This window comes from Anser cygnoides, chromosome 21, assembly GCF_040182565.1.
Source record: "Anser cygnoides isolate HZ-2024a breed goose chromosome 21, Taihu_goose_T2T_genome, whole genome shotgun sequence".
Lineage (NCBI taxonomy): Eukaryota > Metazoa > Chordata > Aves > Anseriformes > Anatidae > Anser > Anser cygnoides.
This window is the reverse complement of record NC_089893.1, coordinates 4,732,065-4,875,065: the sequence shown is the minus strand read 5'-3', so window position 1 is coordinate 4,875,065 and position 143,001 is coordinate 4,732,065. Positions and strand designations below refer to the sequence as shown.

The following is a 143,001-nucleotide window of genomic DNA, read 5'->3' as shown; positions in this document are numbered from 1 at the left end:
ATCTTCCTATGGGAACCTTGGTGAGCTCTAGCAAGAACTTGATGTGTCATAGGTCCCCCCAGGGTCCTGCTAAGGTTGGAGTGGGCTGAACTGGCCAAGAGATCCCTGGTCACCAACACGCAAGTCTGCTTTGTTGCCTCCTGCTCACCAACCCCCATCAGCAGCAGCTTGCACTGATGCTGTGAAATAGCCAAGAGCCAGAGCTGCTGCGATCTGCTTTGGGAACTCAAGTGCCACAGGACAGCTGTCCCGGTTCCACAGGGACACGCTGAGAAGGTCCTTTTGGGGGACCCCTGAAAGAAACCTGCCTCGAACTCCTCAGCGAGCGTATTAGCACCAGGAGCCCTGCCTCGCATTTCCCTGCTCCAGCAGTTTGACAGACCCCATTACCTTTTCACACGCCATTTGGCTGCTGTCAGAAGCAAGAAAGCTTCTTAACGGGGAAACCTTTAAAGGCCACAGCCTGCATATGTGTGCTCTTTACACAGAGCCTCCTTCAAAGAAAAGATTTACTTCGCATTTTCTCTTCCCGCCCGGGACCTCCAGGGGACGATAGCTCCATAGCCATGCTCTCCTGCCTACTTACGGATTCTGTGAGTACTTTCCCATTGCAAATCCTGGAGGATTTAATATCCACTCTGTAATCTACTGGCACCAACAGGCATTATCTAACTAAACCTTAAATTGAAAATGCTAGTCTTTCCATTTTCCCCAAGCCGTTGTGAAAAAGTCAGCCTCTCGGACTCCAATGTAGTTTACTCTCCCGCTAATTAAAATACGCCAGTCAGCTCTTCCTGGCAAGATACTCGGCAGGCTGCTGCTGCTGTGAGTGCTGAAGGCACATCAGGACCTGCGTGGAGCTGGTGGCGGGGACAGCGGGGCCACAGCCCGCCCAGCCTGGCTCTGCTTTAGCAGACCTGCTCCTGCTGCACCTCCCCGGACGCCAGCAAGAGCAGCACGCTGAGCTCTCTCTGTTTGGCTGTGGCTCTCATCTGTCAAGTTTTGGCTCTGCCTGGGCCGGGGATTATCACTGAGGGCATCCAGCTCTGTGTCCCAAACCATTACCAAAGCTGCGGTGAGCAGCCAGGATGCTTCAGCTGCAGGTGCTGTGCTTGGGTCTGTGGGTGCTGGGGGCTGAGCGGAGACACAGAGAAGTGCTCCGTGCAGCTCATTTCCCGGACATCTGATGGCAATGACAGTGGACACCTGGCTGGACTAGCAAGCACACACAGCTGGGCTTCTGCTGATAACCTACTGGGGGGAGAACAGGCAAGAGGGACCTGAGATACACATTTAATGCAGACAGAGGCTTACGAAGCAGATTTCTATCATTGACCTTCCTGTACCATCATGTGTTTCCAGGAAAAAAAGAAACACTTTTTCTGCAGTTCTTCCTGTCTCATTCATCATACTCCATTTTGGCTAAATCACCGAAGTCTAAACATCAGCCAGAAATATTCAATTATGATTTCCAATATATTAGAAAAAACATAAAAAGCCTCAATCCCAATCAAGACTGTTGTATGTACCAGGCTTCCATGTGAGTAGGGTATAGATTCTGCTTTGTCGTAATCAATCCCCACTGACACACAGCAAATGGAAAATGCAAACTTTTAGTGAGCAATCAGTCAGGAGATGCAAGAACAAAGACAGCGTTAGAGTGAATTGCAGAGCAAATGCATCTGGCTCAGTAACCCATCTGACAGTACCAGATGCTTCAGTGGAGGATGCTGGTAGACAGATGTGGGATAAGCTGTGTTTAGGGAGAGCTGTTTCTTCCTGACCCTATCAGTTCGTACTTTGCTTATGACCTTAATTAATACCCCTATTAGTATTTTTAAATCCTGCTAATGACATAGCTGATGTGGCTCCCTGTTAGTGTAACAGCTGAGCATCAGGATCCCTGGCGCATTTATTTTCCCAGCACTTATGGCAAATGTGAATCCCCAGTTCCAAGACCACAGGGAACAAAACCACAGAGAGGTGAGATTTGCTTAAGGTCAAAAAAAGAGTTTCTAGCAAGGCAGAGACTCGAGGCCTAATCTCTGTCGGGAGGGGACTGTGTTCCTCAAACATACCTAATCCCATTTTGAATCCACTTGTCCCTTAGCTCAGGACTGTGTGGCGGCAAAGAGCTAGTCTTGTAAAAACATTTCTCCAAGAACAACTGCTGTGCTGACATCTTAGCACCTTTGGAAGCCACTTGGCAGGTTATGGGTGCAGGGAACACACAGTTAGGGCATGACACCACCTCCCATCTACAGAGACCATGGGCATCACTGGACGTGGCTGATGGAGGGATGCCCTCCGCCTGCAGGTTTCTGGGGACAAGAATCCCACAAGTTCAGACGTCAGCTCTTGATGAAGATGAGCGGGTTGGCAAAAGCAGTTTTTGGTGCAGGGGCAGCTGAACACCTGCCACATGCCTTTTGAATTGCTATATAAGTTCCCCATGGCAAACAGTACAACTATTGATACACAGAATACGGATAATAAGGTTAATATTTTGAGTGCAATGCTTGGGAGATGATGGAAAGATGGAATAATAGACACGATCAGAGAACTAGAGGAACTTAAACAGAATAATGCATTTTCTGAAGAAGAAAAAAATAATATAAGAAAAGGAAATTTTTCCCTGTTGAAGCTTTTATTATTCGATATACTTAAAAGAAAAATAATTTCAGGGAGATGTAATGACTGAATATTCCCAAATCCATTAGCTTCTGCTGAAAGAACAGCTGTGTGGGAAACATAGGGAAATAATCGAGAAGAAAAATCTCATCCCAGCCTACTCTGGTGTTCAGTAGGCATAAGGGACTTTTGTCCTTCATAACTAACGTAATAACTCTGTGTTTTCATTACTCAGATAAATGATTAATCCCCATTTGAACCTCTCTAGATGCTCCACTTCCATCACACCTAACGACAATAAGTTCCACTGAAATATTACATAGGATTTAAAAAAAAAAGGTCTAGGACAGAGGACTGACTTAGATGAATGAAGTGCATGAATGAGGTCACAAACCTCCTTCTGTACAACTAAAAATGCGGAGCTCATCTCTCTAACCCAGGACAGCAACGCTGGGCACCCACCTCCTACCGAACTCTTCAGTTTGCAGTAAGACTCGCCAAGATATTCCACACTAAACCAGCCACTCGGGACTTCAAAGCCATGTGCTATATTATTATGTTTTATCGGTATGGCTATTAGGAACACAGGGCATCACTTTTTATCCTATGCTGACAGAGTTATGGCAAGCCAGCTCCGTTATGCTAATCGTTAGGGGTTTTTTAAAGGTAATATCTTCTCATTTCGCAGATAAGACAGGCTAAGAGCACGCACAGCGTCACAGTAGCTTGGCTAATGAGCGGTAATTTGTTAAAGGAGCAATTAATTTCAGCAAGAAGTCCATACTTTCCCTGGCACAGGGAGAGTCTGGCTCCTCAGACGCTCCTGCCACTTCCCTCTGCTCGTGGCAAGCGACTGAAGCACGACGCGGAGAAGCCCCGGTGCCAGCCCCAGAAGCACAAACTGCTGCAGACCAACTGGCCAGTTTCTGCTCTGACAAAACACCACGGCCACACATCCATGCCTCTGGGTGACCGAGGGAATGTCCCTTTTCCCTCCCGTTTCAGCGCCAAGGAAGACAGCAGCTCTGCTGCTGGACTCCCAGAGAGCTCTGCCCGACAGAGCCCAGCCCCAGCGAGCAGCGAGGCTGCCGAGTTCCTCTCCAAGACAACTGCATATCAAATAGAAATCACACAAGCACTCTTGATAAACAGCAGGCAGCCCCGCTCCTGCCAGCTAACAGGATTAATCTAAATGCACACAGACACAGCTGGGCAAAATCAAAACATCGAGCAGAGACTAAATTACACCACTTAATGGCAAAACGTCTTCGCGGCTCCCGCTCCATCCTGCCTTTCCCCTCGCTGCAGCTATGGCAGGAAGGAGAAGCCGCAGTCCTGACCCCCAGCCCGGGCAGGAGCTGGTTCTGGATGAGCAGATCTTGGAGGTGAAACCCTGGCATCCAGCTCTTGTAGGAGCAGTGGGCTGGGGAGAGCAATGCCAGGTCCTGGAGGAGCTGGGGTGACAACTCCCAAGGGCTGAGAGATGAACTCGCAAACTGGGGGTAATGGGGAGGGCTCCTACAAAGGGAAAAGGCACCGCACCACAGGTTCTTATGGCTCTGCAGCCAACCCGTTAATGCCAGAGTGAGCTACCCCCTGAGCCTGTGGTTCATCGGAGCCATGGGAAGGGGTCTGTACCACCAAAGCAGTGAGCAAGGCTCCGTGTGGGCTGGCTCCGTTCACTTGTTGCTCACTAGAAACAGGAGCAGCTGTCCTCGAGGAAGGAATTGCCTGGCTTACCTCTTGTGACTGCTCCTGGCAAGCAAAGGGTGAACCTCCTGTCCCCGAGAACACGGAGACCTCAAGGTGACCAAGAAAAGGTCCTATCAAGCCGTGACAAGCTACCCTTCTGGTGGCTACGACTCCAGGACAGGTCACAAACTCTGCTCAAACTCAAATACGAGCTACTTCCAAGTGTTTCCTGATGATAATACACTTAAGGGAACACTGCAGAGACAAAAACCCGTTACGATAATACCGAACCATTCTGGTTTCAAATCAAACAATTCCAGTGACAGTCCTCAATTACTTTTGCACATTACTGAGGCCGTAGTGGAAGATCTGCTTCCCCTTAACAGAAGTGACAAACAATATTCTCCCCCGAGCAGCTCTGAGAGAGCTCCACATAGTCGTAGAGCAGTGCTGGGAAGTCGGGTGGGAGGAGCAATGGACCAGATTTTGGGAGAGCTCTCAGAAAACACAGAACCCAAAAATAGATAGCTACAAACCAGCTTTGCTGTTCCAAACTTGTAAATCTTGTATTGTAAGATGTTGTCAGTGCTATATGCCATTGAAGTTAATCAGGCTAGGCTCAGTGAGGAAAAGCTTACATTGATAAAACAATACTGGTCAACATGATTAAGGCTAGCTTGTGGCTTCTGGATGGAATCTCCTTTTAAATTCCTATTAATATTAATTGGTGGGAAATATGTCACAGGAAAAAAAAACAAACATGGTCACAGAGCAAATGAAACAAGTGTCCCGCTCAACAGATGTTATTCTCTCGTTGTTTTTTTTTTTGTGTGTGTGTTTTTTTTTTTTTTCCTTTCAGAACATTTATATTTTGCTTGTGGGATGCAATTCCACTGCTAAGCATCGTCCTGCCTGGAATTCGGTCCCTGGTGGGCTGAGGAGGGAGAGCTGGAGCTCAAGCAATGTAGAAACTCCGTTTTGTGCAAATGGTGTTTCCTCTTTCAGGATAACTAAGTCTGTCTTTCATAGCAGAAGGGAAAGATGCCTTCTATTTAAAGCAGATGGGTTAACAGTTCAGGAAAGGAGGATGAAAAGAGATCATGGGAGGAAAGGTTCTTGGAGATGTAGGGATTAGACAGTGGAGATAGGCTGGCACTTGGCAGACACGAAATTACACAGGGCAATTTGTACTAAGAACTATTCTGACCCCGTCTTAAATCAGTTCTTTAGAGTCTCCCCTGAGGTACCACAGTAATTTCCTTTAGCTTTTACTCAAAGGCCAGACTTTCCTCTAGGCAACTTCTTTTTCACAGGTTGTCTGGGCGATCTCAAATGGCAATTGCATTACCAGTACGACCAGTTCCCCTCATTTCTGCCCATCAGCATGTTACAAACTCTGTTACCTGCCACAGAATACAAATTCCTGCCTGAGGCTGGTGCTCCAGCAGCTTTTAAAGCCCCAAGTCCCCTGTAAACTCGACATGATGGCCAGATCCCCAGCTGGGCTGAGGAGCTGCAGCTCTGCACGCTCCGGCTCTGCAGCACAAGTCAGCACCAGAGGTTTCACCACGCTGCCCTTTGCCATCGCGTGCTTACTCTCCACATCCCTTCGTTTCCATGCCTTGTATTTCACTCTTTCCCACATACTCTTTCCTCCCACAGCTTCTTCCTCCTCATGCGTGCCATCTCCTAATGAGGTCCTCTCTGGGGCGTTAACCCTGAGCACAAACTTTTCCAAGGGGAATGTCAGACATCAACATTGGAAGAGGTGCTGGCACAGTTCCTGTAAGATCGGTCCCTAGCCTGGAAAGCCTCCATCAGATTTCGGACAGCACCCTCCGTCTGATGCCTGCTTTGGCTTATGACTCGAGACCTAGCAGCTAAAGGGAGATCGGGATAGCAAGCAGAAATATGGAAGGGCCAACTGGGAGAGAACCGCTACCCTCTGCTAGCCCCAGTCTGAGCAGCTCAGCAACGTCCTGGGCCCACTTGCCAGGTGTTATGTCTCCACTAGAAAATCTGTGTATTTCTGTGGCACTCTGAGCATGTTCCTGTATCTGGACATGCAAGGTCCTGCACAAGGTCCTTAGGGACCCCAAATGGATACATACCCCTCCATCTATTATTCCTTGCCCCATTATGTTAAGCAGTACTGTTAAGCTGTTCTTCCAAGCCAGGCCTTTCTAGTTCTAACTTTAAAAATAAAAAACTCTCTCATTGCTTAGGTTTCTGCAGATATGGGGATGGCAGGGGGAAGAGCACCCTTGTTGGATCTATTTGAATTATACATCTTTCCCATATTATATAGTCACAACGTGTCTATGTCCACGTGCACAGTGTTCAGAGAGATCAGACTGCTGAGCATCTCTGAGACCTTCTTTTTCCTTTCCCTCATATTCCTCAAGTGATGCCTACCTGCCCTCCCTATTTGCAGCACAATATTTGAAAAACAAAACCAGACAAACACTGGTTGGCTTTGCATGTAATTTTTTTCTTTCCTAAGAGACCACAGAGATAAACCTCACAGTCCCAGCAGCAAATCAAGAAATCCTGCAGTACAAATATCTAAAAATATTTTTTACAATACTCATCTTGGTATTTACATATTTGCTCCCAGGCTCCCTATCTAATTAGACTCCGAGTCCCATATTCACTTACACTGGCAGATAGCTCTATTGTTTTCATGGTTTGGGCCTGTGAATATCTGGAGGGCTACAGTGTAATCCCATTTACCCCTTCGGTGAAGGAGGAGGCGAAAACAAAGAGGACTGAATACTGAAGCAGCAAGGAGCCTGCTTGCAAATGCTGAGGATGGCCAAGGCAATGCTAATGCAATCGATACTACGGGGCCTCTGTGCCCGGCTCCAACATGGGGCAAAGACTTATTGTCTCATTGAATTTATAGATCTCTTGGAAGATCTTTAACGTGAGCCAGGAACTAGACAGCTGGACTATAATCCAAAGAGAAGTGACTAGGTACCAGAAGAAAAAGACCATTGGCAAAGCCCGTAGATGTGAGAGGAAACCTCAGTGACAAATGACAAGGAGAGCAGAGGCAGGAGGAATTTCCAGCAGGCCATGCAGGGACCTGGGTTATCCACGAGCTGAGAGCTCCAGTGAGCTGCTGACTCCATGTGCAAGACAAAGCCAAAGGGAAGAGGATCGGTTCGTACATGAGCTGTCTCTTATGTCTGTGCAACACGAAGGAAGCAACCTTGAAGCAAAACTGGAGCAAATGTGTCTGTCGCCTCGCGGCGCAGATAAATGATGGGCTCACAGAGAAGCCAAGACATGCTCGGGAGGAGCAGTCACTGAGCTGCAGCCACGGAGACATCAGTTCAGTAATCGATGCAAGACATTTGGCATGACAGCTTCTCAGCTGGATTTGCGAGCTGGGTGTTGGCCAACCCTTGGAGCTGCAGGCGTGTTAGCGGGGATGTGGCCGTAAATCAGAGAGTCCCCAGCCCAGCAGCAGGTTGAGCTGCAAGGACCACACCAAGTGACACCAGCGCTCAGCAAAGCTCTTCCAAGTTGGATGGCTTGTTTTCATCAAGTGCAGAGGGGAAAGGAAAGGGAGGAAGCCAGTTTCTATCCCCTCTGGCAGATTAACAAAACCCTGCTTAAAGAACTGGGGCTTAGGGGTTCTGTACTGCAGCACCGTCTGTGGTACCCATGAAGTGCAAGGATGCACCATCAGTAGTTAGGAGTGTGCTGTAGGAGACAGGTGTATTAACCAGCTCTGCCTATTCTCCTTCAAACTTTCAGCAAAAGTAGCTTTCTAATCCAAAGCATTCCTTTTTTTTTTTCCATTTTCCAGACTGTGCTGCTTCCACATTTTGCAAGAAAGCAGAAGATGCCGTCTAAAATCAGCTTTGAGAAAGTCCCAGCATATCCCTTTCCCTTAACACAGTAAATAAAAATAAAGAATGGAGAAGTTCACAATTTTCTTGTATTTTCTACATGAGAAGGCAGCACCAAAATGGAACGATCTGAAAAGACAAGAACTGAGAAAATTTTATTCTAACTCAGCGCCTGCTTCCCTGCCACGTGAAAGGATGACAGCATCTATATCTGAGGGATAGAAGCAAGCTTGCTCGAACAGTGTGTGCAAAATCCATTTGCTATTCTTGCATGAAAGGGGCCATTGAGCTGTGTGGTATTAACCGAGCCTTTGTCTGATACCCTGCCAACTTGTTTGAAACCCTCCTTTTACCCGCAGCAGGGTCAACAGCCACTAGTGTGGCTGAGACAGGGCCGCGCTGCCGGCACAAAGAACCCATCCTGGCATTTTGTCTGCAAGAGAAATAAGCCTATAAGCTTAGGATTTCTCTCCTGGTGGTGAAAGCATTAGTCAGAAAGGCAGCTGAGAAGGAACCCTGATGTGCCACAGACTGACCTGAGGGGAGCTAACGGGCGAAAGAAATTAGCTAGTGGCTAAAGAAATTATGTCTCCCCAGTCCTGACCTATTTGTTTTCTAAAATACAGAATCAAAATCACACTGATCTTTATGGAAAAGATGCTTCAGGGATGTGCATGGCTCAAGGGGCTGACAAGAGACCACAAAGCCTTTCTTTCCACCTGCAGGCTGGCAGCAGACCTGCTCTGCTTTGTTAGCAGCAGGATGTCACAGAGGAATGACAACCTCGTAATCACCGGTGGCACGGGGCTTTCAGGCTGCACAGTCCAAACCTGGAATATGGTGATCGCTGCAAAAAGACTCCGAAGGTTTGGTCAGAAAGTGCTAAGCAGTGGGGAGATGGCTGTTGGCAGAGAAATCCTCTCTGTTGCTGCTTGTGCTACCAATGCAAAGCTGACTTTCCGCACGAGTCTTTCTATTATGCTGTAGCAGACCAGGGAGGGATGGCGAGACCTTTGCTCAGTGCATTTGCTGCATTTTCTCTCGGATGGGAATTATACGCTCAATTATATACCTTGGCAGCCTACTTAAACGGGGATCTTGTTGACCCTAAACAAGGAAAGGACTTCGATAGTATGAGAACCTTTATGTGCTTTGGGACTGCAGAGGTCTTCAAGGAAAACAAAGCTCTTCTGACAGTAAAGCTATGAAATACTATCCTCCCTCCATGCTCCTCTCACACTGAGGGGAATTGTAAAGGAGACAGTGGCATTAATTATTGATCCCAAACAGAATTAATAAAGAAAGAACATTTACTACGGCTGATGAAACGCTCCATGCAAGATTTTTATCCATAGGTCATTAGCAGAACCAAGACAATAGCGTGCAGCCCCCTTCATGCCAAACAAGATGTGATATGCCTCCTCTTCGACAAGGCAGCGAGACCACAGAGCTGCTCAGGACACAGATTTCCCACCCCGGATCACACGCGAGGAGATGCAGTGGTACTCAGGGCTTGGCCACGGGCTTTGCCCAGCTTCCAGGCAAACTTTCCTTCCTCCTTGCCCCAGGATTTCAACTACAAACCTCTCTGGGTGTTTTCTCATATCAAGGCTGCGCTGCTCAGGCACAGTATTTCTCTTTTTTTGAGGTTAAATTGATTTCTCATTTAGCTTAGATGGAGAACTGCTTCCCAGGGCAAAGCCTCTCTAGAGACCACAGTTTCTGCTAGCTATGGACATCTGAGAACGATACAATTTTTTCCCCATTCTCTTGGTTCATACAGACTAGCACCTATATAAATATTGCCAGTGCACATAAATCTACATAAATTAGCCCTTTCCCTCTTGCCTCAATGTCTAGTAAACCTCTAATCAGCAGAAAACCAGAAAGGAACAGATGAAAGATAAGGGACTAGATCCTCAGATTGCATCAAGTCTGAGCAATTCTTCAACTTCTGTTGAAGTTTCTCCGGTTTACACCACCTGACGGGTAATGCAAAGATTCTCCCATTGCCTTAAGTCAGGATGGTTTATGACCTACTTCTATTTATTTGCACTCACGAACTAACCTGCAGCATAAATTATAGCAAAGGGAGGGGATATTTTTCTCCTTCCAGAAAGCTTTACATTCATCAAAGTTAATTGTAATCGGCCGTTAGCTCCCGTAAATAATCAGATATATTGCTATGACACAGCATAAATCCACCCAAATTATGCTAACAAGTAGGATTTTGAAAAAGTTTAATCAAAGTTTTGATATGGAGTTGCAATCAGTAGAAAACTGCTGGTTTTCACCACTCCCCTGTCTGCCATCATCACAAAACTCCTGAGAACAGAGAAGAGTGAAAGCTTCAAGGGTCGGGAGCTGGAAATCACACAAGTGGGGCACTAGTTTCCCGTACATAACTTCAGGCTTGTATTTGAATTGCCATCAGCAGCATGACAGCAGTACCATATATCTGCAGGGCCCTAGGAATGGAGGGATTTGAGTACAGATTAACAAGGTTTGGGGTATCTATTCTTGACACGGTTTTATACTGCCCTCCTCCTAACAGCCGTCTTGTAGCCCAGCGAGAACTGCAGCAGTCACCTTGTTTGGCTCGTTCCCTCTTTAGCCTGGAGCTCCGAGCACCAGCTCAGTTTCAATCCATCACTCTTGAGGTTGGATGTCTCCTCCTAAAAAAGTCCCATTCCTCTGATCAGCTCCCCTTCTCTCCTACAGAATTTCTACAAGATCTTGGGCTCCTCACAAAGCCAGGATGCTCTCCTCCCCTCTGCATATCAAAAGCCAGAAAAATTGATATTTCTAGACTCTGGGTAGCTGGAGATGAAGGTTCATTCTGCCCCCGACCCCACTGGCTGGGCGATAACGCAGCCTGCCGGTGCATCCTCCTGCTGCCAGCATTGCTACAGCAGCAGCAGCAGGGAATCACCCGTGTAGGCAAGGCTCACAATTTCTGCAAAGTGGATGATAGGACTGTAATTTCTTGTCTGATGTTGTCAGGGACTCACGGCAAACTCAATTAAAAGTTGAGGCCAGAAGGGGAAAAACTAACGATGTGTGTGTGTGTATGTATATATGTATGTGAATGTGGATGTGTCTGGGACAAAAATGATGATTGAAATGTTCCTGTGCCCCAGCAATAGGAAGTGTCTGCTTTTGGCAAAAAATGGGGGAGTCAGAATGTGCTGAAAAAAAACAGGAACATGACCGGGAAGGAATCCAGCTGACAAATTACATTGAGAAAAGATCTTCCAGGCACAGGAGGCAATGCGTTGCAGTTCTGATTGAATAGACTTGTTAATAAAAATACACTGAACAAAAAAATGAAATCGAGAGCAAATCCCTTCAAATAAGATTTTAGCTCTGCCCTAAATCCATGGCTTTATTTATGAGTTCCTCTGCCCTCGCTTGCTCAACAGGACAGTGGGAGAAAAGAAGAGGTGAAACCAGACTGAAAGGTGTCCTGTCCCTCCCCAGCTCTGACCCTGAGGCACAGCTGTGGGCAGAGGCAGCAAGCCACAGCAGCTTTGGAACATATTTTCCCATATTTTAAAGTTATCTTGTTTTCCTGAAAGTGGAGACGACCTTGAGGCAGCGAAATCTTGGTCATCATACTGTATACACAGCCCTGTCCTATAGTAGGCCAATATTGCACCTTTACAGCAGCAGCTTTGGTCTCAGCCCCCTCCATGGAGCTCTGTTCCCTCTGCTTTGGTGTTTTACCCTGTATCAACACCCTGGAGGTCCGTAGCAGGTCCCAGCTGTCTGATATTATGGCTGGAGGGCTCCGTGGAGCAGTGGCTCCATCAGCTTGTGGTGGGGCAGGAGGAGAGCTCTGTCTGGGGTGACCCCTTCCGTGAAGCACAAGGACGAAGCACTTTGCAGACTTTGGGCACCGCACTTCTGCATTTCACGGGTTTGGTTTTTTGGTTGCTGCAGTCATGCCAGCTTCTCACCTGTAATGAAGAGGCCAGCACCGTGCTTCATTAGCACCCATTTCAGGTGCAACATTTAATTGTCAGCTTTGGGAGACACCTTTAGTGTCACATAGGGAATTGGGAGCTGGTGCAAGGGAAGTGCAAAGACGCTGCAAGGAGGCATGAAAAGGGATGGAAATCTCACAGGGCTGAAGCTGCTTGAAAACGCTCAGCTCTGCAACGCTGCTGGATGGTGCTGGGCCAGCTCCAGCACTCCCAGATTGCTAAATCCCAGCGCACAACGTCCCGAGCTGTCCTGTCCAGCCTGCACTGTCACTTGTCTCATCCCCCCAAGTATCACATTGCACAAAAATTGCCTTTCCTACATGTCCTTGCTCAGCATCGCTGCTTGGACTGCTTTTTGCTACCTTCCTTGGTGCAGAAACATGACGAGCACCACTGGAGGGCCCACAAGTTGTTTAAAGGAGTCTATCCTATATTTGCCACCCCCTGGAGTTAAAATATAATGAGATCTATAAATAATAAATAAATCAGCAATTCTTTTTCATGTCTTTAGTAAGGCTATTCTCTAAGGCTACATAGCTTTTAGAATTTTTAATGGAAGTGGAAGGGGGGAGCTAGAGAGTTTTCCTTCTTGATTTTAAAGATAAACACATGATTCCTGGAGCTGAAGCTTTAAGAAGAAAATCAAGAAAATGAAATCTGATGAAACTGTCTGTATCAGGCCAGTGCAGGGGAAAGACAGAAGGAGAAAACGGACCAAATTTTACTTGGAGCTTTCTAAGAGAAACATCTGCTCCCACCAGACAAACAGATCAAGATTTTCGTGAATGTATATATGGCAATTTGAACAACTCCTTTCATGCAACAGGGTGTTTGAAAAGCGAGCTCAGTGCCTGACAGATCTACAAAGAGGGACGATAAATGGGGGAGAGGAAACTGGTTTGTACTTATTACTACGGGTCTTGTGAGCTGGGGATCAGACAGACAGCTTTGTGGTCATTCAGTTCAATGAGCAGGGCAAAAAATAGCAATATTAATTTCCCCATACCTGAAAGGTGACGGTACTAGGTCAATTCAAGCAAAATACCCCTGATGAAATCGAGGGAGACCAAAAGAAGAACCCATCTTACACCCCTAGGTTCTGTCTCAGCAAAGCCTGCTCTGCCTGCTTCCTTCCTAATGAGGCATTTTACAATGCTGATGAGAAAATTCCCTGGTGGAACAGAAGCACCAGGGTGGGGACTGGGGATGTGCTCAAATTTATACACAGTAAGATGAAGGAAGGCACACGGGAAGATGAGCAAAGGTAGACAAATGGCAGGGAAGCAAGTTGACTTGCTGTATCACAGACCTCAACGTGTGCAGTGTCTCTTTACCTCCACCACCTCCCTTCTCCCCCCTGGAGAAGGAGCCAAACCAACACACAGGAGATGTGTGCCCTTTATTTATGAGAGCCTTCTACCCAGTTAGCCAGGCCCAGCAGAGCTTTTTTGCTTTTGTTTTCCCAAGCACCAGAACAACACGGCTAATCCTGCAGAATAATATTAATGTAATCAATATGATTATGCCCAAGAGAGAATGTCAGCCACCATAAAATAACGGAGCCAAAGGGATCCAGTAACAGAACAAAGGCAAGGACAAGAGCTTATTTTGGGATTTGTTTTGTTCTTCTGTCATTCTCTATCCAGTTTTCCCTGTACTATGCAAATAGATATAGATAGAGCATTATTCCTGCGCATTGCCAAAGAGAGCCAGCCTCATATTATGGCTGAGTGCTGGGGAGAGACCCTAGCTAAAGGATCTGCCCTGCTGGCTGGCTGAAATTACCTGAAGCTATGGCTTTGCTGCCAAAAAAACAGGTACGTGCTGCCCGTGCCGCCAGTACCTCGGCGCTCAGCTGATTATCGCACAGCCCAGCCCCGATGGGGAGCACCAAGCTGAGCATCCTGCTGCGGGGCCGAGCAGAATTTGCAAGCTGCTGTCCCCGGACAGCCTGCCTGCAGCGGCTGCAAGCGGTTAGCACAGACCCGAGGCCGCCCTCCTACATGGCAAGCGCTCGCATTTCTTCGCACTTGAAAAGTTGACAAACGCAGAACAAGCCGATTAGCCGAGATCTTGAAAGCACTTCCCCACACAACCCTAATTAAGTGATTTTCTAGTGCTCCCACAGCTGTACCTGGATGAGAACCTGAGTCCTGCACTCGTGTTCTGAGACTGCGTTTATGGAGTGAGTCACTCCCTAGCTTGGGAAAACCTGGGGCTTGCTTTTGAGAGCATCAAGTTTTCTTTCTGGAGTATTTCAGAACACCAGAGCTGGAAGGGGGGATTTGTCTCCAACACAGCCGTGCCTGCAGATTCCCTCAGCCTGAGCACGGCTCTGACAGCAGCCACCAGGCACCCTGCTCACAGCCGCACTGCTGAGAAACTTTCGGTTCAAGTTCTCCTCTTGGGGTCAGCATCTCCCACCCCACACACAGGTCCCTTCGGTCTTTTTCTCCATGTTTTTAAATCTCTCATTATTATTCTTCTAAAAGCTCTGAGATGGTCCCCAGAGGCCATACAAGAAAAGAGAAATTGAGTGAAGATTAAAATGCGGATCTAGAGTTGCTAATGCCCCTCGGGAGTTATACAAGCATCCACTTGGAGCGGGTCCCATCTGGATAGCAGCAAGAAATGCTCGAGAACAAACCTGGAAGGTTAGTTAACATGTTCACTTTCTCTAGATCGCACATCCTTTGACTTTCACCCCTTTCTGGTGGGCTGAGAAAGCCTGGCTGCTCTTCCAGAAGATACCAGGCTTGTGCACGCCTGGCCAAGTGCCTTCACCTCCTAAAGTCTCAGAGGATGAAGGCTACAGCACAGACAGGAGACGGCCATAAGAAGGGCTGGACTCAAACTATTCAGAAACAGCGAGAGCTGCTCGGGTGAACGGGAGAACTGGGCTTGCCCCTTAGCCAGCATCAGAGACCTCAATGGCAAGGTTCAGCTCTGCAAGCGGAGATGCCTCCGGCACAGAGCTGTCTGCGCTAATCACCTAGCAATGCCACCTGGCTACATTTTAAACCAGCAGAGAAAAAAAGGACACTTTTGGCCTGCAGCTCATCTCCTCCTTGCCCAGCGCACCCTGAGTTTTGCTTGGGACAAAGCACGGTGCTGAGCCGCCTGCTCTCGTAGTGCTGCGGCCCTCTCTCCTGTTCAGTAGTGTCTGCAGGCAACGAGCTATTTACTTCTCCCAGATCCTCATATGCTCTCGTAATGCCTTTGTTTTTGTCACAGATTTTTGTGTGCACATGTGTTAAATCTGGGCAGGAATGTGTTTGAACCTTGAGCCAGATTAGCCTGGGTTTTATTTATTCTTGCTGGGACTTGCACTCCAGCCCCTGGCTGACATTATATTAATTGTTTCTGTTGTGTTATCCCTACAAGCAAGGGGTGTGTGTGTGTCTGAAGAAAGCCTCATGTGCCTTACAAACGTGTTTCAGCTCCCCTTTGCTTCCTCCCCAGCCTGTTCCAGCACTGGCACCCCCTGAGCTGGTAGCCCTGCTGCTTCCTGCCTCTCCCAAATTCTGGTCATCCCTCTCCAGGACCAGACTCATGCCCTGCTCCATCATCCTCCCTGCTCACCCCAGACCCTCCTGTGTTTCTCCTTCCCTCCCTGCCTGCCTTCGCTGAGGGGGACACTGCCTTTGTCCCACAGCCAGCAGCCCCCAGGCCCCCAGATTCTCCTGTCTGTGGGGTCAGGGCCACTGCTGGGGTGAGCCGGTGGTGCTCCCGAGCTGCCCATGGCCTGCTTGTGCCTTGCTTCGAGAGCGATAAGAGACAGCTACCAGGTGCCTCGTGGTGTGCCGGCAGGTTATTTATATGCAAATGCCTTGCCTGCACTGGCTGCTCATAAACACGGTAACAAAACCTTGCGTGGAGCTGGGACATGGGCAAGGTGTGCAAGGGTGTTCTGATCCTGTGGCCCTCCGCTGCGCTCTAGGCCCTCCGCAGGTCTACCAGGGCCCCCCAGTGCCCTCAGAAAGCCTCCCAGTAACCCCCAGTTTCCTCTAGGATGCCCTAGAGGCCTCCCAGGGCACTCTAGGGTGCCCTTTGAGACTCCTCTTGAACCCTAGAGGCAAAATAAGGACTCTTCCTGGAATCTAGAGGCCTCTGGAGGCCTTGCAGGGCTCTTTAGTGCACTCTCGCGCACACTGGAGGCCTCCTGAAAGCAGCCTGGTGAAGAAACCAGCGAGCAGCTTTACCCGGAGGCTGCATCCGAAGCCCATCGTGACAAAGCACCCCTGCTCCTCGCCTCCTTTCTGTCTGTGCTCACTCCATCTCCTGACGTGTTTAATTTAAACAGTTTGAGAAGACCATCTTTCTAGGAGACGTTACTCCTCCGTCAGCACCAGAGGGACCAAGCTCTACCTGAAGCTCCTAGGCAAAAGCGCTACACAAGTGGTATCTATCTGACTTACAAACACAATCCCATTATAGTAATAACATCACCTCCAATGGTACTGAGGTATAAATAAGCCCCAAACTCCGTATTCACATCCTTTATTTATTAATTCATTTTGAATCCCTACCTCTTCTGAGCTGGGAGCGTGCTCTGCGGACTACTCCGGCTTTAACACAAGGAAGCATTCCTTGTGACAAAAGCAAAGCACATGTGGATAATTAAGAAAATGCTGATTTCACATGCGTCTGTAAAGGCTGAGAGGGGGAGAAGCGGATCTGGGTCCTAAGCCCATCCCTTAGGATGACAAGGAACAGAGAGCTGGTGGCAGCGGGGCGCTCTGCGGGCAGGTGTGCTGTCCTGCTCTGCACCCGAGCCTCCTCTCCAGCCTCGAGCACAAGCCCTGCGCACCTTTGGCAGCAGCACGGGAAGGGCCAGAGCCCTCTCCCATCTCTGCAGGCACTGAGCAGCTCTCAGCATGGCACAGGAGCTGACTGCACCCATTTGGTGCCCTGGCCGGCGACTTCCCCACGGAGGTGGGCACTGCGACCCCTGAAGGAGCCCGTCAGCCAGCGCTGCGAGCCGCGCAGGGATTTCTGCTGGCAAGGGCGCAGTATTTCACTTCGATGACACTTGCTTTCTTAATATTTTAATCAGGCTGTTAAGCTTGAGACTGGAGGGACACAGACGGCTGCCGCCCTTCCCACTGTGCCTTCTCCTGCCGGAGCCAAGCCCCGCAGCGAGCGCGGCGCTGACAGCACGCGGATCTCTGCTTGTCCCAGCTCCTGCATCACACTGCCTGCTATGCCAGCGACCCAGGGGCACATTACCCACCCTCCTGCACTGAACTCAATAGTGCTTGTGTCTGGGAAAAGCAACAGAACAAGAGGGAAAGTCAAGGCTGAGGCGCGACCAGGGCTGCGGGACTCACTTCTGCCTTCCCTACTGACTGCAGATGGCTAAATGCCACCACGCGCTCGCTTTCCAGCCAGTCCCACGTCATTTTCTTATGAGTGACTGGTAATAAAGGCATCAGGGGAAGGACGGAAACCCTCAACATTCAGCCCACGTGCAGGATTCATAGTATCATTTATTGCCTAACAAATTCCCTGCTACTTCAGTAATTTAGGACATTTTTGATGTCCTTGATCTGTTTTGCTTTCTTCCCTCAGGTTTCTGTAGCTGGGGAGCTTTTGGTCTCGTTTTAAATGTATTATCCTAGTGTGTGCGTATCCTAAGGGAATGTTTCCAAGACTTGTGCACAGAGAGGAGATTTTCAAGATGCTCGCGGACACATATATTATGGGACTGCATATTTGCAAGGGACGAGATTTGATGAGCCAGATGATTGCTTCTAATCCCGAGTCCTGTATCGTATTAGTGTAAGCTGAAAATTTACATTGATCATATCCAGGTGGTGAGTTCGTCTGATGCTCGTTCTGCTCGCAGGAGTGATCAGGCTGTTTCAGAGAGACTTCCAAATAGGTGTGGAAGAGGAACCTGGTCCACAGCAGAGAAAGGCAGAAGACTGCTAAAAGCTTTCCTCGCTCTGTAATTCAGCGAGCACAGAGATGAATACTGCAATGAGCTGAGATTTCCAGGTCTAACCTGCAGCTTCACCAAGTCCTTTTTAGGAGCAAGAGAGCAAAGGCTCTGAGGATTAAATTTCATCAGCTCCAACATTGAGTGCAGAACTAACTGGGCTGAGCCGTGGCAAGCCCCAAACAAGGAACGTAACAGAGCAACTGGGAAGGCAATGGTGGACATCCCAGTCTGCTCTTCAGTCTGGCAGCTGGGTTGTACCCAGCCCTGCACGACACAAGATCGCAGGAGGGTGTCGGGTCCTTCGCAGGAGACAGGCCAATAAATCCTTCCTGCCACCGCCTGCACTCCTGCTCCTCACCAGTACGTTTTGACAGGGAGAGAATTGAATAGCATTGCTAACAGACAGGGAAAAAGTTACAGGGTTCATTTAGAAGGCAGTAAAGAGGGAATTTTCAATTTCCTTTTAAAATCGCAACATAATAATTCTTTCGTAGTGGTTTCAACAGGGGAGCAGGAGCCAAAGGGACCTCAAAGCATTTCAGCATCCAGCTCCACGACTGGCTGGGTGCTGTGCTCTGAACAAGAAAACAATGGCATGCAGCCAAGGACTGCAGGCAAACATAAGGGCTGGTGCAAATTTCCAACACCTGCAATTCCAGCTAACACTGTAACCTCTTTATGTTGAAGTATGTTCCAAATGGATAAGGAGAAGACCCCTCTAAAGCAACCTACAGTATCCCAAGGTAAGCAGGGCGTTGGGGTAGCCCTGGGGAACGAAGCCCTGGAGACAGTGGGTGATGCGACCGAGGTTTTAGAGGCAACCTGTGGCACTGCAAAGAACTGATGCCGAGCTGGGCCCAAGTTAAGGGTGAATGTAAAATCAGGCTTCTGCCTTGCGTGTATTTGAAGATATATCCTATAACAGCCTGGGAGCGTGTGCGTGCTCGCACAGTGGCAGACAGTCCTGAGGATACATGTGATGGTATTGAAGTCCTACCGTTAATTAATTCCAGTTGGTACCTCCTGTTAAATGACTGGGATTTCAAGGCCATTCCTGAAAAATTGGAACAGATATCAGGAAGGTGTGCTGTCATTGAGGCAGGATGCATGTGTGAGGAGGGGGTCCTGGAGAGGCCGTGAATACCTGCACACACCAGAGCAGTCGAGTCACACAAGCCAAGGAAGCCTGTGCACAGAGCTAAGCGAAGTAATCACAGGCTTGCTCGGTGAACTCTGTTTTCCTATTCTTCTTGCCATCACCTTGTAAATAGCTACAAACTAGCCTCAGCTGGACATACAGGGAGATGATTGATGCAATCAGCTTATATGTAATTACTGACCAAAGTAATGTGGGCAGTCTCCTGGTGTTTCATTGGGATCTAATAACAATACATACATAATATATAAAGATACACACATACCATTTTCACGCACTTGTATTTATATTTATGCCCATGGTTAGATGATTAAAAGAGCTGTGAATAGTCCTGAAGGCTCTGTTTTGCTATTGTATTAGGGGTTTTGAGAGGATGCCAAGAGCTGATTGCTGCTACAATGCAGCAGTTCCTGTTTGGATCACACAGGCCACACATAAACATATGAACTCCTATTTAAATCCATTCTGCAGTTCCCTGCTCTTTGCATTTATTCCACTTTGTATTAGTATTTTTTCTCCCTCCTCATATGGACAAGAGCTTCATTTGCTAAAGCCAAGTGTGATGCCACAGGGATCAATAGCATAATGATAAATTCTCTCTAGCTCAGGACCTGATTCTCAGTCTTTTATCTGAATTACTGTATTGATCGGTGGAAAAAATGGATTACAAATAAAAATACAGGACAATTAAATGCTATGCAATTAACACTAAGCTTCAACAAAGACAACTTAAAGACAAAGGGTAGAACTCAGTAATCAGCTCTTGTTCCTCCTTTTTTTAAAGGTATGAACCCTTATGCTTCAGTGGTCAGGCCAGCCTCTAATTGGTATGTACTAGGAAAAAGCTTTCCCCATGGGGAAACAGGTCTAGTTATCCACCGGTGACTTCCTCCCTAGCATCTGGAGCCATTTATTGCAGGAGGCACAGACTGCTCTGGTAGCCCAATGGCTTGATCCTCTAAGGCTATTTCTCTGGGAAAACAGCCAGGCTCGAATACCAATTATCCCATCTGAAATCTGGAAAAGCTCCACTGACTTTAATAGGAATAGTTAAATTTGGAATAACTTCGTGTAGAGGGTTCATCCAGGCTGAAATGTGCACGGAGGAGTGTACGTTTCAGCCTGAACTAGAAGGACCTCTTATCAACGCCACTGGGAACAGCACGAGGGAACAGGGAGCGCCCTGAGTGCTGTTTGGAGGCAGTGTGACAAGAACTCCTCCCCCAGAAAGCAGTTGCAAATTAGTCCCGTAAATCTCTGCATTTGCTGCTATCACTACGGATTGGGGGGTGTGGAAGGGGAAGGGACAGAGCAGTGGGATTTATTACTTCGTAAACAACACCAAGGCATCCCCCAGAAGCAGAAACACTTTGGGATCGATTAAGCTTGACCTTTAGGCTATGCCACGGTAGCAGCCTTGGCTGGTATTATCTTTAGAAAGCACTGGTAGGAAACGGCTTCCAAAGAACACAGAGCAAAGCTGTATATAGGCCTTCCTTCCCAATATATAAGCAGCTAGAAGTTTGATAGCTCGCTGTTAGCCCATCTGTGGCTGTAGGTCACTCTCTCAAATCTTCATTTATGTCAGGTAATGCCATGCATCATTGATTTCAATTGAGGAGACGCTTATTAATAAGATTTAGTGTATTGGATTCTAAGACTAGCAGAAAGACCATTTATGTCACCATAATGATCCAGAAAGCTGGAATAACTCATCACATCACCGTGTAATTTTCATTAGATGCTTGCCACCGTTCTCAATGTTAACAGCTTGCTTAGAACATCTGGGCTCTACCGCAGGTCTCAGGATCTGAGACCCATATCGCAAATAATGTGGAGCTTGCAAAGGATCCTCTGTTAGAAGTGATTAAAAATATTAAGATTAGATTAGTCGGGGAGGAGATGAATAAAAGGTGACATGATAGAGGCATGTAAGGTAATAAATGGCACAGAGAAGGTCAGCTGGAGGCTCCTGGTTTTACTTTTCGTAATACAAGAATCCAATTAAATTAAAAGGCTATTCATTTAAAACTGATAAAAGGAAATACTCTTTTCACATGCGGTGTAATTAGGCAGCGGAACTCCGGAGTACGAGGTGCTGCAGAGGCAGGAATTTAGGATTGCCCCAGAAGAGGGCGTGTTCTCAGAGGCAGAGCATCTTAGCTCTCATCTTGAGCTCTGTAGGATAAAAGGCTTAGAGGGATACAGACTCCTGCTTTGGCCTATAAATCAAGTGCAAGAGTCTGGGTACGAAGCTCGTAACAGCTGGCCCAAAGGCTTCCTTTCGTTTCAGAGGGGCTTGCTCCTGTCCACGGCTGGTGCGGGTGGCAGGGAAAGCCCTCGTGTAATTTTATTGCTGGCCTTTACTGGGAACCACACGCTTTCTGTCCTCTGAAACAGCAGCACTGGGTTTGGCTGGTTTGGGATGCAGACTAAAGTGGGCATCACTGAGTCTGGTGATCGTGGCAGAAGAAAAATATCCCTACTTCCATTCCTGAATGAAAGGATTCCAGCCTTAAAGTGAAGCGATGCAAACTTATCTGTCTTTCTGAGAGAAAAAAACAGTGTTTATAATTAAATTAAATACCATTTTTTTAAAGCAAGCCTTTAGGAGGCATTGTCTGCAAGGTATGAGTGAGAAGACCTGGTTAATAAATCTGTCTAACATATGCTTGGAATATCAGATGAGCAGTCACCAGCACAACCATTACAATAAAGATGCAGTATTATTTCACTATTGCTATTTATTTGCATGCCAACAAATGCCATCCAGATTAGGCTCCTGTTACGCTAGGAACTGTGTATACACACAGTAAGATAAGTGCTGCTAAAAAGCACTTGTGATCTCAATTTAAATTAAGCACAACAGGTATAAGTAACAAACAAATGTGGGCAATGAAAGAAAATGCATAAAAGCTCGAAAGATAAGGAGTGCCCAGAGGCTGCTCTTTTTTTTCCTTTCTTTTTTTTGTTAAGAACCATAGCTAATGAATGGCCTGGAAAAAAAGTGTATTAAACACCATTTTAAGCAGAAACATCACTGAAAAATAAATTCAGAGTTTCATAATCATAAACATTTATACAGGAAATATGATGCTGAGAGTTTTGCTTATCCAATCGGGGATTTAAAATATGCCGTGTAACCACAGACAAGAATCAAAGCTGCTCCAAATACACTTCCCAGACACTCTTAACTGACAAGATTTAGGCCAAGATTTATCAGTAGAAACTATTTTTAAATATCATGTTGCCATTAAACACGTTTCAGAAAGTTGCAATCACGGAGTATTCACAGAAAGCAAAGTGTCTGAAACTGCCACCAAAACTCATTTTGAATAAAATGAATGTGAGGACCGAATGGCACTATTTTTCATTTGAAAATGTCATTCTTTCAAAATGAAAATATGTTGTGAAAATGCACTAATTCTGACTGGGGGATATAAAAGAATATTGACGATGATGAGATGTCCTGGTTTGGCATTTTTAGCATAATAGTCTCTGATGTTTCCTTGTGAAATTATTTAAATTCTACTTTTTCACCTGATAAACCATAATCATCAACACTGAAGCAAACAATTACAGTTTTGTCAACTGATGAAGGTCCACCTAAACAGTTTTGTGGGTTTGTGTCTGTTCCTGTTATATCACTCCTTATAAAAACCATCTCATGTCTGAACTAAATGCGTTCACAGACCCATCTGTCAGGTCCATTTTTAGCTTCAATCAACGAGACATGGGCCGAGAACTACAAAAACTCATCTCCAGAACCACTAGAGCCGTCCACAGGAGGGACTGCAGCCCGTGATGGATTATCAAACTGCTTTTGCTGGGAGAATTCCCCGATTCTTGCTTCACACCCCCATTTTGAAAGGGTGAAACAAACCAGGGGTGATTCTGCATTTGCTGAGCTGCTGTCCGCAGCCTTTCACCCGCACGTTTGGGACCAGCTCTGCTCTCCTACCAGGTAACCTGCAAGGATAAAATGCTTTAGTGCCCTTCTGTGTGATGGGAGAGACTAACTGGGCTCAGCCTCTGGCTGGGGAATCCCACTTGCCCACTTTTCTATTCTTTACCCCCATTTCTGAGCTTCTCCCTCCATTTCTCCTGGCCATTACCTGCCATTGTGTGTGACCTGTGGATGCATCCCCTAGAGACGACAGAGGGAGGTTTTGACAAAGGTCTCTGAGACGAGCCACTCTAAAAGTGACAAAAATGTAAAACCCTGCTGAGCTAAATGCAACGTGAAAAGGGCAAAGCTAAAGTCGGCTCAGCAGAAGCAGTCCCCCTTGCTCAGAACAGACTGCCTCAGCAGAGACCAGGGCTGGCCTGCTGTTACCTCGCACTTCTGAGCAACAGGACTTTTAATTCAGCACCCGGGGGCGAGAGGGAAAGGCCTGTGCCTGATGACATTTCTTGTCTCCGATCCCATCTGCGGCCACCAAAAGTTCAGCTGGCGTTCCTGAACACGATGGCTGTCCGGGAGGCGTCACGCTGCCAACGAACTCACCCCAGCGTGGCTTCAGCGTACCGAGAACTCGGAAGAGAAAACCTCTCCCACCCTCAAAACCTCAATTAAAATGAAGAGCAGAAGGTGTAAGATGCCCTCTGGTCATCACACAAGCACCTCCTGCCTGAACCCATGCAGACACACGAAGCACACGCCGTCATTTCCAGCAAAGGGAGAATGGGACGTCATGCCGCAGCCCAGGGGAAAGTGACCACCAGGTTCGAGCTGAGTATAACACAGATGAGCACTGTGAAATGCCACTCTGCGTGCTTTAATTTCCCCACACGAGTGGGAGAAGGCGCTGCTGGGTTAAGCCTGGGGTCTGGAAAGGCGGTGCGCGGAGCGAGCCAGCCGCCCTGCATTCACACCAAAACCCCTGCTGCTGCTCTCCTGGGGGGCGTAAGCTGTTTCTTCCCGCTCTGCCCCCGTTCTACAATTCATGGTGCACACTGAGATTGGGAAAGCAACAAAAGAAAACAGCAGAGATAAATATTGTGGAAGAAGAGCAAAACTTTGGCAGCCGAGCAAAGCTCCCACGGAGGGACGTGCAAGTGCACGCACGCCCGTGAGCGGGGACTCTCGGGCTGTGCCAGGGAGCGGGATGACTGACAACAGCCTCTCGAGGGCTACGAGCCAGGCACGGCAAAAAGCCACCGCTGTAAAGCAGCAATTTGGCAGCGGCTGGTGCGCGGAACCACCCCAGGAAACAGCAGCAAAGACCAAGGTGTGAATCCAGCCCACGCAGCCCTGGCAAAGTCCTGCTCATTTCCTCGCAAAATGGGCTCTAAAGTGCTGTGAATCACCCAATTCCCAATTTATTTCTGAAAGCCATTCAGGAGAGGGAGAACGACAGAGGAACATCTGTGCTGGTAAGATATACTGGAACCCAAACAGCGAACAGTATTTCAGTGGGAATTAAACTTCTTCCCCTTCCTCGAGCTTGCAGTTGACAAGAATTTTCATGCAACAAAGGGAAAGGAAAGAAAAGCATTTGGCAACACCTTGGTTGTTGTTTTTTTCCCAGACAGCTGCTTGAGCAAGATTTTTATCTGCCCAGAGGTTACAGCTGACTGGTTGTGCCAGCATCATTAGCAGATAACATGAGCAGCTCGTCTGGAAAAGACAAACACCCATCTATCCCGCTCCTGCTCTCCTGTGGGGGTCACCAGCAGATGTCTGGATGAAAACACGACAGACACACTGCCCTCCCCAGCTTTCCCAGCTCCCAAACTGTGACTGTAGGGTTTGGCAACACTTCCAGATGAGGGATCCCAAGGATGCTTTCTAATTCCTGACTGGAGCACACCACCCAGGCAGGCACCATCCCCTTGGTGCGATGGCAGAGGAGGTCCCTCTGCTTCCCGTGGGCTGATCCCCATGGCAAAAAAAGCAGCGAGGACCAGAGCAGAGCTGTCTTTGCTCCAAGGGGACAGCCGTTCGGGTGGCAGTGGGCTGGGGATGCGTGTCCAGCAGGGAAGGCTGCCTGCAGCTGTGGCACTTCTGCTCTATGGCACCAGGATCTCAGATCCTATCCTGGTGGTTCCCTAGGATTAGAATAATACCGTGCTTTGATAACAGCACAGTGCCCATGAGGATCTCAGCACTGACTAGTCATTTTGTATCAGCCATGTGCTGAAAAACACTCCAGCAAAATATGTATACAGAGAGGAGAATTCCCATCGAATGACTGGATTTCAGTAGAGCTTCGCGGGACTTGATAGACTCAGGCAAAATGCTAGGGAGGGCACTTCAGCTTGCTACTTCTCTGTATGGGCTCATTAATTAAGGCCTCATATGAAAGCATCCCATAGTTTTCTCCTGTGGTGGCCAGGCAGTTCAGAGCAACGCTGCTGCTGTTCTTTCAGGGCTGTTCCTGCAGCACACACGAGCTCTGAGCTAGCAGAGACAGGAGCAGCTGCTCTCAGAGGAGCCAGGAGGGCTGCTCCAGCACATCCACACCGCTGAATAGCTGTCAGAGCTGCAACAAAATTTTCCTTCCTTAATGATGTTACTCCCCTGATCAAAAAGCACCACCTCCTGGCAGTGCAACACGCAGTTTGGAAAGGTTTTGTTCGCACAGGGACTTGGTTAGAGAAGGGCTGCTGAGTAGAGTCAGTTAGCACATGAAGAAGAGTGCTACGGGACTGAAGACCTCTCCACCATCCTGGGGACCCTGTTCTCACTGCCACGGGGTGGGTAACACCCTAGGAGCCCCTCTGCCTGTGCTGCAAGGTGAGTGTTTTGCCCTCTCTGCAGTGGCAGAGGGAGAGGGGGTCTCCTCCAGGGCAATAAACTCTCAGCCTGCTTTTTTCTGCATAAAAAACACATAGTAATGATGCTTTTATCACCAGCTCTCTGCATCCCTAATCTTGTAAGCGAATGCAAAGGGCTAAGGTTTTAAACGGAGACCTTGCCTTGGCCTGAAGGGAATTCCTGGTTCAGACGGCGGAGTTGTTCCTCCGACCAGCTCCAGCCAGCTGCCTGCCTTTGAAACAGAGCTGGCCAGCTTTCTTAGCAGCTCCAAAGCCCTCACTTCTAGCTTGCCCTAACTTGGCCTTCTTCCTGGTAAGAACAGGTCCAGCTCTGCTGTCATCTCATCCTTGCTTCTCTCTGGAACCTGGCCATATCTCAGCCTGTTGAATTTCCTACAAAATGGGATTGTTGCATCCTGGCAGATGAGCAGAGCGCTCACCTCCACGGTAACACATCTCACCTGGGGGCATAAATTTTCCTTATTCCCTTCCCCTGTTCCAAACCTTGCCTATTTTATCGCATTAAGACTCAGAGTCCATTCAATCCAAAGAAAAAGTGTGACGTTCAGCCTACAAGGACCAAACAAGGAAGCAGGGGACATAAAGAAAGAAAACAAAGAAAAAACTCACAGGTGATAACTACAATCGAAATGCTAAATACTTCTAAACACACACGGCTATATATAAATTCAGATAAGTAGATATAAAGCTTCCGCAAATATATTTAGGTTGAGAATGAAAAGGTTTCTGTCCACCTCCTGAGCAACAAGGCTCTGGAAAGGGGCAGGGAGGGACACAGGCACAGCCTGGCTACTTTAAGAGCAGAGTCAGAGCAAGACATTTCATTATACTTTCACGAGGAGCCCTGAAAATGAATAAAAACTGCAGACAGGAGGCGGGGAGGAATAAAAGGAGACAGAAAAATGTCCTTTAAAAGATCATTTCAGATGAAAGAGCATCATTTTCCATGGTCATATTACATTGAAGATTATATACTAAGGTACAAAAAATGTCCCTAAATATCAGGCTGGGACATTTACAGTCCTGGTTTAGAGATACATAGATCCCAAGAGCAAGACACATCTTGATCTGTCAGTAGCCCAAGCAGAGAGAAAGCCAGAACTCCTGGATTTTCCACTCGGTTTTGCTCTCCTCCTCTCCCAAACTCTCTCATACACCACCACCAAAGCTAGTCCTGGAAATTAAATTTTTGGGGAGAAACTTTGGGACACCCGGTTATCCGTCCCATTCTTCCTGCAATGGGAGGAGAGGAAAGGAGACCTCAAAAGCTAATTGGGTCTGCAGAATGCTTTGAAGACCTGGGAAGCGATGAGCTGTGCATGACAAAATGTGAAGTCCCATCATTTTACTTCGGGCTTCAAAGCGGCTGGGGGTGGGCATGGCCGTCAGCATCCTCATGTCGCCAGGGAACTGAGCCTGCAGCCCTGCCTGACACAAGGCAAACAGCAGCTGGGGCCTCCCCAGTCTCCTGCTGCTCATCTCAGTCTGCAGAGGAGCTGTGCCTGCAGGCTCAGGAGCCCTGGCCCTCCCGGGAAGGTGGGCAGTCCAGGCCCCAGGGTCTTTGGTGGTCCCAGCTGCTTTCCCCACTGGCCTTATCATGTAATTCCCACTTGTCCAGCATTTCTCATCTCTCCTTTCCCTCTCACCTCCAACACCATCGAACGCTGCTGGCCGTGAATTGCCTTTTGGTAGAAAAAAAAAAAAAAGATCAGCTCCTTCCTTTTTCTGAACCTCTGAATTTAATTAGGCTCATTCTGCACTTGCCTCGACGACACACGAAGAAAATTAATGTTACCAGCAGCCATCGCAGACTTCCACTGGGGCCCGTGGGAGTCTCCAATTACTTCCACTACTGGGCTACGTCAAGGATAAGAATAAAGGGCTTTAATTATTGACCCTACAGTGGTGGGCAATGGCAAGAAGATGGATACTTGGCTACCTCAGGGGTTAGCACGGGATCCTGATAGCTGCATTTGGAAGGGAATACAGCAAGGGTTGTCAGGAGCAAATAAATTCTGAGCGTGGAGCCTTCCAGCAGCCTACAGAAGCCACAGGTCTGCCTGGGCTGGCAAATGAACCAGGGCAGCGTGATGAAGAGTGCTCCTCAAGTGCACGGGACTAGTGGTGATGCATGTTTCTGAGCACTTGCACAAGTGCCAGTCCTAAAATAGAGCAGCTGAGCACCCACAGACATCTCTGCGCACAAAACTTCCCATTTCACTCCCCTCGGTTTAATCCTTCATAACGCCGCTGTGCTGAACACGAGCTATTGCATGACCTTAAGGGCGAGCAGAAAGGGGAGATAATGTGCAAGAAGGAACATGGAAGTCAATATTATTTTTTTTTTTTCTATCAAATAGATTTTCCTGGAGTAAAATACTTTCATCAACACTGAGGGGGAAAAAGAATAGAAAAAAGAAAAAAGGTGAAAAACTAAGGTTTCTTACATTTTGGGGGAATCAAACACTGGTAATGTACAGGAAAACTTTCACAACAGAAATTATTTTTGACAGCAAAAATGTCTTTAAAACCATGTTTTTACATGTTCTAAAAATGGCTGTGAACACGCCTAATCTCATGTGTGCGCACACTCACTTGCAGAACAATTTTAACAAAGCCATAAAAAAAAAAAAGACATTTCTCATAGGAATAGCAGAAAACCAAACAAAGAAAAAAATCACCCCTAAGCGCTCTCACCCAGCCATTTCTAGATGGAAAGGTTAAAATTCACTTTCCTGCAAATTCTAGCACAGAAACCAGAAGTGGTGCAGGTGCCAAGGCTTGCATCAGTCCACTCGGGCCCCACGCTGACCTCGGCACAAATCCGGCTCTTTTCCAAGCCCGTTCTTTTCAAAGGAAAGCTCTGAAATGCTTAGGACGGATGAGCTAAGTATGTCATGAGGTTTTAAACAGCCCCAGCTTTCAAGTCATAGTTTCCACTAAATAATTCACTATTTCATAAAAAAGAGGTGACACGTTTATTACCTATATTTTTATGGGGTATCCAATGAAATTTTATAGGAAGTATTTGGCTGCTGATGAATCAAACCCCAAAAAAAGAGAGGATTTGTCATCCCTCTGTTAATGCAGGTCTATATTTCCCATTAAACAGCTCTTTGGCTTCGCTGAAGCCAAGCTAGCTGTTCCCCAGCGAGGGCAGCACGGCGTCCTGCTGGAAGCCGATGAATCTGGGTCTTTGCGGACCGGCGCCGCGTACCTGCCGCCGTCGTGCTGCACATCTCCCGGCGCTGCGTCACACCCAGCTAGCACAGCAAGTGCGTGGGCTGAGCACCATATGGAGAAATGTAAGCAATTTAGGGAGATGTGAAACATCTATTTGGAGCCTAATTTAGCCAGGAGTCAACTTTTTCTGTTATTTTCTTTTTCTAGGAAGGATTTTCAACATATATATGGAGAAAGTAAAGGGCGAAGATATCTCTGCATTCAGCAGATGGGTCAGATCCAGCGTTAGTGTTATGAAGGATGCAAACCTCCCTTTACCATTTCCCTGCCAGACAGATTTCTCCATAGCTCTTGGGGTACAGGGCAACTAAAACAATGACCCACAATGAAGGCTCTTCAGTTATGAAATGCCTACGCCAGGAAAGCAGCTTTGTTCTGCAGATCCAAAGCTTCACAGGCTGTAGGAAAAAATAAACTGGCTTTTCTTTTTTTCTTTACTACATTGTCACCCATCTCCAAATCTTGCCACCACTTTCTCTCAGAGCTCTGGAGGAAGGTGGGAACAAACTGGTGCCCATTTTCCCTAATACCTCATTGCAGGAAAAATAGGTGCCATTTCTAGGGTCTGTATAGCTCAGCTCCGAGAGACTTTCACTCTTTCCCTTCTTGAATGGCTGTAAAATCTCTCTTAAGGGTTTTAAGACACATAAAAACAGCAAAGCCTGAAATGATATGTAGGTGGGTATGACGTATGAAGGACAACTTCACTCAATCCTACAGCCAAATAATGGCTCTTTGGGTAATTAGTATCTGATATTTTTAAACAGATGGGTCCCTCTGGCTGTGGGCACCTACAAGGCTGAAATCAATCCTGAACAAGTATTATATTAATTTCCAAGATCCTTGTCTCTGTGGACAAAAACCCGCTGTCTTCCCACGAACGTTATAATGATGAGAACATTAATATCAGATAATTATGACTTTGAAAGATTAAATGAAAAATAGTGATGATGAGGAAAAGGCATTATGTTAAATAAAACTACTGCCTGTGTAGGCTGTTAAGACTCGTCTGTTGACAGATTCAGACCGAAATAATAAAAGCAAGAGGAAGGAAGAGGTGGTTTCTTTCTGTCCAAAGTGGCAGAGGTGCAAATCTGAGGAAGGACTCCCAGGGAAACAGAGTTATTCAGACAGAAAAGGCATCTCCATTGATCTATAGTAAAAATGCTTAGCCCCTTTTTATAATGCTTTTCATCCTCAGAGCTTTTCATCTTTTCAGTGCATGCTCAGGGTTTTGATTTGCCCGATTATGCTTCTAACAATAAAAACACAGAGCAATCCTACAGTCTTTCTTTGAAGGATCTCATAGGGTCAGGGAGAACATCTGCCTAACCTGTGATATGGACAACTCTTCTTATCTGCCATCAGAGAGAGAGAGTTGTACAGGACACGGGTGCAGGTGGGCAAGCCTTGAAGTTAGAGCCAACATCTGAAGCCAAGATAAAGCCCGAGCGTCTGAAACTACAAATAAGAATCAAGGTAGTCAACAAAGATCAGGAGCTGAAGAGAGGATCAGTGAGGGAAAGATCAGAAGATGACACTGGAGGAAGCTGAGAGGTAGGAAAGAGACGGGCTGTAGCCATCGGATGCCTCAGCTGTCCTCCCAGAAAATAGCTATTGTCTCGCCACTGTCTGAAACAGAGCTACGGCCTCGCCGCTCCATCACCCACACCGAGCAACAGGAGCAAGTTCAGAGCCCCTTTCCAGGCCCAGCAGCTTTAGCAAGCAGATATCAGAGCTCAAAAAAAATGGAAAAAGTGAATCCCTAGGTCATTCCAGGACTGTTCCCTCCTTGCATGAGCTCCTGTACCTTGCACTCTCCTGGCCAAGCAGGTACCACCACCTGGGATGGATGCTGACCCCGAGGGGCACTGCAATACTCCAGCACTGCAAATCCCCAAACCCTTGCACGTTCCCAATGCTCCCATATTCTTGTTTCAGGTTTTTGCCTCTCTCCCCACGAATACACCCAAGCAAAGTAGAAACAGTCCCTTAAGAGGTAGAGACCAACCTGTTCATGCCTGCATCCTTTGCTGAAGGCTAGCACAGGGCAGAACTGTAATTGCTTGCCCAGCCCCATTCCAAGGCGTGAAAGAGGCATGTTTTCTTCCTACCTCCTTTTATTTTGCTTGCTCCAAAGGAATTTTAAGAATATAAAACCTTACTGCTGTGTAATAAGCACAATCCTCTTAGAGCAAAATTTGACAGGCACTGAAGGTATCTTAATGGATGCATTATTTCAAACGCTCCCTTCTGTTTGATATCTGGCAAGCGGAGGGAAATGTGATTAGAGGATGCTGGGGACACCGCATAGCTGGCCTCCCTCCCTGCCTCTCCTATTCAGATGGTTTCCCCCCTGTTGGTGACCTTTTGAATCTGGCTCTGATCTGGACCTGAATGAGAATTTCTGGCCCTTTGATGGAAAAGGTAGAAAAGTTTGTGTGCACTAAATTCCTTTTCTGTTCCTTAAAAAAGTTCTTAAAAAAGGTTCATTGCAATCCTTTAAGCCAGCCGCTTTTATCTATTTTTATATGGAATTTAAAGGTTTGTTTCCCATCACCACTTCCCTGTTGGTCCCTTTTTGATCGAATTACATCAGTAGCCAAGAGTCAAAACGTTCCCTGTAGCCATAACAAAGCTCCAGCTACACTCCAAAATGAAGATGCTGCATTGCACACCGGCATCGACTTCAGTGGCGATAGCTCTGAGTCAGGATGCAAGCATCTCCTTCACTCTCTTCATCATTAAGGTTTTAATGCAGTTTTGGCTCACAAGCTGGTGAGATGCTGCATTTTATAAGCTGTAACCAGGCATTAACATCCAGGCGTGTCGGGCTCTCCATTACCAGTCATGCCTTCTGCTGTGCTCTGCCCTGCTCCGTACAGAAAATGTTGTGTTTGCAGCAGTCCATTTAGTGGCTTCAAGGCTTGGGCAAAGCTCCTCACTACTCTCCCTTGAGGAGCATTATGTCAACAGATCCTCATCAAATCGCTAATTATAATAATTAGGAGAGGATGATCTAGGAGCTAACAAGCATGTTGACTCTGTTCGTGATGCCGTCAAACTCATCCTTCTTTCCCCTTCGCTCCTCTCCCCAGCACGCAGTCAGGGCTACAGCCTGACCTCCCCGCTCTGCTTTCCCCAGCAGGCACACGGGATTCAGGCACACCGGGGTGCTCTGGTTACAGCAGGGAGGGAGATTCCCAAGCTATCCCAGCTGCTGCAGCTGTTAATCAAAATAAATTAAGATAGATCAGAAAAAAAAAAGAGAAAAAAAAAATAGAAGCTACAAAACTCAACACAAGGAAAACTCTTGAACTCAGATACTTTGAAAACTAGACTGTGCTCCGGACTTCAAATTTCATGGCCCTGAAAAATTCCTATTGATTTTAATAGCATAGATCAGGTCCTGACGCACATCGATTTCCATTATCTTTCTCTCTCCTTCTGTTCTGCTGCTAACACCCATTCCCCTGGGATGCGACAGTCCTATTTTAACACGCTGCTTTCTCTGCAGGGGATAGTGCTTCATTAGCAGTCTCAAAAGGTGGGAGGGAAGCAAGTTAGCTCTGGGACATATGGCTGGGCCAGATCTGTCCCTGGTGTAAATTCAGCTATCTTGATGCGTGCACGTGTTCTAGAAGCAAATCTGGATGTGACCCATTTCTGTGTGGGCTGCGTGCTTTGAGTTTGCTGCTGGGTTCTGAGCACGGCAGAGCCCCGTTTGGATGCACGGTGAGCCTGTGGGGAGGCTGAGGGCAAGGATCAGGAATCTGCAGATGCAAAAGTGAGCAGATGGAGGGAGAGATCAAGAAACACCTTCTCATCTTTATTCTCAAGAACCAGATAAGGAAGTGGTCTAGACAAAAGTGACAAGATGGGTAAAATGATGGTAATCTGCCTTCCCTCCTCTAGCTCACTCCCCCCCAAAAACCGTTTCAAAGAATGGAAGGAAAAATCTCAAAGCCAAAAAAAGCACATTTTCTCCATTAAGCTTATTGATTATCTGAGCAGACCAGAACAAGATCAAAGTGAGTTGGGGAAAACGGGAAGCTAATTAGAGAAAAAACTATACACGAGAAAAAAATATCAGAAAGCAAAACCAAACCCTGGCATAGGTGGGGAGGAAGGCTGTGAGGCAGGTTGGATGCTCAGGACCTGATGCTCCAGCAGCACCCCCAGCCTCTGCCCACAGGTGCACTGCCAGGAGAATCTGATCACAAGGGAGCCGTGCAAATCCGTGCTGCTTTTATGGTCATCAGAGCATATGTTTAAGGCTTGATTTTCAGAGGTGCTAAGCAACCTGTGCGGTTCAACAAGAGCTGCTGTCACATTTGAAAAATCAGAACAAGAAACATTCAGTCACAGCAGTGTGCTGGGTGCTGCACAAATCAATAGGAGGATCAATAAAACAAGATTAGTATGGGGGCACGGGTGTACCAACACGTTCCTAACTCCCAGCTATTGGTAAACACTTGCACATCCCTCTCTAGAAATAAATACACTCCCTCTCACATGCAGATGCTCCTACACACAGATAAACCTGCACAAATGCTCATATAAATTCAAATGAGAAAAATACTTTATTGACGTGACAGGCGCTACGAGCGCAGCCAAAATGCAAGAGGAGAAACCTGTCGGAGGGAGATACGATTCAGCAGCCAAGTTGAACACGCACAGCCTCACCTGGCACGGGACGTGGAGGGGGAGCAGAGGAGCAGGGAAAGCAGTCCCAGGCCACCAGCTCTGCCAAGGCAACCTGGGGCACGGAGCCTGCACCTCCTCGTGCTGCCCCAGCGCATCCCTGGCACCCTCTCTCTGCCTCGATGAACCTCCTATGCCAGGAGTGCTTCTCGTCCTCGCCAGCACGCTCTCTGGAATGCTCTTCCCTTTCTCCCATCCAACTCAAGCTGTCCCCTCCCTTCCCTGAAGTTTCCTTCTCAGCTATCAGGCATTCCTGTCTCGTTACCTCGCACCTCTACGGCTTTTCGGGCAGCGATGGGTGGGAGCGAGCCAGAGCCTCTCAGCACTTGGCAGAGCTGATGGAAATGAGGCCTCGGCGGGTTCTGCACCCACAGGAAGGTCTGCGGCCAGTTGGGACCAGCAGCTATGAGAGTAAAGGTGCAAAACCACTGATTGTAAGAGATGGGGGTGGAACCAGCTGGGAAGAGTCCAGCACCACACAAATGAATCACGAAGAAAGAAAATCTGAGGCTGGAATAGAATTCCCCTCCGGGTTCTGAGGGTGCAGCTGATGGAGATGGTTGTGGTTGGGAAAGAATTTTCCCCCAAGGGACCTTGGCAAGAACCGAGGGGAAGGAGGACAAAGATGTATTTTCTTCTTGAGCACAAAGCAAGAATTCCAAGAAGGTGAGCAGACATGCGTTGAAGACACTCCTCTAACAATCAAGTCCCTGTAAATGCCAGGTTTAATTCCTCCTTGTGGTGCTCTCTCAGCCTTTAGAGGTCCAGAAAATCTGGGATTGAGCTCCATCTCTAACACAGACATGCAGAGCTCTGTAACAACACGAGGATGAGAGGGCTGGGTACGGCTCTGGGTCCATCCAGCCCCTTGCCCATCTCAGACAGCACTGCCAGCAACTACCGAAGGAAGGAACAGAAGATACGAGCAGTGATTTTACAAGTTAGGGAGAGTTGATGTTAAGAGACTTGATTTTATGCATCTCAAGGTAAAAGCCCAAGCAATGGAAGAGTTAAGTTAAATATTGCTGCCTGCTGCATGTACGTTGACCCGTTGTTCTGCTCCACTAAGATCTTTCTGCTTACAGGAAAACACAAGTTAAAAGATAACGTTTTTGATAAACCATTAAAACAAAAGCCACTTTCTATTCCAAACGTTCACAGTAGCTGCCTCCACAGGTGACTGCTAAGTAGACCTCTAGCAAGAGAGCACATCTTGTTTGCATAAAATGATCATCTCTGCAAGTAAAGCCAGACGTTTATGACTTCTGAGATTTCCCCTCCTCCACAGAAACTTTGCTGGGCATCTCCTCCAGCTCTGATTCCAGCATGAAGCAAGGTCTCAGCCCCTGGATGGGACAGCCCGTGTTTCCTAAGTGTCTGTCCTCATGCTCCTTTTCTTCCAGAGCTCTGGGGAACATCGTGGCACCCAGTGCCCAGAGCTGGTGGGTGCTCCGTGAAGACAAGGGGCCTTTAAAAACAGCACCCCTGTGCCATGGGGGTTTTGTATCAGAGGAACAACAGGTCTTTGCATTTGGCCCTCGTGAACATCTATGTAGCTGCTCCCTGGGGACGATAACTGTCCTCCCAAACACTGAACACTCTCTCCAGGCAGTATATGACTACATCCATGCCTAGCTCACGTCATCTCTCCATTTCCCAGGGTGAAGCACGGCAGCTGGGTAAAGCAGGACACAAGGACAAGCCAGAAGACGATAGCCAAGGAAACGAAGGAGAATTCAACGTCCATTTGAACGTGCAGAGCAAATCTTAATGAGACGGCAGGATGCAATTACTCACGTTGGAGTTCTGCCAGCTAATACCCATGCAAAATACCGCAGATCTGAACGGACAAAGGGTTTGGGGACCTCTGCTTTATATCAGCAAGACACAGCTATCCTGCTCAAGGACAAGGATGGGAAGCTGGGGGCACTGAGGCAGGCGGGCTAGCATCCAACCCTACAAGAAGATAAGTGATGTCAGAACAATGTAAGGACAAAGGAAGGAGCAACTCCGATGAAGCAAGCCCAGGAAACCACTCCACTGCTTTCTGCATTGCATGGTTTTGTCATAGAGGAAGGAATTAAAACATAGCATGGCTAAAATCCATTTCAGGCCAAATTCTGGACTTCAGCATGCAGCAGAGCAGGCTCTCGCAGAAAATCTTCCATCTGTCTCTGCTCCCTCTGGCTGGTACAATGACAGATACCTGCCTGCTATCTGCATCAGCCCCTCTGTAGAGAAGAAAACTGGAAAAGCTTTCCCAAAGTGGAACATCCCAATTTAGTCAGACAGGACAGCAACAGAAGAGGGTACAATGTTGTAAGGAACAATTTGCCCTGTGAAGGTAGAAGTGAAACAAAATGCAGGGGAAAAAAAAAAACACCCACAAACCTACAGCATCCAGCCAGCCAGCCCACCTCCTGCCCCATGGGAAGGTTTGAGTTAGAGGAGCTTGCCTTGCGTTGGCTGATTGCAATTACACCATCCGCTGTCTGGCTGGAAATAAAATGAAATTGCAACAGAGTTCCAGCTTTAATTGAAATTTCCTGGGATCTGTTATTACACGGCAGAGATTGTTCTGCAGCACTAATGAGCCTTTGCTCAGATGATTATCCAAGTGTCTCTCCAGTCGCTATTTCATTATTGTATTATTAATGATCAGATAGGATTGTCACAGCTGAGATGAAGCTCGAACATCAGACAACAGGCAGAGCAGCACGCGGCTCCGAGCACGCAGCCAGGGCTGCTCTGACATCCCCCTGCCGCAGCGGCACCGCCGGCGCGCAGAACATGAAGTGCATCCCAATTCTGCTGGGGGGCAGCAGGGCCACTTTGCTATTTCTTTTTTGGTGCATTGCACTGTTCAGCTACACGAACCCTGCCATCCCGATGAGTTTAGTGTGCCGCTGTGCGGGGCACACTGGAAAGGCTGATGCTCTTCAGACTCTGTCTTCCAAGGAATATTTCTCTTTTTTTGTTCCTTCTTGCTTTGCTCATGTTGTAGCTACAAGGCTAAGACTAAACAGGGAAGCCTTTTAATTTATTTATTGTTATCATCCAGTGAAAGGAGGACTGTAGCTTTCCCATTTCATTACTGGCATCAAGAGCCTCCAGGAGTCCCCCTGAGAGTCTGTATGGGTTTCTCTGTCTGAACTGATCACTAAACTAGTTTTAACATTCAGGGGATGCTTACCCGCCCCGCGTTCAGTTGCTTGGAAGTATCTCAAACCCCTCTCATCCAGCAGGCTGCCCTGCGCAGAGTCCTGCACGGATCCTGCTTGGCATGAAGCAGGGCCGAGGCTGGCAGCTCTCGGTGTTGGCGAGGAGACCCGCAAGGTTTGGCAGCGCAGGGGAAGACCTGGCTCACCGCAGCCCGAGCAGCTCGGCAAGCAGCTCCCCCCCCGGCCTCCAGGAGCAGAGCTGCACAGAGCAATGCTGCTGAAGGACAACGCTGCATCTGTGCAGTTATGGGATGCCACATTTGTCACCGTCCCTTTGCTGGGTCTCCAACAAATACCCGAGTAAAGCCAGCTCCACTGTCAGCTGCAAGACCGCTCCGTTGCTGAATGCAAGTCAAAAAGCCATCACTCATGAAAAAGCCTGGAACAGCACAAGATAAGCTTGCAATCTCATGTTACCACACACTCGGAGAAAGATACATATTTATGTGCCTGAAAGGCCCGTTTCCCTTTCTAAATAACGGTACTAAATCCCACTTCTCTGCTTTCAACAGCACGGCACAGCCCAGCGCTGCAGAGCACCAGCCCATCCAAACCTGGCCGCTCAGCATCATCTCGTGGCTAACTGGCCAGAACATTGCAAGTAGGCGGAGGCATCTCACAGCCAGCTCCCAGAAACACCACACAGGGCCCTGAGCTCGTCCAAACCCTTGAAATACACCATTCTTCTCCGTTTTGATCAGAATCCAGGAGTTCTGGTTCTGTTTACTTCCAACTTTGCGTGCTCCTTTGTGTGCGATGTCTGGCAAATTACTTCTCTGTATTTCAATTACTTCAGATGCAAAACGGGATAAAACGTTAAATCCCAAAGCTGGGTGGCATTTCAGGTGTTTTATTGGTGGTTTTGTGTGTGTGTGTTATTTTTGTTGTTGTTTTTGAGATGTGGCCAGAAACAGGAGAGTTTTAAAACAGTGGGAAATATCTGCAAAGTCAAGGTGGGTTTAGGGAACAGTTTCAGTTAACAGAAGCATTTGTAAAAATGCAGAACTGTCAAACCTTTATTTTATATTTATTTTTCACTACAACCATTTCTGATTATTATTATTATTTAAGCAAAATGTATTAACCCATGAAGGAAAGATAATTGCTCCCTTGAAGCTGGCTGAGTGCTTGAGCCATTATGAATTTTTTATGGAGTCTTTGTTGCCCGAGATCCTATGCATATATTAGTAACTGGACAAAAAATGTATTCCACTAATATTTGGTTTTACCATTGAATAACTATTCCAATATTTGAATAACCTTCTACACTCAGGAGCGCAAAAAGTTTGGGGATCTTTGTGAAGGAAAATACCCTGGTAAGTGCTAGGTATTGTTCTTAATCCTAATAAAAGGCAATCTACATGTCTGGGAATCATTTTCCTAAAACCCTAGCATAGATTCTTGCTTTTCGTTTTGTTCTTTCTCAAGAACACATCACACACGATTAGATCATTATGGTCTATCAATTTGTCATATTTCAGCAATTTTTTTCCTTTAAGAATCCAAGATAAGAAATCACTAAAAAGGTCTAAAACTAGAGAAAAATCATTTTGCAAAAACAATTGCTCCATTTCGATGTCAAAACACACAATATTCTTCTCCTTTGAAAGAACATAAGAGGAATCACGTCCCCCTTAGCAGCAATGATTTCCTCCTTATTGTCGCACGCCGGGGCTGCAGGTACCCGGCGCGGGGATGATCGGGGAGCTTTGATTGCTGTGGCAGTGCCCTCCTGCAGCCGCCCCCCATTTCAGAGCAGTGCCACCTTGCACACTCGGGCAGTCTGCGTACACACATCCATACACACGTATTGCTTTTGGCGGGACCGAGATTACAGAAAAGAGGAGGTTTTCTGTAGTTCCACGTTAGCCAGGAGCTCAGCAGAAGCAAGCCCAGTGCATTCCCAGCTTCTCAAGCAAGACCCAAAGCTGGCTCGGATGCGTCTATCCAAGCACCTACCCTGAATGGGGGCAAAGTAGACCGGTTGTGGCGTACAGGAGGATTAGTTCAGTGTGAAATAAAGATATGATGATGAGACGTGACCACATTAAATTGCTGGCCCAGCCTGACTCCACGGGGGCAAAGCAGCCCCGATCCATGACTTCATCTGAACATGCTTCAGCAGCAGCGGCTTCTCCCTGCACCCCCAGGTCATTAGTATGCCACGCTAGCGGGTCAAAGAAGACAAAAAGGTCCCTGTAGCTCCCATCTGCCCCACTAGAAAGGATGAGCTGATTATGTTTTACATTCAATCACAAGAAATAATCAATCTGTAATTAAGAGCCTTCTCTCCCACCCCTCTGTCAGGTCTCTGCCTCTTCCCCCTTAGCACCCCCCACCAAACCTTCCAGCATGGAGTCAATTTAATGAGATTTTGCAGTAACAAATGACCAGTTTGTAATAATTATATTTTCTTCCGCAATTGCTGTAAAAATGATTTAAAGCAGAGAAGGCTCCAATTTATTAAGCATCAGATTTTCTGCGGTGAACTTTTAACTATGAAAAGAGCCTCTGAGACTGAGGGAGCTCTCCTCCCCCACTCAGGGCTTTGCCATAGCCCTGAAATATTGATGGTTTGTAGATGAAAACGTAACGGTGGAAATTTGACTCCTTTATGAAAATAAATGAATCCCGTGTCAGGCAGAGCCCAGCTGCACTCGCTGCCCTTTCATCATGCCTTATGGCAGCATGGCAAGGGAAGAGGAGAAAGGAGTTGCACACAGAACAGACCCATCCTCAGCCACTCCCAGTCCCATGTTCTCCTACCTAATCCCTCTGCAACTTTCAGGCTATAGGGGAAAAGCCCAGAGCCAAAGGGAGTTCAGGTTCTCAGCTGTGGCACCTCTGGGCTTGGTGGGTTCACTGAGAACAACAGACACCCTAAATAACATCAAGCTTGGAGCTCCTACTACTTGGAGGACCAAAAACCTGCTTCAGCTGTTTTTTGGACCAAAAACGTGCTTCAGCATGTGTTTGCAGCTCAGTGATGAACTTTAGAGAAAAGTCTTGAAGGCAGGGATTTACTTATCCTAAAACACAGCTCGTGCACAAGGCTAACCCCCCACAGACAGACCACTTTTCTCCATCTCTGGCAGTCTTGGCTTTCCCTCAGGCCCCCCACCCTACCATTAGAATAAAACCTACGTCCACATTTTTTTTTAGACCAACCTGCCATCTGGACCTTAAAAGCACTGGGGACGGAGCATCTGGAGGAGGCCTAGAAATGATGTTCTGACTTTAATGCTTCATTTGGAAAGCACTTTGCTAGCCTTGATAAATCACAACACTCGAGTTCTGTAATTGTTTCTACTTTAGTCAGAGACCATGGATAAATCAGTTATGTAGGCAAAGTCATGCAGAAAGCTCCAGAGGATGCAAGAGGCCAACATATTGACTCTTGCAGTGCCTTGGCAGCGCACCGCATGCCAGAGCTGGGAAGGGAACCAGGAGTCCTGGTGCAGCCCCTTCACCAAACACCCAGCTCTCTCCCTGAGTGTTCTTCTCCATTAAACCTTGCTGCAGTTTGCATCATAAGTCTTTTCGCAGCAAATCGGATGCTCTTTCATTTTTATTATGGCAGATTATTTATATCACAAAGGCAGAGTCACCCAGCTGCGAGGTGATATAAAAACGTCGCTAATGCTAAAGAAATTGATCCCACGCCATTAGTTTTCCAGGGGCTCTCGTTTCGAGCCAGCAGTGCGTCCTGCATTTGCGGACCTTTGATGTGTGAGATGTGCAGAGGAGATCGTGGGGATTTCAGCGTAATCAGCAAGCACCACGCAGGCACGAGAAAGCTGCCACAGTGGTTCTGCCTGCTGCTTATCGGGGGGGGCACGGAGTAAAAAGATCCAGGTGTAACACGGGACCTGGCACAGCCTGGCGGCGTGCTGAGACACAATCCTGGTATCCTTTATATACATCTGAACGCCTGTCATGGTAAAAGAGTGCTGAAACTGTGAAGTTTGATGGCTCGATATCAAACATACCAAGGCTGGGGTACCAGAGTTCAAGATCCAACCCTCTGTCGCATATTCCCTATTTAATGAAAATTTCATCCCATTATGCACCCGGAGAGCGACAACAATAACGCAGATAAGTTCTTGCCTTCAACTTTTTCTGGTTAGCCGTTACACCTTGAGGACTATACTTAGGTCCCCATGGTGCCCGTGGAAGTTTGGGCGAAGCCCTTGTTTTATTCTGCCTGGTCTCACTCATCCCAGCAGCTCCGAGGCCGAACAAAGCCGCAGCGCCCAGCGTGGAGCGCATTGACATGCAGCCCGCCTCGCACCTCCTCCTCCCTCCAGCTGAGCAGGGAAGGAAGCAGCCCTGCAGCTGGCTGACCTTTCTGCCAAATCGCCTGTCTCACTACAGGGCGATGATCCATGACCCTGGGCGGCGTGGAAGGCCACGGGTAATTACAACCCACCAGGGCCGTCACTGCTGAAACAAGAGGCTACTGGGATAGTTGGTAGCTGTGCCCTACTTCAAGTGGGAAACGGTGTCCTCAGCACCTCATCCTTCCCATCTTCCTCCTCCTCGTCTTCCAAGGAGGAGAGAACGGATGCAAATGGCCAATTCCCTTAATTAGACCAAGGGGCGATTTGGGCAGGCTGTAGGAGACTGAACAAGTCTGGCTCATGGGGGAAGAGATTATTTTAATGAGGCCTAATTCTATTATATGCAAGATGATGAACAATCAATGTGCAATCATGCTGACAGGGAGTGGTTAAAGATTTTGGTCTTTGGCATGCGTGAAAAAACAGATTTTCTATACCGAGCAGAGAGAGGGGAAAATACGAAAGAGAAGAGGAAAGATAAAAGGAGCCAGGTCTTTGCAAAAGGTAAATTGGCAGAATTTGACTGCTTTCTGATTAATACCAGTGAAAGACGTGGCCGAGAGAGTTTTAACCAGCACAGTTTACCAACGGCTGTTGGAATCCAGCGCCTTGTTTCAAAGCACACTTGTTACATGAACCTCCAGCACGCCTACAAAAGGCTGTTAATTTAATTAATTATCCCTGGTAAATGGACCCCTAAGGGCTCCCGGAGGTAACATGCATCTTGGCAAGGAAACAAAACAACTGACAGGAGCATCTGCCTCGCAGAAAATTACGGTGCCCACCTAGCGACAGTAAGTGATGGAGAAGCAGCTCGGGCTCCTTGCTGCGTCCCCACGGGGGGCAAGGTGCCAGCCACCGGCCCCAGACCTGCCTGGGGACTTGTGCCAGTGTCCGGGGGCAGACACAGGCTTTGTTCAGCAGGGAAATTTCCTGCCCTGGTTACGAAAGTGGCATTACATCTCCTACAGCTAGCACTGTGTGCTTTCACACAGGCGCACGTGCTCAAACCCAAGGTTTTGTACATCAGGTTTGTGGATTTCTGTGCACAGCCTCCCCCCGCTCCACCAGGTTAGCGCTCAGATGATCAATTTTTTTTCTTTAGAAGCTAATGAGGCCATTCTGAACAAGAAGAGCTCAATCACACCCATGGAAAAGGACTTAGCTGCCTGATGATCTCCACCAAATTGACTAACCCAAGGCATAACTTTTTCCTCCTGCTATCCACAATTGCCAAATGAGCTTGAACTGGTGTAAATCAGATGAAGCCCAGCCCCTTCAGTGAAGCTTTGCCGATATTTGGAAGCTGAAGATCATGCTCAGAAGACCTTGGGAAGGTCATTCCACACATTATCTGCAAAGATCTTGTCTCCTATACCTAGAGGAAGGTCTATATATCACCTGAGGGGCCTGTTTTATTATTGCTCTTCTTCCTTGCAGTAAGTGCGTGGATGGCATGCAATTTTTTTCTTTTACCTCTGACAAAAGCAGACAAAATAGCACAAGCCTGACTTACCAACACCACAACACTTTGTTTTTCTACATTACTGCATAAAGGCCAAAAAAGAAAGTTATCCTGACCTCTGTGTTTCTATCATTAGGGCTTTTTTTTTCCATTAATATACTCATGCTTGTTAGCACATTCATTTTAGGTACATGCACACAAAAGCCTCCTTGCAACTCTACGGCTGCGGTGGAACTACATGACAAGAAGACGACCAACTGCAAAAGACTGATTATTTTTAGCTTAACAAGTAAGAGGACAAACAATAAGAAAGCAGGGATAATGCATCACGAAATGTACTTTGTTCATTTATTTGACAACTGCAGTTTAGTTGTAATTAATTATGATAATACATTATGGCGTACCAGTTAATGTTCTGTGGTATAATATGTTAAAGTCTCAGTAATATGAGGACTCCCCTCCAGCCTTCTACTGCTAAATCTCTGTTACGTAGCAGGGAAAAGCCTGAAATTTTGGGGGTGACAATTACAGAGGGCACCGCAGAGGAAGGGGCTAATTAAAAATTTGCTTTGGGAAATCTGTCAGAGTTGCAAGCACAGAGAGAGAGGTTTTGGCAGCTTTGTGTTTGACTTTCCTGAAACAAATACAGGGGCCCACACAAATCATTGACACTGTAGAGAAGGTCTTCTGTTGCCATTTTTCATGCCTGTGGCATTCAGCTGTAGCTCAGGATCCCTGCAGGCAGTGCCCAGACCCCACTCCCTGGCTAAGCCTCGGGTTTCAGGCTGGCAGCTCCTTGCAGCGTTTTGCTCTGATCCTCACCCCCTCCCCATCCCCATTTCTGACCATTATTGTAGCAAGAGCCTCCTCTGAGTTCCCGCTGCATGCACAGTGGGAGCTGGGCTGCAGACGTGGTGCAGCATCCTCTGCCTCCCCTCCTCAGCAAGGGGGCACAGGAAGCCACCGTGTGCCACCCTGGGAGCATCCCTGCACAAGCTGCAAGGACAGGGACAGCGTGCCAGGAGCATCTCGAGCATCTCAAGCCATCAGCATCAGAGCATGCTGGGGAGAGCCAAGCTGTGCCAGGCCTCAATTCCCCAACAGCGGTTGGATGTGCAAAGTTTTTATGACAGCAACTCTCCCTGCGCAAGGGTCCAGGTCCCCGCGGGAGCCTTTAGGTGCTGGTGTAAGACAAACAATAAATAATTGTGTCTGTCATGGAGCACGGACAGCACGTACAATGCTGTAGGCAGCTGCGGGAGTTTTATACATTTATCCTTCAGGCCTACATAGCTTGGGTAGCTCCTTCATAGGCTGAAATGATATTGGTTTCACACTATATATTGCTTTTCTTATTAGATCTGGCCAGAGCAGTTCTTGTCTAGAAACCAGCAACTGTCACATTAGCTTTGCCTAAACGCATACAGCTCTCTGGACAGGCTCCAGCCCAAGGACAGATCCCTTCCTGCCTGGCTTAGGGCTCGCTTGCTTTCCTCTCCCACACAGCGGGGTCCCAACGACCCCTTCCCATCCTCACCCCCTGCCTCTTGCTGCACCTGGCTGCCAGGCTCTGTGCAGTGCTCCAGGAGATGGAGAAGAAGCCAAGCAAAAGGCACCCGACTGGCTTTCCCTCCCATAACAACCCTGGGGAAGGGCAGATGGCTATCAAAGGGTTCCCTAATATGCCAGGATACTTTAAGTCTTTGATGGAAGAGAGGAAAAACCACCCTTAACAGCGAGACGCCCTCTCAGGATTGCTCCAGACAAGCTTCTCATCTCAAGAAAAATAATAAATAAATAAATTCTGTTGTAAAATTCCACAGGTTAAAAACTTGCTTGTAAAAAATCATCTTCCTCTAGGGAATTTTACCGTTTCAGGAACATTGTCACCCCCCATTTATAGTCCAGCCAGCGCCAAGTCAGGTGGGCTAAAACATGAGCCGGTACAGGCTAACCGAGGTCCAGAGACGTAGATGAATCCAAGGCAATTTGCATTCATTTACTGGTGATGTGCCAGGTCACACTCATTCAAAATGTGGCCTTGTGGACATCTTCAGACAGACCTGCTCCCTCTCTGCCTGGCTTAATGTCCTTGACTGACAAAGGTAACCCCCTAACGTCCCCTCTCCTGACAGCATCCTTTCTCTGCTCACACGGTTTTTTAAGACGAGGGCTGCTTTGCAGGTGCCTGAGCCAGGCCCACAGAGAACCCAACTCGTGTTAGACAGTTAGGAAAGCTTCCCCGGAGCATTCACACTTTGCCCTGCCCGTTTTCAGGAGGGCAGCTCAGCAGGGAAGCTCGGCACACGACAGGCCACAGCAAGATCGAGCCCTCTCCGTCTTGCAGAGAAACGAGTGATTAGCTGCCTCCCGGAGAGAAGTAACACGGGGCCGTGAATAAAGAGACACTGGCTGTTCAGACGACGAGAGCAAGTGGAAATTACTGATAAGCCGTGGGATTCAGAGCAATCTGTGGTTGGTAACTGAGTATATAATGACTGTATGAGCAGAGGAGCTCCCCAAGTGCCCATCTCTCCTCTTCCCCGCACCACTGCAGCCACCCACGGTGCCCGTCAACCGCTGTGCTGAAGCTGAGGGAAAGCAAGTTTATCGTCTTTATTAGGATCCAGATGGAGATTTACACAGTATTTTATTTCATTGGTTCTGTGGGAATGGCAGCCAGTCCCTACACCTGCCCACCCCCAGGGACAGCAGCCTCCTGAGTCGTTCAGACAGAGGCAGCAAGGCTGGAGGGTTAATTCTGAGCTTCATATCTACCAATACTTTATTTTCAACTTCCACTACCTGTAACCACCATTGCATTTCATAGTCGCATAAAGCCAGTTGGAAAAGACCTCCAGACAACACCTACCCCAGCCTATCGCTCAGAGCAGGATCATCACCATCAGAAGATCGGGTCAGTTCTGGTTTTGGCTCTCAAAAACTTGCAGAGATTAAGATTCTTCTGCCTTTTGAGGTAACAAATTTCAGTCTCACACAGCCCCGTTACTGACATTTTTCCCAGTGTTCAGTCTGAACCGTCCCATTCCCAAGTTACAGCCATTTCATGCTGTTTACCCAACAAGCTGTTTATCCAGAGCCCACTTTCTCAGTTTCCACATTAAAAGCCTTAGGAGGCATTGGCAAAAGCTTTACTAATGTCACAGTAAAGCATGTCACTTGCATCACTCAGGAGAGTAAGGCATTGAAAGCAACATCGTGTCCAAAGGGGGGGAAAAAAAAAAAAAAAAGCTGTCCTCGAACATTTGAAGTCCCTGCAACAAGTCAAAAGACAAAGCTGCCTTACTCTGAAGAGCAATCCACAGGTCCAACTAAGACCTGCTCAGACCTGAGGCCCTAGCCATGGACTATTATATTACCATGATTCTTGCAGAGATGCTGCTTGTACGGGACCTCCCAGCCTTCCCTGGCACAGGCACATCAATAAATAGGTTTATGCAGAACCCATAACTGCCATCAGAGATCCAAGGAGAGAGAAACTTTTCTTGAATACAAAGAGGCATGGGAAGAATTTGCTGTATCAAATTCTCAGTATCCTTCTGCTTAATTACCAAAGCCTTTAATGACTCCTCTAATGAGCTGCAAAAGTCTGGATGCATCCCTCGGAGAGCCATTAACTGCTGAGCAACCCGAGGAGAAATCCTCTCCTCAGCGGCTTGGGGAAAGCCCAGGACAGACTCCCAGGTAGAGACTTAAGAAAAAATAAATAAAATAATAATAATAATAAAATAGTATTGAACAAATCAACTCTGTAGTGCTTACTATGAAATATTAGCTCTCACTTTTAGGATTGCAAGGTCCTCTTTTAGACTCTGCTGATGGAGTGGCCTTGTGGGACAATCACAGAATCAGACTATCCTGAGGCGGAAGGGACCCACAAGGATCATCGATCGAGTCCAGCTCCTGGGACCCTGATGTTCCTCCTCAACACGTTTTGATTTTTTGTGATTTTTTTTTTCTGAATGTCTCTCATGGTGCCTGCAGCAGTAGTCATTAACGAGGACCTGATCTCTCTGAGCCTTAAACTGTTCCCACAGCACGAGTAATAATAAATATAGGCAGATTGCAGTGTAGAAGAATTATCAGGTTTCAGCAGCTGTAACAATATCCGAATTATCAGGTGAAAGCCTTATGGAAAAGCAATTAGGTAATAACAGACTTGTATCAGAGTCATCAGGGACTTTTCATGCTGTGCTAGAAAATCAGGACCCAGAATGAATTTGATTGGATTAAATAAAAGAACCGATCTAACCTTGTCATGATCTCCTACACTGAGCTGAAGCTTTACAGGGCTTTGAAAAAGCAATCACATTTTGTTTCGAGATTTCCTTCCTTCCTTCCCAGCCTCACAGTAAGAACACAAAATAGGAATCACCTCTGTCCACTTTCTCTCCCAAACACCTTCTTACTTCATTGCATTTCTGAGGAGTTTATCAGCGATATCTCCACACCCCCAGCCTGAATCCCACCGAGGAACAGAAGGAGGTGAAAAGCTGACCTGAAACGTTGGCGCCGCTTGTCCGGAATGCAGAAGCGGGTAAGATCGCGTCTCCTGCCCATTGCCAGCGTGCCTGGAGCTCTCCAGATGAGACCCTTGTTTGAGGATAATATTCCGTGCCCTGCAATCTGAATACAGCAAAGGCAATCAGCAACCCATAAGAGCCACCTGATTTAGGCTTTTAGCACATCTGTAAAACAGTCACAAAAAAGGCGAGCCCATAGCTGTAGTGGTGCTGAATACCTCTTATTTAGCTCCATATTTTCTTTTCCATGCTCATTTTCCTTTGTAGCTGGTCTTTTGTTCAGCTCCCTATATCTAACTAAACTTCCACAGCAAATTAAATGGCATGGCCTCCGTTTTACCAATGGGAGCCAACTGATGGCCTTGCCTAGCCATCGAAAATTGCCTTTGCACTGCCTTGAACAAATGCCCTGCAATCGCTGCCTGTCGAGATCTGTTCCAAGCCCCTCGAGTCACGGCGCACAAAAAAACCTGGAGGGATCACAGACCTCTGCAACCAAAAAATAAATATGCTTGGAGACTCATACGTCCACAAGCTGCAGATGTCCTAGAAGTTTTCCTGCTGCTTTTCGTTTAAAAACAGACAAATGGAAATTGAGGAAATAGGGGACGTTTACTAAAGACACTGTGGTTCTGAATGTTCTCGTGCTGCAAGAAGGGAGCAAAGCCACTGGAAAGCAGGTTTTGCTTCCTGATTTTAAGTAAACATTTACAAGCAGAGCACTTGTTGAAATGCAAACACAAAACCCAACGTGTCTCCGCTCCCCCTCCCAGCTCCCAGCACAGGAAGAGGAGGGCACGAGTGAAAGAAAATCAGTACCAATGCGGTAGTGAATGAATGAAGCCACCACACAATTTTCTTGTGCGGGCAGCAAAGCCTGAAAGCAGTGGAAAGTAGGCTGGATTTGCATGAGGATAACAGGCAGGACAGCACTAGAGGCAAGACCTAATAACCTTAGCAAGCCAAAAGATGTGCAAACTTAGTTTGCATTTTTATTTTACTTTGATGCCTTCCCTCTTTTTATTTCCCATGCACCTGTGATGATTAATATCAAAGGGTATTATTGCACCTCTTCCTCCTGACATTCAAACCAAGCAATTTCAGTGCCTGTCAGTCAAAAATAAGGAAGGGCAAGAGGTGAGGTCAGCTCTCCCTCAGATCCAAGCTCTTTTTCTATTTACATTAATACAAGGAAGAGCTGAACATGCAGAGAACACACAGGAAATGTCATCTCTGTTCACAGACTTTTGCATTAAAGGTAAGACCTGAATATTTATCTCCCTTTCCAGCCACTGAACTCTGCAGGTCCATTAGCTCAGGGGCAGTCGTGTTTGACTGTGGGGCGTAACGATGACGGTTGTGGCTTTGGGATCCCAAACATCTACTGATCCTTTCATCTCTTTCCTCCCTTAAAAAAAAAATGTTAACATACTTCGGAACTGAGAATCAAAAGTAAAAAAAAAAAAGAACCAATATTTTATTCTTTGAGCTTGAGAGAAAAAGTAATTTAGCAAACATTACTTAAAATAAGGGTTTTATAAAAGGACTTGTGCTTTTTTTTTTTTTGATTGTTTCTTCTCCTCTCTCCCCCTTACTTTTCTGCAATTGATTGACAGCTCCCTGATGATAAATTCTCTCAGTTGGCAGGCATTTTTCATAATGTTTCATTTGTGGCACTGCAAACTGGATGGCCCCTCTGTACCTCCTCCAGTTTCTCTCCCTTTTCAATTGCTTCTAGGAACGATGGCAGCAAAGATTGCAGAAATCAGAGCACCTCCACACGCGCTGCGCTCCTGCAGTGGCAATAAGGTGCACGGGTTTCCTAACCTCTAAATCCCTCAACGAACGCTTCCATGATAAGAAAAATAAAAAATAGAAAAGAGTAGAAAACTGAGATTAATGCAGGGGACAAACAAGTATTTTGCTCTAAGTATGAGAAGTGTTTCTAAACCCTGCCTGGGTCACTCAGCGTGGGCTTGCGGGGTGCCAGCAGCCCCACAGCACCCCAACATGGGTCTGCAGTGCTGGAGCGGTGACAGCTCCAGAGCAGAACGTAGACAGCTCATGTTATCAGCTCGATGCATCATTTCTTAGGCAACCCAAGGGATTTGAACACTCAAGTGGCAGATTAATTTAAATCAAAACTGATCGGAGATGAGAAGATAACCGCACCATTTATTTTGTGGGCAAACAGCAATTCCTTTTCAGCCTTGATCTCAAAATACTTTTCCTTTGTTGTGCAATCACAGCCTAAAACACAAATTCAAAAGAAGCTCAGAATAAGTCCATATTTCTCTAAGAGCAATTTGCACAAACACTGTGTTTTCCATGTTTACTTTGTTTGCCAAAATTAGAAGTGAAAGCCAGAGCAGCAGGATGGGAGACACTCCCCTGGTTGGAATTGCTTCCACTTTTCCTTGGGGGTTCTTACTGACAGTGTAAATTTGGGGCTTGTTAACACATTGCAAGACATCAAGCATCACACAGCTTTTGCTTTTCAATCTGCTCATTTCTGGTGCTTCGTTGTGGTGACAGTTTAAATCTGAGCAGGAGCAGGGAAGCCTTTGTAATGGGAATTTGAGCTGCCAGCCTGCGCTGCTTTTGCTTTGAGTTTCCAAAAAGGAGAAGGAAAGGTCCTTCCTAAGTAACTGGAAGTCACCAGGCCGGGAAAGCTGGGGCTGCAGAGAGGCTGGGCACTTGATTCGGGGATTTCTCTACTAATGGGGAGGAGAAAGCAGGAGTGGTGTTTAGCCTGCTAATCCTGACTTCCAGGTGTAGCGCCTGCTTTGATACAGAACCCAATGAGATTATTTCAGCCAGCAACTTTGAATCGCCTCTTTAAAAGGATTAAACCTCTAAATACCTCGGGAGAAATCAGGCACCTAAACGTGGCTGAGGAGCAGAGCCTGGCAGGCCAGGTGAGATGCGCGGAGATCTCGGGCTGTGTGCCTCGGGCTGTGGGCAGCGTCTGATGAGACACAGCTTGCACATCGCTGCCTGCCCGACCCCAGCTTCCCATCAGGAAAATTGGCGATAACAGGGCTCCCTTGTCTTCCTAGGGGGGAGGGAGGAGAAAGACATTAAAGATTATGTGATGCTCACCTAATTCAGCCCTAGGGAGCAGATAAGTGAGATTTTTCTCAAGTATTTTAACAGAGAATAGCTCTACTTACTTCGGCGGCAAAATGGAGCCAATTTGCACAGCCCAAGGATCCAGCTCCTGATGCTTATCTAAAGCTCCTAGGACTACAAATGAAGGCTGCAGGTATCACAGGCACATCCTGCTGCATGCTGCTATGAAGTGCAACAGGAGCGATCGTAACAGCAAGGGGAAGTTTCTGGTAACACTGCCCTCAAGGTAGGGAACACACCACGAGCTTTTCCTTGCTGGCAGCGGATAACACGAGCAGCAATTCATCTGCTCGTGGTCTCGAAGGGAACTGAGAAGTGCAGAAGCCCGCAAGAGGATGGGAAGAGCAATAGAGAATCTGCCCTGGAATTTTGGAGTGGGTTCACATCCAGCCTCTGATCAGATCCTGTGGCCTTCCTCACTGCATCTCAAATGAAATCAGTCTAGATTTTTTTTTTTTAAACCAGTCACAGCCTGCAGCCTCCACGTTCTCTAATCAAGACAAGTCCTCGCTTCTCAGCGTCTCGCAATAGGTGCCGTCATTTTTCATCACCTCCCCCCTCGCACAAAGCCCAAGTTGCTGTTTCCAGACAGCCAGATTCCCCCCCAGCTGGGCATTTGCCTGTATCTTGGTAACTTCAGACAGCCACCTACGTACTGATCTGTCTCTTCCCAGCGCTTCCCACTTCCACAGATGCTACCGAGATCCCCACTGAAGATCTAGCACCTCCAGGAGATCTGTTCCTGAAGGACACGCACCTGCCAAAGAAATCCTGCCCACCCCTTAATGCCAGCCTGGTTCCCAGGCTTACCCACGGGTCATGCTGGAGTTAGGAACAATTAGCGCTTCCCTCTGCATGAGAAATTATATCTTGGCCATTATCAGTATATTCTTACTGCCCACCAAGCCTTTATACAATTGCCAGTCAGGGTTTATGTTTATTTGTTTGGGTTTTATGGTAAATATAGTTAAATATCCAAGAGGAGAAAACAAGAACAACCCTTCAGTCCTGCAGTTGGGAGCTAGTAACAGAAAGAAAGTCCACGCAGCATGCTCAAATGCAAGGTTGGAAGGAACTTCAGAGTAATCCCTGGAAGCTCAACTGCCTAAACCCCAGCCTTGCCCTTCCTGGCAAGGACCACTATGACAGCTGTAAATTGTGAGAAGCCTTCCATGCCAAGAGAAGGTATGGCTTGAAATAATCCACAATTGATATGCAAAAACATTTTAAAAAATGCACAAAATAAACCAGTGCAAAAATGACAGCTGGGGAAAAAAAACAGACTATTTGATGCATTTCCAGACGCTGTTGGAGAGCTCTTCCCCTCTAAGAGGGGCTTCGTACTGCTGTCTGAATAGGACGAGTGAGAAGAACTGCAGCAGGGATGGAAAAAAACCTGCTTCCTGAAAGCTGTCAATCTGCAGGCTGTGTTTCACAGCTGAAATGTTGATGTTAGCTTCATATCAAAGAGACAAGGCTTCTGGAGGACTCACTTTGAGTGCCAAACTGATATTCAAACACGACGGGGCAGGTCTTCTTCCTGGAGAGGAGCCCTGGAGGGACAGACAGGACCTGAACTCCAGGAACGTGTTTTCTCTAGGAAAACAGGGCTCGATGGAGAAGAGGAGGGGACCAGTCTCCACTGAAACTGCCCTGGACTCCACAGAGATATGAATGGGATTTGGTTTAAGCTTTGTGCAAAACCTGCAAAGAGTCTACTGTGGAACTAGGATAAATTCAGGTCATAAATAGAGGAGAAGATGGGAAGGAACAGTTGGTACACATGCTGTTTTCACACAACACACATTTAATAAGACGCATTGCATTTACTAACCCTTCTGCTCCGAAGGGTCACGTCCCCCATCCACTTAAACTTAGCCTCTGCTTCAGCCTTAAGATATAGCTCTGTAAAGCACGCAAGAGGCACGTCACCATAAGTACATGTGTTTTGTCTCTACGACAGCCTGGAGCACCCTGCCCCAAGTCAGCGCGCAGAGAAAAACCTCAGGCACATACCAAGTGGCTCGGCTCCAAGCTGGCACTGCACAAGGTAACAGAATTTCTCCGACAAGCACACAAAAGGGCTGGGGAATTTTAATATCTTCTTCCCTACAAGTAATTTCCAGTGTTTATGCTCTGTGGAGCTCCTCACGAGTGTCAGAGCAGAACAAATGTCAGTTTTAATGGACTTGCTAAATCATAAAAACCGTTTGCAAAATTGCATCTGATTAAAACCTGCAAACGTTCCATTATTCACAGGAAGATCCCAGGCAGCTTGCGGCAGTGCGCTGTCAGAGGGGAAACCTTGGCCCACGGGACTCCACCTCGGTAACAAAAAGTAATCCTACAATGCACCCTAGCCAAATAGAGGCATTTTCCTGGAGAGACGGAACAAAGCTCAGCATTCATCATTTCATCGTTAATTCTTGTAGCAACATATAACCACGCACGACACAATATGAATTCAATATGAATTACAACGCACATCTCGGCGGCGTGCTTTGTCACTGGCAATATTCAAGCGCTTCGGAGATGTAGATCACAGCTCCCTTTGGGAGAAGGCCAGCTCCGGAACAGGCCAAAATATTTTGCTTCTAAGGTGGCTGACACTGGAAGTGTTTCCTATTATTTATCCCCATTCTAACCTGCCCACATTCACCAAAAGCCCGCCTCCTGCTCCATATGGAAGGGGAGTAAAAACGGAAAATTCTTTTCCATATGGACAAAGCAGATGTGGCAATAGAATATATATTATAAATAGGGGCTGCTTTAGAGAGTAAATAGCACTAAAACCAGAAAGGATACCCATCAAAATTGTGATGTTATACCATTTACTGGCAAGAATGTAGAGGCTTAATTCTAACTGTGCTCTCTAGATGGTGATGCAGAGCAATTATGCTTTATTTTCCCGAGCATGTAACCTTTGGTAACACTGCGTTCTGAAAAGAGACTGAAAGCGATTTAGCCAGACACGCCACATCTAGATAGCTGCCTACCTCCTAGATGTCAAACAATACATCAATCAACCTTTCCTGTTAAGCTGTTATTTAATTTTCAAGGGATTTGTTTCTTCCCCAAACTAGGTTTTTACTTTATTTACTAAATAATGCAGCTTCAGGGGAAGAGGTAGGAAGGGAAGCAACGTTATTTATTTATTTTCGGAAAGACAAAACATTTGAAGCCAAAACATTTTATTTCAAAAGGATTCAAACTATTCATTGTGCACGTCTCCAAGGAGCTGATCACGTTCTGGTTTCACGATGGCATTTCCATGCCAGAACTGATACATGCATTGCTTTCTAAAAGGGCAGAAGGGCACAACTAACCCCAAAATGGTTTCTTTGGAGGTCGCCAAAGCTGAATTTTCCCCACGTGGGTACAGACGCGCCCTGATCTGACCACGTTAGCCTGTCACAGGGCTGCGACAGGCAGACTGGGATGCTCTTACAGTGCCTCCAGATGAATCCATACGTGTGGCTGAAAACTCTTTCCAGACTCTCAAAGCATCCATGTCCATAGTGGAAATGCCTACTGCAATCTGCTGTGCAGAGAAATTCCCCTCTAACACATTACCTGGCAAAGATTCAAGGAGAGCCAAGTGTTGTTTCATGGCTGAACTAAGGCAGAGGTGCTCTGAAGTAGCTGGATGAAGATGTCAAGGAAGAGGAAAAAGCAGGCTCTCCATCAACGCTGCTGCGGCATTTTCCCCGTGTGCCAAGGGGTGTCAGAGAGATGCTGAAGTCCAGCTTAGGCAAATTCCCCACCATCGTGCAGCACAGCATTTGTGCAAAGGTTAATAATTCCTGGTGCGTTCTGTGAACTCAGCATTTCTCCTGCATTTTAGCTTGATGTACTGCCCTTTTCACCACGAACACATTTCTTCCTCCCTCCCTTCTGCTAATCAGTTTCATCAACACAGCCCCAGGTGAAGAATGGCTTTCGAGATATGTAGACTATGAGACAGAAAGTGTTGCTTAAACCAAATGATAACAGTCAACAGAATCCTATTAATAAGCTACAGAAATTCAGCCATGGCCCAGAATCACAGCTGATGTTAACTGAAATAGCAATGACAATTTACACCAGAAGACAGCCTGGCCTTGTGAGTTTATAAATCTCCATGCTCTTTAAAAACAAAGCCCTAAATCATTTTGCCTGAGAAATGAGAATATCAATTATATTGCTCTATATCCTTCCCTTCTTCACCATAACCATTGATTTGTGCTTCCCTATTTCATCCTAGGATTTCCAAAGACAGCAGGAAATTTATGGCTCCGTTCTATAGAGAGGAAAACCGAGGATCTTGTGAGTTGGTGGTGGGCACCCAGCTGTGGGAGACAGAACCCACCTTCCCCTCCTCGTCATCCCTCCAGAGAACAAATGCTGCTCACGTCACCCCGAGTAACTGAGCCCTTAAAGCCTGAGAGCCCATTTGCAGAGCCAAACTGCTTGACGGTGTCTCAGCAAGTCTAAAACAGCCCCTGTATCTCTTGGTGAGTTTGGAAGATGTCAGCATAAGGTATGATCTTCTCTATTCCCTGCAGTGCACGGCTTTGGGAGAGGAATTGCATACAATTCTGCAGGCACTAAACTTAATCCTTTGCTCCTACACAATGAACAGGTTCTTTAGCGTTGTACGCAGTCTGGTGTTGGACCAGAGCAAAAAAAAAAAAGCTGAATGATTCACGAGAGAATCATTCTGGGAGACCTTTGCTCTCCTGCTGCAGACTGGGACAGGAGCACCCTGACTGCTGGCAAGTTTGTTCTCCAAAAGGTCACTGAAGAGGTTCACAGAGATTAATACATATAAATTCAAGGCGAAGTCGGCCAGTGCCAGGCGTTATCTGGCCTCAGGTGTCACAAGAGCAATGGCTTTGCTTTCCCTCATCCCGAGAGGTGCTGAGCCGCCCTGGGCTGGCGGGGGGGTGACAGCAGGTTTCCCTCCCACAGGACCCTGGCACGGGGAGGGACTGCTTCTATAAAGGTTGCAGTAAAGCACCTGTAGCTGCATTTGATTAAAAGTTGTATTAGCGCTTAGCTCTTGCGTGGCGTTTGCCATCCTGAGACTTGAAGTGATCGACGCAATCAAACCCTGCTTAGCGCGTAAGGAAGCGACTGGCTGAAGGTCATGCAGAGCCTCAGGGGAGGCCAAGGATTAGACCAAGCTCTTTGGCTGAAAATACCACGGAAAATGTTCCTCTTCTTCCCCTCCCAAGTTTTTCCTTCTAATCCTGTTTCTCTGGGTCTGCAGTCGGAAGGGGACTCTTCTGTGCCACCCTCCCCAGCTTCCCGCTAATCTACTGATGTAATCATGGTGACGAATGTCTTTTTGGATCTTCCCTTCTGATCTGAGAGGCGTTTCTGCTGTGCACCCCCCAGGCCTAAGGCAGTAGGTGAGTCAGGGACAGACAATTCTCCCAAACCTCCAAGGTCAGGAGCACACTGGACAAGACAGGGGAAGTACAGCTCCTTCCGTGTAGCACAGCGAGTTGAAACAGCTGAAACAAAAAGTCATCCCATCGCACCATCAGCAAGAAACCACATGGAAAGACTCATTCATCAACTTCTCCATCTTTAAATTAAAAGCAGGGGGTCCTCAACTGCCTCTTTCCTTTGGTGTGCGCCTTTTCTGAAGGCAGAGGGGCAGCCAACACTCCCTGGGCTTCCAGCACCTCCTCTGCAAGATGCTTCTCAGGTTAGAAGAGACTTCCCTTGGTGACCCGGGACCCCAAAGTGACCTCGTGCTCCCCAGATGCAAAGCACTCCGAAGCAGCACCTGATCCCGATGAGGGGCTGCGCTCACTGAGGCACAATTTCAGTTAAAGAAACGAATAAGACAAGCGCCACCGCTCGCCCCATGGTATCGGTCGCAGAGCTGCAGCTCTTTTCTCTGCTTGACGTTGAACTTGGGACAGAGCTGAAAGCACGAGTCTTCCCCTGACGGGAGAACCAATTAGTGCCTTTCAGCTCACTCGACTCCTCCATGTTAGTCAGACGGGATCGCATTCCCTGGAAACTGAAGTACTTCTACTTGACATCAGAAGGCGTTCTCAGCTATAGCAAAACCCATCGTTCCTGTGACCCTAGCATGTTGCCAGCTTACTCCAGCTGAGAAGTTGGTCTGTTGCGCACGTTACTTACAAAACATGGGTTCTTTGGTTTATAAGCTCAAAAATGAAATCAAAGTGAATCACTGCGTTAGGTACAGTTTCATTGTTTTCCCCACGTGCTGCCTTCCCTATGAAAAGTTTAAGGCAACGCTCATTTAAAATATCTCCCTCTATTAAGATCACTCACTGCTGTGACAAGAGAGCAGAATCTGAAGAGGTACATTGCATAATGTGTTCCACAAAGAACGAGTACAATGCATACAGAAAGAGCAGAAATTGTTTGCACTTCGAGGGCTTCAGAAGTATGCAGCAAGAGATGGAAAACCACTTTTGGTATGGAACCTCCTCAGCTCTAGATAGCAAGTAGCGTCGTGTATTCTTAGCAGCGGTTTAAGTTAGAAACTGGAAAGAAAAAACAAAAATGCAAAGATTGAGTTTTTCTGACAATTCTCCCGACATCCTGGCTGGTATAAGGTGTGACAGCAGCTTCACAGCGGATGCTACAAGCTCCTGTCACAGGATGGCTCATCGCAGCTCTTTAAACCCATTCATTGCTGAGATTTCAGCACAGGATTTGGAGGCAGGAATGCCTCCATGTAGGAAATCTCAGGAATGACTGCAGCAAGCCAGAACTGTGAGCCAGGACAAAGCTTAGATGCTGCTTATATCCCCGCTAATGACTGCAGGGGATGTGCCAATAAACCTTTTGCAAAAGAAATGAGATAGCTTCCAGGAATATCTCGAGGATAACAGGCAAGGACAAAACACCTGCAGCTCTGAAGGAGCCTGCAACCAGAGGTGACAACAAAACTGAGTGGACAATAATCATCATTTCTCTCTTCCCATGCTCATTCTGCAAACTTTACAAGCCAAAGGCTTTTTGGCTCAAGCTGCAGAGAGTCGTTACTGGAGATCAACACTGACCGCGATCGCTCCTTATGTACTATCGACACTTCGTGGTAAGAGAACCTCAAAATGGGTGTTGGGAACGTCTAGTTTGTCTTGTTAGCATAGATTTGCCAAATTCTAACCAGCAAACCACACTTATTTTTTTCTCTAAACTGCTAGCAGCCACACAAAGAAAAGAGAGAAAGCCTCAAAGGTTTCTAATGCAGCAGACCAAAAGGGCCAGAGCTAGCGGCTCCAGGGAGGAAGAACACCTTATCTGTCGGCCCAGCTACGACAAGCTTTATCTGGAAATAAACACCCAGGCTGCTGGAGCTACCTGGTGGCACTGAAGGCTCCAACCTTCACCCTTCAGCCAGTGCCCTCGGCTGGGTGGGAGGAAGAGACACTGCGGAGCTGGGGGAGAAATGCTGAGCAATAGCTGCGTGCCTCCTGCCAGGTGATGCTGAGCAGACTGCAGGCTGCACATTTGCTTTCCCCCAAATGAGAAAGCTCTGTTTTGGTTTGTTAGTTGTTGGGTTTTTTTTGTTTTGTTTTGTTTTGTTTTTTTCCTCTTTAGTCTACCGCATAAAAACAAGCCAGGAAAAGAGATATAAATGTCCACAATATGACAAGATTATGCTGCAGAGCTGAGATGTGGGAAAGCAATAGAGGGGAAGATGTACTGGTAAATCTTAATAGAAACCACAACTGATAAACTGTAAGGAACGGGGAAATCTACGCTTACTTCTCACAGCCTTGTTTATGCTAATAAAGGTTTGGTAATGAATTACTGGTAAGTGGCCTCCTTTAGTGGGGAATTATTCAAGCAAGCAGGTGCGGCTTAACAAACATTTATCTTCTTCGGGCTGCAAGGCGCTGCAGGAGACGTGCAGAAGGGACAGCCAGGCACCAGCTCCCTGTCCAGACATCTGCAGCGGGGCGTCAGGAGGGGGAGACACATGCCAGGAACAGCTGGGTGCACATGGGGAGGGAAGGAGGCATCTGCTCAGGCACCCAGCCTGCTTGGTGCAAGAGCCAGCCTCAAGATTCAGCATCCCAAAAAAGACAGCCTTCAAAACCTTGCTGGCCCTGGAAAGCTGGTTTTATCGTGCTGAGAAACCCAGCTCCTGGGCTGCCTGAGGATCAGGAGGAAGGTTTGAAGCCCTAAGGTAGGATGCAGAGATCTGAGTTCTTGGTACCACACCAGGCCCGACTGAGACAGATCTATGATCGCATCTTTCTGGGGCTCCGACTCCACCTCGGTTCCTCTGTTTGCAAAACAGAAAAAAACAGCTTTGCCCACACTGGCAGCTAAATCCCTTTTTTTTTTTTTTTGTGCATGAAAAAGGCTCAGGCACTAACACAGCACTCATCCTTTTAGTTCCTAGATGGATAAATATTCTCACTGCCGCTCTAAGCTGTCACAAGGATTTGTATCTGCCTTCATTACATCCCTTCCAGTCACAGGATAATTACATCCAATGTTGCTTTAAGTCTCAGTGAGCAAAGGAAAATTCAGGAGATTAATCAGAATATTTTTTGTAAAGAGTTCTAAAAATATTCTAAATAGACCAGAAACCCAGATGAGTGGCATCCTCATTTATTACTGAGCCAAGCTTTGGATACAACAATCAATTGACTTGATAGATAACACAGATCTTCTGCCTCTCCTATTTCTTTCTAGAAGTTCTCATTCAGAGCCAGATCAAGATACAATTCTATTATTCTCTCTCTCACTTGCTGGAGTTTATTTTTGGATGTGTGTTTTCAGTATTCTCTCCAGGGGTGTGCTGTTGTCATGATTTTGAATGAGGTTTTTCCTTTCTCATTGTCCCCATCCAGTAATAAAATTTTGGAGCACTTGTTTCTTAAGATGCTGTTCAATTCTGTCCTTCCAGAAGCCTATGATAATGTTGTTGTTGCTTTCGGGGCAGTCATGATGTAATGCAATAGAAATTTCCCATATGGTTCTCAAGGCTTTTTTATTTTTTATTTTTTTAATTTAAACACAAGCCTAGACCTGGCTTTCCATGGCACATAATCTGATGTTTACGAAGCCCTTTAGCAGTTTGCTCCTGGCCTCTTCTGCTCTGACATGACCGATCCCCTTTCCAGACAAAGCAAAGCAGCTTTATCTACACCATCTTTAGGAGTAACTTCGGGAGATTTTTGCCAAGCTAATGTTCTGACCATATCCTCACGTGTTTTTGTCGCAATGGCATAAGTCTAGGGGCTGGGCAGAGCTTGCAGCTGATTTACGTCAAGAGCACAAGAACAAGGCGCTCGTCATTTGCAGCTGGGCCAACCGAGCTGTACGGAGGGATGTAAATATTCCCACCGGAGCAAGCAGCGAGATCTGATCCAGGAAAATTTCAGTGCTTAGATCAGTGTCACTTCAGCTGCTACCAAGAGAGTTTATTACAAATATATAACGCAATAAAATAAGGCAATTGCTTTTCATGGTGTAAATGACCTTGCAAAGGTAAGAGGGATGATAGAAGAGGGCAGTCAATCTCCGTGCCTCGTTGGTGAATTCCTGCTCTGATTCAAAAATTTTAACTCCCGAGGAACTTCGGCTGTCATTTGCTCTCCCTTTGGGCAGCAGTGGTGCAGAGCCCAGGCTGCGAGCTTGTGCCACCTTAATGTCCTCTCCTCACTTGCCCGTGCATTTCCCTTCCACACACAAGTCTCGGGTCTGACAAGCACCGGCAGGAACTGGCTCACAACCAGAGAGGAATTTAAAGCTCCTGATGCACCTGACTGTTCACGGCTGCAACAGAGCCCCTGGGAGAAGTAACTCACTTGGAAATTAAGAAATAAACCAGCACAAGCTCCAGAGGAACCCAGCCTGCAATAGATTGCCTCGGCACACAACGAGCAAAGGGAGTGTAAGATGGGCAAGGCGCCTGCAAGATGGAAATTACATGGGGATAGAGGTAGGTAGCACTGGAGGAAGGAAAGGATATTAAAAACAGAACATCATGATTCAATGCCAAGACTATTAGGAAAGCAAAGGAAATATGCTAGAAAGCAGCATAATCCATATCAGTCACTGGCTGCTGTTCCACTGGGGAAGACTGGAGGTGCCAAGGTTGAAAAGCCTGCCATTCATTATTTTTGATTTAGTGCTGCACAGACAAGAAGAGCTTGCATGATGCATTGGTTGTATATTCTTCTATTGATCTCTCAGACTTCGTTTTCTAAACCCACCATCCATCACCCCCACCAATCCCACTCAAATTCCCCTCGAGGGGAGGCTAAAGAGAAGTGTCCTGTCTCTCAGGGCCACGCTCCAAATGGTTTATGAGCCAAGGATGGATGGGAACTTGGGTTGATCCACTGCCTTTCTGAAGGACTGGCAGCAGTTGCAGATACTACTTTCCCCCTACTAGGGTGGCTCTTCTGAAGGGCAAAAGAAGCCCTGAGCAAGCTGAGCTCCCCAGCCTGCTTGGGTGAGAAACTGATGATGGGAGACGGAGCCCACCTCCAGCTCTTCCACCACTCAACTCATCACTCCACCTCCATGGAAACCAGCTCCGAAAAGACAGCCTCCTCCAGGGGATGGGTGCGCATCTCAGCGCTCTTTTTAGCTTGGCCACAGCCTCGACATGAGGCTTGATAAGGTCACGTCACCTCCCAAACTGCACCGCCCTCGGCTCCTCTCCCCCATTTAGCCCCGTCGTGCACAAGGAGGGGTACAGCAGAAGCAGGAGACAGCTTGCGAAACTAATGCAAGCCCCCAGATACACCCACTTATCTGCTTTCTGCTGGGCTATCTTTGCCAGCAAGTGCTATTTGGGGCCTGTGTTGGTCTGGCTGGGCAGAGGGAGGCTCATGCTACAGGCGGTGGCAGCATCTAGAACTACAGTTAATCTTGAGCAAGATTGGACTGAAAGAGCTGTGTTTTTGTCGTCATAAATTTCTTAGCTCTCAGATGTTAGGATAAGACAATATGGAAGGACAGATTAGCATTCGTCTTTTTTGTTTGTTTTGTTTTGTTTTTGTTTCTTTGGTTGGTTTGGGTTTTTTTTACTCTTTCACCAGGACACTTTAAAACTACCCTTTGGTAGAGAACACACAGCGTCTCCTACAACTCAGCTTTTGTTACCAGCTTCTTATCTAGTCTGTGGAAAGAGCAAGGCCCTTTCATATCATCAGTAGCAAAATACCCTCTACATATCTAATAGGTATTTCTCTGTTGCCCCATCCCAAGCACAAACAAGCCCCGAAGTTTGTACCGAACAAAACTCATGGAAAGCAGCCACGGTTTTGCCCCAGTCAAGGGCTAAAAGAAAACATCACATGAATTGTTTCAGGATTCATCTCCCGCATGTCCAGCTATCATTTTCTTCTGCTGTGCTCTGCCAAACGTCTCCCAAAAGCGTTGATGGCTCTGACAGGCTTGAATCCGTCACCTTAATTCCTACAGAAAATCTGCGAGGATCTTCACAAAAAATTCGCACACAGCTTCTCCCCCGCCCCTTCCTTGTAAAAGATGCAGATGTTAAGAACACAAAGCACTATTCATTTCCTCCCTTTCTGACATTTCAGGTATAAAAAAGGAAGCCAGGTATGAAGGGGATGCGTAGGTTAAGAGCAATCTGTCTGCGCTCAATAAGAGAGGGGGAGAAAAGGAAAAGTGAAATTGTACGTTATTAGATGATCTTCAGTTGCCCTCGCGAAGCAAAGAGCAGCAGCTTAGGAAACAGAGAGAGTTTAAAAACCCTAAATGGCTCCAAGGGAGCAGTGCTCACTGGGGGAGGGAAAAGCATTGCTGTTTAAGAGGTTACATGCCAGGAAATCTCCAAGTTTAGAAGGAAACTGAAGAAGAAATTCTTTTTTTTTTTCTCTCTCTCCAGAAAAAGGTCTTTAGATCATTACACAAATTGGGTCTGGGTTCTGGTTTCTCTGTGCACGGACAAACGCTTCGGAGTCCAGGCAAGCACCAAGCGAGGAGAAAAAAAAAAAAACAGATGTCAGGTGTGCCTTGCCTGGGCCCAGAAACACACAAAGGGTTCAGTGCATCCCGAACGCAGCCAGAAACAACCTTGTCTGGAGGAACAGCCATGACATAAGCTTCAGGTTTAGAAAAAGCAGATCTGTTTACCTCCTACCCAGCAGCTCTGCCATTAACCAATTACTGCGGGGTAGCTCGGAGCAGCACTGCTTGCTGGCTTGCCTGTTGCATTTGAATATTTCAGGGCCTGCAAATGGCAGATAAATTCCCCTGTGGGAAATTGAAGGCAATTAGAATCATTTTAGCAATAGTTCAGAACGGAACTGACCTTTGCTTTCACATGCAGGGGTCCAACAGAGATATAATGTTTAATATTTTTGTATTTGTTGCGGGGGAAAGCTTTCGTTTGCAAGTACCAGAACAACAAATTCGGTGAAAAAAAGAACCGGCGTAAGCTGGGCTTTGGAGAATTGTCTAGGATTCAAGTCCTAGATTCTTGTCTCATCTTTGTCACCGACTCAGTGTGACAGCAATTCTGCCTGGCTCTGACTCACTTTACCCACCTTCAAGGCCTGGCTGACTCACCAGTCCCTCTCAGCTCCCGAGCGAACCCTTCCTTCTGCCCGACGCTTCCCCGCATTCGGCGTTGACACCTTCCCAGCACTCGCAGGCGATTATCAGAGTTTCCACGGAGAATCCACCTTGCCAAGACAGCTGAGAAGCCTGGTGGGAAATCAAATCGTTCAAACGGGGAAGTTCTTTTATTAGGATACAGATTAGGGGTCTTTTCCCAGCCTGCTTTCCCCAGCTGATGCACAAAGCAGCCCTTAACCGCTAGCTGAAAGGCTCGCGCTAGTTTTAAACAGCACTAGCATTTCAGGGGGGACTTTTTTAACACAGCCATCAATGAATACTCTTGTCTACAGCCAGTCAGAACTGGACGGACATCAAAAGCAACTCTTTGCATTTTCCAGCTTACATTTCTTCCTCCCTTTTCCTCTGCTGTTCTGTGCGCCCAGCAGTGCTCCCCAGTCAGCTGTCTAACCTCGGGGTCTGCAGCTACCAGTCAAAACTCTTGGAAGTCTGGCATCACGGGCTTAATACACAAAGTGCTTATTTTTAACACAGACTGATGGCTTTTCTCCTAGATAATGATGATTGATTCTGTTTTCCATCCTTTGTCAAAGCTCGGCACATGCCTAGAATTTTAACTAGCTCTTCTTCTGATACTTCCATGTATCCATCTGTTCCTCTGGATCTCTCATTCTCCTGCTTTAAATAATGAACTTTCCTACAGTCAGAACGATCTATTAATAAATAACAATCTCAGAGATTACACAAGCCAATTAATAGTAAAGCAGCACCAGGAACTGAAGTGATGGATGCTGGTGAATGGGAGAGGTGTGGGAGGGTGGTGGAGCTGCCGATCCTTCCACACACGGGATTAGCACAACTCTACAGCAGACGGGGGGCAAAGCTGTGCAAAAAGGCATCATGAACAAACTCAAGGTAATCAAGCATGCACACATGTGCACGCACACACTGGTATGCAAATTGTGCCCGAGCAACACGAAGGAGGCCGCAGAACCGCGTTAATACCAAGGTCCAAAGCGAGAAGGATGTTATTCGTAGCTACAGCTCAGGCACAGCAAAGTACAGCTCGCTGAGCGCTGGGAATAAAAGGGTATTGATGAGTTTTGCTCCTTCAACATGTTGTTTTAATGTAGCACAAGCTACCTGGCAAAAGAGACAGAAGATATCCTTTAGTATTCCAGCCACTGGGAAAAGCCGAAGCCACGTCAGCCCATTTTTGGTACATACAGCATCCTCCTTTTCTTGCTGTAGAAACTGCCTTACATATCTTCCCTCTAATACATTTCCCTGCTGATTACCCTGCTTTATGCTACAACTGTTCCTCAGCAGAAATCTTGATCTCACGGAAAAGATAAAGTGGAAGCACTGCCTGTGTGCAGAGAAGGCAGGCTGTGTGGATGGAAAAAACAAAACATTATCTTCTCCAAATTGTAAGTAGGCAATTAAGGCCCTGGAGCATTAAAGCCCAGCTCCTCAGCAGGGCTGGGATACCTTCAAGGGAAACTCAAAGTCTTAGTTAAATCAGTTATTTTGGGTTCAGCCTAGAAAAGACTTGGAACACAACTCAGATACCTTGGTTCCAGGCATGAGATCCACATCCTAATACCTTTTATGCTTGCTGCTTAGCTCAGACCTTGCTGTCTCACCTGCCTCACTTCCCTCCAGCTTTAAAACACCAAAAGCTACCTCTCAGCACCTGCTGGGTGGCTTTGCCTCTCCCTCACCTGTTACGCAGACAAGATCCTTCTTTCTGCCACCGTCTCTTCCTCCTTTTCAGCCTCAAGCAGAGAGACCAAGGGCCAAAAAGGCACCAGGGAGGGAAGACTCGTTAAACTGTATTTATGGGAAGGGAGGTGGAAATTGCTGTGGATTGGATGTGTCTTTGTGGTTCTCAGGGTTTTGAAAAGGGAAAAACATAAGTTGCAGAAACCTCTCAGGTGCCAGTGAACGATGGCAGGACCAGCATTAAATGAAATGTTATGGAACACAGACCCACGATGGCCCTACTGCTTGTATGGCTGCAGCCCTGCTAGGCAATGCAAGAAACCCTCCTCCAGCAGAGCAGCCAAGGCCTTGCTAAATCTGCTCTGACCCTTCTCCTATCAACCCCCGCATTTCTGCTCCCATTTTCACCGATACAGTAAAATCCAGCTAAGCCCTTTACTCAGGGCTTTACTCAAACGTTTGCTTCACCTGATGTTAAGCATGCACTTGAAGGTTTATCTGAATGGTTACTGATATCAGTTTACTGTGTTTGCCATCTCAGCTTGTCCCTTTTATTTTCAGTCTTCATTCTTCTGTCCTCTCCTCCTTTCCCTTTCATTCCTCAGTCTAACTCCTGTGGTTTTTTTTCCTTCGTTTCTCCTCCTCTGCCCTTCATAATGACTTAATCTGGCAGGCAGTGTGACAAGCGAATGAATCGAACATGGAGTTTTCCTGCACTCCAGATTCATTTGAAGATTCCTCCCAGATGCAGCTCTAAAGCCCCAGATTCAATTTCCCTTTGACATAATAACAGAATTAGTCTCATATTGTCATACATAAATTACTTGCAAGCCGGGTGCCAAGAGAGAAAGAGAGGAAAAAGAGAGAAGAATAGGATTCAATGGAAGGTGTGACTGTGACAAGCAACAACAGAATAACAATAGGCGACCAGTGGGTGACATCTATCATATCTGACAAACAAGGAGAAAACCATCTCTATATCAAGCGTAAGAATTATTTACCTTCTCCTCTCGGCCCTTGAGCCATTAAACCTTATACTGAGGATTTCTCTGTCTTACAAAGGACGCGCAAAGTCTAAATAACTCTCAGATTGAAAATTATTGTATCTGACTTAGTGCTTTTTTTTTCCTCCTCCTTCCTCACAAGGCACCATTCAGAGAAATAACCCTGCTGCCCTCAGCTGAGGGAAAGAGATGGCTCCTGAGAAAGCCATCGGAGATAAGAGCCAGGCGATGCCCTTCCCATCCCCTGAGCTGGCTGAAAGCCCTCGGCTGCTCCCAGACACCAGCTCGACCCCAAGTGTCTTTTTCTGGGGGCCAGAAGCCGGAACACTGCAGGCAACCACTTCTTGGTGCAAGCTCGGAGCCTCCTGCTCCGGGTGCTGGAGGATGGCCCAGCCTAAGCCATATGGGTTCAGCTCCCACCTGCCCACCACCCACAGCAGGGAGCAGACGAGCAGAGCCAAGCTTGCCAGCACCAGCAGAGCCCACATTCATTCTGGTTCGGGCAGGCAGCATCAGGGGAGTGCAGTGCTCACCTCCACGATGCCTTTAAAGGACTCCTCTTCCTAAAACCACCGAGATTACCCATATTTACTTTTAAAGAGATGCCTCCTACTTCCCAGAAGAGGCCATAAGTTTAATTTCATTACCACAGCTTGCACTCCAAAGCAGAAGCAGCAGCTTCAGGCTTTGCACTGAACGTGCAACTTCCCCACCACCATAGGGAGGCACTTCTGTTACTTCTCCCTTCCCAGACACTTCAACTTCTGGTCAAAGCAGCCTGAACGCATACAAATAAATGGAAGCCTTCACATCAGAGAGGTCTGCCTAGACAATCTGCTATGACTCAGTTACAAACCGACCCCCTCGCTCCTCATCCATATAGCGCACAGAGCCCTCAGCGCTGCACCCAGGGAGAAGGCTTCCAAGCCAGCCGGTGATCTTGATGAGGTGGAAAAGTCACCGTTCTGCGCCAGCCACGGCTCCACTTCGCTTGCCCAGCCTGTGAAATTCATCGTCTTTGCTGGCTGAATTACTGCTGAGAAGAGACTGTCACTGTGTCCACTCCGCTCCCCGCATTTTGCCTAGGGAGCTGGGCAAGGGAGGTGATCAACCAAAGCAGTCCATGGAGCCTTACACTCAAATTCTGAAAAGTAACAACCCACTGCATAAAAAAACGCTTCCCTTTGTCTGCTTTAAACTGATCTATTTTCAATGAGTGCTCGGCTAGTTCTAGCGCTGGGGGAATTGATGAATAGCAGCTCAACTTATCTGCTGTCCTCGTGGTTCTGTAAACCTCTATCATAACTCCCCTCAGCTTTCTCCTTGTCTCCGTATCGCAGGGAAAATATAGTACATTTGGAAAGGTACAAGGAAGGGCAGCTGGAATGACAACTGACAGATGACTGAAATGACAGTTTGCTGTCAGCGTACAGGTGGAGAAAGTTAATGGCAAGGAGACTCAGAGAGGCATCTGGCTTTATCTCAGTACTCAGATGAAGCATCCAATGGTGAAAAACATTTAGAAAATGAGTCTTTTTTTTTTTTTTCCAGTTACGATCGCGGCTATGTTCAATGAAGTTCTAGCCCGTAGATTTTAGGAGGCTGGCAGAAAGATAAACCCCTGAAACTATTCCATTTGTGAGAAGAGGACTAGACGGTACAAATGCAGGGTGATTGATAGGCTTTGGCCTCGAAGCCACTAATTTGAATGCAGCCCAGAGGTTGGACCATGCAGGGGATGCTTGTGAGCATTTTCTGCATGACTTTTTTGGACCAGACAGCCCCCAGCAGACCAGCACACTCGTCTGGAAAGCCTGCCCCAGACATCTGGGCCTATAGAGGGCAGAGAGATGGGTCCTGAGAGAGCTGCCTGGCCCACGCTGCAGTGCCACCGCCATCCAGCAGCCTCCTCACCCAGCCAGGCAGCAGAATTGATGCTGAAAGGCTCAGCCATCAGCCCAGCAGTCCCCCTAGCAGAGCTGCAGGTAGGAAAATAAAGCCAGTTATCGGCGTGGCTCCTTGTCAGACGCAGATGTGAAGCATAAAATACGAACAGCAAGCACCCCACTTGCAGCGCAGGTGATGGGGTGGAGGGCAGACGCCAGCAGCTGCCTGGGCTGTCAGAGGACCTGCTGTCAGCTCAGCTGGGATTAAAGCCGCCGCTCAGGCTCGCCTGTCACAAAGGTAGCACCCAGGACGATGCTCCGGCTCCTGCAGCACATGGGGCTGGCACGGGAGGGCAGCCAGAGCACGCGTGGTGGCGCGGCCCTTCTCTGCCTCCATCTGACCCCTCGCTTCAGAGGCTGTCTGTTCTGCCATGACGCGGAGAAACTGGCCACTCATCGTTTTTAATAGGCATTAGCTGAATGTTCAGGTACGTGCGTAAAGTTATTGAAATATAAGGGGGGAGAAGCAGGCAGAGTTCAGAAACAGAACAACGTTTAGTTGTTAGTTGTGATCCAAACGGGCATTCGGGATCAAAAGGGACAATTTTAAAAGCAGTCAGACCTCCTGTAAAAAATTTACGGAGTTTGATACCACTCTATTGACTTCTCTCAAAGTCCGGGTACCAGAGACTGACTGGATCTCTCTCTGTTGATTCCAGTTCCAGCTTTTCCCAGCATTCTTAATTATTTATTTCATCTCTATCTTTTAGTGTCAGAAGGCAGGAGCTACACCTACCCACAATTTAACTGAGGGAGTCATGAGTGCTTAAAGCCTTTTGTTCACCTACCACTAAAGCACACGATGCTGTTGCAGACTTAGGACAGATTTGGGACTCGGACATCAGCCCCATGGGCCTGAGTGCTTGCAGAACACCAGGTATAAAGAAATGGGATGGTTTGCCTCAAAGAAAAAGTATTGACAAGAATTCCAGGTAATTTTGTCTTTGTCAGTTGAAAGCCCAGGCTGAGACTGAGGCCATGCACTAAACGAGGGAGCAAGCAGAAGACTAGCATGAGAGCAAACAGCAGGTTAAGATAACTCCTCGCCAGGTGTCAGCAACCCAGGCAACACCTAAAGCTTGCCTGCGATGCTTTTTAGGCGCAGTTTTCAGGGTTGATCCAACACAAACTTGCAACTGAGCAAAACGCTGACCGCAAAGCACCCGACGCTTGTGATCGAAGGGTGTATTTTGCCCTGTTCTTTTCCGCCTGCCTTCCTGCTCTGATGTGAGCCCGCACACAGCACTGCTGTGTGCCATTCCCACATCCGTACGCCAAGCGAAGGTGTGCTCAGCAGAAGCCTGAATCGTGCCCAGCAGCACCTGGCTGCAGCCCCGCACCCGGCTCCTTGTCTAGCAAACCGCTCCACGTGCCACCGCGAGCTGACCTAAGCTGAGACAGCCTCAGCCTTTCAAGGAACCTTGACAATCTCATGTCCTCGATTAGGTGGTTCCCATCCTTCTCTTTTGGTCTTTCGGCAGTAAATTGGCAGTTGGAGATTTAATATACAAGGTGAAACGGGGAAGATGTCAGCAAAAGGCACTTGACTGAGCAATTCATAGCAAAGCCGTGAGTACCCACAGGCTGTGCCAGGGCAAAAAAAGGACACTATTATACTCCAGCTGTCAGTCTACTTTGAAGCCCTCCAATTAACTTCGCTTTCTAGGCATGAGCAGCTGACAATGCTCACAAAAATCCTGACACCTGAGTATCACTTCTCACCGGTGCTCCTGTCTGAGGGAGGAGGACGGAGAAAAAGGCCCGGTGCTTTTCTGCTGCTGACATACCCCTTTTGTTGGCTGTGTAAATACGGGCTGCTGGATGACCCCCCTGAATGAAACGAGGAGCCCCGAGTTTATAAACGCCTGGGGGAGGATGTCCAGATCCTATAGCGATGAGCATGAGCCCCGGGGATGCTGAACTTCAAACCAAAGCCAGGCTTTATTTGTCTGTTGACAGAGCGAATGGCTTTGCTGGCCTTTCTAACCCACCTCGCAGACTGCAAAGGTCTCTTTAATCTCGCAGACAGAGGCATCACAAAAACTAGTGGCTTAAAGCTGAAGCTGAAGCCATTCGGGCTGGAAATAGGACAGGTTTTATTTATTTATTTTCCCAGCAGAAAACGCAATAAGCCATTGGAGCCGTTGGCCTAGGGGATGCAGTAGATCGGGTCCCTCTGTCTTCACAGTTAAGTCTGCCCATCTTCACCTTAAAAAATAACCACAAAGCTCTCTTACTCAAGGAAAACTTACAGGCTATGTGGAGGGATTATTGGTACGTGTTTCCTGCCATGGCTACACAGAAGGCCAGAGTACATGATCCTAATGTTCTTTTAGCTCTGCTGCAGAAAATGTAACTGATCTCGGGATCACCCACAGTTTTGGCTCCAGACCAGCTTAGAAAATTCAAGGTTAGCAAATGTGAGCTATGAGAAAAACAGCACTCGCTGTTAGTCCCATAACGTGCGGAGACTGGGGAAGTGTAAGTGGTTATTAAGGTTCGTGACGTTCCTGGCTGAGATCATGGCATATATTTGGGCTGATTTCAGGCCAACTCTTCCCCTACCTCCCGTCCAACACAACTGGAGCACACCTGGGCTGTCTATCTGGCTGTGGTGTCCGTAGCTCTCTGATGATGTATTCCCTTGGCACAAGGAAGAGGCGGCTGCAGGTCTCCTCCTGGCCTTCTCCTGTAAAAGCCTTTTACACCCCAAGCCTGACTAAGCTCAGTGTTGGTGACTGACCGAGTGCTTTGTCACGGTGGTTGAACCACTTTTATTCAGGTAACTGACACCAGATTGACAGAAAAAAACAGTCCTTAACATCTTCCTCTTTTATAAAGAAACTAACAGACTTGGTTGTACATGCTGCCATAAAAAATAAAAAAAAAAAAATAAACAAGTCTTGCAGAAATAGTAAGGTATTACTAGAGGTAAGTTGGCAAAGTGGAGGAATGATTTCAATATATCACACTTTTTTTTTTTTTTTAAATGGCAGCAAGGCTGATTTAGGTTGGACGGTGGAAGTGCTATGTAATAGTGAGGGGATCTAAGCCCCAGAAGAAGTTGTCCAGGGTTGGGGTGGAATCCACCAGTGAATGGTTTTCCATTCAGCTTGCAAATCCAAGCTCGTGGGAAGCTGCTGGAAACGTGGAAGATGCCCTGAAGAGGCTAAGGTGACTTTGAAATCGCCCTTTCCCAAGCATCCAGCACCACGTGAAAAACCTCTCTCCCGTGTTTCTTTACAGGAGGTGCAATAATGAAGTAACTTAATATAGGAGAGGATGGGAGATCCCTCTCCCTCCTCCTCCTCCCTTCGTGAATAACGTCAGCCATTGACCTTTTCAAACACAGTGCTTGCCGTAAAATATTTCCCTACAGTTATCTGCAGTACCGGCGGAGGAAGGGGCTTGGGAGAAGTCTCAAGCTTGCCAGCATGCCGGATAAAGGGCTGGCCGGCTGTTACAACCTACAAGGAAATTTTATGACTATATCTCTGGCATTTAAAATTAATATAGTTATTAAGAGATATCGTTTTACAACGGAATGGCTTTTTAACAAGGTGAATGCCACGAACCCCTGCCTTAGAGGAGAGGAGAAAGAAAGCAACATGGAGGAGCTTTCCCTGCACTTGTGCCTCTTGAAAGAGGGAAGATCAACAGTAGCAGAGGAGCTTTTATGACCGCCTGCACCCCTCAGAGAGGCTGGATTTCAATTTACGTCACTTCTGTGTTTTTAACCCTCCTGCTGTGCGCAGAGGTCCCTGAAGAGCAGGGAAACGGGACAGATTTAGCCCAAGGATGCAGCCATCACACTGTGCTGGCAGGCTGGTGATAGACTACTCCATGGCCAACAAGCCTTACATTCATCTGTGCTTTCAGCCCCTTTTCTCTTGCCCTGGTTTCTTTGGCTATTCAAACAGTATCTCAGCACAAAACAGTGTTCATCTGAAAGATTTCTGCCTAGGGCTCCAAAAACCATCCCCCAGAGCTAGGGCACAGAGAGGAGGAGACTGCATTGATTTTAATTCACTGAACTTTATTGCTACATTTAACGAGAGGTTTTTTTTTTTTAAATAGAATAAACCAATGAATCAAGAAGTGAAGGCGACTAGCTTTGCCACTGGCTGGAGAGCTGCTGAAACATTCTTCTCACAGCCACCAGATAAAACCCAGCTAACCCAGACACGAGCTATTCACAACAATGACCCTAAAAACACCGCAGACTGTGCTACTTCTGCCAAAGACTGCAAAGGCACCAGAATTTCCACTGTCTGGCCCCAGAAACTGTTTGCTCTTTGAGAACATCTCATTCAGGAGCTGGGTTCTCCCCTTGTTTGCACCCACTGAGATGGGGATTAGTTTTGCTATGAGCAGGATGCTATCGAACCAGGGTGTAATTGTGTTCCTTGAGCTGTGGAAAGGCTTTGACACCAGAATATTGTGTAATGTTTCAGTGGTAGAAGCAGTGCTGCACAGCAGGTAAAGCACTATCCAGCAACACACAAGCTCCCAAACCTTGAGATCCCAGTTCCTATAGGCACTGAGTGCTTTGAGGTGCTGCAATGCAATTTTTTAGATTAAGACCATTTAACCATGCAATTCACCTTACAAATAACACAGTTACTGTCGTAGTGTAACATCACAAATCTTTACCTCATCTGCAATCCAGCCCTGCAAAGGACATGGATCATCAGCAAAATCATTAATAAAAGCATTGAATAGCTGTGGACCAAAATAATCCATCCCTGGAGAACCTGCTTGAAACAACCCTGTTTATTGATATTGTTCCTTGAACAACTGCGTTTTGAGCTCCATCGCTGAGCCAGGCTCTCATCCATCCACAACGTGCCCTATTAATTCCACCCCGTGAAAGTTTTTCTTAATCAAAATGTCAGGCGATGCCAAGCCAAATGCCTTAGAGGAAACCAAGGATAAGCCACCAACACTGCTGCTCTACCAGCCAGAGCTGGCCATCTGTCAAAAGGACAACAGGTCTATTTGACAAGGCCTGCCTTGGAGGAAACTGTGGTAACTTGCACAAATTCTACGTTGAGCCCCTGATTTGTCGTTGCCCAAGTACCAGATTAGTCATTCCCCCAAATACCCCAGGTTTGACTTTTCTCTGCTGCCTCTCCCCCCATTTTGGCTTGCCCCATTCTACCCTTTTTATTCAAACCTCGCAAATCTCAGGAGGATTTGGCAGAATGCTTCAGACCAAGGACTATGAAAGGTTTTCATCTCCAGCGAGGCTGGAAGCCGTATAACCACGCCGACATTGCGCCGTGCTCAAACACACGCACCTCGTCTTTCAAAAGGCCTTATTAGCTAAAGTAGCTCTATGGCTTCTAGACACCAGAGCTGGCTCGCGTCCAGCCAGATCAGAACAAGGGCGCAATGAGCTCATGTCTGTCTGCACCTACCCGTGTAGATGTTCCCGTAAAGGGGGGAGAGCCTAAATTAACACCTTGCTTGCTAAGTTGACTTCAATGCCTCTGTTTTGTGTATCTCCGGGAGCAGAGTAGAGCTCTAGGTACAATGCAGCTGGACAGCAGGTCCAACTTGAGACGGACAGGAAAATGTTCCTTGTTGGATCGTTTAGACCTATAAAACCATGAGAAAACATCAGCACTGAGACAGTGTAGGCCTAGCGGCAAACTACCTTTCAAGAAACTATATTGATTCTTTTTGTCCCTGCGTTGCATACCCAGGACGTTTGTGGAAATAGCCAACCCCAGCCTCCCCCAGCTATATAACGGGGGCAAGAGGAAGATCTTTTTTTCAAATTCAGACTTCTGAAGTCTTTGTGTTGCTGTCCCTCCGTCATAAAATGGAAACGTCTCCCCTAAAACTCACAGCAAAGCAGCCTCCCAGACAAAAGCTGGAGAATCTGAAAAGCATTTTTTCCAGACTGTGCCTTGGCAGGAGATAGCTTCCCTTTTGCGAGCATGACCCAATAGATAAAAAGTGGTTAAATTTCAGCTCGATCCTTCAGAAGGCAGTGGGAACACGGGTGTCTCTGAAGGTCAGTGTGCAGCTGTTAGCCCTCCTGGATCCCAGCTTCCAAGAGTTCCCCATCCTGACTGATCGGATCCCCACCTGCACACATCGAGGTGCTGGTGCACGCGAGACCAGCAGCCCAACGCTCGCCGGGACAGGACAGCAACGCACCTCCTTGCTTCACAGGCAACAGGCGCTCCAAGAGCCTTTGCAAGGAGAGGGGATAAATAAGCTCTGAGTGACGGTTTTTAACAACAAAATCATCCTGTGGACAGAGTGTGTAATGAGTTCCAGTCAGAGCAAGTTATGGAGGAATAATTTCCTAGTACCTGGAGCTAGCAACCGCTTCCATGGATGCTTTTTATTCCTGGGTTGTAAATTGATTTTATACATCATTTATCAACGGAGGCCTGGCTATATAATAGGTAGATTTTAATATTTATGCCTCTCCACCCCCACGCTCAGCAAACAAATGGGAACAATAGGACATGGTTGGTGTGACAAGTCACTGGGATATCTCCCCCTGCTCCCAGGTAAGGGTGATGAAGGTCTGCAAGTGACAGATAAACCCAGAGAAATTTGATTACGGGATGCATAAAGAACGACTCCTGTGTTGTTGAAGAGGATTAAAGAAGTGCTGAGGGCCTAAGTTTTGTGCTGTATTTCCATATGCTGCCTTCACAGAAGCAAAGGAGACAGCTTCCACGGAGGGGAGTCCCTTTCCCCCAGTGTCCCCGAGGCTGGGGATCTGCAGCACAAAGCCCGTGACCGTGGCGCTTCCAAGGCTGGGATGGAGGCACTGGGCTGTTGCCTTGCAGTAATTCTTCCAGATCTCAGCAAACAAAAGAAGCCGAATGGAGGCAGCAGGAAAGGTGCATCCCTTTGGACAGAGAGCGTGATTTCTGCTCTGCGGACCAGACGTGGATATGGTGCGACAGTAAGTTGTGGAAGGACAGGAAGCAAACTGTCCTTAAAGCTCCTCAAAACCCTCTCCCTGTCCCTCCCATAGTGCTCACCCATCTACAGCGCTCAGTTTGTGGGTTAGCTGCTGGGAAGCAGCTATTCGGAATGTTTTCCCAAACACTTCACGCCTCTGTTTATTTTCATCAAAACTGCAAATAAAGCCTCTGACAAATTCCTCCATTCATGCTTGGGCTATCAGTTCTATTACTGCGCACTCGAACAGGGCTCCCGCAGGAGGATCTTCTGCTAAACCTCACCGCTCGAGGGATGAAACATTAACATTCACCAGAGAAGCCAGGAAAACACATTTACTCCCTACTCACAGCTAAAGCCGTTCTTCGGGCAGCTCCTTAATCTGTGGACAGCGTGGTATTTCACTTCCAGGGGGGAGAAGGACACCCGGAGCTCTCAGGCTGGTTCTGCTTCAGGAAGACAGACCTCACTCACGGGGCACACGGGCAGGCTGCCGACGAGCCCTGTGCTGTCCTCTGCTCCCAGAACCCCTCCAGAGCCATAAACCGAGGGAGTTACAGCTTTCGGCTGCAGTAATTATCTCCCCGTTACTGTGTTGATTAGGTGAAGGATGCTCTCCGCTACATGAAATACTGTATTTGTTTATAGACACAGGTACAATCAGGAAGCATCGCCGCTGCAGCCAACCGCCGCAAAGCAGAAGCAGCTAACACGCAGCTCCCTTCTCCTTCCCGCACCACGCATCGCTGTCAACGACAATACCCAGCTAGCATCCCACGGCAGCACTCTGCTGTGCACCAAAAAGTGCCATTCCCCTTCCCTGGTGAGGGTTAGCCTCGGGAAGACGAAGCATCGGGGGGGTGAGGTGACTTCTGAACCCTCCTCGCTTCAGCCTGAACCCGGAACCCGAGTGCCTTTTCCAAGGGCACGCAGCGGATCCGAAACCGTGCCCGGCAGCCCGAAGCGTGGAGCTGGAAGCTGTGGTTACATCACCACGGCTTAACGCATTGCTGCGTGGCACTCAGGCGTGCTCGGAGCTTGCAGCAAACGCAGCCAGCGAGGCTCAGCATCACGCTCGTTCCTTAACGGGTTAGGCACCGATTTCTCTGCCTCCGGACCTGGCAATGGGGAAAGCTGTAGGTTCGGTGTGGGGTGGGATGGAGGCTGGAGAGGGGAGGGCAGCAGTGGTTAACCAGGCAGGTAAACAGCCCCGGTTTGACAGCATCCCATAACTTCATCGCCTATTGCCAATAAAGGAGAACATCAGAGAAAATTCAATTGAAAGGACAAGGCATAATGTAGGTAATGTGATGTGCTCGTCACAATCTCAGGCTCCAGGTAATGAGCAGCTGACAAATGCCCTGGAGAACGGGAGCACTGCACGCAGGAGGCAGAAATACGGGGTTCTGCTTGGTGCTGGGAGGAAGGCATGAGGATCCAGGACAGCCTAGAAGTGCCCCTTACGCTTTTTCCCATTCTGCCTCCTAGCTCGGGCTTTTCCCCTGCTATTTCTTCACAGATTTTAGCAAAACTTTCCCAGTTCCTGTGAATCTGAAGGCCTTTGAAGAGCCATGTGGCTCTGCTCAGTCTCTTACCTTCAGATCTTAATGTCCTGTCTCCTGACAGATGCTAACTTAGCGATGGCTAAGTGGGTGGAACCTGTTTATTGCTTTCTACAATGAGATGGATTTGAAGTTACTGGCTAATTAGACCACAGATAAATTCAACATTTGCCTGGAATCATCAATAGTATTAAAACAGTAAAAGGCCAGATATGACAGATGGAGCTTACTCAAGATTATATAGCATCACTTTTCTTCCCTTTTTTTTATTTTAAATACTTCTAATGGTCCCCCTCTGAAGATTTCTGACACAATTAAATAACTACTCAGAGCCAGAAATCTCCTTGGCTGGTTATGAAAGGTGATGGTGAAAGAGGGAGGTACAGAGATCCACCCAAAACATAATAAACTCTAATTTCCAGGCCATGGGCTACTCTATAAAACTCCTGTTGCTGCCCACCAAAGGAAATGGACCAGAGGAACGAGGTCAGCATCCCTGACCTCCCAAATGACTCCTGCAGCAGAATGTACTAGCAAGAGTCATCCAGTGATGAAGACCACAGATGAAGGAAAAGGAAAAACGTACTTGGATATTTGTCTGTTCCTTCTCAATTTAGCACTGTCAACAGAGGTACTGCTTTTTCTAGTTACCTCATTAACAGAAAGAAAAGGAAACATAATTTAATCTATTGTTAAATATTCAAACACATCCCTGCATACAGGATTATAAAGGAGACAAGGTAACGTCAGATAATCTTCACCATCTACGTTCTTCCTTATGTATTCAGTTCGCTCAGGGAGTGTTTTAGAGGAGAAATAAAAAATATAATAATAAAAAAAAAAAAAGCTCCAGACCGCACAGTGCCTCAGAGGACTTGCAGGAGAACGGCTGTCACCCCGAGAGAGCTGTCCTTCAGAGTGACAGGCACCTCCTAAAATCAGGGCACGTCCCTCGCCGTACCCTGGGGCACCTCCTGGCTGGAGGGGAGCACGGGTGAGAGCGCAGCGCTGTGAAAGGGAAAACGCTGGCAGTGGGATGGAGACAAGGCAGTGGGGGATGCTGCTTGGGCTGACTTAACTCAAGGAGACAGTACAGGGGTTATTCAAGGCTGCTCTGGGGAGAAACACGCTGTTTTAGCCGGCCAACCCAGAAAACCTGCTTTGTCAGGCTGGAACAGCTTCCTGCCCTCCCGCCAGGGGCTTCCAAGGTCACCCCACGGAATTATTAAGCACGAGGAGCCTCTGAACTTATTTAGCTTGACACGTCAGCTTGGTCCTACAGGCCGCTGGCCGACGTCTCGGGGGAGCTGCAGCCCGTGGCCGTGGTGGGAGGGCGGCCAGGAGAGCAGCGCGGAGCCACGGCTCTGCCCCGGGTGACACCGGCCTGACAAACGTCACTGCAACGCAGCCGGGAAGGGAGCTGAGCCGCCACGGCCCCGTCCCTCCAGGAGCCTGCCAAGCTTATCCAGAGCGATGCGTTTAACCGCTCCGTTTAACGAAAGCGACGGCGTTGGAGGAGGAGGCTGGGCTCGGAAACGGAGCCTTCCCCGGCACCCCCTGCAGCAGCGGGGCTGGTGGATCAAGGTCAGGTCGGTTTTAAGACACGAGGAGGGGTTTTCATGGGCTGGGTCGCGTGCCTGCAGCTGGCTGACAGGCTGCTCGATAACCCACCCACGTCTCAGCGCATCAGCCTGAGCTCTCGGGTGTTTCCTCAAAGAAAAAGGAGCTGGAGGTACTGGACGGGGAGCAGGAGGTCTAGGTTTATTCCCAGCTCTGCCACTAAGCCCTGCAAGATCCCAGGCAAGTCACTTAATCCTCCTGGGCCCATAAAATACTTGGGGGGAAAAAATCAGCATCACCCTTGTCTGTGCTGGCCATTTGTGACTCTTTGGATGCAGAGCTTGATGTGATGGAGGACTGGTGTCCACGGGAGCACTGGTGGAGCACCAGTAACCATAGTGATCGAGGCTGGAGCACGTATGAAGCCGTAGTTAGAATTGCTGTTTCCCAAGGCAAAACGAGAGCAGAACACCATGGGTGAGACACGCACGGCCCAGCGAGCAGCGCCAGGCCTGGCACCGAACTCAGCGAGCAGCAGGGCTGCTGCCTTCCTGCACAGGCCCCCAGCCGTCACGTTTTGCCTCATCACAGCCCAAACCGAGACAGCGAAGCAGTGCAAACTGTCATCCCTGCCCCATCTCCATCCTCTCCTCGCCGTTCTCCTCCCCCCAGCCCCAACAGCACTGCTTTGGTCTGGGACCAAATCCATCCCTTGGCACCCTGGCAAGCACACGGCCTCACATCACTGAGCTGGCTCTGCAGGGCCCAGCCTGGCACCAAAGCCTTGGGGAGCACGATCTAATTTCCCAGCCCTCCTGCTCCTTTTCCCCCCCTGACTTCCCATTAAGCTCCTATTAGCCTAATCCGCAGCTTTAGCCAGCAGATCTGCGGTTCCCTGGCAGCAAAAATTCTCCTGTGAATGGAGACCAGGTCACAAGCCCTGCAGTTAACTGCAATGACAAACGTCCTGGTGCACGTCCACGCTCCTTTCTCCCAGGTATTTTGTGTTACCAGGTGGCAGATCCCTAAACACCGGTGCTGAGAAGGATGCACAGCACTAAATTTGCCCCGATAACCGCTGGCTTGCAGGGCAGGGGGTCATTCCTCTCCTTGCTGTGCCTGTCTCCAGCGTTACACCTGCACGCAACCAATTCTGCTCCTAGATGAAGAAGCACACCCCAGCTGCCTGCTGGTGCATTTGTAACCTGTCTCTCCAGCCTCCAAAAGTGTCACTCACGGGCAGAAGTGCCACCTGCCTCCTTCGGGCTGGGCACGAGAAGGGGGTGAAGCGGAGAGGGAGGATGCCAGCAGCTTTCTGCACTCATTAGATTCAAGGTGGTGCTACGAAAGAGAGGACACCAACCCTAAAAGAGAACGGGCTCTTCCCTGCTGCGGTTCAGCACCTATACTGCAGGCCTCAGCTGGGTTGTCTGATTTCTGTCAGAATAGTAACAATAAATCCTATACAACGCCTCATCCCAAGTCAGGAGCAATTGCTATTAAAAGCACTCACATGTACATTATTTAGGGACCTTTGTTAGCATCCCGGGGGCTCAGGGGAGGGTGGATACCGAAGTTAAACCAAAACCAGGCTCCATCACAGCAATTGACCTGCAGGGCAGCACAGGGCAGAACCTTAAATGCCTTTAAACTACGGATTTAAGGATCACACAAGAAAGCAACCAGTCCTGGGGTGGAACCTGGCACCGAGCTAGCAGCGAAGTGACACTGTGATTTAGGGCCTTGCCTCCTTTTGATGCTGCACTGAATGGCAGCCAGGGAGCTTTAGCAAGCACCAAAGCTTGGTGCTCCTCCACGGCGGGGCAGAACCTCCACGTCTGCGAGCTCTGCAAGGAGTCCCTGATAGCCTCATTCACCAGGCCCTCGGGAAAGAAATGAGGTTGAACTTTGTATTCATTGATTATGGCTTCTCCAGACCTTTAGTAACTCTAAACACTTGTTTTTCACCTGATCCCTTTATTCTCTCTTTTTTTTTTTCCTTGAACTGAGCTGCCAGAAATCATTTTTCTCAGCTCATAAACACATTTCCATTTAGGAAAAGAAAGTAACCTTTGCTGCAGAATTGCTTCACCCTTCTTCGCTGTGAGAGCTCCTATTCTTCTCTTCCCACCAATTCTCTCTCCCAAGGGAGGTGGGAGCTGCAGGCAGGGAAGGGGGCTCGGCGTGCGCTGCAGCTTCCTCCTCCTCGAAACATCCTGCTTGGTGCTAACAAAAGCCTCAAAGTGCACTCCGAGTGACTGTTTATTGAGAAATTGTTACCGAGAAATGGTTGATGAAGGAAATTCATAGAGGGACATGCAGCCTTTTTAAACGCCGTACGTGAACCAGTGTTTCTGCTTTGCAGGTGGGGAGCTGAGGCACAAAGGGATGAAGAAACTCATCTGTGGTGAAGTCAAGGAAGCTGTGTCAAAGCTACACCCATTTTCCCCTCTCTGAACCTGCCTCCTTTCTACTCTCTCCCAGTGCTCTTTTCTGATAGCCTAATTGGCTATCACGACAGCACTTTCTGGATCTTGAAGTATTTATATATTTAGCATCCTCTACTGCAGGGAAATCTCAAAGGCGCTTGTTCGCTTTGTTCCGTTTTCAATGGAGAACAACACAGCACAAACTGGTTTCAGCCATTCTCGAGGCAGGATGGAAAATGGGGATTGTCAGGCACATAGCAGCCAGACTGTAGGAATGGAAGAAGATGCCTGCCCCTATTCCACGTCTGCTTCCATATACGAAAGCATAAAGCTTTAGATCCTTGATACTTTGTCTTCTCTCAAGACAGTAATAAAATGCATTCATTACTCCTACTTCAGTGGATGGAAAAATGAGGAGAAAGTGGCTGTTTATTAGATGTCGAGAAATATCAAACCCTTTTAACTTGTACTAAAAATAAAAATAAAAAAAGAAAAAAGGTAATTTTCCAGGAAGCTCCTGTCGCTATTTGAAGACAGTAAAAAAGACTGCTTTTACTATCTGCTTTATTTATGGTTACTTCACAACGACACAGGCAAGTGCATTAGTTGCTCAGCCACTTCCCTGCTGCCTTCGTAAAGACAAAGGAGAAATCTAACAGGTTGTTTAGGAGCCCAGCTCGGTACTCAACCAAGAGTGGTCTCCATGCACACGTCTTGGGAAATTGGGAAAATTGGGAAAAGGGAGCTGTGGTGCAGAGTTAACGGAGACCTACACAACTTAGGCAGCGGGGTTTAAGGAGAGAGACCAACCAAGGAGGGAAGAGGTAAAGTGGCTTGTCTAGGATTTCCTGCCTCTTTCTGGGATTATGTTGGTTTTAAAACTGTTAAATGAGAATGTCTCACCAAGATGGGCGTACAGTGCTGTCAGCCACAGGAAAAGGGAGCTAAAGCATCAGCCACGCTGCCCGAGCCTTAGTTCAGGCTTGAATTCTCTAGAGCCAAGAGAATTGAGAAGCAGCAAAGTTACAGAGAGGAAAGTTGTTCTCAGAATGTGACTGACAGCCTCAGTTCCCATCTCAGCTGAGGATCACAAGGGCCAAGGCCAGTCAAGTACCAGAGACAATAAAAAAGTGGGTTTTGGACTCAGATCCAGAACATTATGGCAGACTTGCTTCGGGATACTTCAGCATCAGGTTGAGGTGAGATCCCAGAGCAGGACAGAAACAGGTGGAAAACTGCAGCCCTCCTACAGGAGATTGGCCATGGGGCCAGGACGCCGGGGAGGGTGTAAGGATCCAAGGGGGCTGGTTTGGATTTAGTGTCCCTGCCTCAGAAACTTGCTATAATTGAAACCAACCCTTAGCTTCAACGCCAGCAAACGCTGGAGGACAAGGCTCTCAAGAGAAGGGAACGGCAACCCTATCAGTGCTCCTTCGGCACCCTTTCCTTTTCCCATATTTAAGAACAAACAAAACCAACTCAGCTGCATCCCAGCCTGTCTAGCTGGTGCCAGCAGAGCCTCCTAGGTGATACTACAGGAATTTGCCCAGACCAGCATGTAATATTGCTTGGAAAGAGTACGGGATGGGGATCAGAGGAAAGGGGCCCTGGACAAGGTAATATTCCCTCCTGAGCTCTTCAAGGAGCCCAGGCCATGCCATTTAGCATGGAGACTACATCCACTTCAATAAATCCTGAGGAATTTTTTCGGTATTTGATATAGATTTTTTGATCACCTTGTACACACACTGTGATACAGCACGGGGCTTTCTTGCTAGCGGGCACAGACAGTGCTTAATTAAGTGGCTTAGCTCTGCAGTTATTTATACTGCACACGATGATCTGTGGATCCAGCTCCGCATCACTGGGGTCCTGTTGGCTTCCAATAGCAAGTGCTTAAAGAGATTGGAGATCTTTTATACGCAGCTCTTTAAGGTGAATGAACAATACATCCCATGAACATTACAGGAGCCAAAAGGAAATGACAGAAGCGATGTGGCCAATAAAACCCGTTTCTAATAATTCAGGATGGACTCGGAGCTATCCCAAACATCCCGCTACGAGGCAGAGTGTTAATATGCCATTAACCCATCAGGAAACCAGCAAAGTGGGATGAGACCAGGAAACTGATGGGGTGCCACAGCCACAAAGGGAACAGGGAGCAAAGCAACGTGTGAGGAAAGAAAGGTCGGGAGCATCAGGATCTGGGCCAGTGCCCTGCCCAAAGGGTAAGAGCTGAGGTTTGTGCTGCCACCTGCTTGCTTCTACCTTTTAATGAGATTTGCAAACATTCTCCACCTGAGGACTTGTAGCTGTCCTACACCTTTCTGGCCCCTGCACCTGCCTCCGAGGAAGAAGCAGGTTGGCATAGCAGGTATCATATGCTGCAAGAGGAGGGCAACAGGCTGCTGCTGCAGCGGGGGTCACCTGCTCAACGTCTCACTTCCCACCACAATCTGCCCGACACCTGCTTACTCAGGCACAGCGAGAGCCAAGCTGTTCTTTCCCTTGTGCATGCCCCATCTGGCCCGCCAGAGCTTCAGACACGGGTCTGGGGAAAGGAGAGGAACGTCCTCCAGCATCTAGGGGGAAGGCACAGGGCATGGCAACCTTCCCTTGACTGGAGGGTGAACGTGGGAGAAGCTGGGGGAGAGGGAAAATGAGAGTATAAGGGGTGTGTATTTGCAAAGGGGTCTCTTTACAGAAAAAAAACTAACTGTCCAATCTGTTTATTAGCAGATGAATAGCTCTTGGTAGTGGTTCTCCAGCCCAGTTAAACTAGGAAGGCTAAGGGGCTTTTTGGGCTGACTCCAAAATAAACGTAATCCCTTGGGTTATTCACAAAATAACTATCCTGACTTTCCCTCCAGGCAGGTGCTCTGCTGAGCAGCAACAGACCTGGGACAGCCAGGAGCAGGCTGTAATTTGCACCCTCCAGAGTAGAGGAGGGATTAAGATTTGTGTTCATCCAGCACCCGGCACACCTGGGAGCTGGTGAAGAATGAAACTGGGACCATCCCCTGTAAGTAAAACCAGACCTAGACCTTCTGCTTCTCATTTTGTCCCAGATAAGACCCCCTTCTGCACTGTGGTTTATTTTTCACGCGTGGCTCTCTCGTTACAGTCCCAGAGCGTAGCACCCAGCATCCCGACCTCTGGTGGGACCCAGCAGCGCTGCTGGAATACCGATGCACGGGAAGAGGGGCTTGGTTCCCCCATCCTGCACCCTGACCCAGCACCACAGCAGGATTGCTTTCAGAGAAATGGTGCCTTGCAAGCAGGCTGCACGGGGGGAGAGGCAATATTACCTGCCAAGCGTCACGTCGCTGCTCTGGCTAGGGACAATTGCGTATCGTGGCATTCAGCACCTGCGACCACAGCGGCTGTTACAGATGAAAGAATACCCAGCTACCCAGCTGAGAAATTGTGTCGGTACAGGAAGGAGCTGCAAACAGCAATAAGGCCACAAGGAAGCATCCTTTCCGAGTAGAAGGGTCTAGAAGCTTCAGCAAAGATAAGAGTCCTTCTGTGCTAGGCACTGCACGCATCCGTAGGCAGAAACAGCCCCTGCACGCTGAGCCTGCTGTCTACGGGTAGGAGGAGGCAAGCATGGAGTAAGTGATGGGATTTATTTTGTGGAGATGAGTTAAGAGCAACGAGGCACCGGTCCCTGCCTTAACACAGCCAGCACACCCCACCAGCAGCTGCCAGCAGACTCAGAGCCCCACCACGCAGCAGCAGGGTCTCGGCTCCCTGCCCACCACACTTCTTCCCCGAGGCATCCTGCCAGGTCGTTCTGCCCAAACACCGAAGGAAAACCCCCTCGGGCTCTGAGGGAGAGCTCCCACCCCATCCCACCCTCAGCTCTGTAAGGCACACAGCCCTGCCCCTCGTCCCTTAGCACGCGGGCTGGCTTGGAGCAGAGAAAACACAGCCAGAGCTGGGGGGAGAAAGGGCGACCACCAAGCCTAAAAGCTCCCCAAGCCTCAAAACTCCAGGCAGAAAATCTCCGACAGGGCTCAGGGAGAAGGGAAGAGAAAAGCAGCCCCGCCAGGCTCTGCAGCCCCATCTGTCTCTGCCAGGAGCAGGCACACCGGGCGCTAAGGAGTGTGCTGTCAGATGTTTTTCCTCTGCTGATTGATGGCGTTTCCAGAGGGTTATTAACTGCGCTGGACTCTAACACTTTGGGGTGATCTATGGAGCAGTAGCAGCTTTAAAGTATTTGGCACTCCAGCCATGGATTATAGAAAAGAGTAAAAATTGAAGCAGTCGCTCAGAGCATCGCCATCTGTCAAGGTGTGTGTGAGCATGTGTGCGCGGACACCGGAGCAGAGGAAGGGCAGCTGGCTGGCGCAATGCATCACCTCCGAGCAACAAAGACACTCCGATTTGTTTCCAGAGGCCTCAGCTGCTTGCAGGAGTGAGAAATTGGGTGACCGCGCTCAGGAAACCAAAAGGAGGGGAAGGAGAAGCAGAGTTTGGGGAATAGAAATGTCAAAGGAGGGGCTGGCTCAGGGATGCTGTCTCAGAGGCTGCGGGCAGACGAGGACCTCGGGTTGAAGGCAGGCAGCCCTTACTTCTAGCGCATGAGGAAGCCACGCAGCAGCATGAGGCTAACCCTCTCTTTTTCGGAAGCTGAGCAGCTGCGGTGCTTGGACCACCTCGTCCAGCACTTCCCAAGGCAGGCGAAGGCACAGCGGGGCTTCCACCCCCAGCTACGTGCATTTTACTTAAAGTGAGCTGGTGTGCAAACTGGGCGAAGACAGACCAAGGCTGAAATATTCCCCAGGCACACCTGGCCTGCCACTTAGCCCCGCTCTGAAAACAGAGTTATGATGCTTCAGCAGGAAAAGTGCATGACTTGAGACCCAAATCACGTTATCTTGAGGATAAAACAACTTATTTTGAACAGTTCTCGCACCTGGATTGTGATATACTACCGTACAAGAGTCACAGTCCCAAGACTGCCTTCTGCAGCACCCTGAGTTTATCAAGGCATAAAAAAAACAGAGCCAGCCCCACGTTGGTGCTCCCTGACTAGTCGTGCAGGCCTGGATCCGCACACCACCCCTTCCCTCCCTCTCTTCCTCCAGCCGAAACTACTCGAATTCAGTGCTAATGCATAAATCATTTCAGTAACCACGAATCTGACTCCCAAAATACTTAATGGCAGAATATTCACCCGCTACGAAACGCTGCCCTGTTCCAGTTTCAGGGACCTAATGAAATCGCGGTGGAAATTGGGGGGAAAAAAAGCATTTTTCTAGCACGAACAGAGCTGACCTCAGCACATTTGCTCACCGATAACCATCCCGCGAAAGCACTGAGCGCCCCGAGGGGAAGCTGCTGCACGTGCCATCAGTCCCCAGCTTTTTCCTGGCTGATAGAACTCCTCAAACCTCTGTCATTGTACGGACACGTTCACGGATAGAAATGACTTGACCAGCTACAAAATCCCCCTCCCTCACCCACTGCTCTCCAGGAAATAAAACTGCAAGGAATCACAACGTGTGGGCTCGGCTGCTGGAGGAGCTGTGGGCAAGCCACGGCGCGAGGCGGTGGGAGCCCGGAGTTATGAAAGGCGACAGCTATTGCTGTTGGACAGCATTTGAAAATGTGAGTAATCATCAAGGTGTCATTTGTATTCTTCCTCTGATCAAGGCAAGGAAGCGATGGACAGCAAAACATTGGCTTCTGCGGGGGAAACAGGCGGAGGTGCCAAGGAACCCACGGCGCTGGCTGTTAGGCATCCAAAGCACTCCCCAGCTGTCAAGAGAAATTTAACTGTTTATGGCCTCCTGTTCCTGAGAGCCGTTAAAAACAAACAAACAACAGCTGCTTCCTTCTTCCCGGCATCTAGCGGGGCTGGGTTTGCTCATTATTAATTCCATTTGGCAGCTACATCACAGGGGTACAAAATCCTCGTGTCCCAGACCTCGTGTTAGACGCTCGGCGCTCCTCCAGCAAACACGCGCTGGCTAACCCGGCGCGCTCGGCGCCTCGCGGTGCTAACTGCAACGCTTCCACCCAGGCGCATCCAACAGGTTTTTGGTGCAGAAAGCAATCCATTTTCCCTGTCCGGGTGGGAAGTGATGCACAGCAAGCAGCAGGCAGCCTGCCCCCCGGGTGCTGCTGACCCTGTGAGACCCCAAGCAGCTCACGGCACGGTGCTCTGCCTTCCCACGCCGGCGTCAGCTCAGTCATGCAGTCTGATGGCCTGGGATAACGGATCCCAAAGCTCCTGGGAAGGCACAGTCAGGGGGTTGAGGGTGCAAGAATCAGGGTGAAAAAGTCCTGAGATCAGGCCAGCTTTTGGCACTGTTACACACGGGGATATTTACAGAAAACCGATAGCTCGTCACGGTGTTATCTCCGAACAGAAGCCACATGCCCCATCGGGATGTGCCCACCTGACTTCCACGTGCTTTGGAAATGTCATCCCCAGCCACTGTGAAATCAAAAGGCCAAAGGAGGATTTCAGGAGCCCGAGGCTCAACGTGAGCAAAGGGATCTGCTGCTGCCAGTGCTTGCAGAGGGGTTTGCCCTAAGAGGTGTAGGTAGGGTCGTCGGTCCCAGAGGAGCAACGAGTCCTACGGAGCTCTGCTGCCTCTTCGGAACAAAGTGGGAGAATCTGTGCTCTGCCAAGACCCGTGTAACCCTGCTCCCCTCTGCTCAGAAGCATGAAATATTTAATCAGTGATTAGCTGAGGCTGTCACATTGTCCCTGTCCCTAGGAAGGGGAGCACTTGCTACACGCAAGTAAAGAAGAGAACAGAAGATTAGATGCAGCAGAGGAAAAAATCCCAGGTGCTGCCCAGTTGAAAGAACACAACTCCCCTGCACAAAAGCCCATCCCCTGCCTGGCTGGGATCCTTTCTTGCAAAGCCCCAGAGCCCAATTCCCCCCTGTAACATCCCAGTTCAGTCCCTACCCAAGCCTTCTATCAGCTCAAATGAGGACATGAGCCCCTGAGAATTCGCCCCAGATTCCTTGCTATGCCAGGGGAGGTAGGCAGAAGAATTTGGAGTCAACTTTGTGCTGGTGAAAATGTCCGTGCAAGGCAGGAGAGAGGGACAGAGCCAGTTTGACAGCCTTCCTCACAGAGCAGCACTGCTGGCAGGTCAGCACAGCATCCTGGAGAGCTGGGCCCCAGCATTTATCACCCCCACGCTCGCCCCCCGGGATGCCCCCAAGGCTGAGGATGCAGGACAGAGGCTGGCATCACGCACCGAGCTGAAAAAAATCAGCTGAGCTGCGGGAGGCAGCCCTGTTATCACGCCCAGCTCCAGGCTTTCAGAGCTGTTGCCAGCTGATTCCAGCTATCGCACCAGCGTGGGGTGGGTGGGGAAAAAGCCCTGCTCGCTGGCTGGCTGCAAGCAGGAGCACACAGCAACACAACACATCGCCCTCCTTTCAACTCCTGCTGCTGTGTCTGACGCACAGGCGTCCCCCTCCGCTGTAACGAACGTCCCTTGGGGAGGAGGAGATGAAAAATAGCTCCTTAGCCAAACTCCCCCTCTCCTCGGCTCCCTCCCTCCCCTCCGTGAAGTTAATCTCGGTGTTCCTGCACTATCTTCTCCTCTCCTTGACCTACGGCCGTGCCTGGGGGAGTTTCTCCACTGCTTTCTTTCGAGTCAGTTAAAGTGTTGGGAATATTCATCATTCTGACACAGCCCTTTGCCAGAGCCCCTGCACAAAGTTGCCATCCATCTTCTGTGCTCTGAGCTGCCCTCTTCTGCATGCTCGGGGGTCTGGGCACACAGTACGTATGGGGGAAAAATGGGAGCCGCTCCCCTTTCATTTATCACTCAGGAAGGATGAGAGGTGGGAGATGAGGCCGCCCCTCGGGACAGGTACACAGAGAGCTCCAGACGAGAGGCCAGCTCTGCTTTCAGCTCCTCCCTCACCCCCCAGAACCCACCCACACCCCCCAGAAGCAGATTAATGTCTCGTTTTCTTCCTCCCCTCTGTCTGTGCGCTGTTACCTGTCCATTTACACTGCTGCATTCATCACGTCTCCCCTGATCCTTTATCTCCTCTTCTCTCCCACCTCATTGGAGAGAAAAAGCTGTGAAATTATAATTTTTTTAACCCAAACAGGGGGCTCTTAGGGGATTAAGCACAACAGATGCTAAAGAGAAGCCTTCACACTCCTCAGGTACCATACGGAAATATTAGAAGACATACGGGTGTTAAAAGGCCACTGCCAAGAATTTTCCTTGCGCTGAGAGGTGTCGCCATTGAGCCACGGGGCAGCTGCATGTCTCTCACCCACCAGGTGTGAAGCTCGGGGAATACTGGGGAAAAACCTGCTCAGACTCCTCAGCTGAGCCCGGCGTCACCCATGCAGCCAGTTCAGTGGAAGACGCGCTTTGAATGGGCACCAGCCCAGTTTTCTACCAGAAAGCACACGCTGCAGCGCAACGATGGAATTACTTCTGTTCAGCTGCCAGCTTCTACCTAAACTACAGAGATTTTTCTGTACAAAACCCAACCTTCAGGTATAGCCAGAGAGGGCAGCTCATCAGGAATCCCAGCAAAGCTCCCAGACAACTCCACTAATAAAAATCATCTCCGTTGCATGTAGCAATCAAGAACAAGAACAGATGGGTCCCTGCAGCGCCTGCCTCCTCTGCTCGGTGCTCTTGACTCCTCGCTTATCCATCCTCCCGGCTTCCCTCTCCCTCCCTGCCATCAGGGCTGGCTGCTCTGCAGCACAGATTCCTGGGGTGGGCACCAGAGCCTGCTAAATTTGGTGGCTGTGGATAAGATTTGTTACTGCAGCTACCCAGAACAAAATAACTTTGGACAGAGAGCTGTGAAAGGCACGCTGCACTTTTGTTCCTGTACAAGGGGTAATCCCATTCAGAAGTTCCTGAATTGGAATCCATTGAAAAAACTCCCTGGATTTTGCTGAATCTCAGCACTGGAACGGTGGCACAGGACACGTACCACAAACTTTGTTACGTTATTCCAAGAGCTTATACACAAGATCGGGGCCAACAAGCCCCGCATGACACAAAGCCCAGGACGAGTCATTCCTCTCTGCTGGGAAGTGCGCAGAACTGAGCAGATGAGGCAAAAAAATAATACTTATTCAGCTCCTACACCCTGAAGTGCTGGCCCATAGCTGGGACACAAAGCTTATTATAGACCCAGGAAATATTCTGATTATTCCAAGCTCAGCAGAGCAATCGCAGCAAGAGCGGGCATGGGTTGTACTGGGCAGCCACAGACAACCCACCTGAGGAACAGGATGGAGACTTCGCAAGGAGTGAAAAAATGATTAGATGCTGTATTAGGAGTCAAGTAAAAAAAAAAAAAATCCTATTTCCCAACGAAAGCTGGAGGATATGGTTCCCTGCATTACAGAGGATGGAAAAGTTATGGAGAAAACTGCCCAGTAAAAGAGGAATATTTTGTCTTCCCCTTTCTATTTAAGCTTTTACAAAGCTATGCAGGTTGGACTTCATCTACTGCAAATCCCCCTCTCTCTTGTCAGTGCTTGGAGAGTTAACGTCTTTAATTCTCCTGCACACACCGTAGGCTGGTTGGGTAATATCTGTTTTATCCTTCCGACAACGAATCCCACCTCCTCCTCCTCGGACTGCCCTGGCGATTGATTCCAGCCCAACACTTGGGTTTACTCTGTCAGCCCAGACATTCACCTCTCATCCAGCCCGGCAGTTTCTTATCTGTGATTTCCTCGTTACCTCCGAGATCATAAAGCTTTGCTGCATGGAGCAATGTTGGGATTTTGCCTCAACGCGGGGCTGCTTTCGGCAGCCTCTCCCTGGCAGGATTGCTCCGGGAGCAGGTCAGCAGCAGGGAGGAGGACGTCCAACTCTCTGCCTCTTTGTGCTCGTGGCTCTGCAGAGCTCCGAGGGTGTCTTAGCTCTGCAGACCTTCTGCAGTAGACTCCAGGAGCAGATCTGAAGGGCATTGGCACCACGAGGGAGAACAGATCCACAAGCAGTGCAGCTGGGAAGGGCTCACACAGCAGTAGGGCAGAGCTCAGCTGCCCCAGTTAGTGCCATACCCTGCAAGCCACCAGCTCTCAGAGCCTGTTCCTGGCCAGCTGAATGCAGTGAGCCACCAAGGCACTATGGATCCCCTAGGTGCGAGACGGAGGTTTTAAAATGCAGAAGGGGTCAGGCAAGGGAAGGAGCAGTGGGGGAAGGAGCTGAGGGAAGGCTTTCTGTGCTGCATGGGTACGTCTGCAGCCCCTAAGCGCATCTCAGAGGTTCCCTGGCCATGCCTGACCCCCGGAGGACGAGGTGTTGTGCTGACATCTGCAGGGCCTCCAGCCCTCAGAGCAAGCCGTACACGTAGCTCCAAGTCACATTGCTGCTTCCAGAGGCTGAACTGGGGGCACGAAGTTAGCCTGAGAAGAACGGCAGGAACGGCCAGCCCCACCGCTGCATCACTGGCAGGGAAAGCAGGCTGACCCCTGCTCCGACCACCCCGTGCTTTATCACACAGGATTTCAGCGCACAGATAGCAGCTGGTAGCAGAAATGCCAGGTCAGTAATTATCATTAAACCCAGGCCCGTGGAGCTGATGCAGATATCCCCTCTCTCAGCTCTCTGCGTTATCCCTGCTCCCCTCCGCCGCACGCTTCTTTTGTGAAAAAACTCAATCCCATCCACGAGCACTGGATGCCTGTTTTGGAGATAATTGGAGATAAAACCTCTCACTCAGCAGCCCTAGACTAAACAGTAGGATCTATCAGCCCTCCCAGGTCCTGAAAATCTCCTCCGATGAACTTTTATCTGCATCTCTTCTGCTGGCATCTCCAGCAGCATCTCCCTCCGTTACCTTTGTTTGCCTTTCAAAGGCTTAGCTGCAGAGCTGGGCCTGATTCTGATCTCACACAGAAATGACGTGGTGGCCTGATACCTGTGCTCAGAGACAGACCTGAGGGCAGCAGTAAATCCCACGCGCTGCCCTTGGGAGCACTACGTCTGCAGCCAAAGGAGGAACAGCAGCAGCCGTGAGCATCACCGACCGGCCCAGCACCCAGCAGGTACCCAGGGGGGTTGTGCCCTGCCCGGTGACGAGCTGCTCCTGATGAGCTGCCCCCTCCTGATCTTTGCTTCCACAATTCAGAGCATGCACGAAAATGAGGCCTCTGGTGAAGGCACCGAGCCCAGAGAGCTCGTTCCCAGGAATGCTGCGCGTTGCAAACAATCTCCAGCAAAATCCCTCCCATCTCGTTCGGCTGCGTGTTTTACGGGATTACCTGTTTGCATTCAGACACCATCAGAGCCCCTCACCTCTTTCCAGGAGGCAGCTCTCACCCCAGGGACCTCGAGGGTTGCCTGAGGACAGGACACAAGGGGCAGAGCCGTCCGACTCCGCTCTGCCGCCAGATCACCTTGCTCGCAGCTATTTATAGGTGCGGTATTTAAAGTTTTAAGTCTCTAATAATGCATCGCTTATTTCTGCGCTGCAAACAGATACAGCCCTGTCGGCTTCTACCTTGTCCTCAAGGCACTGGGAAACAGGGATGGCCAGGATGGGATGTAGTAACAGATTAAGGGGCTGAGGGGTCAGGGTCTATCTTGCTCCTGCTGCAGAGGGGCCAGGATTTTGGTCATTTATCCATTTGTGCAACAAGCTGAGAACTGGCTGGGGAGATGGATGGGTCTTCCTTCAGTTCCCACAGCCATTTCTGGCAACATTTCATAGCCCCCTCCCCTTTTTATTTAATTGCAATGCAAGTCCTAGAAGGTCAGTTTTCTTTTTTTTTTTTTCTTTTCCATAAATAAATTAGACTCATTATCTGTTAAAATGTCTGACTTGGAAAGAAAAAGTGAATTTGCAAAGAAAAAAACATTAATGAGATCCAAGAAATATTAACAAGTCTGGAAACTAGAGGAAGAGAGAATGTAGGAGTGTTAATTAAAGATAACTGGCTCCAACACAAAATGGGGACATTCAAAAACTGCTCAGAGAAGAATGCTTATGGGCTGGATTCTCCTGAGGCCGTAAGTTTGGGGGAGGATTTGCCCATTGTATGTGGGGGCTGGAGAGGGGCTCTCCCTCTTCCCCGCCTCCCATGCCCTCTCCATCCCATCAGGAGTAAATCCGAGAGCGCTGCAGCATTAAACAAAAAACGTTACCTTAAACCCCCCTGTGATTAAAGGAGGGACAGTGTAATTCCACAGCTGTTTAAAGTGCAGCCCAGAAAGGTTAAGTTTAATATCAGAGAGATGAGATTTCCCCTCTCAGGAGCTGTCAGTCACACCTGGGCCAGGGAAGCTCATACAAGAACGCTTCGGTGGCCTCTCCCCCCCCCTTGCCAGGGCAAACTCCACAGCCTGGATCCACATGGACAAAAACGGGACGGAAAGCTGCTGGCGTGTTAGGAGGCCCAGAACATGGTGTTTGTGCAGGACGAGACGCACCTGCAGCGTTGGGGTTTGCTGCTGTCCTGCAGGGCTCGCTGCTGACCAGCTGTGCCAAGGGAGCTTTCTGCCGCTCCCGTGACTCTACCCACACAAAGTGTCCCGGAGAAGGGCTGGTTTCTTGGCTCCCACAGGAAAACCACACAAGTGCTAAGATCCACAGAGACCACACGCAGGAAGTTACAGGGCAAACCAGCCCAAAACCCACATAAAGGAGAGAAAAACCGACCGCAGCTCTTCCTCACGTGCATCTGCTGCCACATACGGACCGCTGCTTCCTAGCCAAATAGTACGGAGCTGCTGCCCCTCGTTTCTCTGGGCACCCAGCGTTAGCTCACAGGCAGCCAGGCTGGTTTTCCCCAGCCTCCCCATCTGCTTGGATAGAAGTCTGAAAGTTTGTATTTGAAATTCTACAGGTGCGCTTGTATTTGCAGTCTCTTCCATTAGGCAGATTTTATTTCTCCACGAAATGGAGACAGCCCTGCTCCCACAGCCCCCCTCCACCCGACAGAGGGACGTCCTTTGACCGCAGCACTTTCAGCGCCACCTCCTATGCAAAAACCCTTTTTCCCCTTGGAGCTGGCTGCCCCACGGTCCCTTCTGTTGTCATTCTCTCCATAGCAAGAAAGCAGCAGCAGGGCATGAAAGAGGAACAGCAGAAAGTCGTGAGGTCGTCAGCTGCACTACCTTCCCCGACTGCTGTATTTAGGAAGTGCTTTGTGTTTTACAGCAGTAGCTCACCCACTTCACCCCGGTGGCTCCCGTATCCCCTCCTTCCCAAAGCCCTCCAACTTCTCTGCCCGTCCTGACCCGGCTCCCTCTCTCAGATGAGAATTGCTTTGCACACAGCTATTCACAAAGTCTGGATGCACTCGCCTTTGAATTCTGAATCGCTGCAGCTTCGCTGCTGCTGCATCGCTAATGCAATGTGAATTCGGCCAAGTCAATAAAAAAATCCCAACAGGAGACATTGCTGCATCTGAAATTGCGAGCCAAAAAGGAAGAGAGAGAACAAAAAGAAAAATAATGCTTGCCCCCAAAGACAGCGTTCGCTGGCTGGAGCTGCAGTCCCTGGCTAGGGCTGCTCAAATCCATAAGGGGAAGCAGGGAAATGTGTGGATCGGGCAGAGGGTGGGTGTGATGGAGGCCAGCTGGGTGCCAGAGTCCTAAATGACCAGACACTTTGCTGAAGCAGGACTTAGGGCTGTTGCTGCTTGAGAAGAAACCAGCAGCTCCCATTAAAATTCCTTCTCAAGCTTCTGCCAGCTCTGACTCTGAGCAAGCTGCTCCTTGGGGGAGTCACTGAAGGACACGTTTGTGCCTTGGGATTATTTGCTGGCAGTTCAAAGAGCCCTTGAAACTCCCTGTCCACAGCACTGCAGAGTGCAGGATGTGAGGGAGCAGCTTCTGGAAACCTGAGCTCCCTGATTAGGAACCTGACAGGGGAAACCTGCATTTTCCCCGGAGATTAGAAAGGACAGGTTGAGGGAAGGCATCTGCCATCGGGTGCTGAGGAGTAACAACCATCGCCTGTGCTAACAGAAATGACCGTAGGGCTAAAGCACTGCATGGGGACACCAGAGATCTGTGCTCATCTCTATCAAACTCCCTCCGTGACTATGACAGGTCGCTTCGCCGTGCTGTAAGACGAGCAGAATAACCCTTTTCTCCCTGTTCGCCCACCTCGTTGAGATTTCTCAGCACAGCAAATGCCTGTCTCCTGCCAAAGCAGTGCCAGCAGTGCAGGGAGAGGCTGGTGGTGCCAAAGGGAGCACTGAAATCTGGTCCCCCAGAGTCCTGCTGCTCAGCAGAGGGTCTTCAGCCACAGGACAAAACAAAGCCTGCTTGCTTCACGCCATGTCTCTCAGCCTCTGCTGGTCACTGCTCCGGATGCGTCCCTTGGACCAGCCCCACCCTGGGGATGCACAGACCCTCTTTCCCTGGTCCTGCTGCCCTCCAGAGTGTTATTGCTGGAAAATAAAAGGCTAAGATGGTTGCAGTGAGCTGCCTCCAGTAGCAAACCAGCCCCACTGGCAGCCCTCACGCTCCATAGGATCAAGTTCTGCTACACCTGAGCACAGCCTCCTTCAGAGCTCTGCTGGCAAGGTATTTTCCCAAAATGTAAAGCTTCAGAGAAGGTCAGAGCTTCCTATTTTATTTGCAGCCAGTTCAGAAGCAGCACTGAAAGCCACAGATGTCCCTGAGATGTTAGGAAGCGTTCGAGCCCTGGAACTGTCAGGCTGGGTTAGAGCAGACGGACGTTTAACCCGGTCTGTTCTCTGCCCAAAGCTAGAACCGAGGGCTCTGCTGGAAGGCTCAGAAAGCCCTACAGCAGGTGGATGCGAAACCTTTCCCCGGGGAAATCTTCTTCCTGACCCCAATTAATTAGAAGCTGCCTGACGCCCTGAAGCACGGAGAGGAACACCACGGGGAGAAACCGGAGGTGGACAAAGGGCTGCATCCAGGGGAAGCAGCAGCCACCTGCCAGCTACGGCTCACGCCGTAAACCGGTCTGCAAGGGGGCTTAGAGGCATTTTAAAGTGCATTTTCCTGCCATAAAGCGAGACACTTTCCTCCCTGGGAACCAAAGGGGGGTCTCCTGGGCTGAGTTTCATTTCCTCCATAATGAAAATTAATAGCAACGGGAAGGACCGAGGCGAGGAGGAGAGGCTACAGCTTCCTCCCACTCCGCAGCTCCGTGCCTGCTGCTCCACTGCAAGCCCGCTGCACTCAGAAGAAGCAGGCAGTCGCTACATTTTAATTATGTCAGTAATATATTTGCAGCCAATATTCCCCTCGGAGTCCACACAATAACCATTTAAACACAAGGTCAATTTGCTTGCCGTAACAGACCGCAGCTCTCTGAGGTTACTTATTTCCACAGCGTGCTCTCTTCCAGGCAGACAACTTCCCTCCCCTGTGCCGCCTCCTGTTACCCCTTGCCAGCCTTCTTCAGCGGGAGAGGATTTCTGGCCAAAGCCAAAAACAAACAAGGAGGAACGCAGCTATTCCAGGAAGATAAAAGCTAGCTGTGGGAAAAGCTAGGACTTGGCAGGGGAAATCTGGATTCAGGCTCAGAAGGGAGCAGTAGGAGCAGCCCTAGCATTTTTTTCTGGACAGATGGTTAGAAGTGAAAAAGGAGGGAAAAAAAAAAAAGAATTGATAGCCAAGGCACGTGAATGTCAGAAATATTAAGAGACCTATAGCAAATAGACCAGCCAAGGGCAGCAGCGAAGGCTTCTTATAGGAAGGAACAGGATTTTCACTGCTTGGGGCCTAGGAGTTATTGATAAGATGGTGCAAGTAATAGGAGTGGAATGAAGAGAACTAAATAGTCTAAGGAGCAATCGTGAAGTAAGCAAAGCCAAATGGTGACTCGGGGGAAATAGATCGATGTTTAAATGTTGGCCCCAAAAGCCCTGGAGAGGCAAGAAGTGCCGAGTGATGTGCACCCTGAGGTTGTTGCAGAGGCGGCATGGAGCAGGATGCTCCTCCTGCTTCCCACCCGCCCTGCGACCATCAATGCTGCTAACACCCTGCATGCAGAAGGGGCTGTGCTGTAGTCCCAAAACACCACCTTGCTGTTCTGGGACTTGTTTGCCAGCTGCTAGGAGCCTACAGCTCTGAAAGGGGTCCTGGATCCCCCCTTGCCGTTGCCCCAGGTACCGCAGCAGTGCCCAAGCAGAGGATTTCTGCCTCTGGCAGCAGGACCCCAGCCCCGGCAGCTGCCGCCCGTTCTGGCTCTCCTCAGTTCCCTCGCACTCCCCAAGCCCACACCTCCACATATGTTCGGTACTTTGGGTTCCTGCAGAAGCTCCATCGATGCAGGGATTTCTGGGACACTTCCAGAAGCGGGGAAAAGAAACAAGGTACAATTTATATATATTTATATAGAGACAAACCGGCACAGAGCTCAGGAAATCACGGACTTTCTCCTTCCCAGCTGCATGCTTTTCCTTTCCAAGGCCTCCAAAATCAGGACAGCCTCTCCGCCAGCCCACGGGAACGATGCCCCCAGGTCCCACCTTGCCCCTGGCTGCAGGAGGAGCAGGGAGGATGCTCTTGGCCATGGAGAAGCTGCACAAAGACCCACACCACACTACCGTGTCCTCCTACCAAGGCATTTTGGGGAGAGAAATATTGTCTGCACACAACACTAGTTAACAACAGGCCTCCTCCACGAGGTAAGAGCATCAGAAGCAGGTTTTGAAGACAGAACTAGAGAGACAACTTGATGGACTATTCTCACTCAGGCTTTATTTGATTTTTAATATTCATGAGCATTCCCAGCAGGGGAGCTAGAATTTTTCACTCCGAAACCTAACTGCTTTATAAAAGCCTAGTTAAGTTCTTTGGTGGAAATAAAGAAACTACGGCTCTGAAGGTCACTAGGTGCCACCCCACGTCTGAAAAAGCCCACAGCTCTTCCTTGCACGGCCCACAGCCAGGAAATGTCCCCGAGGTAGCACCTTGTGCAGAGGGCCACAGGAATGCTAACCCAGGTCCTGAGGCTGCCTGAAGAGGTTTGAATTTTTGTCGTCTGGGAAAGAGGCTGGGGCTGGAGATCAGCCTTCAAAGGACGGGGAGAGTTCAGGTGAAGTGAGGACCTGATCCTCTAGAACTTGACTGCAGGAGGAACTTTCTCCAAGGGATGATCTTATAGGCAAAGCAAGGCCTGGACACACTCGAGATGAGCTCAGCTGAGCAGATTGCTCTTTCTACAGCTTTCCATGGTCTGATTCATGTGGAGGGCACAACATTTGTAGCTCTCTGAAGAAGTTCTTTGGTGAAGGCATGTTTTCGGCCAGTTTTCAGCCAGGACATTCTGCAGTGCGGCTCATTTTTCCAAGACTGCACTTAGATTACGGCTGCTCCTGCTAGAGGAACGCTTTTTCAAATGGGAGATTGGTTTTGAAATTGCAGCTGCGCTGAAGCCACTGCACCGATTCCCAGTATGACACAACCCCATGTTCAAAGGCCGCTTAAAACCCGTCTGGGTTCTTGTCATGGAGAAGTGGGCACCTGCTGAAGCTGCCTGAAGCACAACTTGCAGCAGGCTGGCTCCTCTCAAAGCACCAGAGGACGCGTGCCGGTTGCAGGACAGAGGGGAGGGCTGGCTTTATCCCAGCGCTGAGTCACAGCCAGATGCTCCTGTAGCGAGTCACATTGCTGGCAAAGGGCAAGGTGACCGGGCTGACAGGGACTTTTGCATCCCAAATCGTGTTGCATCTTTGTGGAAGTGACAGCAAAGAAGAAATCTGCAGGTCTCCACGCTAAAAGCCAATCTTGGGACAGCAGGGGCTGGATCTGCTCGCTCTGCAGTGTAACAACCCATTCTAAGACTCTATGAACGAGGTCAATGAAGCACTTGGGAGACAATTCTGCAGTTTCTCTGAAGATAGCATAATCTGTTTTATTGTTTCCAGCCACAGAACCTTTGGCTAGAGTCAGTCCAGCCTCTACCAGCAGTGCCGACGGAAAACAGCTGTCCCCCAAACACGGGACGGTTCTCACCTCTGCCCAGTTGATATAAGGCTTCTTAGAATACCTATTTCAATTTTTCTGTCTTCATTTTGCAAAGCTCCTGCCTGTTCTCACTGCTTGCAGCAGTTTCGCCTCCTTCCTTGAGGAAAACGCTGAATCAAATTAAATACATCTTCATGCACTTTTTCTTTTCCTTTTTCCCCAGCTATACTGCTGCTGACTGTGATCCTCTCAGCCCTAGGATATGACACGAGGAGGTCAGCCCAGGCCACAGCCACAATAAGAAAAAAAAAAAAAGGCTCCCAAGACGAGTTCCCAGCTCTTGGGCTCAAGGCTGGCCCACGTGGACTACAGAGAAAAGGGCTTGCTACTGGAAAGGTGCTGTCTACATCGGGGGTAGCTAAAAGAAACGAAGGAAAACAAGCTCCCGTTCAGCCTCTAAGATTCTTGTGCATTTCTATTAATTAAAAATCCAAAAGGCAATTTGTCAGGAGATTAACTTAGGTGCTACAGCCAGCTCCCAGAGCAGGTAATTGCATTTTGTCCTCGCTGCTACACTTCACTTCCCTGCTCCGAACGGTGCTGCCTCCCTTTCATTACCCAAGTCTAACGCACTCGAACAAGTGTGTTCTGGATGTCAGGACGTGTTACGGTGCTTCGCCCAGCACACCAGAAGTCAAGGCACAAAAAGACCAAGTGATGGAAGAGTCGGTGCAGATCCCGACTGGAGAACTGGAAAACGCTCCATCTCCTGCTCACCCTTCCCTGTGATTCAGACCATTAGTTTTTAGCCACAGACGCACAGCTCCCTACCAGTAACCCTCCCATGCCCCGCAGGACCTATTCAGGGAACCCCAGGGCTAGGCTCCCACCCCATAACCCAGCTTTCAGCATCCCTGGGGCTGCAGCCTCCCAGCCAGCCACCAGCACCCCAGGCCTGGATGCCGGGAGCTAATCGATACCAGAGGAACAGATGAAGGGACCGGTTCGCAGCCATCAATCAGCACCATTTACACGAGAACTGTCAGGCTGCAAATAGAAAAAGAGGTGATGTGAAACAATCCTGTCTGAAGGTTTTCAGCACTCTTTACAAATTGCTGTGGTGAATAACTTGTTGCCTGTATTTATCCCTTTTCAAATTGTCTCTTAGCTACAGTCATCCATCTTCATTCCTCCCCGCTTGCTCCAGACACTCTCTGCTGCTACCTCATTATTTTACATTTGTACGCTGCCACTTGGCTGTGCCTTGCTCAGGGACGCACAGCGAGCCCAGGGGGACTGATCCTTCCCTGGGGCAATGCCTCTGGCCTCAGGGCGGGTCCAGCACTGCCCTTCACACCCCTCCTGCGGCAGGCAGGGTGCTCCGAGGGGTGGGAGCACTGCCACCAGGACACCCGGGGACCAGCGGGACAGCGCTAACAGCCTCGGAAAGCAAAGCACCTGATCCATATAACGGAGGTTTTATATAAAGGAGGTTTTACTGGTCAAAGTGGTGCTTCACTAGAGCACTTTTACATCGATGGACTCAGATGTTTGAGGCAGGTCAATTTATTTTTTCCTTTTTTTTTGGAAAGAAATTGCAAGTCAGAGATGCCACCACGAAACAGACATCATGCCAGGCAGCACTCGGACAGGCTCCAGCTGTGTCCTGCTCTGCAGCTCCCTAGAAAAGCACCTGACATCCAGCTAGTGTCGGTCTCCCTGCCTTCAGAGTGACTTCCACCAGCTCAGTGCTGCTCCTCCTCACCTCTCAGCTCCTGGAGGAGTGCCAGGGCCCTCCTCTCCCCCCAGCTGCAGGCACACACCTCCACCAGATTCCTGGAGCAGCTGCTCTCGCATCCCTCCTGCCTCCAGCTGTCCTGCTCACATTAAAAACCTTTCCTTCAGGATTAGGTGCACCTTTTTTTCCCCCCCACACTTCAGCTTTCCTCTCCTTCATTTGCCAACCATGACTGAATGCTCCGAGTGTTTTCACTGGCCAGCATCTCAAAACCACCGCTTCCTCTAATTTATGCTCTGCACTGACTCATTTTATTTGCCTCCCAGAAGAGCCCAGGGAATCGTGTTTGTATAAAAGATGCTACACAAAATAAACTCGTATCGTGCCATAAATCTCAGCCAAAGCACAACTAAGATGGGTGCAAAATTATAGGCTGCAAGTGGGTGGTTTGAGAGCGCTCACTTATGTGGGAGGGCAGAACGATTCCCTCCACACCAACCACCGCCGAGGGAAGCTCCGTAGCTCACGTTATTCAAGCGGCCAGGCTGGAGAGGGCTCTTCCCTTCCAATCCATAACTCTAAAGGTCAGCTCTTGTTAAAAGAACATTGACAAGATCAAACCCCCAAAGCCCCGGGGACTGTGTATATCTGTCTCAGGAGATGACCCTGCCATTTAAGAGAAAATAAAACAGAAATGCCTCGGTCGAGGGCAGCCTGTAACTCTGTGGCAGGAGCCAGACAGACCCAGGGATCCCAAATGTCCGCACTGTGCCATCCCAGGGGAAAAAGACGGGGGATTTGAACCACATCTTGTTTAGGTGCACATGGGAGGAAAGCACAGAACCAGAGCAACATCTTGAAAGGAAAAGAGCTTTGGGGAACAGAAAGCAATCGTGGAACATTAAAGGGTTGGTTCTGCCTTTTTCGGGAACAGGAGGTGTCAGGGTGTGCGCCACAGCCCCAGGCTCCATCCTCAGCCTCCCGTGCCAGCCAGTCTCAAAGCTTTCCCCATTTTACTGAATCACAACTGCTCCAGACTTCAAGTTTTCCCTTTCACCCTAATTGAAAAGCAGAATCCAAAAATCATCGTGGGCAGCAGCCCTCGGTCTCAGACTCATTCCCATTTCTTCCTGCTGAGATAATCTCGACTTCCCAAATCGAGTGGCAAGGGGCTGAGTGCCCGAGCCCGGTGCCAGGAGCCATCCTGTCACCTGGGCTGCTGGCTAGCTCTCGCTGGCCCCAATTTATTCAGCACCAATGCTAGCAGCCTGCTAACAGACAACCTTAAGAGCTCTTCTCTTCAATCCAGGCCCTGCCTTTTGCATTATGTAACATCTCTCCGCCTCAACTATTCCCCGAGCTGAAAAGCTGTTCGTATAATAGATGGATGCTCCGGCTGGACATTTTTATTTTTATTATGTTTAATTCACTTTATCCATTGCTAATTTCCCTTTTGCTATGTGCCTGTCAGGAATCCATGTCTCAGCAATTCACGGAGCGGAGCAGCCTGAGCATATATCAGCCCTCGGAAATAGCACCCCAGCGGCTCGGGCTTGCTGACAGAGCTGCCGAGCATCGCTGATCTGCGGTGATCTGCCTCTGGAGGCACAGCACGCCGGGTCAGACGGGGTCGCCGGCTTCCAGCTCTGTTTCCCTGCTTGCCTCCCCCATGCCTTCCCTTCCCAGCTTCGTTGCTGTTATATAGGAGCCCCAGCAGACCCTCGGCGCCCTGCATGTGCTGCAGGCTGGGGAAGGGTTTGCTCCGAGTCTCCCCAGAGGGATGGCGATAGGGAAAGACAGCAAAGGGGCTGTGACCCGCTGCTTCAGAGGGGTGAAAGGACCGGTTCTTAGCACTGGGGTCACAGCTGAACCACTCGCCAGCCAGTTCCCAGGCTCCACACACCCAGCGATCCCATTGCCAGCAGCACTGGCATCACCCTCCTCTGCAGGCAGCCAGCAGCACCACGCCGAACAATCCCAAAGGTTGCACAGAAGGTCACAACCAGAGCTTCTCCCCCACGAGCCAGAGGCAGGCAGAACTCATCTGCCATCCCAAAGCCTGGGACTGCTGCTGCAAGGCTTGCTGTTCACCTCGCAGCCAGCTTCAAGTCCAAATCGCCCCAAATGGCAGCTAAAATAGGTTATCATACAGAAGCAAAGAGCACTAGAAATGGAGTTCTGTGCACAACAATTATTTTGATATGCCAGCCAAAACTGAAGCATCTAAAAATGTTCTTTTCACGTCTATGGAAAATAAACCACTTTCTCATGGAAATAATGCCTCCCCCCCTCATCCTTCAGCCCCTGTATGTGCAATCATATCAGTTGGAGTCGTGCAAAATGTTTAGCTCTTTCTGCTGAAAATTGTTAGTCCAATGTGGCATGAGCTCATGAACGGTTCCAGTCAACAAATTGTGTTTTCCAGCAAAGGAAAATAGGCAGCCTCCCCCACTCCTTAAATCAGCTCTAATTACAGGAGCAGAAGAATCAGAGATGCCCTCAGAGATGGCAAGGGGAGTGTTACTCAATACAGACAAGACTGGAAGAAATAAAGCAAAATTTTCCTGAATTGGGAGCCAAAGGAGATGTCTGGGGTGGGTTGGGCTTTGTAGCATCAAGGGCAAGTTATTTACGCCCTTCCATGAGGGTCACGCTTGTAGCAGCCTGCCCTTCCCTGCCACGTCCTTACATCCTCCAGCAGCCGGAAGGAACCGTCTCCATCCCTGCCGGTGCCAGGGCAGCCAAAGCTGCGTGTGGAAACAAACCTCCCCTCACCTTCTCCACCCAAAACAAGCACTGCTACCTGCTGAAGAGCCCACAGGGATGAATGCAGCCACATCCAGCCAGCTTGAACCGAACGAGACTGCAGCAAGAGCTTCGGCAGCATTCACCTTGCCTCCCCCCAGGTTTACGTTGAGGTCCAGCAGGGCTCGTAACCCTTCCCGCCTCCCACCAGGCAGCATCCGTGCAGATAATTCTCCTCAAAGCTCCGTTGCTGAACAGAGATCTTAACCGAGGACAGCAAGAGGGAGAGCAGGCTGACAGGATGAAGCATCGCCCTCTAAACCCTGCTGTTAAACCATCATCCTTTTAGACGAAATGCTTTGGGCTAGAAACCAGTGGGGTTTTTTTTTTAGTACCTAGTGTAACTGGCCTCCAGCTGCAGTCCTTGGACAAAGACAGGCAATTAGCTAACAATGCAACCGCAGACTTCCAAGCTCTTCACAAAAAGAGGCAGGAATTACTGCGACCATTTTACTGAGAAGGCGATGGGCATCGAAGTGCTTCGGTTTGGAGATCCTGGGAGAACACCCAGCAGCCCTATCACCTGTCTGCATCCGTAGCTGGGACAAAATCATGCAGCCCAACAGCAAAACCAGAAGCAAGCTCTACTTCTCTCGCCAGTAGATGAAGAACAAAATGTTTCCTACAACCATTAGAATTCCAAGGCTTTGTGGAAAGGTAGAAAAATTACAGGTAGCATTTGCACTATTTTTCAGATTACTCCCCATCCAGCAAGACACAAAGAAAGAATTTAATCACAAGGAGGGAAAATATTTGACTAAGTTGAGGGTTTGCGTTTGATCTCATCCAGAAATTCTGCCCTGGGCCATCACTTGAATCAGGTTTTTCTTCAGATTCTTCTTATTTTCCCATAATTACATGCCTTTTAATAAGCATAACTTAGTAAATATAAAACAAGGATACCCTGTTCCACTGCTTCTGCTAAAAAGGAGCGTCCAATTAGAGAAAAAAACAAAAGCATCAAAATATGGAAAAGCGTAAACTTACAGCCATTAGATGAACTGTCACTGTGTGCTGCTGGTGTATTTTATTTTCCCCTAATCAATTCCTAAGTGACCATATGAATTCACATCTGGCACTATTGCTTTCACAGGCCCACATCAGACATTTGAAGCCTGCAAAGACAGCAATCCCAGGGCATTCCCAACAGCAGAAGTAACCAAAAATGTGGATACTGAGCCAACAGAAAACAAAACCTACCCAGGTAGGTGGATTTGCTCCACACTCTGACATATAAACTAAGCTCTCAAAACTATTTTCATCCCCTTTCATCATGAACGAACTGGACCACTAAGCCTTACTGCATGTATTAGAACCCCTATCCAAGCAGAGGTAAGGCCAAACCCCTGCTTTCACAGAGCAGAAGACAGGCTGGGCCATCCCCAGCTTTATCTCTTTTTATCACTTCTTTATTCTTGTCGTTTGCACTGAAGCACATTCAGAGGCACCGTGCTCAGCTGCACACGTGGGGCAAAGGAGGTGGCCACAGCAGGACACACGTCCTGCAGCAGGGATGGATTCCTGGTCCATAAAGACTCCAACACCCCTTAGGACCTCCTCCTCCTCCTCCCCGTGCACACAGGACACGGGGAGCACATAGGACGGTGCGCTGGAAGGTAAAGATTTTCTGTCAGAAAATATAACTTTTGAAGATCTCACTAGAAAATCAATTATTTCAGGACAACCAGCAATCTTTTACTTGAAAGGATAAGAATTATTGAGCTGCAGTTTGAAAACAGAAGAAATATTTTGGACTATATCTAGGAGGAAATACAGAGAGAAACAAGTTACCTCAGTGCTCTTTAGCAGATTAAAGCTGGAAATTAAGCAAGCTGGCGTGCAAATGGGATCACATTTGATAAGCAGAGCTACAATACAGTAGGAACTCCAACAGAAAGAGATACAGGAAGCCAGAACAATATTTACAAGAAGCAGAAGGTAAATATTTTTACAGAGCATACAGTGTGTGCATCTCTCTTGTTTTCAGCATTGCTCTCAGTGTAACTATATGCACTGAGCAGAACGTAATGGGCCTTGGAAAATTGGAAAAAGGCACTGTACAGAGCACAAACGTGCTGCATGCCACAAAGGTTAATGGTGGAAGCCGTAAGACAGGCTGTCAGACAGAAGCGTGTTGAATCAATGAGAATGTATCGCCCAGTACACTCGGTGGCAGTTTTAGTTCGTCCTTCATCAAAAGTTTGCGTATATATCACCACGAAGATACCCTGGTCACTTCCCAACGTCCTAAATCAGAGCTCGGGCGTTGTTATCCCCGGCACATTGCTAGCACAGCAAAGAGCTCGTCTGCAGCCAAATGGCACGAGCAGACAGATGGGCAGAAGGGGAAGATTCTGCAGAAAAGCAAATCAGCCCGGGGAAGGAACAGTTTGGTGCTCACTTACAGACTGCAGAGCCTGTGGTTTGTTTATTGTCTTTTGAAATTGCTGGCCTTGGATGTAGGGAAGGGAGAGGGACGAAGGGAATTCGTGAAGTCTCCTGGCTGGCGTGCTGAGTTCGACGGGCAGCTTACCCCGACCGGACCTTAAAATGAGAAAGGACCAAAGAAAAGCGCAAAAACCTTGTGGTCGATGTCAGCAGGTGCTCCCCAACGGGTCACACTGACACCTTTGACTTCCCAGGTGCTTTCCATCGAGGACTGCACTTTCCCATCGCAGCACAGGGGTTCTCATTAGGAGCAATTTTGCAGCAGGGAGATGCAAACTACGTGCTCATGAGGCACCAGGTTCTCAGAATTACTTCTGTGCCTGCTAGACCCGTGTCCCCCCCAGCTGCCAGCCAAAGGCAGGGACACCCCAACACGCAGGGCTTGCTGCCTCCTGACATTTTGGGGCAGGGCAACTTGTGCCCTGTCGTCACTCTTGAGGAGCCTCCCTCCGATCTTGAGAAAGCCGCTGAGAATACGGCCATTTAATTACCTGCCTTCGTACTTACACCGAGCTCATCCGAAAATCCAGTCCAAGCAGAGGATGAAGCTAGAAGAGGCAGTGAAATATCACAGCAATGTTCTTCCCTCAGTGACTGTTACAGCAGCAGAAAACGCGGCCCGAATAACCGGATCATTGAATCCTCATTCAGATAGCATAACAGGCTCATCGTACGAAAATACTCCTTCCCTCCGGATAGTTCTTTTTGTTGGGCTGTTTTTTAAGAGCAGGAGAAAATTTGAAGAAAAGCAAGCCTTGATACTAAAATATTTTGATTTCCTCTTTATTTGCTTCTGAAGTGGAAGAGGATTTAGTTCAGCTTTTTTTTTTCCTCCTTTTTTTACAAGGCCGTGACCAAACAGAAACAATTGGTATGTGTTTCCGTAGCCAGTGTCACAGCGGCTTTGCTGCTGACTCGGGAACGTTACCTACAAGTGTGCTAATAAAAGCACGGGCATGCATGCACACACAGAGGCACCTAAAAGCAGCGGAGCAAAGCAATTCTCTGGGAGTAGCAATACAAGTCAGAGTCAATCTCCTTTCACCTTATGCCTCATTAGAGGAGAGGTGGTTCTCTGCCTGAGCTAGGTTTTGATATTAGCTTTCAATTACCCAGTGTACATTTTAAACACTTCCCCAATTACCTCAGCCACCTCTCTCCCATTACAGCCCCACAATCGATATATGGGCTATATCCCTTCCCCAAACTCCAGCGGAATATAAAAGGCAGCCCAGATATCGCCACCCTGCCTGTAATCCTGCCGAGGGGACATGCTTTCTTACCCTCTAATGTAATGTCACTCCCTCCCCGAGCCGAGCTCGCCTCGGTCGCTGCATATCACCTCAGCTCACTAATGATTATTATCTCCTCCAGCAATAAATAGAAAGACTCCGAACTGATTCCGCAAGGATATTTATTGCCCAGGGTGCCCTTTGATCCTGTTTAGTCTAATTGAGCCTGGCACACAGCTCCAGGTTGCTAATGTATTTCCACCATAAACTGTATCTGCAGACAGATGGAAGTCGCACTATTGCCTCCTTTCGCCGCTATTAGCGGAGCAGTCGGCTCCTTACTTTTACTTACAATTTAATTACAAGGCATATGGAAACGTTGAAAGCACTGAAGCCAAGGCCCTTGCACAGATTTCAGAGCTCCTTTCGCCTTCAAGCCACCTCTCCCCTTTCCAAAGGCTCGAGAAGCTCCTAAACCAGCCCCTCCGGCTGCGCTCGGGGGCAGAGATCCCTTTGGGAGCCATGCCGGGGGGCCCTGGGGAAGGCGCTTTTGGTTTGTGTGAACTCAGGGAGGGAAGCAGCAGCTGGCAAAACCTCACCTGCATTTCCCCTACAACTGGGCAAGGAACAAAGGTTCCTGGCGAGAGCTGATTGCAGTCCCAAGAAGATCACTGGCACTGCCGGGCTGAGCTAAGCAGCTCAGGAACATGCCCCACCGCCACCAGACCTGTTAGCTTGGGCAAGGATCTGAGCATAGCTCGAGGTGCTCAGACCTCAGCTAATCGCCCGAGCATTTATTCACCAGCTCTCTGAAATGTCAGAGACCTAGCAGAAAGCAAGATGCTTCAAACTCCTGCCTGGTTTTAAATATCAAGATGCCATTAGCTGTGCTCATCGCCCTCCAGGAAGCAAACGGGGAACGGCGGCGGTTCCTGGGCTCTTGGCATCCACGTCTCAGCTCCCTTTGCTCCATGTTACACGAGGATTCAGCCACCCGGGAAACAGACCCTGCTCCCCGAGAGTCCCCACCGAAAGCAGGATGTCGCAGCCTTCAAGGTGCACGGGGCTTGTTGAAGGGCTGGAGAAGGATGCCTCCCAGCTGCTGTATTTCTTCTCGTGCTTTTTACCCCAGAGCAAGCTGCACATCAACAACGGCCAAGACACAACTAGCCTCTGGCTGCTCTAGGTGCTCCTGGTGCAAGTCAGAGCACAGCAGCAGGCACGGACCACAAAGCTGAGCATCTCGAGCCCAGGGCAATTTCCCCCTGAAGGCAGACTCCTTTCCTGGCAGCGACAGCATCTTCCAGGGAGCTTCCAGGAAGGATGCGGAGGAGAAGGACACGGCCCTGCTCTGAGGGCTGGTGGCACAGCCCCGCAGCAGCCCTTCCTGGGGGAAGCCCATTAAAACAAAGCTGCTCCCGCTGCAGCTCAGCCTTTCCTGCCGCCTCATTATCTGCTATCTCCTTGTTGTGCTTCGCCGTTCGCAAATGGAAACAACAATAAAACAGAACCTGAGGATGGAAGTGAGCCAAAGAAGGGGAGGGGGGAAGGGAAGGATGGAAACGTGACATTTATCTCTTCCCCCCCTCAGAAGATGCCTGACAATTCTGTTGCTGAGTAAATGACAGTTGTATTCAGGGAGATAATTGAATCCCTGTCAATTAAGCAGAAAAATCAGATCAAACCTACAATAAGATCCCTGTAAAAAATATAAAAGGATAAGAGGAAGAGACAATGAAAGCAAACAAGTTGTACAGTATGGTCCAAAGCGCTCTGGGCCTGAATTAAACCAAGACTGATGTATCCTGCTGTGTGAGAGGGCAGACGTGAACCTTCTGGAGCAGGAACGCTGCCATTGATTTCCCACAGTTTGGGATCGGTGCTGTGGTCCCACGGACTGCGTGCACCTCCCATGCCCCCAAAGGGGGCTCCCATTCCCCAGCTGGCTCAGGACATGAGCAAACCCCTACCTGTCCCCATCCCTCACCTCTCGGAGGCTGACGTGCCCGTACCGCTGAACTGGAAAATTCCACCCCATAATCCCGCTGTGAAACTCATAAGCAAAATTCCCACTGTCCTTGCCAAACAGACAGGATGTTTGTTCCCGTCCTAAGCACTGACCACGCTGGATAACCCTGAGTCAGCACCAACACTTCCACGTGTCTGTCTTCTCACTTTTTTTCTTCTTTTACTCTTCTTCAGACAAATCCACCTCTCTCACTCCCTGCATTCACTTTCTCCTTCGCTCTCCTTTCCCCCCATGCATGCCTGCACCTTTGTCCTTTCTCAGTTTCCATCCTGTTTCCCTGACTTCAGTTTAAGCCGAATTGCTTTCCTGGTGCCACTGAAACACAAGGATTGCAAAAGCCATTAGAAATGCGTGCAAGACATTACGTAAAAAATATTTAAGGAAGGAATTCGCCAGTAAATGGAATCAATATATTCCACGTAAAGCATTACCGGGAACAGGGAAAAAAAAACAAAACAAAAAACAAAGGAGCGAAGTCAAACCCTCGCTAAGTGCACTGCAACTGCTCAAAATGCAGAGCTGGTAACGTGGCAGCACACAACCAGCAGCATTCCCGTTCCTGCTGCTGTGCTCGCCCCAGCTCCCGAGCCCTGGCCCCAGCGCAGCCCTGCACAAACGGACGAGCTCTTGCTGCTTCGGGGATGCTGGGCTGAGGGAGCCAGAGCCGTTTCCTCTGGATCCCTTCTCTCCGCACTGCTGCCGGCGCAGCCATACATCACCGGCTCTGGCACTTCCCAGCCGCATTTCGGATGCGGCAGGCAGGCACTGAGGACGGGGAGAAGGTATTTACATAGTAATTTCAGACCCAGAGGGGGAATAAATCCACAGCCGCTTTTGGAAGGCAATCCTGCAGCAGAGCTGGCTCCACACTTGCCTATTTTTGTCCGAGCCCTCTCTGTGATTAATTCAGATGCCCATGGACACCAGTGGCAAGGAGGACTCACCCAGAAGAGCAAGCAGATCCCTCCTGGACCCTGGGAACTGTGCACTTCTACCCTCCTGAAGGAATCGTGAGCATTTCCCCCCTCAAACCCAGCTTAACAGCAGCCTTGTCACCCTGTCACACCGCCAGCAGGCAAACCTTCACCCGGGGCACTTCGGCGTCCCCTTGAAGGGCGCAGAACCCCGTGGGAAGCACAGGGACACTCAGACCCGGTCCCCGCAGACCAAGATGTGGTTTTCAAAGCTAAAAAGCTCCTAAAGCCAGGCTCAAGGGTAAAAGCACAGATATTTTCTGAACATACGAGCAATCTGAAAGTCAAACTAGTTGGCAGTGATCACAGTGGCTTCTCTGGGATGGGATTAAGAGGGTCAGAGGCCTACCAGCACAGCTGGGCATGTTACATCTTCCTAATCCCCATCTGATCCCCAACACCTCTGCACCCCAAGCAGCACAGCACCCTGCGCCACTGATGGTCCCTCCTGGCTCTGTTCTCCCCCCAGCCCAGGGACAGCCTTGCTCTGAGAGGCGAGACAAAATTCACAGGTTTTGCTTCTCCCAGCTGCTGCTGAATTACCAGCTCATTTTCCTGCCAGCTCCCGGCTGCCCCGGGAACCCCAGCGCAGACAAAACACTCTCACCTCTCTGGGAAGAAATTAAGTTTTCTCTGAGGAAGTAATCAGGCAGCGTGTTCCACTTACTGCGGAGATTAAGAGGCCTCTGCTAATAGCCTGCTTCCCATAGCAGAGCATGTCAGTGCTGCCTCCCTGTCTCAAGCAGCTCCCAGCACCTCTGGGGCTGCCGCGCACTGCACAACTCTGAGTTACCTTCACTTCCAGGTCCCATGAAACACCCGCACCTGGATTTCCTTCCTCTCCTCCTTCTCTTACGCACCCTAAAACACTTCCAGGGACAAGCGATAATCCGACTGAGGGGATAACCTGGGAGGTTGTTCTTTGCACATCCCCTTTTAGCCATTTTCTCATCACGTTCAAGCCGGTTTGTGTTTCAACATAATGGGGTCGTAGACTCCCCAGTCACCATGTTACCGTCAAGCACACGTTGCATCAAGCATTTCCATCTAGCTGGGGACATGGCTCTACCCTCTGTAGGTGTATTTTGAGGGTTTCAGGGTAACGTTAGCAGAAACTAACAGCAGACTACCAGCCTTAAAACATCCCAAACATCTCCAGAGACTCCATTACCTGGAAATGAATTTAATTGCTAAGTGGGAACCGATCTCTTCAGGAGGGTCTTTTGAGCTTGTGACCCCCTGGGTCCAGTAAAGGCACAGCCTCCAGCCCAGGAACAGCCACGTCCGTGAGGAAGCCTGACCAGAAATGGCACCAGCGCATCACACGAGTGGGAAGAGCTCCGAGCACGAGAGCTTGCAGAGATTTGCCAAAACACCACCCCAGGCACCCCCTCGATTTGTTTTCAGCCTGACCTCCGAGCTTTGTTGTAAATGACCGCCCGCCAAAGGCAGCCCGGTGCTTACAGCTTTCAGGACAGCATTCCCTCCCGCGGGGAAACGAGAGCACCGCAAACCATAATCGCTTTTGGATACATAATGCACTAATCAATATTAATCGGGATAGTTATCTCCTCCAGCTTGCGTGCCCTTAACAGCAGAAAAAACGCTTGTAAAAACAGTTTCCCGTTCGGTGTGTGCCGACTGCTTACTTCCAAAACACGCAATTTCTCAGAGCTCTCGTTCTGTGGGACTCATTACCTGGCAGGCTTTGGTCGCTGACGGATCTGGTGGACCCCGCGCGGCCTCCAACGACAGAACGCAGCTTTTGCCTGCGCTTTTCTACAGCTTTGTTTCTTGTTGTTAGCCCTCTGGAAGCCTCCAAATCAAAATGGATTTTGTAGCGTAACGCAAACAAAGCGTGCCCTAGAAAGGCCTCAAATGAAGTTATGGATGATGCTCTCAGTTTAAACAGCATCTTCACGGCTGCTTTTAACAGACTGATTTCTCTGGCTGGGCACCACAACACACTGCTCCGAGAGGGGGGAGAGCTCACAGACCCAATTCCCCAGCACCAGTTTAAAACCTCTCCAGCAGCCCAAGCTTTCTCAAGGCCGACTGTCCTCCCTCCTCTCCCCAAAACCCCCATCCCTGGCTCCCGTTGTTCTCCTGCACCAGTTCACATCCACCCACTGGTGCCACAGCTCCCACGGTGCCACCAGCCCAGCGCTGTGATAGGAAGGGAGAGCAGCAAACCACCCCACGAGGAAAAGTCCATCGCACCAACATCTTCCTTGGATGGAAGAGCAACGTATAGTTCATGGGCTACAGACACAGCCCTGTGTTTCAACTAAGGGACTGTAGAAGCAGAGGATTTGGCAATATAAGTGTTGAATGGTCGCTGTGCCCTGCAAGAAGCGTATTCAGACCGACATGTAAATTATAGCCCTGCCTGCTTCTTGCTTTGTCCTCAAATGGGCTAAAGAGCACCCAGCAGATGTTCTGGTGCCCATCCAACACCACAGTAAAAGGTTGTTGAAGGAGGGATAATTGAAGAGAAGTATCAGCGAGGAGGAAAACAGAGGTGGATAGCAGCTGAGGAAGAAAAGCCCTCCTTGAATTTGAAGAACTGTGCCTTCCTTTGAAGCAGATCAGTGAAAAGCGCTCTGTGCCTGCAGGGCAGCGATTTGGGAGAAGGCTGGAACAATCCAACTGCTTTATTACCGCTACCGCACAGCTCTGAGATCCCTTCCAACTCTCACAGAAGGGAATATTGAAAGGAAAAGACACTAACCCCAGAGGATAGGCAGCAGAACCGGACAGATCCTTGCGCTCCCCCTTCCTCCACTTGCTGTTAGTGACTGCAGCCCATGACAGCCTCTCCGCGAGGCAGGGCCGCTTTCTGCACAGGGAGGTACGTCCGAACAAGCGGCACACCTTGCCCTTTAGGTCACACCTGAGGGCTGCCACCCAAAACCAGGCTCAGGGGGCTGCAGACGTGGCCGAGTGCCGTCGTGCTGCCCGCGTGCTACCTGGCATCTCGGCGTGCTTCGTGCACATCACCCCGGGTGGGGGCAGGACCATTACGCAGGCAGGTTGAAATAGAGCAGGAGAACAAGGCGGGTAGCACCTTCATATCACTTTTATTGAATTGGTCCATGACCAGTCTAATCATCCGAGGGGTGTACTTGCAATTGTGTGTCCCAGCCCAGGTGAGCAGGACCTGCTATTAAGCCTAGGTGAAGCTGCTGTTCTGAAGGTTATCTTCAAGCTTCCTGAATTTCAATTTTTCAGGGAAGTCAGCCTCGGGTTAGGACAAAGTCAGCCAGGAAGACATTCAACAACTTCTCAGAAGTCCCGTATTGGGTTTGTGAGACAAGGTTTTGGTAACATTGGAGCTGCAGGGGACCAGGCAGGGTTAAGCCATGGTCCCACGGAGGCAGGATGCTCGCAGAGAGCAGAGCATGCCAGCACCTTTGGTGCCCCTGCTACCACGCACAGAGCCAGCAAGGTGCCTGCTGCCTGCTTTTTCCAAAAGCTTTTCCTTTCTGCTCATCGCAGAGCCTGAAATAATTCCCCAGTACTATAATGCAAACGTTTACAAGGGCCTGCATGCGTTATTTTCTGGTTTGTGGCCCCAGCAGAGCAGGATCTTGCATCCTCTGTACAAACCAGGGCCGAGGTCTCCCCTTCCCTCCCACCAGCCTCCAAGACAGATCGCTCCTAGCCGGCCGTGCCGCGGGAGGTACCCACAATTTTTCAAGCACTGTCTGTCAAGAGCACTTAGATGAAAGGCCAAAGCAGCGAGTTGCCTTAACTCCAGTGGAGAGACAGCTGCATATCAGCCCATTACTGCCATGATCTGAGATTTGTTTACTGTCTGGGCCATAGACAAGCAGAACAACTTGTAGCAATGAAAGCGCCTTGGTGCTCCAGCACAGAGCTCTGTAATTTACCAGCTATGTTCATCTCTTCCTCCAGCAGGGAAGCCAGAGACAAAGGTAATCGCTCCAGACAGCGTGCTGTGAGCTAGTCTGAATGCCTAAGGAAACAGAACGAGCTGGAAGATGGTTCCCCCTTCTCCCACCACTAAACCACAAACATCCTAGCCAGCCCTGCCGCTTAGGAAAGGAGGCAGAGGCAATTCGAGTCCCAGGAGGCAGGGCAGGGTTAGGTGATCGTCCCGTGAAGCAGGAGGATTTCTCAGGCCCCACATACGGTCGATAACTTCTTCAGAGCCACCAATTCTAAGAACCAAACCAGAAGAAAACAGGCCTCACAGGTGATTTAAAATATCTCGAAATCCATCAAAAAATCTTTCCTTCCAAAATGGAAGCGTGGCACATCGTCCACTACACTCCCAAGCGAAAAGCAGCCTCTCCAGAGGTTAAGTTAATACACAGCAACTAAAACAGAGGATGGATGCTACCACCAGTGCATTCGTCAAGAGAAATCCCCGCTGAGAGCGCCTCCATCAAGCCCGCTGATCTCCGACCGCTCGCTGGAGATGGAAGCTCCTGCTCCGAGCCAAAGCTCTGATCTCAGCCCACAGCAGAGCTCTGCCCTCTGATGTTACCACCTGCCTTTCGTTTCCACATCATCTTTCATTTAGCTGCTTTAGAACACCTGGTACCCCACTAACTAATTGAAGATCATTTTCAATCCTGAACATTATCGTCTGCATTATGTTTATCACCTGTTTTTTGTTTTTTTTTTTCCCCCCCCAGTCCTTGAAATCCCTGGCCTGTTTAATTAGCAGACCTTCGGCAAGAGCCTTTTAAAGGCACTTGAGCTTACAATTCCTCTTGAAATCAGATAACCACCACATCTCCGCAATGTGGCCTCAAACCTTACATTTCAGAGACAAAACGGGGAAGTTCTCCAGCAAGGAAATTGCTGCGGTACCAAAGAACCCCAAACACAGACGAGGTCCTTGCTACCCGAGCAAATAATCTAAGCCTAGGCAACAAAATGAGGCAATTAGAGATAAACGACCCAGCATTTATCCTTCTCACTGAGGCTCATTGAAATGAGCAGCATTTTGCTGTAGGTATATTTAGCTTTTGGGGGTGGGGAGGGACAGGAAAGGGACTGGATTATTTCCCACTTAGCTTTCCCCTTAAGTACCGAAAGGAGTTCTTCAGTGCAGACAAGTAATAAAGCGAGCAGATACCGAAGGAAAAGCAGTGAATGAAAACATCTTTTGCCCATCCTGCCTTAAAACTTTGGATGCTGGGCCTCAAGATGCTTCTGTTGCCCCTGCAGGTTCAGCTGAGCCCAGATCCTACACCCCAGGCACGGTACGGGGCAATCCGTCCCTAACCAGAAAGCCAACGCATTGTCACACGAGGAAAAGGAGACCAGAAAGGATGACAAATACTGTATTTTCCCCACGAACTCCGTAAACTAAATGGCATTACACAGAGGTGTTTTTAGCTCATGGATCCATAAGGTTTTGCTTTTCTTTCTGTTGCAAATTTATATGTACCAGCATAACTTGTGGCAATCTGGAGGGAATAAGACTTCTCAGGGATATTTTGCAACTTCCACTTAAGCTCAGTCTGTCTTTATATTCACTGTCATCTAAACTGTGAATATATTATTTTTTCCCCAACTTTCCAATTTTATCATCTACCATCAGTGTCATTTATGTGCAATACTGCCTAGATGGGAGCCGGGGATTTTTATTTATTTATTTCTCATTCAGTAACTTCACCTTAATGTGTTATAATACAAAACATAACGGCCCTTACTGGCTTGGATAGGAAAGTTAATATTTCATTTTCTGTGTTTTATGTCCTGATGGCTTCCTACTAACATCAGAGGTAATTCTCACATATTTCACCAGGAAATGTAATGGGGTGGAAAGACATTCCCTAGCTCCGCAATCACTGTGCTAGCTGAGACAGATGGAATAGGGACTTGCAGAAATGCATTGGTGGTGTCTATTCTGGACAGACTCTGGGCAATTTATATAAGCTACTAATGCGTTTGTCAGGGAGACATCAAGACATTTTTTCTTTTGTTTGTTCTCCCCACAAATTGGAGAAAAAGAATGGATGCATTTGCTGAGATACAATCTTTAAGTTAGTGGCGTGGAAAATTGCATTGATACTTCCTGAGCAAAATGATCAACTTTATTGAACAGCAGCAAAAGCTGAACATTTGCATGAGGCTTTTAAAAAGAAATCTTCATCTCCTCTCTATGACAAGTGAAACAGGAAGTAGAGCAATTTTATCTGGATGTTCTCCAAGGCATAAGGACTTAATTGGAGACCAATTTATTTTTGGGACAGAGGAAAACCTATTGATCAAGGGCTACATAGAAATAGATGTAAAATTGGAGACACATTGAGCTGAATGTGCTTTGAAGAAGGGGATTTGATGGCTTCCAGGGCTGGAGCGTGTAGCATGGTCCTTTCAGCCTAAAGATGCCAGGTTGAAAACTCACATTCAAGGCCTGACTAGGTGTGAGCAACTCAAACAGCTCGGGCGATCTCACTTATTTTCGTGTCAGGCTGCAGGTTGTCCCCCTACAGCCACCAATATCTCTGGTATGTGCAATTCCAAATTCATCAAGAAAAATAAATGGAATCTGGAAAGTGAATCAAATAACACAGTCCCACAAAGCCCAGGGAAACAGGCTAGGATAAACTGAACTATTTTTATTGCCAATATCATTTCTTCACTACTAACAGAAAAAGACCTCATCCCCATCACTATCTTCTCTTCCCAGGTGAAGTCCAAACAGGGTCCTTCTAAATAGCAGCAGTGAAACCCATCACTTGGTCTTGTGCACGTGGAGAACAGCCGTATATTTATTTCATGTTACCTAAGAGGGTTTCCAGAGAGATTTTTGCCCTGCCCACTCTCCACTGAGGCAGCACATCGCTGTGCAAGTTATTTACAAACAACCCTACCTTCCCCATCTATAAGCTTTTAACCCTGTTGCCTGGATGGATTAGGATCTCATCAATGCTGGCAGACCTCCTTTGCCCTTAATTTTCAGATTTCATAACAGAGCTCCTGAATCGCTCCAGAACACCACCTTTTTCTGGGTTACAGGTAGACAATCCCCCCACCAAGCCCCACGTTCTCTCTCACAACCCTAAAAATCACATGGCCTCGCTCACATCCATACCCAAAAGCTTACTTTCCTGCCTTGAACATCCAAAATCTTTTGTGAATGCACACATGTGAGTCTGTCCACACTTCAAACAGTCTCGCCATCAGGTATCTGAAGTTTGTCGCCCTGATTTCCAGAAGCCCTGGGACTCCGCAAAACTTACATTCCTCGTTAGATCTCATGTCTGGAACATTGTGGACAGCGATAAGTTTATTTAAAGAAAAGAAGTAAAAGCACATAGAAAGCAAGCCACAGCAGTCCCAGGACTTTCATTACAATTCAAAGGAAGAACTCCCTGCAACTGCTGTCAGCAGCGTGGCTGGCATCCTAAGCGAGCCTCTAGCACCAGTTAAAAAGCAGCTCTGCCAAAGAGGAGGGGGGGGACATAAATAATCCAGCGGTCACAGCCCGCACCAATCGGCGGAGGTTTGTGCTTCCCAGCTCCCCGCCTCAGATCAGAAGCAGCCGCATCACACACTGGCATGAAAGCTGCTGCTAGGGTCCTTCCGAGCTTGAAAGACCTGGTCCTGCATTCCCCACTCCTTCCCCCTTCTTTACCCCCACTCCCCACTTGCGCTCCAAGCCCCTCCCTTGCTCATTGATTTAATTATTCATAAAGGGAGGCTCTATGGACTCCCATTAATCTCTCACACTCTTCCCATTTGAGGTGAGTGACAAAGCCACAGCGATGCACGCAGCACCGATCGAAGTATTGATCAGCCTCTAGCATTCCCCATCCTAAGCTGGGAGTCGGTGCCGGTCGGTCCCCACTGCACCCCTGGGATCCAGGCACGATGCTCAGCACCAGGGCACGCGAAGGAGGGGTTTAATGCTGGCAGCAGAGGCTCCGGCAGCTTGGCCCTCCCGGTGGTACCAGCCCTCTGGTAAAAGGGGTGCCAAGGAGATTAGCAAAGCAAAGAAATCCTCAGGGCTCGTAATTCTGCTTTGGGTATTGGGATCAACGGCAAGCATTTACCAAAGGAAGAGGATAAGCCAAGAAGCCTTACTCTGTAACACGCCCTTTGTGCAACTCGGCAGCAGACTTGTGCACAGCACCAAAGCAAGCTGGTCTGCTTTCCATCACCCAAGTTTCTTGACAAATTCAGCTTACTCTTCGCGCTCTGTAAAGAGGGGACATAACCTGATCACATTTGGGCAAAACTCACCCTGAGGATTTAGAGGTATGCAAGCAGGAAGGCTGCGTGCAGCCCCAGCTAACAGACAACCCCAGCTATGCTTTAGGGCAGTGACCAGCAAGGCCCATTTGCAGGAGCTGTGGAGGGAAGGACACTGCCTTGTAAAGTTAGGGACACAAACTTATGGCCCCATTTTAGCTTAAAGCAGCAGGATGAGGAATTTCAGGCAGCTATTTTTGACACTGAGGATGCTATAATCTCTTGCCCTCTGCGCTGCCTTTGTGCCTGTTCTGTTCCCTAAGGAGATTTTAAAGGTGAGCTATAAAACAGGGAGAAAAGGGAAAAAGAAACATGGTTTCAGGTCCCAAGTCAGCATCTAGAAGTATGTGCTGGCCCAAAAACCTCCAATGAGTATCAGTAATGAGCACAGGCTGAGAGCCCACATCCCACCTGGGAACAACCTGCATGTTTCGGGTGCTGAGGCACCAGTGAGGACTTTCAGGATAATATCTCAGAAGGCACCTGTGCATCTCTGGTCTGCATGCAGAGGGCAACAACCCAAGGATGCAACACCTCCAGCTTCAGGGGGACAACTCCAGCACCACACTGCTTTGCGGAGCACCTGTCCCAGCCCCCCTGGCCTGCTGTGGGCCACAAACACAGAGCTGGGTGTCCACATCTGATCTGCTCAGCGCAAGAACGCGTTCCCATAAGAGGGGGGGGTCCTTCCATGGCAGCACCCATGGGATCCTTGGGAGAGGTGGAGGTTTGTGGCACCCTTCTTGCAGAGGAGCTCTGCTCCCCCCCAGGCAGCATCCCCCTGCTTGCTTCCGCACACAAAACACTCTGGGTTTCCACAGGAAGGCCAGCAGGGCTGAACACAAAGCATGTCAACATTTCACTTTTAAATCTGGAGCTGCAGGGCTCTTTCAAGAGCAGTATTCCCTTGCAAGGCACCAGCTTTGAGACGAAACCCACCAGAGACAAGAACACATGAACCAGCATGGCAAATCCCCCCCTTTTGCCAGACACCGCCTGTGTTCTTGTCTTCAAAGCAACCTCAATTCCCTGTATTGTCATCAAGTAGAGGAAAACCCTCAAACCCAGGGGCATGTGAATTCACATCAGCGACTTTATTTCAGTCTCTCAGCTCAGACTGTTGCCTACAGGGCTGAGCCCAGGTCTCTGTGCATGTGTTTGTATCTTCACCTCATCGCTGCTGAAAAACAGCGAGGTTTTCACGTGTTTTAATGAAAACTCATGGTGTTGGCCAGCTACAGACTCCATCTCTCCTTGCTTCAGAGGTCAGGAGAGTCCACGGATGACACCTTCATCCCAGGGCAGGGTGTCTCCATCCCAAGGACACTGCAAATCCTTAACACCAAGCCTCTTTGGGGAAAAGCCAGCTGGGGAGGCACAGCTAGAGAGCTTGAAAGGGGTGTCCACGCTCCCAGGACATAGATGGAGAGAGAAGCATACACCTGGACTGAAGTACATCCACAATGCCACCCTGCCAAGGGACACTGCAAAATGAGCACTCATTTTTTAGACACGGCCCTGGTCTATTTGTGCTTCCCCTCTCAGGACAGGACAATTTCTGCGCTTCCCAGGATGTCTCAGTAGTTTTCTGTAGCCTGATGAATTTTGCAGTGGAGTTTGAAGATGGGAGGCATGAGCTGAATATGCTACCAAGCCGGAGCTGATTCCCATTTCAATTCTCCAGGAACACATAAGTGAATGTTTCATTTAATCATCCCATATTCTCCAAGGACTCTGCCTCTCGCCGCCGTCTGAGGGCTCCTGTGCATACAAACGCACCTTGAGCAGGAAAGCCACCTTCAGTCAAAGCACACAGGTAAACACATGCCCGAGTGCATCTCCTACCACAAAGACACCGCTGCATGTGTACAGCACACAGAGCCGGGTTCAAAGCAGCCCAAAGAGCAGCGAGAGCCCCTGGGGTCTGCTGTCACATCTGCACGGGCAGAGCTGCGGCCCCGAGGGCCCTACCCCAGGAAAACAGCTCCGCAGCACACAGCTTGATGAAGAAGAGCCCAGCCCTGCAGGGAGCTGTCTGGGTACAAAAACTCTCAGCGCTCAGGCTCTGCTGTTCCTCCTTCAGAAAGGAGAGAGGAAAAAACACACACACGCCAGAGAGGGAAAAAAGTGAATTGCCTGGTAGTATTTGGAGCTCAGGACCTGCAGTACCCATCTGGAACTCAAACCAGGCTGTGATGGGTGGAGGAAACATCCTGCTGAAGTGTGCTGTAAACTTCGACAAGCAAGGATTTGCTTTGTATACAGAAGGAAGGGAGACAGATGTCGTACAGGAAGTTTTGCGTCAGGGACAGGATTTTATCTTAACGTAGATGAAAGCATCAAGTGAAGGGCCTCTCATCCCCTCCTCTGCTCTGATGGACTTGGGGCATTTGGAAAGACAGGGCAGGGGCACAGCTTTTACCGATATTTGACATGAAATCCTGTTTTCTGAAAGTCACCAGCTCCTCCCTGGGGATGCAGGGAAGCAACACTTAGCTAGCCAGACAGCTCCAGCTCACCGCATTAGGTAATTCTTCAAGGGTGCAGAGAAGTTCCCTCAAGCAGGCAGGCTCCAAGCCACTGTTCAAAACCAATTCCTTAAGCTTCAACTGCCTGAAAACAAGCACGGAAAAGCCACGATGCAGCAGGAACATAAGCATTCACATCACTGAATCCCAGGCACTGCAGCCCGGTGTCTCCAGCCCTCCTCAGTGGCCAGGGAAGAAAAACTCTCTCCCAGAGTGATTTACAAAAGCTGTCAAGATGGCCAAAGATGGACCAGAAATAAGAGCTATAAAGGAAAGACGGGAGATTGGGAGCTGAAATTGGAGAGCTTGAAGAGGGAAGTGAAGGACCTCGAGCCTGATGAGGCTAAATCCATAAATCCACGCTCCCACCAAAGGGTTTGCCATGCAGACAGACCACAGGCTCATGGCACAGCAGAAGCAAGTGGCCCACAGGTGTGTTATTGGGGTCAGAGCTGCTCCCAGCCCCACAGATCTGTGGGGCCTTCCCTGCTGGACACCCTGGCACCAGGACACTCATACTGGTGCCAGTGCCACCGCCGAGCTGGGTGGAGGAGCCTGGTGGTGTGGAAGCACCAGAATTTGGCACAGCTGGGGGAAGTAACCTCGGTTCCTTCACTCCTAGCATTTTCAGTTTGAGTCTGTCTCCTTGAGAGCAGGCTGTGAAGCAAAGGTTTTTCCTTCCTCCTCTTTCATCCATTCCAAATGTCAAGCAAATTGAGGCCAGCTCTGAAGGGCTAAAAAAAAAAAAAACAGGCCTCTTGCAGCTCCGGAGTGCTGACTTGCATCACTTCGGGGATCTTAGCTCCTTGTTTTGTAAATAAGTCGAGGGCAGCTGGAATAATATACCTGTCAAACAGCAGCGAGCCTCCAATTTCCCCTGACAGCACCAGCTCACATGTGCTGCCTTTTCCAAGAGTCTGCCAGAAGGAATCAATTCTTTAAACACGTCGATGTACAAACACGCCCTGTTGCTTCGGTAGCTTCTGGCCATTGACCACGGACCCGAGAGAAGCCTCACCTCCAGTTTTGGCTCCTCGTTTCGGTTTCAGGCCACATGTGGACCCAGCCCTCCGCTGTGAGATCCACTACCAGCAGTGCAGGTGGGCTGCCCAGCACTTTGCTTTATGACCCTGTTTTCAGCTCAGGACTTTACCCCAAGCTCAGTTCATCTAAAGCTTTCCATGCCAGGGGCCTGTATCCTCCACGAATTCTTTTGGGGAAGTTTCTCTTGGAATAAGTTTGCTGTTTTTAGAGAAATAGGTTATTTTAGAGGGGAAAACACACGTTTTACCTAAAGCAAGAAAGAAAAAGCAATGCTTCGGCTCAGTCTTTACACTGGTCTCTGTACTAATAGAAGAATCATTAGAAAACTGGAAATCACTGAAGAAAAATAATTAAAGAATAAATAGATATAGTGGCTCTGCAAACAGAAATTCATTAAAGTTCGCAAAGCACTGATATTTTGACAACTGCGCTATGGCAAAGCTCACGTGGAAATTCAGTGTTGTGTAGTCAGAGCAAGGATTAGAGACTGCATCATAAATAATGCATACAGACAGACAGCTTGTGATGAGACCAAAAAAATAAGAGTGGCCCTGCAGTTACCACCAACAGCTTTCGCGCACAGAAAGAGCCACGGGTCGTGCAGAGCAAGTCAGAGGTGCTTGAAGATAGAGGGATAAGCAGGGAGAGCTGAAGTTATTTAAAGCAACCTCTATTTGATGTTTTCAGCCTCGATGTTCTTCTCAGAGAAAAAAATCAAGTATAATGTTATACAGCCTGTGTTTATTTGCGCCAACTGCTGTCCAGGGCCCCCAAAGCACGCTGCAAACCTTCACCAGTCAGGCTGAACCCCATGCACCTGCAGGTGTAGAGGGATCAAGAGATCCCATTCGAGGATGGAGAAACTCAATCTCAGGAGAGCAAACACTTGCTCAGGGTCAAAAGATGCCTGCGATAAAAGCAGAAATAGAAGAGGTGGCATGGCTCAATATTTGGGACACATCTTCGGTGCTATAAACTGGAACGTGTGTCTGCACGTCTGCAAAGCAAAGGCAGCAGGCTCCTGATCTCACCCCCAGGGCCAGCGCTTCCCTGCACGAAGCAGTCTCACTACAGACACGCTACGCCGATGCCAAGAAGTGACACAGCAGCAGAAGAGCATTTGACACAGAATTAAGCTAGCAAAGCACCTGGGCATGGAGATCACACACCAACCGTGCTCCTGGGTACTGGGAGGTCCCGCACCAAGCAGCTCTGCTCCTTACACCGCAGAGTAAGGCGGGTGGAGTGAGTGCAGCAGCAGCAGCGCAAAGTCAGAGCTAGAATTGAGTCCTCTATTAAAAAACAAGGCACTTCTGATTGTCAGGCCAGTAAGTGATAGCAAGGGTGAATTTAATGTCTTAATTGCAGGCTTACCATGCTGTGCTGGGTCAGACCCGCACTCCCTCACGTCCACTGTCTTGTTTTGCACAGCGCCCAGAAAGGAGGGGAGGGGAGAGCAGAGCAAACAGACCCAAGTCTTCCTTTATTGCTGCCTTGAGCACTGATTCACCAGTCCATAATCCTAAGGGTAATTGCATTAAAATTATTAAGACTCACACTAAGACTTGGACCATTGAGCATAAGCTTAGGCAAATTATTTTTACTTCTCTACAAGTCAGCGCGCTGCCGTCTCATTTACCACGCTGACGGAGCAGAAGTTTCGCAGCTCTCTGCGGAAGGCTTCCGCCACGCTCCCCCCACCGAAGGGCGACCCCTTTGCTGCTTGAGCTAGCAGAACAGCTGCCGGCAGCAGAAGGCTGTTACCCCCACCCGGAGCAGGGGCTGCACCAGGCATTTACAGCTTCATGAGGTGTCAGGGCCTGCAGACAAACAGCTCGAGAAGCCAGAAATACCATCGCCGAGCGACACGGCAGCCTGAGCCTAAGAACATCAGCCAAAGCGCTGACCAAATGTTTCCCGCTTCATGTCAGGAAACAAACCCAAATGTTGACAAATAAAAACACAAGAGCCGGGCTGGGCAGGAGATGCTTCAATGTTTCCCCGTGCCTGGCTTGTGCTTTCTAACGCTGACACACGCAGAAGCTTCCTGCTGCGCCCGGATCTGGGAACGGGGCCCAGAGCCCACGGAAGGTGCCAGCCCCTCCAGCAGGCGCTCGCCTGTCGCCGTTCCCCAGCGGGAGCTCTGCAATCCCACGGCTTCTCCCAGACCCTAAAACCCCCCTTTCCGCGGGCAGCACTTGCCCTGCTCTTGCTGGAGTCCCAGCCGTGCAGATGAGCTGAGCGCAGAAAGCGGGTCCCGTCTGCAGAGCGACCCCACACGCTGTGGGGAACTGGGCCCCGCGCCCTTCCTGGCATCCTCTCTGCCCTGTCCCGTGGCAGAAGGCAGGGGAACCCTGCTGGGGTGGGCTGCTTCCCGTGCCACAGGTGGGCAGCCAAGTGCTCCCTCACCCTACCGCGCTGTTCTGCGGTCACCGCACAAGGATCCACATCCCGCTCAGATAACTCCCTAGGAAACCCCAGTGACTGAAACCCAGGAACCTCCTGCCTCCAGCCCGTCCCTTTTGAGGGCTCCATCAAGACACCTTCCCTCAGCAGATGAAGTTAAGATCTACCTACAGGGACAGTTTGAGCTGCCTTTTCTTTTTTAATGCTCCAAAACTTCTCTTCCCAGCCCTGGGGCTTCTTATTTTTCAGTTCATTACCACCCATCTACCCCAAACACCTTCCATTTTGATGGTTGTTACTCATTGTTGAGGTTTTTTGTGGTTTTTTTTTTTTTTTTTTTTTTTTGGATTTTCTCACTCCAGGGACTGGTGTGGCTGATCACTTCTTGCAGGGAGGAACAGGGAGGAAGAGGGATCTATTTGTCTGAAAGTTGGCACTGACCAGGACAAGATCTGCACTTGAGCAAGTCATCCAGGTACCTTAAATAGTGAGCCAAGAGAAGCAGGTGCTTGCAGGGAGCACTGCATCCACCCACATCCCAAAGCAGACACCTACCACCAGGCAGGAGAACCTGCCTAATCTGCTCCCCTTTCCCTTCACTCCGATGATGCAGCAGATGAACAGCTGTAGCCATAGGTCCTGCCTTCCTCAGTGCAGCACAAGCAAGATTAATCTCAAAAACATCTGTTGCTGGCAATGGGGCCCTGCAAACAAGGACTCCTCCACTCCTCTCCTTCCGTGCTACAGCTGTGCAGACCTGAGGGGGAAGGATTTAGATTGCACTGTCTAGCAAGGCCTTCTAATGAGCCTGGTTTTGGCTGCAAGCACAGCAACACATTTGCAGAACCGCTACACCACCCTGAGATGCCATCTGACTCCGTTTAGGGACGTCTGCTGCCGAGTTCCCCTTTTGTAGGGCTCCGTGAAAACAATCAAAAGTGGGAGGACCGCAAGGAAAACGTTCTCGTGAGCGAGCGAGCCTGGGTTGTGAGTCAGGCTGGGACAGCACATGAAGGGAGGAAATGGGCAGCAGCTCGTCCTCCCCAGAGCTGGCTACATTTCAGCATTAGAGAACAGCTTGTGAAGCACGGGGAGCTGCTGAAGGTTTAAAGCACGTACCATTTGCCACAGCCAAACAGAAGCAGCCCCACAGATAGGTCTCCATGAACACGAGGACCAGACCTGGGGGCAGGCGTCGGGAAGGTGTTTTGCCTCCAGTGGTCTGCTTTTTGATGGGGAAAATATTGGGCCCTTCTGGTACACAGATGTCCTGGTGTTTTATCAGGAGCATAGGTGCCACCCACCTGGCTCTAGCTGAGCCCCAGACTTGCAGCACTCCAACACCTGAAGCCTGTCCTCTGCTAAATGTGGCTGAAACAGGCTAATGGTGCAGAAGTTACGAGGAGCATGTACACAGACACCGGTTATGCAAGCCTCATTTCTTTAAGAAACCAGGCTAAAAAAAGGTAGCGAAATCTGTTCCACCTTCCACATACTCCAAGGTTAAAGGACCCTTTATTTTAAGCACCGCAGAAGCTTGCTCAGACTCTCTCCTGAAAGCTTGCCCGGGTTCAGCACCAGAACTGGTGCTGGCCTCTCAGAGCCGACCCCATCTCCAGGAGGAAGCTGTCTGAGCGGTGACTGATGGAGAAACCACTTCATCACGCCTCCCAGAGGACATTATGACAGCAGGTTTTCATTCCAGAATAAAAAAACACTCCAAAGTAATTAGCATCCTTCCAAAGTGAAGTAATTACGCTACAGCAAAGTCACTTCTGTTCCAGAAGAGTGTCCGTGCAGGCAGCTCTTCTGGAAGGCTTCCGGCTGAACAGCTTATTCTGCAACAGCAATTCCCATCAATTCCCCAGCGGAGGCAAGCCCAGCGAATGACAATGATCTCTCACTTCCCCTCCTACAGGGAGGAAACCAGATTAGGAAAGCTGGTGCTCTTCAGGAGATGTTTCAACTAATTTGACAGATCTACCAGTTTACGGGAAACAATTTTTGTGCGCGCGCGCAAGTTTTATAACCACTGGCAGATAATTAGAGGAGGATCAAATTCTTTCCCTGCCCTTAAGGAGAAGGCAACAACGGGAGCTCAGCTATGTGATGTCTTGGCCATCCGAGTATCCACGGGGCAGAGCTTTTATGGACTCCAACCATGCACAAAGCTTCAGGAGCGTGCATTTTATTCGACACCGGAGACTCCAACGTAAATCATAAGCCCGGAGGAAAACTGGCTGCGTTACTCACAGCTCCTGGAACCGCTTGTCCGACAATAAAAGGGACATGAAAACTAATATTTGAATCCATGAGTGCAGTAGCCATGGGCAAAGCGTTGTGTCCAGCCCCAGCACCAGGGCACTGAGCATCTCCGCTGCCTGCAGCGACGCTGGGCTGCTTGCAGCCTCGCAGGATTTGGGAGAACATTTCCAGCACTGCCTGCTCGCCAGACACTGAGCTGCGAAGGCAGAAGGGTTAATTGAGACCAAAACGGCCTGGGCTGATTTTGCTGTGGGCTGGCATGTACTTTAAGTGCACCGATCTATCTTTGGCGCTCCTTAGCATATTTGCTCAGCTTATTTGCATACACAAATATAAACCGTGCTCTCCAAAAATTGCTCAGAGTCTGGAGCAAATTAAACACTCAAGCTGAGGAGAGTGGGAGGAAGGCAGTGAAAGAAAACCGTAGCTACACCATGCTCTGGGCCTGTGGCTGACATGGCTTAAAGCAAAGAGGCCTTGCAAACATCGAGTACAAGGGGAAAACATTGAAAACATGACAGCAAAGTCACGCTGCTGTAAGAGAAGAGATGCATGAGTGGTTTATTCCTGCATATTTTTGCTGCTAATACGGAAACTGAATCTGTCTGCAGTGATAGCGATTATATTTAACTAGAGAAAAGCAGAGTATTGGAGGAAGATCAAGGCAGAGAACTGATCCAGAGCTTCTTGGGATGAGGGATGCTACTGATCTCCCTGCCTTCAGCTGAGCATCAAGTGGCCAGGAGAATTAATGCTCTGCTCCTGCAGACACCAGCCCCAGCCCACGTGGGCAGATCCCAGCACCCAGCTTTGTCTAAATAGGAACTTTGTGTGTCAAAAAAAAAAAAAAAACAGATTGGGAAAAGGCAGCCCATGCTGGCTGCCCACCCCCTGGCAGAGCAAGGTGCTCTGGTGCAGCTGAGCAGCTGGTTTGGGGCTCAGCAATGCAGGAACGGGCTCTCGGGGCTTTTAGCACAGGGCTGTAAATATCTGTGATTTTTCCCAGCCCGGGGAGCTGTGGGAAGCAAGTTGCTTCGTCAAATTCTGGCGGGCAAAAGCTCACATCGAGCTCGGTATCAACAACTCACACATTGAGCTCACCCAGGAGACGGGAAGGGAGGCTTAAACGCAACCTCAAAGAAAGGTCAAACGAAATAGGTTTGCTCAGCCCAGATAAGAGTTTTCTGAACTGGGGATATAATAACAGACCTCTGATATGTAAAAGGTTGGTCTGAAAAGGGAGGTGAGCAATTATCCTTTAGGCCACTAGAGGCAGAACAGCAGAAAATAGGGTGAATTTGCAAGGGAGAAAATAGAAAAAAGGTAAATTTAGGTTTGTTGGTTGGATAAACTTCCTAGTGCTGAGGGTAAATAAGTACAGAAACAGACTACTCAGGCAGGGGGCTGAGCCCTTGTCAGAGGAGGATTTTAAGAACATCTGCCAGGGTTGGTGTCATCTAGTCAGTTGTGTATGGGGTAGGGAAAGGATTAGATGTCCCACCAACCCCATATTTCTAAGATTATTCTTCTGTTTTGCATACAGAGAAGCGCAAAGAATTGAATGTTCTGCAAATAACGATCCAAGAAGGATAAATCGAGGGTTTTGTCCATGTACAAAGGAACACGCAATGTGAAATCCAGCACATGGTCCCGGAGCAGGGGCTGTGCCTGGTGTCACAAAGTCCCTCTAGCAGTTCCCATTTAGGGTGGTGAAGAAGGGAAGCACCCACCTTCCTGCCCTTGTTGCTCATGTCCAGACAATCCTTGGGCGCACGAGCAAAAGCCACCAGACTCCAGAGGAGTTTGTATTCCTGTACATCCCACCTACTGTCCAGTCTATAGCTGGGTCCAACTCCTGATGCCCCAATGCAGGCAAAAAGCACAGCGCAGAAGGTAGAGACCAGGGAAAGGCAGGCAGACAAGGGACAGGTTCCTCCTGCCCCTGCAGGAAGCCCTGCAGAAGGGATTCCTTTAGCCCAGTGCAAGCAGCAGTCACATTCATTCACTTGGGGTCTCACCACCTAGAAGGTGCAGAACCCCCTCCCCATCAATCACCACCATGAGATCTCCCCATTTCCCCTCCCTCCCCAAAGCAGCTGAGAACACCCCAGCTCAGCATCCCTTCAGACCTGCTCAGCCCAGCAATTCTGCTTCACATTTTGGCTACAGGAGCTGAGAAGGATTTTCTCTGAATGAGCTCTTATTTCAGGGCAGAAAAAGAAGAGTAATCAGCTCTCTGGAGCAGTGTTTCCCTCCAGCCCCCGTTCCCCAACCAAGCTCCCACTGGGGGCTTGAATCACCCCTTCCCCGTCTCCCCAGAGGAGGCAGGCTGAGCCCCCAGAGCTGCCTTGCAGTGATCCTCCAGATGTATTGCACTAAGGAGAGGAAGGAATATTGTCACATAGGAGACAGAGAGAACCAACGGCAAAGAGGGTTCAGCTTGCTTTCTAACAAAAAGTCACTTCCAGTCTGTTCTGGAGTGACTGACTTACCCCATGGGGACAGGGCAATGCTGGAGTACATCTAGGCTAGCACTGTACGCTCAAGAGAAAAGGGTAAAAAAAATATGGAGGCTCTTTGCCCCTCATTCCCTCAGCACTTGAGCTTCCAGGTGGAAATCAAGTGGGGTAAGTGAGGCAGGAAGGGATGCAAAGGGACCTACCATGCTGGAACCGGCCCAAACTAAAACTACTTTTCTCCCCCCACCTCTGGCCATTGCTAATAAATTAGGTCTGCCTCAAAATACCTCTCAGGAAAATGTTGTGGGGGAAAAGTCCCTGTCTGCCCTTTAGAAAAGTCAAAGCTTTTCTAACCAAGCCCTCCCAGACGCTTGATCAAATCAAGTGGACCCAAAACAACCTCTGGAACAGACCCAGACCCGGCCTCTACCTCCAATCAATGAGTTTTTCATTTGGGAGATTTCAGCCTACAACCCCCTAAGCAGAGCAAGCGTTGTCAATGAAAGCAGAGCTGGCACCACAGCACGAAGACAGCCCAGGATTTCCGTGGCTCTCCTATTAATTCTTGACCTTATTTTGCAACTTCCCCTTAACCGTGCAGCCCAGGCCTGAAGTAACATCCCCACCAGCTTCTGATGCTCCCTGCAATCTCAGCACCAGGAAATCTGTCTCCGTCTGCCAAAGTGTGAACCGCAAACCAGGATTTTGTTCCTGGATTTACAACTTCTGACTCCACGAGTCTGACTGCAGATGGCTGCGACCTCCAAACGCGCTTGCAAGCACTTCTGAACTTGGGAACATTTTGAACTCAATTAAAACTTGGTTCCTGCGGTCAGATGCTTGGTGTAAGTTAATCAACACTGATTCTAGCAGAGAAGCTTCTCACCAACGGGGATTTTTCCCTGAAATTTTGAACCTTCACCATGCCCGAAGTTGCCTGTATTCTTTTCCTTCAACAAGGAAAAGAACCGAGGCAAAAACATTGATTTGCCTGGGGGAACTTGGGTACACTCAGTGACAAAGATGGGAAAGGATCCAAACAGTTCATCGCTGCTTGCCTTTGATCTGCCACAGTTCTTGCAATGCCAAGGAGCATCTTGGGCACATTTCTGAAGGAATTACTGAGGAATCCTGGAGCTGAAGTTCCCAGTGAATAGCAGAGCTGCACACAAAGGATTCTCAAACATTTACAGAAGAGCAGAGTGAGGAATCCTCTTTGTTCTGGGCATGTAACATTAGAGAACCTGTCAGCTCTCATTTCACTTGATGACTTGGATAAATCTCTGTCTTTGTCTTTCTGCTTCTCTTTCTTTTATTGTTTTTCCAAGAAACAGTTGACATGAAAAATGAGAAACAAGAATTGCACTGTCAGTTAGAAACACATACATGTAATGAATTGTAAACTGGTTGACCCTTCCTGGGTATTGATTCTGCTTTTTAACCAGGAGGGGGACCATGGACTGGTTTGCAGAAACTAATAAAAAACTACCAAATAAAATCTGAACCCAGGATTTTCGTATTTTAACCTTATGCTTGTCACAGGGCTGGCTGGAGCACTATAACACAACATAATTCTCACCAAAAAAAAAGGCTTCTCTAAAGTACCCCTTTCTGTCTGAACGAGAAACTTGCCAGTTTTCATTTATCAGTTTTAATCATAAAGAAAATGTAAATAATTGAGACCATAGGCAAAACCAGGGCTCTAAAAAGAAAGCTCAAAATGTTTTGCTTTCTGGGATTTCTATCTCCCATCAAAACCTTAAAAGATGCTCATGAAATATTTTTCACTGACTGAAAAAGCATTTTTATGAAAAAGCATATTTCCTGAAAAAAAAATTTGCATTTCTCAAACAGCTGCAATAAATCCTCATCTCACAGGGATGCTGCGAGAGAGATGCTAAGCTTTAAACAGTTTTAGAAATGGATCTTCGGCTGGCATAAATCAGCCTAGTTCCACTGAAACAACAGACCCGAGGCTCAGATGCACGGAATGCAACTGCAGAGCAGCTCTCCCGATTTACACCAGGTAAGTGTTTGTCCCCCTAACATCCCCGCAAGCAGGAACAAGAGCAGCCATTACAACCGACGCATTCCTAACTTGAAGCAATGAACATTTTTAATCACCTCAGCCAAACGCCTGGGTAAACCCGCGCTGCTCCCACTTAAAGCCTTAAGCACATTCATCAGCATCACAGCTACTATTGTGCATTGCAAATGACCGGGACCAGGTAACAAAGCATTCCTCTAACTTCCCCTGTCATATGATGTATGTTGTTTGCATTGCAGAGAGCAGCACCGGGATGATTGACTGCATGCAGTAACACAGACTAAAGGACAGGTGCTTAAAAAAGACTTGCAAATGAGAGCAGAAACACCAAGCGCACTCCCAATACACATATACATTCAGCAGATATTTCCCTCCACCCCATCCAGGCCAGCAGAAATACACTTTTTTTTTTTTTAGCAAACCCTGGAAACAATGAGCCTTCAATCTTGGCTACCGGCACCCATGGAAAGGGTAGGTAACTCAGGAAAGTATGCAGCCTGCGAGCAGGCATTCAGCCTGCTGCTTTTAATCACCGCTGCCTGCATTAGCTATATGTGCTGCTTTTTTTTTTTTCCCCCCCTCTCGTTCTTTGCAAAGATGACTTGTAAATAACTTTTTCCAATCTCTCTTCAAGCAACATCACCTGGGGTGTCTGGAGCTGTCAGACACCACAGCATTGCTCTGCAGCCCAGCAAGCAGGCTGAACCACCGAGCCCAGGGGAGCATCTGCATCCCGCTCAGACAAATGCAGGTGCCTGGAGCTGCAGAGGGCTGCTTGCCAACCCGCTTTTGGCCACCAAATCCAGGGGTGCCTTTCTTAAGCCTTCCAGTAAGTGATTGCAAATGGCCTCACGCTGAGACAAAGCTCCGGTTTTTAGCAAAGCCATCCTGGCTTCAGAGCTGGATGGGGGTTTTCACAGGGGACCAGGACCCCTGCCCAAGTTTCTGCCCTGCAGCCACGCTCGGACACGGAGCTGGGGGAGCACGAAGTGCTAATGGAGATCTCTGGTACAGGCACCCTTAGAGACCAGCAGGTGCAAAGGAACAGAACACTGGGGTGGGGGAAAAGCATTAGGAAAGCCACAGGGTTAAATGGCCTTAGCACATACCAAAGCACCCCTGCCACATTTTGCATCCCCTAAAAGCCATTTATTTGTTCCCTGCCCCATGCAGCCCTGCAGCATCCCCACACAGGACCCCGAGCTGTGCTGGGGTGCACAGGCAGCGCCTGGCCTTATGGAGGGGCAGAGGGACAGACTGCAAGCACAGAGCCAACAGATGGGCATTTCCGGATGAATTTTTAGCTGTTCCCCTTGATGCTATTTATAGCAAAGCAAGACCTCCTGAGGCACAACCTTGGTAAGCTTCCACTCATCTGCCACTATGGAGTGAGGAAAAAAAAAAAAGCCAAGGGAGGGATTTGGGACTAGGCTGCACAGTCATCGGAGCTTCCTCCAGCTTTTTGTCCTTCCCTTGTTATAGCCCCTAGATACACAGAGCAAGAAAAAAAAAAAACACTCAAGAAACAACCACAGAAAGAAAAGTGCTGCATCGACATTTCTGGGCCAGATCAGGAGGCAGAGATGGAAATGAATTCCTGTGCAGCTGCTGTCTCATTGACAGATATCACTGCTCTTTAAAACACACTTATCTCACTGACAGATCTGCTGGGCTTCTCCACTGCCTCCCCTAGCACTCCAGGCTGCAGGGAGGCACATGAGACAGAAAAAGAGAAGCAACAGAAACTTTTCCTACCTTATCCACGCAGCTGGGAGGTCGAGGGAGGCAGAGCTGAGCACATCCAAAAGCCAGGCTGCCCCTACAGCCATGGGGAAATGTAACCACAAAACAAAAACAGCCAAAAGCTTGAGCCCAAGTGGGACATCAGGCAGCAGACAGCCCTGCAACTGCCACACAAAAAGCTAAGGAAGGCCTGAGCTGCTCGATAAATGCCCTCCCTGCACAGTGCCCCCAGGTGTTGCCCCTGGGGCCCCCCTGGGGCCTTGCTGGAAACACCTGGGCAAAAAGCTCTGCAGCACATAGATCTCAGGTGGAAGGGAGCGAATTTGGGTGGTTTTTAGTAGATTGAAGAAACGAGGCGTGAATAGGGGAGAAGTAATTTTCCCGAGGAGAAGTCTAAGGAGAAAAGTTTGTTGTCCCCATTACCTGAGCCAGCTGCGTGCCTAAGGGAGGCCTAGTGCTGCTGACACCGCCGTCACCTGTTTCGTGGTGAAATGATTTTGTCATCCGTGTTTCTGCTGCTGTGTTGTTTCTCACACTGAACTTAACCCCCTGTCCAGTTTCAGTCCCTTCACAGGAGACAGGACAGCACACAAGAGTAAAATTCTGAGAGATTTCTGCATTTTAGGGCTGGGGGTGGGGAGAAACTGTTCCTAGCAGTCTCTACTGAAGGAAAAACTACAGCATGAATCCTTTAGACATTGAAGAAACTCTGCAAAAGCTCATCTCTGGAACTAGGAGTCCACAGGTTCCCCTGCTGCAAGGACTTATTCAGTAATGCATTTAGGTTTGCAACATGGATAAGGTTTCTTTGCTCTTGTTCCCTGCTTGGAGGAGTGGAAAAGAACCCCCCCATGTCAAGCTGGTTCTCAAATGTCCCCAGGGAATAGCTGCAAGTATTATCCAAATTGCACCGTGATGTAAATGATGACTGAGCATTTGAAATTTTCCGCCTATTAATACTCATTGAAAAGACTTGAAATTGTTTAACTCCAGCAAAAATACCTGGGAAAATATTGTCTTAAGCCATAAGGGTTTTCCTCACACTGTGTTGTACTGGCTGAATTCCTGAACCACAGCTGAAAGACTGGCACCTAGAGCTAAGCCTCAAATGAGTCTGAGTTATTGCCCATCTCTTGATCAAGTTTTGGAAGAGAAGAAAAGAAGAGCTGCAAGGTCTAAATAATATTCATAGTGATGGGGGTAGCAAGGGAAATGCTTTATGCTGATCACATGGGGAAAAAAAAAAAAACAACACCAACACATCAAAGCCTGAAAAAAAAAGTGAATTTATTAAAATGGTCAAAAAGAGTTTATTTTAAAATCAATTCGTATTGAACCTCCATAACAAAGAAATCATAAACTCCTTCCAGTGTAATGAACTCAAATTGACCTCAGCCACTCATCCCGAAATCTGTGGAGCCTGTAGGCAGCGCAGCCAGCCCCTCACCTGCTTCATCCGAGCACCGCTCAATTCATAAAAGCAGTAGCTCTGTAATTTAGAACACAGGCTCTCCAATCTAGAAATAAACGGGCCTCTAAGCAATCAAATTCAGCAACCACTAAGCTAGTCCATTCTCCATTCTAAGTACATCAGCGGTTTCAAACATAGCGACTGTTTTATCTGAAAAGCAGTAAATGGCATAAATCTAATGCTCAGTAAAATACTTTCAGAGTGAGGATGCTGCACTATCAATTTGCAGAGTCTACCAACTAGCATCTAAAAATTCTCTCGCCAGCCTTGTTATCTGTGGACATTAGAATCAGCAGATCTACGCTGGATCCAAACTAAAATCAAAATCCGCTCTAAAACCTAATGTCTGGCTTAGATAACAAAATGCATCAGCTTGGGTGAGCACTTTTCCCTTTTTTCTCTTCTTTCATTCCTTCCCCTCCCCCTGTTGCTGAATCCTTAGAATTTTCTCCTGGAATTGCAGATCCTGATATAGCAAACACAAGTCTCCTGCCAAACGGTTTGTTTTCACCAAACGATCGGAGATAGTCCGTGGGTTGCCTGGAGCCCGTGGACTGCAGCTTGAAAGCCAGCACTGATGTGCTGCTACACGACATAGGACGAGGCAAAACATCTCCTGGTGCATCTGCTGACCTGCCAGTCCCATGGAAGTGCTCAGACGAGAACAAAGCTCCTTGCTCAGCAATAAACAACGCTGCTGGATTAGGAATACAAGATCAAAAGAGAAATTTCTTCTTGTGGCCAGTGAGTCAGGTGCCTGCCTAAGCATCCTTTTCAAAATGGTGCCGGGACCTGCAGCACTTTAAAAACATGACACCAGATTTAAGACATCCAGCTGGCATTAAAAAAAAGGAGTATCGTTGTGAACCATGAGCTAACAAAGCGTTAGTTGGTTTGGGAGGCTCGGTGCAACACAGCTCTCCCGTAACAAATGCGTCGCAAGCTGTGACGGAGCCTTTTCTCTGGGCTGAGCAATCAGCCTGTCCCTGGCCTCCATGGGATCTCTGGTGGCTATTGCCACTGCTGTGCTCGCTCTTCAGCTCTCCCCTTAGCTGGGGAAGTAATTTTGGTCTCATTCTTCCAGCTGGCAAAACCCATCAGAACATGGACCTGCTGAAATCAGGCAGTGGGGTCAGGCTGATGAAGGGCAGGGCTGGCAGACAGACAGGGAGAGGGAGCCGGGCTAAAAACGCTGCTGAGTTTGACTGCGGTAAAGAACAAATAAAACGCCTAACAGATAACTGTATGCATTCTTATAAAAAGGGTTGTCCCCCCTTACATCCAAGAAAGCCTTTACAAAGCAAGCTGAGCGGACAGAAAGCCTGCAGCCTGTTCGGCTGCGGAGCACCCCAGGGCTGGGGGAGTACCACGTCGACACCAATTATGAGTGAAGGGACAGAGCTCTGTCCTGTCAGCACTTTTAGGTGTGCAATTAGTCTCCCTAACTGTCTCGTGGACAGGTGAGGCAGCCTGCTGCCGGCGGCGATGGGAGAGGGATGCTGTGTGCATCACGAAACAGCCGGACCGTGCTCGGGGCGCCAGCAGGCATCAGCTCCTTGGGAAAGCGCTGCAGCAGGGGAAAAGAGGAGAAAAGAAATTGGAGTTGCTCTTCCCCTTGCCCTGTGGCTTCCCACACCGACTGTGGTCGCTCCAGGCTCTTTGAAGGCTTGGCTCGAGGGAGGGCCGTCGGAAAGGGAATCACAAGAAGGAGCAGCACGCCTTGAGCTGTCATTGTGTGTGTAGGGGAGCATCATGCATCGGGCTGGTTTGCAGGTGAAAACGCACAGTCAGCCCCTCGGGCTCATGCATGTGTGTGCAGAGACCTCAGCTGGATTCTGAAAATAAATTAAATAAATAAATGGAAATGCAAAATCAGTAGAAAGCAGAGAGGAAGGGCATCTTTATCCATCTGCTGCCAGAACAATGTTTGGGAAATGACGGGAGGCTTTGGAGCCGATGCCAGCACAGGGCACATGGCAGATGTGCGCCCTTTGCTCCCAGGTGGGGGTCCCATGGGTCCCACTGAGCCTTGCCTTGCCTTGCAGGGGTGCGTGGCAGCACGCTGATGCCCAAGGGAGGGCTTCATGGAGGTCTCCAGAGAAGCAGGGGCTTGTGGACACTGGGAGGTTTCACCAAATCACCAGCAAAACACTGAGTGCAGAAAAATACTGGAAACAGTCCACCCACGTGGCCAGAACAAGAGTTTAGGTCATGATAAATCTGTATTTTTCCCAGACTTCTGCCAGACTTGGCCAGCTTTGCTTCCCAGGAAGTTCCTAAGGGTGTCAGTGAAAGCAGAACTCAAGGAAACAGCTTGAAATTAAATACCAGGCTTTTCTTCTCCTCCTTCCACCTAGCCCAGCCATCACAGGTCCACCAGCTTTGCTCCTTTCTGTGACCAGACCCTGGCCAAGCCCTTGAGGAGTGCTTCTCTGAGGCCTGCAGCCAGCTGGATGAGAGCTGGGCATCCCCAGGGCCAGGCTCAGGAAGAACTTGTTTGAGATACTGATTTTGTTTTGCCACGTCTCAGGTACTGGAACGCAACCAGCATGCTTGGACAGATGGGATTTTCCGAAGCTTGGGGGAATTTCCTTCCTCGGAGACATTTCTCTTGCTGTGAGAGTCAGGGGAATGAGGCCAGTGGGACCAGAAGTTATTACCGGAGCGAAGCAGCCAGACAGCAGGTTGCACACACCTTGCCTCCCCGGGGAGTTGGGCTGACATCGAAAAAGAAGCAACCGACAGCACAACGCTTTCCCTACAAGTCCGTCTTTATTTTTAGAGCCGCAAACCGAAGAACATTTTGTCTCCCAACCAGATCAGAGCGTCTGGAAGCGTCCGGGGGGCAGCTCCGCTCCTTTTTTCTACCTTTTCTTGTACAAGTGGAGGAGCAGGGACAGGGAAGGGAGCGGTGGTGACACAGCCCGGCGCTGCCATCGCCGTTATCAGCCCCGGTGAGCTTCCTGGGAGCGTGCCTGGAAGGATGGAGAGAGGCGCGCGAGGCAGAAGAAAGGCTTCATTTAAAAATGCATTTCATTTACATTTTTATAACAAAACTTCAAAGTTCTGATTGATCATAAGGGCTTCACTTAGTACAAAGAGCAGAATGATTAAAGCTCACATAAGCAATGATTGTGAGCCAGAAGTGAAGTCATTCTCCCTTCCTGATGGAGGTATGTTTATCCTGCAAGGGTTTACACCTTCTCCCCAAGTCAGAAAAAAGCTTCCCGGCAGTCTGTATTTATATTGAAACCACATGTGTGCAGGCAGGGTCTCCAAGACTAAGGAGAGAAGATGCAGCCTCACTTCCAACTGTGTGTTTAATAAACCACGCCGCAAGCAGAAGCGCAGAAGAAGCTGTGAAGGCAAAGCTCCCAGCCGTCTGTGTGCTGAGATACAGAGGCCAAAGGGTGCTGAGCCAAAGGACAGAGGGGCAGTGGGTGCAGGGGCAGTGGGTGCAGGGGCAGTGGGTGCAGGGGCAGTGGGTGCAGGGGCAGTGGGTGCAGGCGGGCACTGCCCATGGGTGCTGCGTGGCTCTGTGCCTCCTGGGGACCTCAGCCCTGCTCTGATGGGGCCAAGGAAACCCCACGGTCCCTGCAGGGCTCCCAGCGTGGAAAAGGAGCGAAGCAGCAGCGTGCGGGGCTGCGGGCAGAGCCCTGGGTCCCGCTGTGGCTCGGAGCCCCCAGCTGTACGACAGCAGCAACAACAGCCCTGCCTGCTCGTCTCTGCCTCTCTGCCTGGGCACCCTGAGCCCCGGGGCTGTGATTTAGGCTAAAAACCCCAATGGGGTAAGGACCAGCCACGGCCTGGGGTAGATCCGCCGCACCGGTGGAGCCATAAAAATACGAAGAATCACTGCGCTCAGCATGGAGCAACACACACAAGTCCTTCGAGGTGGTCCCCACCCAAACATGCAGGCTCTCGCTCAGAAATCTGGCCTCTTGGAAGCAAAAAAAAAAAATAAAAAAAATTATCCCACTAAAACCCATCCCATAAGCCTTATCAGCAAAAAGGATCAAATGCTGGTTAACGGCTCCGCTCAGATGTTTTAGAGAACTGGTTCAGAACCGACCCAAATGGCACAGCTAAGGGCTGCAGACCAAGTCCAGCTCGCTTTGGGCAGCTCCAGACCGGCACCGGGTGCAGTCAGATAACAGCTCTGCACCGCGGCACCGTTTGGAGGTGCTGGCAAAGAGGTCCAGGTTCTGTAGTGATGTTTTTGTACATATTAGGGTAGGGTTCATATTCCCCAGGGCAGACAGGTCCCGTTACTCCACACACTGCTCAGACCTCTGCGGAGAGGCGCACACTGCCGGAGGTGCCAGTGCCCAGACAGCCTGCAGCTTCCTTTGGCAGACACGTAGAAATTTACCCATAAAACTGTGGACCCTGTGTAGCAAATTTAAGCCTGGTAACACTTGGCTTTCCCTAATCACCTTGGTAGATCCTTTAAAAGTAGCCCAAGTACTGCCCAGACTTGCAGAGCACAGCTTTAAACCAGTGGATAGAAAAAACGAGGTGCGTTGTATGTATGAGAAGGGAGATGGTGGTGTTAAATAAGTCTGGAGTTTTAGGATAAACCTTCTTTTCCTCGGGAAATGGTCATTTTATCAGGAAACCTTTTCTCTGCCCCAAGTTGGAGACTGTAACCCGGTCTGACCTGAAATAAGGGGTGAAAGGACTGACATCCTGCAAGCCAGGACCCCAGAGAGGAAATTGTGGGCTTACGAGCATCCTTGAGATTTTTTCAGCCTGCATCAGGCAGAGCAAGAGTTAAACCATCCCATACAGATATAATTTTAATATGCAGGGAACAGCTTAAATCTGTTCAAAAGCAGGGAGCAATATTGACTGCCTTCATTGTTGTGATAGCGGAGTTGAAGCAATGGAGCAGAATTGGAGGCAATCCTGAATTACTGATCCCACTTAAAAATCTTTGCTTGCTCCCAAAGCCTCTCCCTTACGCAGCAGCCGAAGGACTAGCAGTCGGAGGCCTGAATGATTTTGAAATTGCCCAGACCTTTTTTTTTTTTCTTTATCTTTGTGCTTCCTGAACATAAGCCACATCTTGATTTAGAGTGTATCAGTTCTTGAATTATATACATTTCTTTTTTGATTGAGAATACTCTTGTGGTGAAAGGAGCCCCGTGCGTTTTATTTGTGATGCCATGACTGGGTTTAAGATTGGCCAAACACAGTGATATATGCCTGGTTTGTTCTCCTCAGAGCATTTTTCCGGCTCTTTAGTGGGAGGTTTATGGCTTTTTTGTGCAATATGCATTCGGCAGCCTGCGTGTTGTTTTTTTTAAAAATAATAAATACAGTGTTTACAAGAATAAAACCTCAGTCCCAGCTAGCAGCATGCACCCGCATATCCGCGTCGGTGCCAGAAGCCATGAGCCCTTCCCGGTGGTGGCACCAGGAGCGAGGCTGCAGCTGCGCGGGGTCCTCAGCTGGCTCCAGCAGCTGCTCCCGGCTCGCAGGGAGCTTGGCAGCCCCGTTCCTGTTGTGGCTCACCCTGGCAGTGTGGCATTGTGCATGGGAAGGGGGGAGCCCTGCTTTCCCATGGGCCTGGTGCCGTGCTCTTACAGCAGCATCCCTCTGCAGGGATAGGACAGGGAGCAGGACCCGTCCCCGTGGCTCCGTGGGTCACCAGCCCAGCCGTGGCAATCAGCTGGGCGCATCTCAGGGCTGACTTTGGATCCATCGGAGTTTTCCCCGAGCTCTGAGCTAACGCATTTTTTGCCCATTTCTGGTGTCAGCTAGAATTCCAGTAGCCAAAGCAGGGAAGGGCTTAACCCCCTGTAATCCCCCACGCAGGACGCAGCCCCCCGATGGGAGCTGGGTGTTCAGCTCACCTGGGTCTCTGCTGCCCAGGAGCTGGTGGTGGATCCAGGAGGGCACGGGTATTAAAGCCCTTCTTGCTGCCTAGCACAGCGATAACCCTGCCATCAGGAGTGGGGTTGCCAACACCAAACCTGCAGATTTGCCTTTACTGCAGTGTCTCCTTAATGAATTTTTTTTTTTTTTTTGAATAGCAAAGACAAATAGAGGATGCTGTAGAAAGTAATACCAGAGGGAGCTACAGAGAGGCCGTGGCCGATGAACAGAACTAATGGATCGCTATTTAATAATAATGCTTACACTCGAATAGGTTTGAAGCTTCAAAGCGCTGTGCAAATGGTAGCTAATTAATCCGCGCCGAATCCCAGCCAGGTATTACTGGAGCCTTCCTTCCTCGCACATCACGCAGACGATTGCAGCCACCAATTGTCCCCACAGTCACAGTGGGGGAATGCGGAGATTGCTGAGATAAGAGGAAGCACGTTCGTGCTGATGTGAACCCTGCCACGCACAAAATGAGAGGTTTAGGCCCTGGGGAACAGTGCTGGAGCTAACGATTCATCATCTTCCAGCCATCCTAAGGGCTACTGTTGTTATTACCCTAATTTACACGGGGAGGAGAGAAAGGAGCTTCTGGAGACCAAGTGCCCGTGTGGGCACTGGGTGGAGGAGGAAGGGTAGCAGCAGCCACGGGGCTCGTCCCTCTGCCAGGGAGCAGCAGCAGGGCTGGGAGCGCGGCTGCATCTTCCTGGGGCTCTGGCTGGGGAGGGGGCAGCTGCTGCGCTCCCCCTCTGTAGGCACCTAGCCACGAGGGGACCAGGGCACCGGCTGCATGGCTGATAACAGAAATAACCCCGCTGCAGCACCTCTCCCAGGCCATTTGGTCGGCGCAGCGGTTGCACAAGATCCTCAGACTCACTGCTCAGGGGCCAGGAGCGCTCTCCGTGCTGCCGCCCATCCCTGCTGCTGCATCCCATGCTGAGCATCCCGAGCAGACACAGCCACGGCATTTCCATCACACCTGGAACCTCCCAGCTCATCCCCGGCTGCTCTTCAGGACCAACCCAGACCAACTCCATCTTCATCCAGGAACCACCAGACCCAAGCTCTCCTGCGTCATCAGGGATTTCTCCACACCTTTCCCATTTTCCATGCCGTTTGTGTCCGTTCAGCCGGGGTGACAGCACAACCAGCTGGTCTTCAGGCTCGCCGGGCACCTTGCCATCAGCAGCTCAGCACAGGGGAGGGGAACAAAATAATTTCTGTTCTTTGTCACTAGCCCTCGAGCTCAGATCACAGCGCTGAATGGGATCAATGAGAATGTGCTGCTGCACTTCCTTAATGCTTTATTACAGGCACCAGGGTCCTGCTAAACAGCATAATAAAATATCAATAAATAGACTGTTTGCTGTAAGGGCTCCTTCTGCTTCTGCAATTTCTCCACCTCACGCACGATTTCTGCAGCTCGGTGTGTTGCAGCTTGGCCAGAGGGGCTTCTGGCACGCGGGGAGGGATGGGGATGGATGGACGGACTGGCAGCAGCACAGGGCTCTCTGCTTTCGGAGACGAGCACAGCACCAGAGGAACTCTGATGCCCACTGAAATTGTTCTGCTCTCAGCTTCCCACAAAACAACAAAACCCAAAATCGTTCATGAAAAGGCAAGAGTGATTCTCCTCGCTTAATAACAACTCTGGAGGAAAAGGAACATAGCATTTTGGTTTTTTTTTCTTCTAGTTTTTAAAGCAAGACTTCAGGGACTGCTGCTATGAAGAGACGTTTCATTGGAAAGGTAGCTAATGCACGTACAGAAGTAGTGGAAAAAATACAGAAAGGCTACACGAACCTGAATTGTTGTGGTAAAGCTCAGACAAAAATGGGTTTTGATGATTGATGAAAACCACCAGGATTTTCATTCTGGAAAAAAAAAGAGCTTTGACCTTCCCCCAGAGCTGGAAATCCTCTACCCAGCCTATTCTTCTGACCTGCTCCATTTTTGATATAATCTCGTCTTCGGTGCCTCTGCCTACAATATCTCAGCAAAGTTCCTCTGCTGAGAGGCAGCTGGGGCTGTGATGCAAGGCGCTGTGACACACGGCGCCTTTTTATTGCTAGCCAGCAGCCTGCCCGAGCCCCTGCTTATCCCCGGCTCCGTGCAGCCTGGCCCTGAATCTGCGGCAGTCTGTGCCTGGAAATCTCCGCTGACCACGGTCTGTCCCGCAGCTTCCCCCAGGGGCTTTGGCGAAGCACCTGATAAAGATGTCTTCAGCATGTCTGACATGGAGCTATCACACTGTTTACAAGAGATCTGTCACAGACAAGTGCCTTCTGCACAGAAGCCGTTTTCTCCCTAGGCAGAGAGCAGGGGACGTCCTAAATTAGCTCCCGAGGATGGAGATATTCCAACACACCCAGGCACAAACGAAGCCGTGCTTCAAGCTGCGTGGAGCTGTGCCCTGTTACGAGTCTAGCTTACGACTTGTACGCTCGCTCCCATTTCTGATTTTCCTTCTTTCCTCGGCTTACTGATCTTGCAGCTTATCCAGAAGTTCTGCTGGAGACAAGGTGAAGTTGGGAGAGGAGGGGCTGAGAGTTGAGAGATGGAGAAGCTGAGGAATGCCTGCTGGGAACGCTTTGGAAATCGCCCAGAAGTAGGAATACATCGCTTAATGGGAAACAAAGCAGCCAGGAGCCCTGCTTCCCTGCTGCTGCAACCTGCTCCTCCTCTCAGACGTACATGCACAACCCAGGAGTGCCCATTACAGGAGATGCCGTCGTGCCAACAGGTCTGTGGGCAGCATCCAAGGCCCATGGGCATCCAAGCCCTCGTCTAACCACCAACCAGACCTTCACTTCTGCCTGCAGCCATACAGGAGCAGAAATCCTCCCCGGTCCTCCACCAGCCGGGGTCTCCGTGGCTCCTCTTCCCCCTCCGTTACGGTGCAGGGGAGCAGAGCGAGGTGCACGCGCGTGTGCAAGGCACAGGGTGGGGGGCTGCAGCGAGGGGCATTTCAGCCTCCCGTAAATTCAATTCCGCGATGCCACGCCTGTGATGTCAGGAAATCACAGAGTAAGGAGGGGAAGGCAACAGCAGCACGCGAGGGGAATGAGAATGCAGCCGGGAAGCCACCGCTCACGGCAGGCTGCTGCCCGGCTCGGCCAGGAGGGCCGGGTCGGGGTGCTGCAGGGACGGAGGTGCCCGTGATGGTTCCCCCCCCGCAGAAGGGGCAGCATCGGCCTCTGGGTTCACCTGGCAGAGGCAGCATCGTGCAGACGGAGCTGGGAAGCATCCCCGTGGAGGCTGACTCAGCTGTGCGGACACTGGGGATCAGGGGCGGATACGTTGCAGCTCCAGCAGGCTCTTAGCAGCCAGGCTTCATCAGCTCCGTCTTTCTGCACAGAAGCTGACATTCCCCTCATTTTCCTGGCTCTGTTTTCCCTGGGGGGGA

At 49.0% G+C, this 143,001-nt stretch overlaps 1 long non-coding RNA gene across 3 annotated transcripts; it reads right to left on the bottom strand.

Moving 5' to 3' along the window:
- Positions 1-21,986: 21,986 nt before the first annotated feature.
- Positions 21,987-132,475, bottom strand: LOC106039832 (uncharacterized). 3 transcript variants are annotated; one of them, XR_010826180.1, is made up of 4 exons: positions 132,251-132,475; positions 63,217-63,376; positions 47,542-47,669; positions 21,987-23,238 (listed from the first exon to the last, which is right to left on the bottom strand). It is a non-coding gene; the product is annotated as an uncharacterized lncRNA (long non-coding RNA). The 3 variants fall into 3 exon arrangements; XR_007163249.2 differs by lacking the exons at positions 21,987-23,238; positions 47,542-47,669 and adding an exon at positions 53,841-57,210; XR_010826179.1 differs by lacking the exons at positions 21,987-23,238; positions 47,542-47,669; positions 63,217-63,376 and adding exons at positions 97,940-98,537; positions 99,263-99,329.
- Positions 132,476-143,001: the final 10,526 nt, after the last annotated feature.